The 137,927-nt window shown below is 44.8% G+C and overlaps 10 protein-coding genes and 2 long non-coding RNA genes across 23 annotated transcripts; 7 read left to right on the top strand and 5 right to left on the bottom strand.

Annotated features, from left to right (window-relative positions):
* The first annotated feature begins 20,894 nt into the window (after positions 1-20,894).
* UFC1 (ubiquitin-fold modifier conjugating enzyme 1) lies at positions 20,895-26,936 on the top strand. The gene is made up of 7 exons (XM_027854892.1): positions 20,895-21,055; positions 21,177-21,457; positions 25,272-25,339; positions 25,625-25,688; positions 25,912-25,988; positions 26,218-26,308; positions 26,520-26,936. Exons 2-7 carry the CDS (start codon positions 21,335-21,337, stop codon positions 26,589-26,591), a joined length of 495 nt encoding a protein of 164 aa, XP_027710693.1. The 5' UTR covers positions 20,895-21,055; positions 21,177-21,334; the 3' UTR covers positions 26,592-26,936.
* Positions 26,937-26,964: 28 nt separating this feature from the next.
* On the bottom strand, positions 26,965-29,409 carry LOC114037883. Its single transcript, XR_003568521.1, has 3 exons — positions 29,312-29,409; positions 28,797-28,877; positions 26,965-27,053 (listed from the first exon to the last, which is right to left on the bottom strand). It is a non-coding gene; the product is annotated as an uncharacterized LOC114037883 (long non-coding RNA).
* A 298-nt stretch (positions 29,410-29,707) lies between these two features.
* Positions 29,708-36,119, top strand: USP21 (ubiquitin specific peptidase 21). Of its 3 annotated transcripts, XM_027854788.1 has the most exons (14): positions 29,708-29,736; positions 30,403-31,017; positions 31,864-31,923; positions 32,059-32,182; positions 32,727-32,838; positions 33,055-33,210; positions 33,627-33,656; positions 33,807-33,871; positions 34,099-34,202; positions 34,495-34,581; positions 34,839-34,917; positions 35,203-35,310; positions 35,422-35,536; positions 35,758-36,119. In XM_027854788.1, exons 2-14 carry the CDS (start codon positions 30,424-30,426, stop codon positions 35,846-35,848), a joined length of 1,725 nt encoding a protein of 574 aa, XP_027710589.1. In that variant the 5' UTR covers positions 29,708-29,736; positions 30,403-30,423; the 3' UTR covers positions 35,849-36,119. The 3 variants fall into 3 exon arrangements, with proteins under 3 accessions (XP_027710589.1, XP_027710587.1, XP_027710588.1); XM_027854786.1 differs by lacking the exon at positions 29,708-29,736 and having other exon boundaries at positions 30,114-31,017; XM_027854787.1 differs by lacking the exons at positions 29,708-29,736; positions 33,627-33,656 and having other exon boundaries at positions 30,118-31,017.
* Positions 36,120-36,925: 806 nt separating this feature from the next.
* Positions 36,926-41,678, top strand: PPOX (protoporphyrinogen oxidase). Its single transcript, XM_027854849.1, has 13 exons — positions 36,926-37,014; positions 37,175-37,269; positions 37,464-37,598; positions 37,761-37,876; positions 38,135-38,267; positions 39,428-39,572; positions 39,650-39,837; positions 40,287-40,347; positions 40,531-40,649; positions 40,740-40,850; positions 41,107-41,256; positions 41,330-41,372; positions 41,460-41,678. Exons 2-13 carry the CDS (start codon positions 37,183-37,185, stop codon positions 41,600-41,602), a joined length of 1,431 nt encoding a protein of 476 aa, XP_027710650.1. The 5' UTR covers positions 36,926-37,014; positions 37,175-37,182; the 3' UTR covers positions 41,603-41,678.
* A 108-nt stretch (positions 41,679-41,786) lies between these two features.
* On the bottom strand, positions 41,787-48,299 carry B4GALT3 (beta-1,4-galactosyltransferase 3). 6 transcript variants are annotated; one of them, XM_027854822.1, is made up of 8 exons: positions 48,214-48,299; positions 46,853-46,997; positions 46,241-46,514; positions 45,477-45,712; positions 44,479-44,669; positions 44,203-44,325; positions 42,635-42,739; positions 41,787-42,535 (listed from the first exon to the last, which is right to left on the bottom strand). In XM_027854822.1, the coding sequence occupies exons 3-8, from the start codon at positions 46,500-46,502 to the stop codon at positions 42,271-42,273; spliced, it is 1,182 nt and encodes a 393-aa protein (XP_027710623.1). In that variant the 5' UTR covers positions 46,503-46,514; positions 46,853-46,997; positions 48,214-48,299; the 3' UTR covers positions 41,787-42,270. The 6 variants fall into 6 exon arrangements, with proteins under 6 accessions (XP_027710623.1, XP_027710627.1, XP_027710625.1 ...); XM_027854826.1 differs by having other exon boundaries at positions 46,853-46,927; positions 48,214-48,296; XM_027854824.1 differs by having other exon boundaries at positions 48,164-48,290.
* LOC114037846 lies at positions 47,751-73,005 on the top strand. Its single transcript, XR_003568518.1, has 3 exons — positions 47,751-47,838; positions 49,347-49,490; positions 71,048-73,005. It is a non-coding gene; the product is annotated as an uncharacterized LOC114037846 (long non-coding RNA).
* Positions 73,006-74,449: 1,444 nt separating this feature from the next.
* ADAMTS4 (ADAM metallopeptidase with thrombospondin type 1 motif 4) lies at positions 74,450-83,354 on the bottom strand. The gene is made up of 9 exons (XM_027854820.1): positions 82,130-83,354; positions 80,638-80,961; positions 80,345-80,477; positions 78,421-78,591; positions 77,807-78,093; positions 77,418-77,604; positions 76,815-76,990; positions 75,627-75,802; positions 74,450-75,486 (listed from the first exon to the last, which is right to left on the bottom strand). The coding sequence occupies exons 1-9, from the start codon at positions 82,751-82,753 to the stop codon at positions 75,060-75,062; spliced, it is 2,505 nt and encodes an 834-aa protein (XP_027710621.1). The 5' UTR covers positions 82,754-83,354; the 3' UTR covers positions 74,450-75,059.
* Positions 83,355-87,136: 3,782 nt separating this feature from the next.
* NDUFS2 (NADH:ubiquinone oxidoreductase core subunit S2) lies at positions 87,137-95,879 on the top strand. The gene is made up of 14 exons (XM_027854821.1): positions 87,137-87,264; positions 88,128-88,234; positions 89,635-89,825; positions 91,145-91,265; positions 91,499-91,611; positions 91,861-91,935; positions 92,153-92,230; positions 92,380-92,465; positions 92,719-92,838; positions 94,477-94,606; positions 94,936-95,031; positions 95,221-95,304; positions 95,451-95,508; positions 95,629-95,879. The coding sequence occupies exons 1-14, from the start codon at positions 87,170-87,172 to the stop codon at positions 95,664-95,666; spliced, it is 1,392 nt and encodes a 463-aa protein (XP_027710622.1). The 5' UTR covers positions 87,137-87,169; the 3' UTR covers positions 95,667-95,879.
* Positions 95,880-96,525: 646 nt separating this feature from the next.
* FCER1G (Fc fragment of IgE receptor Ig) lies at positions 96,526-112,364 on the top strand. Its single transcript, XM_027854789.1, has 5 exons — positions 96,526-96,721; positions 110,424-110,515; positions 110,680-110,712; positions 111,595-111,615; positions 111,880-112,364. Exons 1-5 carry the CDS (start codon positions 96,673-96,675, stop codon positions 111,940-111,942), a joined length of 258 nt encoding a protein of 85 aa, XP_027710590.1. The 5' UTR covers positions 96,526-96,672; the 3' UTR covers positions 111,943-112,364.
* Positions 112,365-114,404: 2,040 nt separating this feature from the next.
* On the bottom strand, positions 114,405-115,722 carry APOA2 (apolipoprotein A2). 2 transcript variants are annotated; one of them, XM_027854797.1, is made up of 4 exons: positions 115,699-115,722; positions 115,439-115,517; positions 115,060-115,192; positions 114,405-114,675 (listed from the first exon to the last, which is right to left on the bottom strand). In XM_027854797.1, exons 2-4 carry the CDS (start codon positions 115,488-115,490, stop codon positions 114,561-114,563), a joined length of 300 nt encoding a protein of 99 aa, XP_027710598.1. In that variant the 5' UTR covers positions 115,491-115,517; positions 115,699-115,722; the 3' UTR covers positions 114,405-114,560. The 2 variants fall into 2 exon arrangements, with proteins under 2 accessions (XP_027710598.1, XP_027710599.1); XM_027854798.1 differs by having other exon boundaries at positions 115,640-115,708.
* A 2,682-nt stretch (positions 115,723-118,404) lies between these two features.
* TOMM40L (translocase of outer mitochondrial membrane 40 like) lies at positions 118,405-123,616 on the top strand. Its single transcript, XM_027854796.1, has 10 exons — positions 118,405-118,476; positions 118,728-118,973; positions 120,213-120,280; positions 120,596-120,688; positions 121,689-121,790; positions 121,985-122,090; positions 122,370-122,492; positions 122,610-122,686; positions 122,847-122,949; positions 123,157-123,616. The coding sequence occupies exons 2-10, from the start codon at positions 118,859-118,861 to the stop codon at positions 123,294-123,296; spliced, it is 927 nt and encodes a 308-aa protein (XP_027710597.1). The 5' UTR covers positions 118,405-118,476; positions 118,728-118,858; the 3' UTR covers positions 123,297-123,616.
* A 298-nt stretch (positions 123,617-123,914) lies between these two features.
* NR1I3 (nuclear receptor subfamily 1 group I member 3) lies at positions 123,915-131,111 on the bottom strand. 4 transcript variants are annotated; one of them, XM_027854792.1, is made up of 9 exons: positions 131,036-131,111; positions 130,542-130,679; positions 129,734-129,864; positions 129,006-129,175; positions 128,196-128,335; positions 127,867-128,012; positions 127,638-127,754; positions 127,394-127,499; positions 123,915-124,230 (listed from the first exon to the last, which is right to left on the bottom strand). In XM_027854792.1, exons 2-9 carry the CDS (start codon positions 130,646-130,648, stop codon positions 124,101-124,103), a joined length of 1,047 nt encoding a protein of 348 aa, XP_027710593.1. In that variant the 5' UTR covers positions 130,649-130,679; positions 131,036-131,111; the 3' UTR covers positions 123,915-124,100. The 4 variants fall into 4 exon arrangements, with proteins under 4 accessions (XP_027710593.1, XP_027710596.1, XP_027710594.1 ...); XM_027854793.1 differs by having other exon boundaries at positions 124,137-124,295; positions 131,036-131,086; XM_027854794.1 differs by lacking the exon at positions 123,915-124,230 and adding an exon at positions 124,926-127,141 and having other exon boundaries at positions 131,036-131,086.
* Positions 131,112-137,927: the final 6,816 nt, after the last annotated feature.

The following is a 137,927-nucleotide window of genomic DNA, read 5'->3' as shown; positions in this document are numbered from 1 at the left end:
ACCAAGGAGTGCCCCACCGGTGACCAGACTGTTGAACATAGCTCACTGTAGCAACAGAATCATAGATCACTATAGTGGGAGGTTGGAAAACTGAAGAATCTTGATAATTTGACCTCAGGAGGCCTTGTTTCTGCTCCCTGGGCCGCACTGGGGCTAGAATCCTGACCTTTCTGACAAAGCTTCCAAATTCCAGCAATTGTGTCAGCTTGCCATCTGTAAATCAGACTAGAGAGTTCTCTCACAATTGCAATCTGAGTAAAGATCTTCTTGAGGGGAAGAAGTAGGGTAGCATTTTTTTTTCTTTATTAATTTATCTTGAATTATCAACTATCACTTCCATAAGCTTTTGAGTTTTAAATTTTTCTCCCCCTCCCTCCCCATGACAGCGTGCAATCTGATATAGACTATACATATACATTCCTATTAAACATATTTTCACATTAGTGATGTTGTAAGTAAAAATTAGAATCAATAGGAAGAACCACCAGAAAGAGGAAACAAAACACAACAGAAGAAAAAAAATAGCAAATAGTATGCTTTGATCTGCATTCAAACTCCATAGTTCTTTCTTCTTTGTAGATAGCATTTTCCATCATGAGGCCTTTGGGGATGTCTTAGATCCTTATGTTGCTGAGAAGGGTTAAGTTTATCAATATTAGTCATCATACAACGTGGTTATTGTGTACAACGTCCTCCTGGTTCTGCTCACTTCACTCAGCATCAGACCATACAAGTCTTTCCAGGTTTTTCTGAAGTCAACCTGTTCATCATTTCTTATAGAACAGTAGTATTCCATTACACTCATATACCTCAACTTCTTCAGCCATTCCCCAGTTGATGGGTATCTTCCTAGGGTAGCATTTTTTAGCCTGGCATAGGGCCTTAAGCTCATCTCTTTCCTCACATACCTACTTGTCAACAAGGAACTTGCCTTTGAGGAGAGTAAGCACAGACCCTGTTATGAGATAAGGTAGATATAGAAATAGAGTCAGACACAGGAAATGATATCTGCAGGAAAGGTACCAGTTTAAATCCAATATAATAGTGATTTCCAACTTTTTCAAGTATGAGAATGCCTTTTTAACACAAAAAAATTTCTTAACATCTTTTCCCCACCACAGGTACTAGTTAGTTGTATCCATTTATTGAGAAAATACATCATAATAAAAAGCTAGGACTTAAGTAACTCTTTAAAATGAATTTATAATAATAGCTATTGTGAGAGGCAGCTAGGTGGTGCAGTGCATAGAGCACCGGCCCTGAAGTCAGGAGGACCTGAGTTCAAATCTGGCCTCAGACCAGACATTTGACACTTACTAGCTGTGTGACCCTGGGCAAGTCACTTAACCCCAATTGCCTAAAAAACAAAAACAAAAAAAAATAATAGCTATTGTGATAAATATGCTTTGGACTCAGTCTTCCAGGTCAAGGCCTGCCACATCTCCTCCTCACAGTTCTAGGGGTACACTCCCCCTGGGGTATTGGTTCTCTGATGCTATTGTCTTATCCCTGATGGTTTTGTTTCCCTCACTGTTAGCTTCCACTGACTAGTATTCCAGTTCCATTTAAAATCAATTAGCTTTTAAAGAAGGATATTTACTTTGAAGACATAGCAAGAACAAATATACAACCAGTTCTCCCCAACATCTTAGGGGCATGCTCTCCCCTATCCCACCTTGGTCTCTGAGGAGAGTGGTCTCACTCTTAGTTCAGATCCTATATAGCATTGGTCCCATCAAGTTCCCATTCACAGGTGCCAGGTGAGTCCTTGTTCTTGGTTCCCACTGGACTGGGTCCTGAAGGTCTTGTCCTTTGGGGCTTTGATGCTGAGCTGGCTGCAAAACCTGGCATGGTTCCTAACTCTCAGATTCGTGGATTCTTGATGTCTTGCTCTCCTTAAGTCAGAACCTCTAGATTAATCTTTGCTAGATTAATCTTTCCTTAGAGGGAGAGGCTTCTCCCTGCAGAGCATTGTTCTTCCACTTGCATGTGGGAAATATGCATTAACCACACATGCTAACATATCCAGTGGATTTGAAAAATTTATCACTTTTTAAAAATATTTCCCCCATTTGGAAAATTGGCAGGCATGCCTTTTCAACATGTTGTTCATGTCCCCAAGCCAGAATAGCCCTCTGAGGTCCCAGTGAGGCATAAGCATTAGTATTCAACAAGTACTTGGCTTGGTACTCAATATGTCATTCCCCCATACAAAGGCAATAAAAGAAAAGAAAATCAGCTTCAGGTCTGAGAAGAAAACCCGATCCCTACAGAACTTCCCAGACCATGTGGGGTTCTCCCTAAAGGGATTAAGGACCTGAGATCAACTGGAAGTTAGCCCTTCACTCTCAGGTGAGAAACCAACTAAATATGAACATTTTTCAACTAGGCACCAGAATTTTAATGATGCATGCATCATTGCCCCCTCATTGTTCTAGGGGTGTGCTGAGGGATTGGGATGTCTCTTATCTAATGCTATCAGCTCAAGCCCCCACCAGTAGTGTCCCCTCACAGTTAGCTACCAGTGACTGTGCCTTAGTTCCATTTAACCATTTGTCATCAATGAGCTTTTAGAAAGGGATATTTACTTTGAAGATATAGCAGGAACAAAAGTTCAAGCATTTCCCCTCTGTCCCTCGAAGTTGCCCATTAAAAATGTAATGGGAAGATGTAGCCAGCTTGTCTTTGGAATAGTGAGCCAGAACATACTTGCTACACATGGGACCTTGTCTAGGATAAAAGTGACCCCTTTCCATTTGCCAGGGACTAATGGAAAGATTATCTACATTTTTTTTGTGTGTGAATACCCTAGTTTATGAGATCTTAGAGAAACTGGCAAAAAAAATTTTTTTCCTCTGTTTTAGGCTATAACTTTACAATTATTTTTCCAGTGTATCTTTCTCGTTCAAGTCAGTTCCTCTGAAATTATTTTTACAAGATTCAGTAATATAGTAAGTAACAGTACTTAAACATTCAACAAATTAGTGAATGAAAAACCCCATTCCAGTAGCACTGATATAGCTTAATGTATGAAAAAATGTCTTACATACATTATCTCACTTGATCCTATTATTATCCCCATTTTAAAGATGAGTAAAATGAGGCTGAGAGAGATCAGGTGACTTTCTCAGGGTCACAGAGTTAGTAAGTGTCTGAGTCAGGATTCAAACTCAGATCTTCTTGACTTCCAGTCTAGCAACCTTTATTTTCATCATCATATTTGAAAATAGTAATATTCATGTAAGATATTTAGTCTAAAAAAAGTTGGCCTTTTAATTTTTAATTTATTGGTATATTTTTTTATATACCTACATTTCCTCCATTTGCCTTCCCTGCCCCTCCAAGAGAGATTCTCTCTTATAACAAATAGTTTTTTAAAAGAAGAAAATGATCAAAACAGATCATGCATTAAATAATATGTCAATTATTATACTCAGTAACACAATGTTTTACTGAAGCTAAAGATAAAAATGATAATGCCATATCATTAATGAATATCTATTCAAATTTTTAGAATAAAATTCTGTCAAACGGAATGCAGTAATTTATACAAGAAATCATTCATTATGGCCAAGTTGGATTTATGCCAAGGATGGTTCAACATTAAGAAAATAATCAACATTATCAATAATATTAAAAATAAAATCATCTAAAACCACATGATTAGCTCAATACATGCAGAAAAAGCCTTTGACAAAGTACAATACTCATTTATGCTAAAAACTCTACAAAATATAGGCAGAGAATGATCTTTTTTAAATGTCATAAAAAGTATTTAAAACCAAAAGCAAGCATCAGATGTAATGGGAATACTCTTCCGATAATTTAAGAGTAAAGCAAGAATGCCTACTTTTCCCACTGGTATAGTTCTACAAATGCTACCAATAGCAAGAAGACAAGAGAAAGAAATTAAAGACATAAAGAATGATAAAAAGGAGATAAAACTATCCCTATTTGCAGAAGATATGATGATTTAGTTGGAAAATCCTAAGGAATCAGCAAAGATACAATAACTTCAGCAAAGTTGCAGGTTATAAAAAACCCTCAAAAGCCAAATCCATGTCTATGTAACAAAATCTGAAAGTCAGTAATAGAATGAGAATTCCAATTCCACACACCTACAGTTATCTGGGGTTTGATCTACCAAAACACATGGAAGACTTACATAGATTCAATTATGAAGTGCTATTTTAAAAAAATAAAGAACTTAAATAGCTGGCAGAATATTCAGTGTTCAAGGCAAGTTAGTTTAAACTTTTAATGCTATAACAATAGAATTATCAAAGGGATACTTTATAGAACTTGACAAAATAACAACAAAATTCATTAAAAAAACCAAAAGATCTAGAATATCATGGGAAATTGTGAAAAGAGGTAGGAACAAAAGGAGAATAATTGTCTTACAGGTCTTAAGCTGTATTATAAAGCAGCCATAATTAAAACATCTGGTACTAATTAAAAAAGATAAAACAATGGAACAGACTAGACAAGAATCAGAAGTAATAGAACTTGATAACCCAGTGTTTGATAAACTTGAAAACATAAATCACTTAGGAAAGAACTCCCTATTTGATTAAAAAAAAAATTATTGAGGAAACTGAAAAATTAGATTTGGATCAGCACTTTACACCATATTCTAAAACATATTCTAAATGGATGAGTGTCCTTAAAGATCCTGCTATTAAAAAGTTAGAAGAGAAGCAGATCATATAATAATAGTAATAGCTATGAGTAGGAGTAATCAAAGATTAGAAATAGTTACAAAAGATAAAGTAGTTGACTTTGATTACATAAAACTGAAAAGCTTCTGCATAGACAAATTTTGGGGGGGGGGGTTAGGTAATGGGGTTAAGTGACTTGCCCAAGGTCACATAGCTAGTAAGTGTTATGTGTCTGAGGCCGAATTTGAACTCAGGTCCTCCTGAATCCAGGGACAGTGCTCTATCCACTACGCCCATTGATTGAATACCTACCTACCTAGCTGCCCCCCTACATAGACAAAATTAATGCTCTTAGGATAAGAATAGAAGGCAAATGGGATAAACAAATAGTACCAAATTTCTCTGATAAGGGTTTGGTATTCAAGATATATAAACAATTAATAGATCAATCCAAGACCAAAAACCATTCCCCATAGATGTGGTCAAAGGATATGAATAAACAGTTCTCAAATGAAGAGTTGCAAACTATTGTTGTTTGTCCTTCATTTTATTTTCTATTTTTTTTTTTTTTTTTTGCTTTTTGGTGAGGCAATCGGGGCCAAGTGACTTGCCCAGGGTCACACAGCCAGTAAGTGTTAAGTGTCTGAAGCTGGATTTGAACTCAGGTCCTCCTGACTACAAGGCCAAAGCTCCATTCATTGCACCACCTAGCTGCCCCTTGTCCTTCATTTTCAAAGAGGACCAACAACGCCATGGGGTGATGTCTTTACTCATGCATCGACTGGATTTAAGTGAGGTGAAGTTGCACAAAGTTGTCAGCCTCACTCTCTGTTCCAGAGTTATTGAAGTCCAGTGGCAAGACAAAAGTCAAGATGACTGGCAATGCCTGGGATGCAGTGTATAACCTTGGCATCTTTGATCTCTAACCAAGCTGTAAGCATTCCAAAGGACCTGCTTCAGCCACCTTTGTGGCCATTGGAACAAATTGTTCTCATCTGCCTTTTCTGCCAGAGGATGTCTTCATGACCCATTTGAGGCCAGTCAGTTACCTTCAATCTGGTTTAGCCCCTCTACTGAGATGATTTACCTAGGTATGGCCACTGTCTATGCTACAGCTTCTTGGAGTCACAGGTGAGAATTCAGTTCCAGGGGCAGCTAGGTGGTGCAATGGATAGAGTACCAGCCCTGAAGTCAGGAGGACATGAGTTCAAATCCGACCTCAGACCAAACACTTGACCCGTACTAGCTGTGTGCCCTTGGGCAAGTCACTTAACCCTGATTGCCTTACTAAAAAAAAAAAAAAAAAGAGAGAGAGAGAGAATTCAGTTCCAGGTAGACACCAATGGTGGATGAGCAATCTTGAAAAGGGCTAGATAAGACATGCTAGTCCTCCTTGATTATCCCAGACACCCCTGAAAATTATTAACAGCCATATGAAAGAATTTTCCAAATGACTAATAATAAAAGAATAATAAAAGAAATACACATCAAAACATCCCTGAGGTTTTTATCTCATATCCTGCAACTTGACAAAAATGACAAAATGTGGGAATAATCAATGTTAGAAGGGTTGTGGGAAGATAGGCACACTGGTGTATTGTTGGTAGAGGTGTGAATCAGTACAATTTTGGAAAGTAGTTTGGAATTATATGAAATTACTAAAACATCCATACCCTTTGACCAAGAGATTCTATAACTAAGTTTATACCTCTTAGAATCATTGATAAGAAGAAAATCCCAATATACATAAAAATATTTATAGCAACACTTTTTGTGCTCATCAAGAATTAGAAACACAGTAGATGCCCATTGATTGAATAACAGCCAAATAAAATATGGTGCATAAATGTAATGGAATATTACTGTGGGAGGTGGAGCCAAGATGGCAGTACCTATAAAAAATGGCTCTAAACAAATTCTAAAGCAACAGAACCCACAAAAAGACAGAGTGAAACAAATTTCCAGCCCAAGACAACCTGGATGTTTGATCAGAAAGGTCTATCGCGCCTGGTAGAAAGAGGAACACAGTTCAGCATGGGCAATCAGGCAAAACAGGCCTCAGGGAACCTGGAGCAGCCTCAGAGGAATGAATCACTGGCAGCTGCGCTGGTTTCCAGACTTCTAAATCCACAAATGCCCAAGACAACTTAGAAGCTCAGTAGGAAAAGTCTGTGACCACTGTGACCACAGTGAGAGAGAAGCTTGGTCCCAGCCCCAGTCCCCGCACTTGCCTCGGGGCAGCAACTGCTTCCTGAGCTTCCAAACCATAGACTGAGGGGAAATTGAGTGGCTGATCAGAGGGGGATTGCAGGGATCTCTTTGCTGGTGCAGGATTCTCTTACTTTGCCTGTGCTTGGATCTGGGTCACACTTCTGGGTGGCAGTCCTGGGGCAAGGAGGAGTGCTGGTGTAGTGGAGCTTGTAGTGATGGTGGAGAAAAAAATCCTCCTCACAGTTCCAAGGCAGAAAAGAGTGCTTGTGGTCACTCATAGACCAGAGCACAGTCCAGGAAAGAGATAAACACCATGCCCCTAATCATACCACCCTTGAAGAACTGAAAATTTACAGGTCCCTAGAAGTATCTCTGAAAACAGCCGTACAAAACCCCCGAAGCTTGGGACAGTACATTCTCCACACTACAAGCAGACCCCTACCTTAACAAGGAGTTTATAACTTGTAATTGGCTGGGATCATGAGCAAACCTCGCAAAAAAGTCAGATCATAGAATCTTTCTTTGGTGACAAAGAAGATCAAAACATACAACCAGAAGAAGACAACAAAGTCAAAGCTCCTACATCCAAAGCCTCCAAGAAAAATATAAATTGGTCCCAGGCCAATGGAAGAGCTCAAAAAGGATTTTGAGAAGCAAGTAAGAGAAGTAGAGGAAAAACTGGGAAGAGAAATGAGAGTGATGCAAGAAAATCATGAAAAACAAGTCAACAGCTTGCTAATGGAGACCCAAAAAAATACTGAAGAAAATAACACCTTAAAAATAGAGTAACCCAAATGGCAAAAGAGGTCCAAAAAGCCAACGAGGAGAAGAATGCTTTAAAAAGCAAAATTGTCCAAATGGAAAAGCAAGTTCAAAAACTTACTGAAGAAAATACTTCCTTAAAAATTAGAATGGAGCAATTGGAAGCTAGTGACTTTATGAGAAATCAAGACACTGTAAAACAAAATGAAAAGAATGGAATATTACTGTGCCATAAGAAAGGATGAATGTGATGAATACAGAGAAGCATGGAAAGATTTACATGGTCTAATACAGAGTGAAGTAAGCAGAGCCAAGAAAACAATATACATAATAACTACTGTAATGTAAATGGAAAGAACAGCAACAAAACAAAAATCAAAAGTGAAAGTTATAAATTATAAAGAACAAGCAAGGCTCAGCAGAAGAGGTATGAGAAGACCCTCTATCTCACCCCTTTGCAGAGGAGGGAGGCCTGCAAGTGTTGCACACTGCACATATTTTCAGACTTTTTTAATGTGTTGTGCTGATTTTTTACTCTTTGTCTTTAAAAATACTATTTGTTACATAGGATGGCTTTTTGGGCAGGAAAGGAGTAGGATATTGTGGAAAATGATGATGGTATAAAAAAGACAAACAAAAACTTATTTAAAAATTCTAATACTTGGCACACAAATGGATTCAACACATGTTTGGCTTTGAAAAATGTGGCCAGCCCATCAGAGTTGTGTTCTCTGCAGTAGAGTTTAAATGCTTGACAGTTCAGCTCAAGAAAGGACCTCAATGTCTGCTACCTTTTCTTGCCAGGTGATCTTCAGAATCTTCCTAAGATAATTCAGATGGAAGCAATCCAGTTTCCTGGCATGGAGCTGGTATGATGTCCAGGTTTCACAAGCATACAGCAATGAAGTCAGCACAGTGGTTCTGTAGATCTTCAGTCTGGTAGGCAATCTAATACCTCTTCTCTGTAACATTTTCCTTTGGAGCCTCTCAAACACTGAACTAGCTCTGGCAATGCATATGCCAACTTCATCATCTAGGTGGACATCCCTGGAAAGTATACTGCCAAGGTAAGTGAACTTATCCATAGCGCTCAATATTTCTCCATTTCTGTAAGTGATGGTTATACATATGGATTGTGTGGTGGTAGTTGGTGGAGAAACTGTGTTTTCTTGGTGTTAATTGTTAGGCCAAAATTAGCTCAGGCAGTAGAGAGTCAGTCCATACTTTGTTGCATCTCAGCCTCAGAGGCTACACTGAGTTCACAATCATCTGTGAACAAAAAATCCTGCACCAACTGTCCTTCTACTTTAGTCTTGGCTTGTAGCCTTTTCAAGTTAAATAATTTACCATCCCTGTGGTAGCTGACCTTGATGCTGTGTTTAGTTAGCCTCATTGAAGGCATCTGACAACATTGCTGAAAACATCATGCTAAAAAGCATGGGAGCAAGCACACAGACCTACTTCACTCCATTGGTGACTGGGAAAGCTCAAGAGTTTTGTCCTTTATCCAGAACCTGTGCAAGAATGCTGTCATGGGGGACAGCTAGGTGGCACAGAGGATAAAGCACTAGCCCTGGACTTAGGAGGACCTGAGTTCAAATCTGACCTCAGACACTAAACACTCACTAGCTGTGTGACCCTGGGCAAGTCACTTAACCCCATTGCCTGCCCCCCCCCCCCAAAAAAGAGAATGCTGTCATGAAACTGATGTATAATACTAATGAACTTCTTTGGGCAACTAGAATTTAACATAATTTTCCACAAGCCCTTATGACTGCCAGTGTCAAAGGTCTTAGTCAGATTGACAAACAACTAGATTTAAGTGAGGCAAAGTTGCACAAAGTTGTCTGCCTCACTCTCTGTTCCAGAGTTATCAAAGTCCAGTGCACAGATGTCTGTTCTCTTCCTGGCATTTTTCCTGGAGTTCTGGTTGCCAGCAGTGACTAAGAAAGAGAACACCCTGTGATTTTCACAGGACAACCTATTTCCTTTACTTTTACTCAGATGGACAATGGAGGCATCCTTGAACTCCTGGGGGATAACCTCCTCTTGCCGTATAACCTGGAAAATTTCAGTCACCTGCCTTGTAAATCTCATCCGAGATAGAATCAGCACCAGGCACTTGGCCACACAAGAGGAGCCTAATGGCATTCAAAACCTCTTCAGCCCTGAAGTCAGGAGGACCTGAATTCAAACCCGTCCTCAGACCAAACACTTGACACTTACTAGCTGTGTGACCTTGGACAAGTCACTTAACCCCAATTGTCTAAAAATTAAAAAAAATAAATAAAACCTCTTCAGCTGGAGGTTTGGTTAGAGAGGGATTGACTTCAACCTGAGTATACAGTCAATGGCTTCAGCATAGATTGATGATGGTCTGTTGAGAATACTACGAAAGTATTCAGACCATCTCTCCAGGAACATGTCCTTATTCCTAATCAATGTGGCTCCATCAGCACTGAGTAGTTCAGAGGCACCATAGGTCTTTGGCCCATAAATTGCCTTCAGGGCATCATAATAGCTCTTTGGATTGTTATTCTCAGTGTAAAACTGAATTTCATCTGCCTTCTTACTGAGCCAAGAATTCTAAATCCAAGAATCTCTCTAAGCTTTGCTTGCACTTTTCTTCTGATGGAGTTAAACACTGTCTTCTGAGAGACAGATTAACTAACTATCTTGCTGGCAAACCCTGTGGAGTTCTCATTTTTTTCATTGAGCAGTTTCTGAATTTCCCTATCATTTTTGTCAAACCAATCTTGATGTTTGTGGTTGCTCTGGCCAAGATGAATAAATGTGGTGCTGCACATCAAATCTCTGAAAGTTGCCCGCTACTTTTCTGCTCCACTGTTGCCAACCCTATGTTGGCTCAGCTTTCCCACCAAGTTAGCAATGAATTGTTCCCACTTGGAGAAGTCCTCTAATGTGCTGACATTAAGTCTTCTGGTAGTCATTTTGCCTTGGGGCTGCCGCTTTTGTTGAATGAGAATATTTATCTTGGAGAGGATAAATCTATGATCAGTCCAGCACTCTGCACATCACATCCTTCATCACTCTCACACCCTGCGTCTTTTCTCCTTACAATGATATAGTCTATTAAATGCCAATGTTTGCTGTGATGGTGTATCCACAAAGTTGTGTTTAGGTAAACAGTAGACAGTGTTGGGGATGAGAAGGTCATGAGATGCACAGGTTTCAGTAGTATGTGATCATTGCTATTCCTGTTTCTGACTCCATTCCTCCCAAGGACTCCCTGACATGTCTGGGATGTCTGTGCCTACTCTTGCATCAAAGTCACCCAGAATTATAAGCTTGGCCTCTTTTGGTACATTGATAATTAGGGTCTCCAGGTCTTCATAAAATTTTTCTTTGACTTCATCAGGGTTTGTCATGGCGGGACCATACTCACTCATGATGGTGGCGTGGTACTTTCCTACAAGTGGTAATCACATTGTCATGAGCCTGTCATTCACTCCTTTTGGTAGGCATACAAGTGTGTTGACTAGTTTTGATTGCAAAACCTACATCAGCTGCTTGGTGCTTTCCTTCACTGCAGGTACTCCAGAAAAACATGTATTCAGTTCCAACTTTGGTAAGCTGGCCTTCATTTGCCAGTCCTGTTTCACTCAGGGCTAGTTGGATGCGATACCTGCTGAGTTCTCTCACAAGAGCTGTTTATCTTTCAGGTCTACTGGATTTTGTGTTGTTCATAAGTGTGTGCACATTCCATGTAGGATGATGAGTGGAATCATCTTTGCAAAAGTTTTTGCACTTTTTTTATGTAACAACCACAGGTGGGGATCCCTGCCTGCTGTGGTGAGCAGGCCAGGGTTGAGTGAAGCAGGCTTTTTTTTATAATCCATTTTATTTTTTCCCCAATGTCATGTTAAAACAATTTTTAACATTAGTTTTTTTTAAGTTTTGAGTTCCAAATTCTATACCTCCCTCCCTTCTTTCCTCCTTTCCTGAGACAGTAAGCAATCTGATATAGTTTATACATGTGCAATCATGTAAAACATTTCCATATTAGTCATTCTGTACAAGAAGATTTGATTTAAAAAAAAGAAAGTGAAAAATAGTGTGCTTCTATCTGCATTCAGACAATATCAGTTCTTTCTCTGAAGGAATATAGTATGCTTTATCACAAGTCCTTTGGAATTGCCTTGGATCATTGTATTGCTGAGAATAGCTAAATCATTCACAGTTCTTTGTTGTACAGTATTGCTATTACTGTGCACAATGTTCTCCTGGTTTTGTTCACTTCACTTTGCATCAGTTCATGTAAGTCTTTCCAGGTTTTTCTGAAATCATCTTGCTTGTCATTTCTTATAGCACAATACTATTCCACCACAATCACATACCACAGCTCGTTTAGTCATTCCCCAATTCCCTGAACACACCCTATACCCTAATTTGACAGGTGAGCCTACAGGCCACCTCCTTGGCACCTTGTGTATCACCTCCCACCCATCCAGCTCCCCACTTTAATGTTTTGTCTTTCCCCATTAGAATTTAAGCTCCTTAAGGGTGGAGACTGGCTTGTTTTTAATGGCATCTTCAGCACTTAGCATTGTTGAAAATGGATTTTTAGGAGAACATAACTGATTCCATTTTGTGCTATATTTGCTGTTATATAAATGTACTGAATGTCTCCTTTGGTACCTCCATTCCCTCAATCACTTTACAGTTACAAAAGAAAATTCATAGGACTTTGAACAGTTCTAGGAACTCATCCTTTTTCCCTTTATCCTATCTAATAAAGCAGGTAGTAGGGACTTAATAAAAGTTGATTAACTAACTAACTTACAATTACTATATCATACTATGTATATCATTGATTCAGTGTAATAGCTCTGCTAAAGGACACATTTCTTTCCTTTGATAATAATTTAAGCATCTTTTTTCATTTGGGAAAAATGTGCCTTTTCCTGTCTACCTGTTTTACCCGATCTTACCCCAGATTGCTCTGTAAGTCCGCCTACATGACCCACCTGTTCTTATCCAAACTCTATCATCTGCAGAATTGAGAGATACACCTATCCATCACCTACTGATGGTGTGTATCACACTCTTAAATGGATAGATAAACTGTAGCATACTTCTCTCTCTAAACTGTGCTGGCTTATTCATGCAGTGGCTAGCAAGGAGCTAGAAAATTCTTGTAACAGCCCAATGCCTGACTCATAGTAAGCACTTAATAAGTGATTTATTTATCATATTGTATCTAAAAGAAAGTATTCATAACGTTTAGCCACGAGACTTCTGTGTAGTCTGTTAATCTTTGGCTTCTCTCATTCCTTAATTCTTAGCCCTATTTTCTAACACACTTTTCGCCATCCTCAACTGTTCCCACCTTTGCATTAAAATAATGAAATATCAAAGTATACAAGTATAGGGACTGGACCTATATATACAGCCTCCATCTTGGACTTCATCACCAACTGCCTTTTGGGTATCTCAAACTCAGTATGTATAAAACAAAATTCATTGTCTCTTCCCCCAAAACCTCCCTTATTCTCAACTTTCCTATTAATGATGAGAGTACCACCCTCCTCCCAGTCAACCAAATCTGGGTCATTTTGAACTTACTCTCACTCACTTCACATATTCAATCCACAGCCAAATGTTGTTGATTCTTCCTTCACAACATCTTTCATATACATTCCCTTCTCTCAACTTATACAACAACCAGGTGCTCATCGTTTTTCACCTACCATATTGCAAGAGACTTCTAATAGGTTTCTCTGTCTTAAGTCTCTTCCAATGCTAATCCATCCTTGACTCAGGTGCCAAGGTGATTTTCCAAAATGTAGATCTGACCATGTTACCCCTATGCTCAATGAGCTCAATGGCTCTCTATTACCTCCAGGATCAAAGATAAAGTCCTCTGTTTGGCATTTAAAACTCTTCATGATGGGGTCCCTTCCTACCAGTCTTCTTACACATCTCTTCCTTCCACAAGCTCTTATGATTCAGCTACACTGGCCTAAGTGCTGTTCCTCAAGCACATGTCACACTATCTCTCATCACGGTCTGTTCCCTGTGCGTGCTTGGAATGCCCTGCCTCCTCACCTCTTCTTTTTAGTTTTCCTGGCTACCTTCAAGACTCAATTCAAATTTTACCTTGTGCAGGAGGAATTTCACAATCCCTCCAGCTGCTAAGATTACCTTCCATTTACTGTTGTATATATATGGTTTTTTACATATGTGTCCTTCACATATTGAGCCTCTTGAGGGCAGGGGCTTTTTTTGCCCCTCTGTGTATCCGTAGTGTGCCTGGCATCCTGGTACATAGTAAGCATTAATAAATGCTTGTTGACTGTGCTTTTATTGGTTTAGGGAACATCCAGATGAGGAAGTTTCATCTAGCAGTGCAGGTCAATACGTCTCCAACTTATTGTCTTAGAATATTGCCTAGAGCATTGAGAAATTGCCCAAGATCACATATCCAGTATTTATCACAGTATATAATGATTAATTTGGAGGATATTACCTACGTCTTCATAGAACATCTTTATCTCTTCATCCTCTGCAAGAGATGTTAATGCATTTGTCGTTGTTGTTGTTAGGTCCTTTCAGTCATGCCCAACTCTTAGTGACTCCATTTGACAAATATTGTGGAGTGGTTTGCCATTTCCTTCTCTGGATCATTTTACAGATAAGGAACTGAGGCAAACAGTTAAATGACTTGCACAGGGTCACACAGCTAGTACGTATCTGAGGCCAAATTTGAACTCAAGAAGATGAGTCTTCCTGACTCCAGGCCTAGCATTCTATCCGCTGTGCCACCTAACTGCCCCTTGTTAATACATTAGCTACTATTATATTCTTTTAAAAAATGTTAAATTTTTTAATGATGCCTTTTGTATTTATATCATATTAATTTCCAAATATAACCTACTTACCTCCCCCACCAAGCCCACCATCCCCTGTTTAAAAACAAAATAAATAAATAAATAAAATGAAAAGAAAGAAAAGCAAAAGCATTTCAGCAAAATCAACCAACACTTTGACTGAATCTGACAGTACATGCATTATTCCACACCCATAGTCCTCCACCTCTTCAGTGGAGAGAGGGAGATGCTACAATTGTTCACGATAGTTTGGTTACAAATGAGTCAGCATGGCCATAGTGGTTAGGAAGCTGAAGACTGAGTCTGAAGGACCCGTGCTGAAGTCCCACCACTAAGTAGGTGACTTCAAGGATCTCTCAAACTATAAAATGCAGAGCGAGTATTGATCTGCTTCGGTAGCAGCGTCTTTGGTTCCTTCTATACCAACGACATCAGAATCCTTCTTCCCTTACCCCCTGTCTCGCTCTCTCTATCACACATACATACACGCACACACACTTCTGCAAATATTTTATCACGAACGTTGCAATTTGAGATGACCAAACATTCAATTTCTTATGTTTCTATTGCCATTGGGCACATGATAAAACCAGCTCTGCAAAAGCTCCTTTATTTGCCCTCCAAGCAAAATCTCTCAGTCTTCCTTCCGTTTAGCTATAACTTATATCTTTTTCTGATTTCATTTATAATAAGAATATTAAGAATGATACAATTCAAATAATTGGAAAACCTTAGTTGCTCACGGGTAGGCCGAGCTAATATAATAAAAATGACAATTCTACCTAAATTAATTTACTTATTCAGGGCCACACCAATCAAAGTACCAAAAAAAATTTTTTTGGCAAGGCAATTAGGGTTAAGTGACGTGCCCAGGGTCACATAGCTTAGTGTCAAGTATCTGAGGGCAGATTTGAACTCAGATCCTCCTGACTACAGGGCCGGTGCTCTATCCACTGCGCCATCTAGCTGCCCCTGAAAATTATTTTATAGTGCTAGAAAAAAATAATAACAGAATTCATCTGTAAGAACAAAAGGTCCAGAAGATCAAGGAAAGTAATGAAAAGAAATGCTAGGGAAGGTGACTAAGCATACCAGATCTTAAATTGTATTATAAAGCAGCAGTCATCAAAACTACTTGGTACTGGCTAAGAAATAGAGTGGTGGATCACTAGAATAGATTAGGTACATAAGACACAGTAGTCAATGACTGTAGTAATCTACTGTTTGATAAACCCAAAGATCCCAACCTCTGGGATAAGAACTCACTATTTGACAAAAACTACTGGGAAAACTGGAAAACAGCATGGCAGAAACTGGGCACAGACCAACATCTTTACACTGTATACCAAAATAGGGTCAAAATAAGGCTGACACTATAAGCAAACTGGGAGAGCAAGGAATAGTTTACCTGTCATATTTATGGAGAATGGAAGAATTTATGACCAAACAGGAGATAGAGAACATTATGAATTGTAAAATGGATAATTTTGATTACATTAAATTGAAAAAGTTTTGCGCAAACAAAGCCAATGCAACAAAGATTAGGAGGGAAGCAGAAAATTGGGAAAGAATTTTTACAACTTGTGTCTCTGATAAAGGTCTCATTTCTAAAATATATAGAGAACTGAGTCAAAGTTATAAGAATACAAGTCATTCCCCAACTGATAAATGGTCAAAGGATATGAATAGGCAGTTTCCAAAAAATGAAGAAATTAAAGCTATCTATAGTCATATGAAAAAAATGCTCTAAATCATTATTGATTAGAGAAATGTAAATCAAAACAACTCTGAGGTGCCACATCACACCTATCAGACTGGCTAACATGACAAAACAAGAAAATGATAAATGTTGGAGAAGATGTGGGAAAATTGGAACACTAATGCATTGTTGGTGGAGTTGTGAACTGATTCAACCATTCTGGAGAGCAATTTGGAACTATGCCCAAAAGGCTATAAAAATGTGCATACCCTTTGACCCAGCAATACCACTTTTAGGGCTGTATTACAAAGAGATCATACAAATGAGAAAAGGACCCCCATGTACAAAAATATTTATAGCAGCTCTTTTTGTGGTGGCCAAGAATTGGAAATTGAGGGGATGCTCATCAACTGGGGAATGTCTGACCAACTTGTGGCATATGAATGTAAAGGAATACTATTGTGCTACAAGAAATGATGAGCAGTTTGAACCTTACTCTCATCAGATTTGGCTCAAGAAGAGAATGACATAATCAGTTAGGTACTAATATTGATAGACTTAACCCTTCTCAGCAATACAAGGATCTAAGACATCTCCAAAGGCCTCATGATGGAAAATGCTATCCATATCCAAAGAAAGAACTATGGAGTTTGAATGCAGATTGAAGCATACTATTTGCAATTTTTTTTTCTTCTCTTGTGTTTTGTTTCATCTTTCTGGTGGTTTTTCCTATTGGTTCTAATTCTTACTTACAACATCACTAATGTGAAAATATGTTTAATAGGAATATATATGTATAGCCTATATCAGATTGGCACCATCTTGGGGAGGAAGGTGGGGAAGAAAAGGGAGAAAAATTTAAAACTCAAAAGCTTATGGAAGTGATTGCTGATAAATCAAAATAAATTAATAAAGTTTAAAAAAAAAAGAACTGATGAGCAAGCAGATTTCAGAAAAGCCTGGAATGACTTATATGAACTGATGCTGAGTGAAGTGAGCAGAACCCAGAGAACATTGTACACAGTAACAGCCACATTGTGCGATGACTAACTTTGATAGACTTAGCTCTTCTCAGCAATGCAACGATCTAAGACAACTCCAAAAGACTCTTGATGGAAAATGCTATACACACCCAGAGAAAAAACTATGGAGGCTGAATGCAGATCAAAGCATACTATTTGCTCTCTCTCTTTTTTTTTTCTTTCTCATGGTTCCTCCCCTTGGTACTAATTCTTCTTTACAACATGACTAATGTGAAAATATGTTTACTAAAAATGTGTATGTTGAGCCTGTATCAGATTGCATGCTGTCTTGGGAAGGGGGGAGGGGAGGGAAGTGGAGAAAATTTAAAACTCAAAAGCTTATGGAAATGAATGTTGCAAACTAAAAATAAATTAGTTAAAAAAAAATGATACATTTCAGTTCCTCCCTTCTTATGTCCTTGATCATAGGATAAGCTTCTCCCAGTTTGAATATAAACAGCTATCCATACATAAAGTATATGGACAGTCTAAAAGCTGTGATTCTCAGTACCCTCTGTACCCTTTTCTGTCACCATATTACAGAAGTGGGAAGGGGTTTCACAAGAAGTGTATTTTTCTTTTATTCATGGGTTGACATGGCCAAAGAATTCATTATCAACTGGCCAGACTACCAATCATGAGTTTCTCTAAACTTAGATCATTTCTCAGAAGGCAAACTTATTCTCTCTTGATTTTTTTTTTTTTTTTTTTGCTTTTTGGTGAGGCAATTGGGGTTAAGTAACTTGCCCAGGGTCACATAACTAGTAAGTGTTAAGTGTCTGAGTCTGGATTTGAACTCAGGACCTCCTGACTCCAAGGCCAGAGCTCTATTCACTGTGCCACCTCACTGCCCCTAAGGCAAACTTATTCTCCTGCTGAGACTATACTGAAAGATTTTCCAGTATGCAAGAAACATAGCTTGAATATAGCCTTCCAGAATCCAGGATCACTACCACAGTATGATGAGGCATCAGCAAACGACTTTATGAAAAGCTATAAAAAATAAATGTTTATTAATATATCATTTTTACGTAATTTACATTTCCCAATATATCTCTACCTCCTAGAGGGAATTCCTTATAACAACTTAAAAAAGAAAGACCAATTAGCAAAACCAACCAACACATTGAAAAGGCAGGATGTGTTTAATAAATGTTTATTGGATTGGATTGGATTACCATATGCTAGGTGCTAGAAGTGAGTGCATTAGCATCTCATCCTCCATAGATAAAGATAGTCATCCATATATTCCTCCTCATCCCATAGGACTCTTGTCCATTCCTCTAACTAATCCAGTCATATTTTTGGGGGCTTTACTTTTGCACTCTTTTATTGCATGAATATTGCTTGACTACCAATGTATGAAAGCACAGGCTTTTCTGTGTGACCAGCCCATCTTTTCTCTGGTTATAAATTTCTCTGTTATAAATATTTTTATATTTATTTATAAATATTTTATACAATATTTTATATATTTATTTATAAATATATTTCTCTGATATAAATATCCTTTACACTGGTTCTCCAATTAGATGGTATAGTGGATAGGGTTCTAGGCCTGGAGACAGGAAGACCTGAGTTGAAATCCACTTTTGTTTACTCAGACCCTTGGCAAATCACTTGACCCTTCAGTGCCTCAGTTTCTTCAACTATAAAATGAGGATAATAATAACACCTATATCACAGGGTTGTTGTGAGAATCAAATGAGAATATTTATGAAGCACCTAGCACATAGTAGGTACTTAATAAATGCTTGTTCTCTTCTCCTCCCTCCTATAGCTATTTTATAATTTCTTGATATCTGAGAGCTGCTGAGTAAAGTTATCTCTGTTTTTGCCTCTTTCAAAGAATCTTAACATATGCATGGGAGAGTAAATCAGCTTACCCCCTCCCCAGACCAGCTTGAGCCTCCCTCACCTGAGAAAGGCCTAAAACCTGGATTGGCCAAACAGAAGAAACACATTTATGTCCCACTCTGAGTTTAACCTATATATAATGCTTTGCATGCTCTGGCATAACACACATACTTTGCTTTGTTCTCTGAGTGAACCCAAAATGCCTCTTCCTGCGTTAGTAACTACAAGACCGGATGAAGTTGACCAGGAGCATTTTTCAGTTTATGACTGACAAGGACCAGGTGCCTTGAACCATACACTATCTTGAATAATGGGTTTTTTATTATCTTGGCATTTTATGGACACTGTTATGTTATGTTATGTTATGTCATGTTAATGATAGAAGAAACACAGACATCCAGGAACTATAATTTCAATTGACACTTTGGCATCTCTTTTATCTTATTGTATTTATGAATCCTATTAAGAATTCCTTTCTTATATTATGGTAAACACATGTGGGGACTATAATTTTGGCTGACACAGGCATCCTGAGTTGGAATGGCTCTGAGGATATAAGGTCCTCCTTACTCCTTAGCTGTCCTTCTTTGAGTTCACTTTGAATGACTTCCATGTATGGAAGCATAGTCACCTGATTTGAGAGAAATAAACATCCACATGCAACGTAATTCTGTTTGTTATTTGATCAAGCCTCTGGCTAAAGGTGAACCCCAATTCTGTTTGTTCTTTGAACAAAGCCTCTGGTTAAAGGGGAAACCTGATTCTTTTGTTCTCTGAACATGCCTCTGGTATAGGATGACCAGTTGACAGAAGATAACTTGTTGAAAGAGAATCTTTTTTTTTTTTTTTTTGGCTAGGCAATGGGGGTTAAGTGACTTGCCCAGGGTCACACAGCTAGTAAGTGTTATGTGTCTGAGGTCGGATTTGAACTCAGGTCCTCCTGAATCCAGGGCCCGTGCTCTATCCACTGAGACACCTAGATGCCCCAAAACAGAATCTTTAAAGCTACATTTTGTTCTACTCCAATCCTTCTTTCTCAATATCCTTGCAACGAGCATAAGCATTATATTGTCTGCATCTTTCCTATGATGACATATTGCTATAAATAAAGCAATTTAGAAGGACTCAAAATTTGGTGGCATCCAAGGGACAACGGAGAGAAGGGCAGTGGGCACAGTAGACTGCATGCAGCAATTCCCAAGATGATTGGAGAAGTAATAAGAGTAAAGAGATGTATGAGCAGAATAGGAAAGTGAACTGGTGAGGAAGGGAGAGGACCAGGCATGACAAATTAGACAGCTAGTCCGCTGGGCTACATTGGTACCCACCTAACGTCAAAGGCCTGAAACCCCTGTGAGAGGAGGCCCACTGGAAGAGAAGGTGTGGCTGGGTTGTGATCTGCACCTACATCTATGAAATCTTCTGCAAGAAACCCTTCCCAGTGCTCCTCCATGCTAGTGCCTTCCCCTTGTAAAGTTGCCTCCAATTCATCATCTTGTGCATAGTGATTTGCATGTTGCCTCCCCACACTGGACTGTGAACTCCTGCAGGGCAGGAGCCGCTTTTGCCTTTCTTTGTATCCAAAACACTTATCACAAGGCTGTGCACTTTGTGGGCTTTTAATAAACGTTTGCTGACTTGACAAATCCATCAAAGGACCCACGTGTACTTGTTTGGGCTCGGTGACTCTGTAATATCCTAGGCCCAGCGCTGCCTTAAACAGGGAAAGAGCTCGATTAACTTTGGTTGGTTGATTGGGTCTGGCTCCGCCCCACCCTCAGTAGGAGACGGTCGCGCATGCTCAGTCTGGACAAGGAGATGCGTATATACATTTTATTCTTTAGAGGGAGAGGCAGTCGTTCGATAGACTTTCTCTGTGATGAATCCTGCGGGTCTTCGGTTCAAGAGAACCTGTGGCACTCATACGGGATAGGGAGATGAACAAAGATGACAGAATTGCCGTGCAGCTGCCACGTTTACTCTTGGTGTTGGGTAAGTTTTCTAGGAAGAGCTCACCGAGCATGAGCGGAAGTCACGCGTCATTTTTGGTGACCTCAGTGACAAGCTGCCTTGAAAATACCTTTTTCGTTTCTGTGTCTCGTTTCACTCACAGGCAAAGGGACAAACACACGTACATGTCCGGAAAGGACAGTGCATTTGAACGAGTATCACGCTGCCCAACGGCGTTCTAGCTTCCCTTAGTAAAGATGATGGAGGCGGAGGAGACCAATAGGAAGAATGCTTCCGGGTCGCCGTGTGCCCTGATCTAAGATGGCGGACGAGGCCACCCGGCGTGTTGTGTCCGAGATCCCGGTGCTGAAAACGAACGCCGGGCCCCGGGATCGGGAGCTGTGGGTGCAGCGACTCAAGGAGGAGTATCAGGCTCTTATCCGGGTTGGTAACGATTTCTCGGTCGTCTGGGTTGGGGGAGGGGGAAGGTGGAGAAATAGGTACTTCGGGAATAGACTCCGGGCGGAAGCTGCTTCCGGTTTTTCTTTTTTGGACCCCCTCTCCCCAGAACCCCAAGATGCTTGAAGGGAGAGTGGAAGAGAAAGTTTCCATATTCCGAGCCACAAGCCTCGCGGACCCTGATCGTTGCTCCCTTACGCGCAGAGCGTTAGTGGGGCGCCTGCAGGAACGTGACGTGTCTCTCCTGCCCAGGAGTGTGCCCGGGGGCCCCGGATGAAGCCTCCAGAAGGCCAACATCCGAGTTCTTTTGGGGGGCCCAGCTCCCTAGGCTCCGTTTCTCCTCTGGAAGACTAACTACCCCCCGGGGAGTGCGGCAGCCGCGGGCAGGGAGCTCACAGAGAGCACGGAGGGCGTGGAGGTGATGCGCCTTCGATGGAGATGCTTCTCTTTGACTAAGTCGCCCTACCCTGTCCCACTCCGCAGCTCCACACTTTGCTGCCTAGAAGCCCCCGAAGGAGAAAGGCACTGGGCATCTCAAACTGGACATGTCCAAAACATAACTCGTTATCCTTCCCGTTAAACCCACCCCTTCTCCAGGTTTTCCTATTTCTGTTTAAGGGCGCTACCATTCCAGGTTCACAGGCTGGAAGTCTTCCTTGACTCTTCCTTCCCCTTTCTGGTTCTATCAATATTGAGTCACTTGTGCCAACATAGCTTAAATCTGCTCCCATTTCTTCATATACACAGCTACTGTGGTTCAGAACCTTACTGAATCTTGTCTGGACTACTGTAACATCCTTCCAATTTCACTCTCAGCTTTCAGTCTGTACTCCACCCAGCTAGCCAGTTAATATTCATAAAACATACATCCAGCTAAACCATTTCCGTCCTCAAAATCTTCAGTGATTTACTATTGCTCTAAGATAAAATACAGAGTTCTCAAGACTGGCTTTTAAAGGCCTCTTCAACTTCATGTTATTCCTTTCACACTGTAATAATTAACAATAGTAATTATAATGTTTTTGTAATAATATGTGTATCAAATGGTTATTTTATATGTTTATATAAATATATAACATTTTTTATACAGTAACTACTGTGTGCTAGGCACTGTACTAAACACTTCAGAAATAATATTCTTTTACTCCTCCCAGTAATTCTGGGAGATAAGTGCTATTATCTCCATTTTACAGTTTAGGAAACTGAGGCAAAGTCTCCATTGAATTAAATTGAAGCTAGGCCTTTCTCTAGTAAAACAGGAAGGTAGCCAATGTTATGTTAAGTGGCTTCTTCATGTTTTCCTGACTTAGTCAGTCCTTTCCCTTGGACCACTCCATGTTATACTTTAGCCAAATTGTTTGACTTACTATATAGCTTTACCTCTCTGGCTTTGCACAGGCTTTCCCTGTTACTGGAAGCCACTCCTTCATCACCCCCACTTAGAATCCCTACCTTCCTTAAAGACTTAACTAAGGTGGGGCAGCTAGATGGTGCAGTGGACAGAACACCCGCCCTGGAGTCAGGAGGACCTCAGTTCAATTCTGGACTCAGATGCTTGACACGTACTAGCTGTGTGACCCTGGGCAAGTCACTTAGTCCCAATTGCCTCACCAAAAAAAAGAAAAAAAAAAGACTTAACTAATGTACCCCTTCTTACTCAAGGTCTCTGGTTAGTGTTGTTTTCCTTGTCAAAATATCTTGTAGTTATTTATCTGCATAAATATTGTAAAGACATCATTCCCAGTAAACTAGAAGCTCCTTGAGGGCAGGAACTGTTTGATTTTTGTGTTTTTTATTCTCAGCAGCTCAGTGCCTTACACATGAATCATATTAAGTATCTGTTGAATTAAATTGAACGTGGGCTCTTCACTAGTCAAACAGAAAGGTAGCTGGTGCTGTGTATAGATCATCAAACTGGAAATCAGGAAACCTGGTTTCTAATCTCTGCTGTGTTCCTATACAGCTGTGTGACTTCACCTTTCAGGGCCTTAATTTTGCAATAGCTTGCTGGTGGGTCTGCCTGCCACAAGTCTCCCCCCACTCCAATTGTCCCTACACTCAGTTGTCAAAGTGATCTTCCTAAGGTGCAGGTCTGACCCTGTCACTACTTGACGCCCCCCCTTACCTCCACTCAGTCAACTCCAGTGATTCTCTCTTACTTCCAGGATCAAATATAAAATCCTGTATTTGGCATTCAAAGCCCTTTGTGACCTGCTGTCTTCCTCTCCAGTCTTCTTGTACCTTACACCCCTCCATGTAGTCCTTAGTTAAATGACAGCGGTCTCCTTGTGGTTCTTCAGACAAAACACTCCACTTCTTGAATGGGCATTTTCAGATTGGCTGTTTCCCTAGCATGGAATGCTGTCCCTTCTTATCTTCACCCCTTGGCTTCCTTCAAACTCTAGCTAAAATTCCTCTTTCTACAGGAAACCTTTCCCAATTGTTCTTAATTTTAATGCCTTCCCTCTGCTGATTATGTTCAATTTATCCTGTATATGATTTGTCTTTACTTAGTTATTTGCCTGTTGTCTGCCTTATTAGTTTGTGGACTTCTTGAGAGCAGCAACTATCTTTTACTTTTTTTTTTTGTATCTCTAATACTTAGCATAGTGCCTAATACATAGTAGGCCCTTAATGTTAGAATAGGTTTCATGGAAAGAGTCCTTTATTATGAGAAATCTGAAAGGGTTGGGTTTTTTTTTCTTTTTGGCTAGGCAGTGGGGTTAAGTGACTTGCCCAGGGTCACACAGCTAGTAAGTGGCAAGTATCTGAGGCCAGATTTGAACTCGGGTCCTCCTGACTCCAGACCCAGTGCTCTATCCACTGGGCCACTGAGCTACCCCTAAATCTGAAAGTTTTAAAGAGATGGAGATATCCTTAAATTCTTTCCCCACCTTCCCCTCCAACTCCTCAGATGAAATTTTCTGTTACAGTAAGAGTGTTGTAGTTAGGCCTATGACTGGCTGGGGAGGTGTCAAGCTGGCCCAGGAGAGCCAAGTTTAAATCCTAACATTACCACTTAATAGTTACTTTACCTCAGGTACATCACCTAATTTTCCCTATCTTCAGTTTTCTCATTTTATATAAAAAAAAAAACCAGATTATAAAACTTGGATTACTTGCCTCACTTGGTTGCCAGGAAAGTGCTTTGCAAAGCTTATAGTGTACTAAATATCTATCAGTCATTTGGAGAGCTAAATCTTCCTGCTGTTACTTGTCTGGGTGTATTGAAGAAAGGCTCATTTCTTCAAAGGGATATCTGCTTTGCCTTACAAGGAGCATCTCTTTGATAGTACACAGCCAGGACAAGGGAGAGAATAACTCAAATTTTTTAGTACTTTTTGAACATTTTCTCATTTGTTCCTCAAAATGAAGCGGTGTAAATATTATTATTCCCTGGTGCACAAGTACGGAGTCTGGGAATCAGAAGATTGTGTGACTTGTTCATGGTCACAGATCCCCAGTGATCTGCTCTATCTCATGGGAAACCAAACCACATCTGTCTGGGACCTCAGCCTTTGGCAGGATCAAAGGTGACCCAAGTCAAGGCCAGAGGGATTGTTAGGTTATTCTGAAAGGCCATGTGGCCACATTTCTCCATGGTGAGAGAATCCTTTTCCCTCTGAACTGCCTCAGTATTTTCAAGTTTCCCATCACTGGAGATTTTCAAGTGAAGGCTTTATGACTACTTATTGGTAATTTTGTAAATATCCCAACAGGGTATGGGTTGGACTAGATGACCTTTGAAGTGCCTTCCAGCTTTTAAGTCTCTGATCCTATACTCCCTCTGTACCTTTAGTACGTGGAGAATAACAAGAATGCTGACAATGATTGGTTTCGACTGGAGTCCAACAAGGAAGGGACCAGGTAGGCATGGCCTCTGGGAGGAGGGGGGGAAGGTACTTGAATGGATAGGATTAGGGGTCTGGTACCCCAAATCTCACATGTAGGGCTGCTTCCCCTTTTCCTCCTCCTTCCCAGTCAACCTAGTGCTTGGTAATGCTTCAAACACAGCTCCCAGGTTTCCATTTACTCCCAGTTCTTGCCCCACAATGGTCTTTCCAGGCCTATAACCCAAGGTAAAGAGTCTGTGTGGTATGGGTGAAAAAGAGGGGAATAGAAATGGGTCTGAAATCTTGGAATTTATTACAGATGGTTTGGAAAATGCTGGTACATCCATGACCTACTTAAGTATGAGTTTGACCTCGAGTTTGATGTGAGTGTGGTGGGATAGAAAATAGGGTGGTGGGGGAAATAGGGGAACCCTCAACATGCAAATTAGTCTCTTGGGCTAAGGAAAACTAAGAGAATGAAGGGATGAAACTGGGATTGAGGAGATAAGGGTACTTTGGGGAAAACATTGCTAACCAACAGCCACCTCCATGGCTGGGGTTGTAGAACCCTGCATGGGGAAGTTCATGACTCTCTTATTCTTCTAGATCCCGATTACATACCCCTCTACTGCACCAGAGATTGCTGTCCCTGAACTGGATGGAAAGACGGCAAAGATGTATAGGTTGGGACTGAATTGGAGATGAGAAAATGTTGGGACAAGGGGAGCTCATGTCAGAGGGGTTTTTAACCTCCCCTTTCCGGAGAATGGGATGGGGATGTTGATTGGCCCTTATCTTGGCTTAATTTGCCAGGCAGGGGAGGGACATTTCTCTCCATTTTCTTTCCTGTTACTGTTATACCGTGTAGTTGGGGAACCTCAAGTCTTCTCACTTTCCTTATCTCTCCTTCAGGGGTGGCAAAATATGCCTAACTGAACACTTCAAACCCTTGTGGGCTAGGAACGTACCAAAGTTTGGGCTGGCTCATCTCATGGCTCTAGGGGTAAGTGTGGTGGTATATGGAGAGATATATCTATAGATACCATATATAAAAATCAATGTCAGGGGAATGGCCAGAGATGGGGTAAGAAAGAGAGTTGAGAGTTACAGAGGGCTGGAAATGTTGCTGGATTTCCTCAAAGAATCTCTCAAGATCGGAATTTCTCTTGAGTCAAAGCATGCTGTGAAATTTCTGTGGATTCCTTATCTTGTAGTTGGGCCCTTGGCTGGCAGTAGAGATCCCAGACCTGATCCAGAAGGGGATGATCTACCATAAAGAGAAGTAATGTCTCTGTCTGAACTTGTAATGTGCTCGGCTCCTGCCTCCTTCAGCCATCACCACCTTCGTTCACCCACCTGATACAAGGGGTCTTCTCTGCCTTATGCCTTGAAGTTGAGTGATTGGGCCGCTGGGTTGCATTGCTACAAATAAGCTTTGCCCCTACTCAGTCTGGCATCACTTGGAGACAGGGCTGAGAGCAGCTGGCAGACATTGGGACCGTGATTCCACCACTTCCCCACTATTTGGAAAGGTGTGAGTATCCTGGAGAAATGCAGCATGAAAATTTGTGTCATCTCCTGTGCTGGAGGCAGTAGCTAAGCCTTCCTTGAATAAAAGCTGCTTTCCCTGGCTTCTGTGTCTCATTCATTTTTGCTTGAGGAAGAGGGAGGGCAGAGGGAAGAGGTGTTAGCAATTTACAACTGGGGAGTGGACTTGAATTGGGCAAGTTGCAGTAGTTGCCTCTGACCTAGAAGATAAAATACAATTTTTTCAGCCTGGCATTTAAAATCCTTCATTCTCCAAAACTACTTTTTCAGTCTTACTTAATACTGCTTCTTTTCTCATATTCTACATTCCAGGCACAATAGACTATTAGCTGCCCAGGATCATTTTGCTTTTTGCCTCCATGTGTGTGTAAGACTTCCCTCATGCCTAAAACGCGTTCCTATCTCTGTTAAAATCCTTCTGTAGAGAAACTTCAAGATTCAATATCTGACAGAGAAAAAGGACCCAAAGGCACAAAAATATAGCTTTTTTGTGGTATCAAACAACTGGAAACGAAGAAAGTGACTGTCAGTTGGGAAATGGCTTGACATATTATGGTATATGTATGTAATGGAATACCATTGTGCTATATAAAGGGGTGGTTTCAGAGAAACCCAGGACATGAAGGAACTGATGGAGAGTGAACAGAATATTGACAACAACATTGTAAATACAACTTTGAAAGACTTAACAACTCTGATCAATACAATGACCAACCAGAGGACTCATGAGTGATGAAGCTTGCTACTTACCTCCTGACCCAGAGGTTATAGACTTAGGTTACAAATTGAAACATTTTTTGGATGTTGCCAGTGTGAGAATTTGTTTCCTTGATTAAGCATAGTTACAAGGGTATTTTTCCTTTTTCCTCAAGGTAGAGGAAGGGGAAGGAAGAGAGGATGGAGATAGTTTTTTGTTACTTGAGAAAAATAAAGCTGAGGCTCAGCTCAGGTGCCATTGTCTTTATAAAGCCTCAGCTTTATAAAGTATCAGCTTCGAATTATAGAAATCATGTAAATCTAATAAGCTTTTACAAGAACAAAATTAGTACTACTACAAAAAAAGGGAAGCTGTCAAATATTCCTGATTAAGGTCATATCTAAAGAGCTAGGCAATACGTACTCATGAGAATGACTTTCTAAATAGACAATCAAAGAACATGAACAAGCAGTTAAAAATACACATTTTATTGATGCCTTTTGTCCTTCTATCACATTTCATCTCCTCCAGTTCAAACCTCCTTTTAGACAAATGCTTAAGCAAAAATAATGATTGCAGCTGATAATGTACACCACGTAATGTCCTAGTAGCCCCCTGCTTTTCTGTGGTGAGAGGGTGGTATGTTTTATTTTGTGCTCCTCTCTGGAACCTTCATTGATTTTTCAATTACTCAGAATGGACAGGCAGAAGAAATACAAACCATTAAAAACCACTTGATAGTGTTCCAAATCACTAAAGAGAAACACCAATTAAACTAAAACTTCATTACATATCATCATACTGGCAAAGATGACAAGTGGTGAAAATGGTAAACAGTCATTGCTGTGGCAATGTAAACACTTCAGTACCTTGTCCAGTACGAGAGTTCTGGAAAGCAAGTTGAAACTATACTAGAAAAGTCAACAGAGTGTAAATACCCTTTGGCCCAGCCATCTCACTGATAGGCATACTACCCTAAGGAGATCAAAGACTGAGGGAAAGATCTTATGGACAAAAAACATTTATAGTGACTCTGGAAAATTGGAGACAAAGCAGATGCCTATCAGGAAAAGACTGAAGAAAATGAAACTTGGGAAGATGTGTATGAAGCAATGCAAATCGTCCAGAACCAAAGGAACAGCTTTCTAGATAACAAGGAAATATTTCTGCTCAATTCTGACTTTGAATGACCGCCCCCCCCCTTCTCAGAGGTGATAGATGCCGAATGAGGCAGGAATATACTTACATGATCAATATGTTGGTTCGCTCTGGGTACCTACACAGGTTTCTATTACAGACCTAGGGGGTCTGGGTTTAAGGCGGGGTGCTGTCAGAAAGGAACCGAGGAATAAAAAGCTTCAGTAAAAATAATTGGCCTAGAACACTCCGAATCTCTCTTCTGCCCCTATGCAACCCTACTTTGCATTTTCCAGTCACTTGCATCTCCGGATTTCCCACCCCCAACAGAACGTTAGCTTCTTGGTCATTTTTCATCACTGCCTCCTGGGGAGAGCAGGATTTTGCACACTGGTGGGAACTTCATAACTGAGTGAATGAGCGGATGCACTTAGACTGTAGGATCGGCCCCTGCTGCACCTCTCAGCAAAGCCCCCTCCAGGCCAGGCTGGGGTTTGCTCAGGTTGGCTAGCTCTGGGTTAGTACCAAGTCAGAGCTGTTACAGCCTTGGAGATGGCAGACTGAATAACATGAGACCTGGGGGAGAAGGCCCGCCCCTTCCTCGTGACTGACAGCTCCCCCTACCCGAGCCTGGCAGCCTGCAGTTCCCTGTCAGTCAGGGAACCTGTGCCCGGTGGCCCATCAGAATGACGCGGGAGAAGACGCATGGCCAAGGCCTTGGAGACCTCCGACTCTGGGCTCAACTACTACAGTTGGTTGCGTTTCCATGGCACCCACCGCGGGACGCAAGGGGCGGGGCGACGCCAGTGCCGCGAAGGAGGCAGTCCGAGCGAATGCTGCGCTGCGCAGGCGCTCTCGTTCCGGGTGAAGCTCGGGCCCGGGCGCCGGGCGGGAGGAACAAAGATGGCGGTGGCGCCTGCGGCGGGAGCGGCCTCGGCGGCGGCAGGGCCAGCAGCCGGGCCCGCGGGGGGGGTTCTCTGGGGCAGGAGGGGGTGGCCCTGAACTGGGGCCCGGGCCCGCCTGGCCCCCTGCCGCCTCGCTGGGGACAGGTACAGGCTGAAGCGCCACGGTGGGTGGGGTGGGGGGGGCGATGCTGTCCTCCCGCCGCTGGAGCACCGTCTGGGGCTGGGGGCACGGACCCGTGTGCCGGCGGCGTCGGGGGAGGGCCGCGTTTGCAGCGGCTGGGCTGGGGGCGGGACGCCGCCGCTGAAGTGGGAGGATGGCCGGCGGCCTGTCCGCGGCGGCCCGGGAGCCTCCTGCACCCGCAGCCAATCAGCGGCGACTACATCCCTGGCCCTGGGCAGAGGCATCTGGGGGGAGGGGAGGCCCTCGCGGGGGAGGGGACGCGGGCCGACCCTGGCCCGGGGCGGAGGTCCAGAAGACAGGGCTGAGCGTGGGGTGGACTCCCCGGGTCTTCCTGCGAGGCTGTGAAGTAGCCTTCTGTTCGCTTTGCAAGGGCCCTGGAACCCAGAGGGGCGCGTCCCCTGTCGGGGGTAGGACCCCAGCTCCCCGCACAGCCTGGGTGCTCGTGGTTGTGTAGCCCTGGGTGCTTAGCCAAGGGTGCCGACTAGAGTGCGGGCAGTGAATGGGGTGAGGAGCTGGAGCTGGAGCGAGGATGCCCAGCCATCCACCCAGCCTCCCGGAGGGAGGCCCAAATGTGGATGGGCACCGCCCCCGAGAGGGGTCCTGGGGCTGACCCTTTCTTCTCCTCCCAGGGCCTGCCCCGGGTCTCCACTATGCCCCAGGCTTCGGAGCACCGACTGGGCCGGGCCCGTGAACAGCCCATCAGTGTCCAGCCCCGGGTGGGAGCCAAGCTACCCATCGGCTCCAGGGCCAGGAGCAAGGAGCGCCGAAGCCCAGCGCCTGCGCCTAACCCCATGCTAAGGCCACTGCCCCCTCGGCCCGGACCCCCTGAGGAAAGGTTCAAGAAGCTGGAGCTGGGGCGGGGGAGAAACTCAGCCCCTCGCTCTAGGGGCCCTCTCCGGGCTGATCATGGAGTGCCCCTGCCCGGCTCACCACCTCCCACTGTGGCACTGCCTCTGCCATCCCGTACTAACCTGGCTCGGTCCAAGTCTGTGAGCAGTGGAGACTTGCGGCCAGTAGGGGCTTTAGGTGGACATCGAGGCTGCGGGGAGCTTGGGGCCGCGCTGAGCCGCCTGACTCTCCGGCCTGAGCCCCCAGTGCTGAGACGCAGCACCTCTCTTCGTCGACTTGGTGGCTTCGCTGGTCCCCCTACCCTGATAACTATTCAGTCAGAGCCCCCTCCCACCCATGGCCCCTTTCTCACGTCTGCTCGGCCCCTGGAGTCTGTCCACCCTGATGACAAGATGGTGAGGACTGTTTTATATAGATCAGTCTCCGAACCTGAGCTCCCTCATACCCCTGGGCTTCTGACGCCATTGGGTTCCCTGTCCTTGCCTCTTTCTCAGTCTCTTCCCCACCCCTTCATCATTCTTCTTGTCATATGTAGGCAGTGCTAACTAGTATAGCCCCCTTCTATTCTCCCTTTCCCTTCCTGGGCTCTTGAGACCCTTTTCTGGGACACCAGAGGCCCTTCAGAATCTCCTACCATATGGTCCTGCATCAGCCCCTGGGGATTCAGTTTAGTTATTTGGGATTCTACTTTAAGTCTCTATGCCCTTCATTCCCCAGTGACCTCCCCTCTCCACCCCCCCCCCATCTCTTGGTTTGTGGCTAATTAATCTCTGGGGCTAAGTAAGGTGGGGCTAGGAATATCTGAGGGAGCATGGGATAGCTGAGTAAGCTATTGCTGTGCTAGCTGAACTAAGCATAGTTGGGGCCAGCGAGGGAGGCTGCCACGGGGGCAGGAGGGGGTCACAGGGGCAGGAGGGTAGAGGCTGGGGGCAATTGGGGAGTCATGCCAGTGCTAGAGGAACTGCCCCGGGAACTGCAGCGCCGACTGGCTGGGCAGAACCGGAATGGGCTAGGAGGTGGGACAGCAATGGCAGAGTCAGTGATGCACACAGCTGTGCTGGGGATACTACTCATGGCCAGTGAGGTAGGGGACAAAGGGATCTGTGGAGGGATTGAGTGTAAGTCAGAGGATAGGAAAAAGGGACCCAGAAAGTCAGCTCTCTTGGAAGGGGAAGACACAGGTTGGGGATTTTGTTGTGGTGTCTGGGAGCCCTCAGCTTATCATTGTTCCCTTTTCCTAGGCTCATCACACACTGCTCTTGGGGTCTGGCCACGTTGGTCTCCGGAACCTGGGTAATACGGTAAGTGCCCTTCAATCCCTGGCAACAAGAAAAAGGGGAGGGAACTGACAAAATTGATGACTTGAGATGAGGCAGAGCAGTGTCCTTGCCCTTTCTGGAGGTGGGCCTGAATGGAGAACTTGGTGTGTTCCACAGTGCTTCCTGAATGCCGTGTTACAGTGTCTAAGCAGCACAAGGCCACTTCGGGACTTTTGTCTTCGGAGAGACTTTCGGCAAGAGGTTCCTGGTGGAGGCCGGGCCCATCAAGAACTTACTGAAGGTAGGGGAACATACCCTGATTCATTCCTCGTAGCCTCATTGTTTTCCTTATTAATAGCATGTAGTAATATACTTTATATTATTATTTTATATGTGATTAATGTAATTAGCATTTTGTATTTGTGTGATGCTTAACAGTTTTTCAAATTTTGTTCACATCTGTTAATCTCATTTGATTCTCACAATATTCCTGTGAGGTAGGTAGAGCAGGTATTATCCCCATTTTACAGATGAGGAAACTGAGGCTCAAAGAGATTAAATGACTTTCCCAAGATTACCCAGCTAGTAAGTGGCTGAACCAGCATTAGAATATAGGTCTTATCATTCCTAGTCCAGTGGTCCCTTTGCTCATTCCACCCAAATTCTCCAACTTTTGAAAACTACCCTTGATACCACTGCCACCTCCATCAACAAATACATCTGATATAAATGTATCTGCCCTCTCCATAATGTCCACTAATCCCAAAGAGACAACTTCTTTCCTCCAGTGCCCCTTTTCCACCTCCCTCTTCAATGGTTCACCTTTGTCCATCATCCCATAACAGCCTTTGCAGATGTGCTGGGAGCTCTGTGGCACCCTGACTCCTGTGAAGCTGTGAACCCTACACGTTTCCGCACTGTCTTCCAGAAATACGTCCCTTCCTTCTCCGGATACAGGTGGGGGTCTTGTAGGAGGAAGAACTTCCCTCTGGCCAGGTTGGTGAGGGGTAGGGGTGGGACAGGGCAGGGCAACCCTAAGCAGAGGTAAGAGGAGGATTCTTAAAATGTCACTCATGAAACTATAGATAACCCTTATTCTGGTGTGGGATGCTGTCTGGGAAAGGGGGACAGGGAGGATAGAGTCAGTGTCCACCAGTCACTGTTTGGCTGTAGCCAGCAGGATGCCCAGGAGTTCCTGAAGCTCCTCATGGAGCGGCTACATCTAGAGATCAACCGGAGGGGCCGCCGTGCCCCACCCATCTTGGCTGATACCCCAGCCCCCTCTCTACCCCGGCGAGGGGGGGCCCTCCTTGAAGAGCCTGAGCTAAGGTAAGGGGAGAGCCTTCTTTCTTATCCTGATCCCCCTTCCTTATTTGCAAATCTATTAGTTTATCCATATTTTCTGTATATAAGCTCATTAGGCTTAGGAATGCAGGGTTCGAAGTGACCCTTTCTCAAGGGGGGAGAAGGCAGGGATGCAGCAATGATTTGGAAAGAAGGGAGCAGGGATAGAATGAAGTGGGGAGAAGGTGAATGTTGCAGAAAGGGATTGAGGGGGAATAGGGAGTTGGCCTAGCTGAAGCTTTTAGGGAAAGGGAGCAGACTTAGCATGGTGGAAGGGGCAGAAGAGGACTCCCACACATGAGAAGTGGGGTAGAAGAAATGAGACACAGAAGAAAAGCCTTCTCTTTCTCTCTTTGTGTGTTCATGTCTTTATCTTTGTTTCATCTTCCTTGACCTATGAGACGTTCCGTAATGCCCTTACCTCCTACAAGGTTAGTGAAGAAGCAAGGAGGGAGAAAAGAGCACAAGGCTCACTTGGGGGCACTTAAGAATGGGGCCTTTTCTAGTGAGAGAGAGGGCAGCCTGAGGCTGGTACCCTGTCTTCCTGGGGCCTCAGGACTGTTTTCCATGCTCTGTGACAGTGATGATGAGCGAGCCAATCTAATGTGGAAACGATACTTGGATCGAGAGGACAGCAAAATCGTGGGTATGAAGGCAGTGTGAATGGAAAAACGTAGTAGGGATGAGGTAGAGAAATGGGGAAGTGGGACTGGGAAGACTGAAATATACTATAGAAGGGAGGAATATATGGGCAGTATAAAAAGCTGGGGGGGGGGTGAATATTAGCAATAGAAATGGGAACAGGGCATTTTGTACAGGTGGGACAGAGCTTCGGGGCTAAAACTCATCTTCCTGACACCTTTTGTTTTCTAGACCTGTTTGTTGGCCAGTTGAAAAGTTGCCTCAAGTGCCAGGCCTGTGGGTATCGCTCCACGACCTTTGAGGTTTTTTGTGACCTGTCCTTGCCTATCCCTAAGGTGAGGGTTTAGGGGGATTTAAGGGTCTGTGAGCTAATGGAGCCTATTCCCAGCCTGCCATCTTGGGTTTTCATTGTTTTTTTTTTCCTATCATCTGTGTTAGTGATGAGTAAATGTCTATCTGTCTTTGCAACTGTAGCACTGTGCACTTTCAACTATATATCCTTGGACCTTACTAAACTTATTCCTCTAAGTTTGGGAGTGAGGGGGTTGACCCCCTAGGGGAGGGTACCTGAAGGGGAATCCTGGGTCAAATTGAAGTTATAAGGATACCATTTCCCTTTTTCTCCAGAAAGGGTTTGCTGGAGGGAAGGTGTCTCTTCGGGATTGTTTCAGCCTCTTCACTAAGGAGGAAGAACTGGAGTCAGAAAATGCCCCGGTATGCACCAGTGGGGGAGGGGAGACAGAGCCGTAGCATGGAAGACTTAAGAGTTACCACACACAGTGAGAGGGGAATTGGAAGATGCTTCACTTGTTGCCCCAATATTCATGATGGGGGGGGAAGGGGGGTTAATCATAAGTGCCTCTGTTCAGGTGGGCATGAGGGACAGATTGTAGGATACCAAGTGAATGGAGGGCACAGACAACTTGAACATGTTTAGGATGTGGGACGTGTTACCTTCATTTGCCATGCAGGTGTGTGACAGATGTCGGCAGAGAACACGGAGCACCAAAAAGCTGACTGTGCAGAGGTTCCCCCGGATCCTTGTGCTCCGTATCCTGCTCTTGGGATGGCCTCTCCAAGTCTCCCCTCACCCTCACGTACTGCTCATCTGTTAGTGCTTCTATAGGCACGCTCTCCTCAAGCTCTTCATACTCTTTGAGGTTGAAGAGATTGCCCTAAGAGAAGTAGGGTGTGAAGTGGGTCTGGTCTTCCTTGGGGTGGGGGCAGTGCATGATATCTATCTCTCCAGCTGCTCTTCATGGAGAGTCAGTAGCTTTAGTCTGCCAACATCCCACCTTGTTTCCCTTCACTCCATGTTCCTTAACTGGGGCCTAGACCTGAATCGGTTTTCTGCATCTCGAGGCTCTATTAAAAAAAGTTCTGTTGGAGTTGACTTCCCCCTGCAGCGACTGAGCCTAGGGGACTTTGCCAGTGATAAAGCTGGTAAGTCTGGTTGGGTGGCTCCCTTGGGAGGTGGAGGAGGAATACCAGGGGACTCTGGTGCCCAGGGGAGGCAGTCCTGGGGGAAGGACTTAAATAGCTTTAACTCTACAGGGAGTCCTGTGTACCAGCTGTATGCCCTTTGCAACCACTCCGGCAGTGTCCACTATGGTCACTACACAGCCCTATGCCGGGGCCAGACTGGTTGGCATGTCTACAATGACTCTCGGTGAGGACAACTACCTTCTCTCATTCTTATCTCAGAATTTTCTCAACACCTGCTTCTGACACTCAAATCCAGAACAGGAGCCAGTATGGGGAAGGGAGGAAAAGGGGAGGAGGGTATGTGTTTTAGGTGGCTGGGATTCTTCTGCCCTCTCCTGGGCCCTGGGGAACTTGGAGGTGACCACATCACCAACCACCTCCCTGGTCCTGTTCCCCATTCTCCAGTGTCTCCCCTGTCAGTGAAAACCAGGTGGCCTCCAGTGAGGGCTACGTGCTGTTCTACCAGTTGATGCAGGAGCCAGTGAGGTGCCTGTGATAAACTCCAAGTCCCGGGACCTGTGAAGCCCTCTTGATGCCCATTAATCCCAGACCTCCCATTTACCTCAGAGACGTCTATTTTTGTGTCTTTTTAATCTGGGAGGGGCTGTCTCCCCTGTATTTTTTTTATTAAAACAAAAACAACCCCTTAACACCTGGAGGCTTCCCCGGCCTCCCAGACCCGTGTACAGAGCTGCCCAACCTCTTGCCCATGTACAGCCCCCATTCCCACTGCAGTCTCACTTTTTGTGAATAAATTTAATAGGAAAAAAAAAGAGCAAAGTGTCTGTTTATAGTCAAGACCTCGGGGAAAGGCCCCTCTCCTGGATTCCTGCAGCCCCAACGGGAGCCTTCGTCCTTCTCCAGTGACCGCCTGGGGGCCCGCGGAGCCCTGGGGGGCAGGGAGGAGGGTCGGAGGCCGGGACTCGGGTTCAGGGACGACGCGCCTCCTCGCGAAGCTTGGGGGCCCCACAGGCCCCCTCCGTGTTGACAAACACCCGCTGCGTTGCCGGGCGCCCTCGGCTCCCGCAGGCCTCGCTTGTTGCTAACATCAGCCTGCTGTTTATGGAGCTCTCTCCCCACGGTCCCGGCCTCCGGCGGCCCCAGTTCCTCCACCACGCGCTCCGTCCCTGGGGACCGTGCCCGGCCCCGTTCTCCCGCCGTGCCAGGGGCCCCCAGCTCTCCCTGGCTACCTTCTTGACCCGCAGCCCGAGTGCGGCTGGGCACGGACGGGTTAAAAAAACACGCCGGCAGTTGGCCCCGCCCCCTACGGAAGCGGCCCGGGGACTCGGCGTCTTTATTGGTACAGCCTACGGAGGGGTTTCTGGCCCCGCCAATCCGAACCCACGAAAGTACCGCGGCCCGGAGCGAGTCTCCCGAGAGTAAGTGGACGGCGAGCCAGAAGGGACTGCCGGGGTCCTGCGGGACAGGGAGGCCTGGCCACTGACTGAGGTCTCTCGGCCATGGGAGGAGGTCTGGGCCCGCCCTCCTGGGGCCTGAGTCTCCGCTCCGGCCTCCCTGGATCCTGCAGGGTCAGATAGCGCGGGGCGCGGCCCTTATCTGCTCTCCCGGCCAGCGGCTTGGGGGCGGGGTCGCCGGAACCCGGCGACCCCCCATTTTCCATCTCCCCCTGCCGTTGCTCATTCTGGCTCCCGGCTTCTCCAGGTGAGTCTTGGATTGCGGGGTCCCAGGGGTGGGCCCAGCCCAGTGGGGCCCCCGTGGGAAAGAGTTGGGCGTCCGCTGCCGGCCGGACGGACCCAAGTGCCCCGGGGGCGGGGGGCAGCGGAGCCCCCTGTGCAGCGGCCGCCTCCTTTTCCTTCCTCAGGCCTCCTGATGCCCGGGACCGTGGCCGTACTGGGCGGCGGCATCAGCGGCTTGGCCGCCTGTTACCACTTGAGCCGGGCCCCTTGGCCTCCCAAGGTGAGTGCCCTGCCCTGGCCCGTCTTTTTCCGATCCCCCACCCCGTTCTTTCGAAAAACGAAAGCTTGGGGTCCTCAGCCCCCGCCAGTGAACCCCAACTTTGACCTCAGTGGGTCTTGCACCCCGGGGCGAGCAGCCCATGAGTGGGGAGCCGAGTCTCGTGGCCGTGGGCCTCTCCCACCCTTCTCCCCCAGGTGATCTTGATCGAAGCCAGCCAACGCCTCGGGGGCTGGATTCGGTCAGTCCGAGGGAAGGATGGAGCTGTCTTTGAACTTGGACCCCGAGGAATTCGTCCGGCCGGAGAGTTAGGAGCGAGGACCTTGCTCATGGTGAGGGGGCCTGAACCGTGGGAGGGGGAGAAGGGTTTTCCTGCGTGGTCGAGTGAAAGAAAGATCACCTTTAAGACGACCCCCAGCCCACGCTATACCCCCGGCTCAGTCTCTTCCTTTAATTTTTCTTATTCCTGGGTGGGTGGGGTTTGTTGAGGGCAGGTGTCAGAGCTTGGCTTGGACTCTGCGATTTTGCCGGTTCCCGGCAGCCGTCCTGCTGCACAAAACCGCTTCCTGTATGTCGGGGGAACCTTGCACCCTCTGCCAACTGGCCTCAGGTAGGTTTTACCTTACCTTAAATACCTTAGTTCTGGCCCTTCTATTGACAAACTGTGCTTTTGCCCACTCTGCCACCCTCTGCACCCACCCACCCTCATTTCCTGTTTCAAGGATGCTTCTTTAGCCTCAAATTCCTTGATTTCTCTTATATCAGTTCTCCTGGTTATAGCAAACCCTTGGTAATAATACTCTGGGGTCGAGGAGCCTTTCCAGCTGACCCTTCCTCATCTTGGACTCTTTCTTCCCTTTGAATATAGGGGACTATTCCTTCCAGCCCCACCTTTCACCAAGCCCCTGTTCTGGGCTGGGCTTAGGGAACTGACTGCTCCTCGGAGCATGGAACCTGATGAGACTGTGTACAGTTTTGCAGAGAGGCGCCTGGGACCAGAGGTAAGTCCACTATAGAGCTCCCTTAAATTCTCTTTTCTTTTTTTTATTAATTTATTTTGATATATCAACAATCACTTCCATATGCTTTTGAGTTTAAAATTTTTCTCCCCCTTCCTCCCCACCACCCTCCCCAAGACAGCGCACAATCTAGTATAGGCTCTACATATGCATTCCTATTAAACATATTTTCACATTAGTGATGTTGTAAGAATTAGAACCAATAGGAGGGACCACCAGAAAGAGGAAACAAAACTCAACAGAAGAGGAAAAAAAAATAGCAAATAGTATGCTTCGATCTGCATTCAAATTCCATAATTTTTTCTTTGGATGTGGATAGCATTTTCCATCACGAGGCCTTTGGAGATGTCTTAGATCCTTGTATTGCTGGGAAGGATTAAGTTTATCACTATTAGTCATCACACAACATGGTTGTTATTGTGTACAACGTTCTCTTGGTTCTGCTCACTTCACTCAGCATCAGACCATACAAGTCTTTCCAGGTTTTTCTGAAGTCAGCCTGTGCATCATTTCTTATGGAACAACAGTATTCCATTACATTCATATACCACAACGTGTTCAGCCATTCCCCAATTGATGGGCATCATCTCAATTTCCAATTCTTTGCCACCACACAAAAAGCTGCTATATATATTTTTGTATATGTAGGTCCTTTTCCCATTTGTATGATCTCTTTGGGATACAGACCTAGAAGTGCTATTGCTAGGTCAAAGGGTATGCACATTTTTATAGCCCTTTGGGCATAGTTAATTGCTCTCCAAAATGGTTGGATCATTTCACAATTCTACCAATGATGCATTAGTATTCCAATTTTCCCACATCTTCTCCATCATTTATCATTTTCTTTTTTTGTCATGTTGGCCAATCTGATAGGTGTGATGTGGTACTAAATTCTCTTTTCAAAACCCGATAGCAGGACACCATCCCCACCATCTTGCACCCAGGTTCACCATTGACATCCTTTGGGAACATTTCCCACACTGCTCACCTTCACTGCACATCTTTCCCATGGGGCACCAAAATCTCAAACTTTCCCAGCCCTTCTCCATTCGGGAAGAAAGCTGTCATTGAGAAAGGCAAGGATGCAAAGTCTGGGAGAACCAAAGGCCTGACATCTTTTCCGTTTCTGTCTTTTTCTGAAGGTGGCTTCCATCGCTATGGACAGTCTTTGTCGAGGAGTATTTGCAGGAGACAGTAGAGTTCTCAGTATCCGCTCCTGTTTTCCCAGTCTCTTTCGGGCTGAACAGACTCATCGATCTATTCTGCTGGGGTTGCTGCTGGGTGCAGGTAAGGAAGGGCAGCTCTGAGGGGGGATGATTGGTGGATGTAGAGAAAAACTGACATCTATTCCCTAACTCCTCTAGGACAGAGCCCCCAGCTAGATTCACCTCTGATTAGTCAGGCTAGAGCTGAGCGTTGGAGCCAGTGGTCTCTTCGGGGAGGGCTGGAGACACTGCCCCAGGCCTTGGGCACCCACCTGATTCATCAAGGAGTCACTGTTCTAACGGGTCAGGCAGTTTGTGGACTCAATTTCCAGTCCGGTCGATGGCAGGTAAAAATGGTTCTGGAGATAACCTGCCCCTCAGGGCTGTCTGGCCGTATCTTTTTCTGATTGGGTTTGCCTCTGCTGTTTAGTGGACTAAGTAGTAGGATAAAGAATACTGTGTCCCTACTGACCTCAACTGAGCTATCTCTTTCCCTGATCCCTAAACTATGAATACCTACTAAGCTGACTGCCCAACACTGATGTACTCTAGGATGGAAGGGGTGCTTGTGACAACATCAGGCACTCCCATTTTCCACCAGGAGTTTTGGTAAGGGGTATCCATTCTCTTTGCAATGCAGGTATATGACTGAAAATGAAAACATGATGTTTGTGAGGGAAGATGAATGTGTAGGAAGGACATTGCCACAGTGTACAGGCCTTTCTCCGCCCCCCCAGAATTTGAGTTATACCTCTGATCCATTTCCATCTGTTTCCCCATCTCTTGTCTCTCTCAGGTGTCTCTGGGAGATAGCAGCCTGGAGGCTGATCACATCATTAGTGCTGTCCCCGCTGCAGGTAGTGGGGTGAGAGGGTGCTCCCCCTGGGTGGTGGTGGGGCAGCATTCTCCACTTTCTCTGGGGGTGGGATTGAGCAGTAAGCTTTTTGTTATCTCACCTTTTATCTTTCCCTGCAGGGACTGGTTGCCAGGAGTCCTTCCCTAGAGGAAGGTGCCAAATGACCATGTCTCTCTCCCTCCAGTATTAAGTGAATTACTTCCCTCTGAGGCAGCACCTCTGGCCCAGGCCCTGGCTCCTATTCGTGCTGTATCTGTGGCTGTGGTGAATCTGCAGTATCAGGGGGTTCATCTGCCTGTCCAGGTAAAAGGGAACAGAGGAGGGACTTTGGAATAAGAAAACATGGGCATGTCTGAGACTCTACCTCACTGACATAACTTGCCCCTCCCCCAGGGTTTTGGACACCTGGTGCCATCTTCTGAAGATCCTGGTGTCCTGGGAATTGTATATGATTCTGTTGCCTTCCCTGAACAGGATGGGAGCCCTTCCAGTGTTAGAGTAACGGTGAGAAAGTGTCCTTACTGGGGGCTATCAGGCAGCAAAAGGTGTCAGATGTGAACTAATCTCCACCTCTGCTGCTTACTTGGCTGTGGTTAATTCAGTTCAGACTTGACATCTATAAAGAGGGAATGATTTTTTAAGAACAAACCAAAAACTTACCCAAAGTCATGACCTGGTATCATCCCTTCTGTGGTTAAAGAGATCTTATTATGTTGGAGAATGGGGGAGAAAGGCTGCTTGATGTTATTTCTGATGCTAGGTGATGCTGGGGGGAGCTTGGCTGCAAGCACTGGAGGATGGGGGGCAGAAGTTACCTGAGGAACTATTCCAACAACAAGCCCAGGAAGCAGCTGCCACACAGTTGGGGCTAAAAACGCCACCAACTCAAAGCCTGGTTAGCCTACATAAGGTAAGTTAGGGGAGAGGGATAAAGGGGAGAGGGCTAGGAAGCCACCCCTAACCTCTTGATCTTCTCTTTTCAGAGCTGCATTCCCCAGTATACCTTAGGCCACTGGCAGAGACTAGGTAAGTTGTGGGCAGAGGGGGAGACACACAGTGATAAAGGGTCAAGAAGTAAAAATTCAACTGTGGTATTTCCCAAATCTTTTCCAGAGGCAGCTGCCCAATTTCTAGCCGACCATCAACTGCCTCTGACTCTAGCTGGAGCATCTTACGAAGGTGTTTCAGTCAATGACTGCATTGAGAGTGGGCGACGGGCTGCAGCTCGTGTCTTGAGCACTGATCCTGACCTTTGACCTACAGCCTTTTTTCTTATCCCTGCAGGCCAGGGGCTCCAGTCAAGACTAATAAAATTGCTCTAATTGGACAGTAGCTGCTTGTTTTTCCTTTGCTGAGCTTCCCGTCCCTGCCAAAGAGAGGCCAGGCCTTTGGGAAAGACAGGTCCAAAGCCTAGGTAAATGAGTTAGAGAAGATAGGAGCAAAGGACAGACACGACAGAGTCCTTTATTAGAAAATATATAAAAATCCCAGGGTTCCCAGACAGACCTTGTGGGGAGAGACACCCCAGAAGAGAATCCCGAAGGGGAAGGATCATGCCCTCCCCAAATGACACATTCCCCCAGGGGCCATAAATAAAATAAATATTCACAGGGGCCCAGGGAGGAGGGTCATACCTGAGCCCTCTTTTGGGGGTGGGAGGGTAAGGAGGGAGTAGGAGAACCCTAGGGCCCAAACCTACTCCTACCCTAGTGGCAGGGTACTCCCACAGAGGTGGAGAGTCAGTGTTATGTATAACACATCCAGGAATCACAGTCATGTGCCCTATCTTGGGGGACTCAAAAGTAGGGTCCTCCAGGGCTGTAGGAGCCCAGCTCCAGCACAGCAGAGGAACCCCCTTAGGCAGCAGTGAAAGGGGACCAGGAGAGGACACATTCCCTCTAATCTCAAATGAGAAGAGGGGTTGTCAGTGGGAACCAGTGTGGTTGGCAGGAGGCAGAGGACCAGGCCGTGGTGGGGGCCGGCGCTGTAGCATTTCATGACGAAAGGCCTGAGAGGAACCAGGTGGGAATTTGGGACCTGAGGGAGGCCGGGGGCCACGGGGATCAACCCCAATGTCTGCTGTAATATTGGTATAAAGTGGGCCCAATTCTCGAGCCAGTAGTCGGTATGTCAGTGAGTTCATTCCATCCTGTGTCCATGAACGTTGTGTCCGGATCAAGAGGTCAAACCTGGGGATCAGAATTTAAGAGCTAAGATACCTGAAGGATAACGGGAAAGAAAGTACCAAGCTGGAACTTCTTCAAACCTCTCTAACCCTCAGCCCCTACCTGTGAGGGTTTTCTTCATTTCCCTTATCTCCTCGGTGTTTCACCATCTTGTAGTGTCCCACAGAGATGGGTGGTCGAGAGATCTTCATCCCAGCTAAACGAACCCTGGTGGAGAACATGGTATTAGGAGGGTGCAGAGCTGCCAACCTATACTGTTGCTCAGTCTTTTTTTTCAGTCTTGTCTGACTCGATGACCCTATTTGGGATTTTCTTGACAGATACTGGCATTTCCTTCTCCAACTCATTTTACAGATGAAGAAACTAAGGCAAACAGGGTTAAGTGACTTGCCCAGGGTCACATAACTAGTAAGTGTCTGAGGCTGGGTTTGAGCTCAGGTTTTCCTGACTTCAGGCCTGGCACTCTATCTATGGCATCACTCGCTGCCTTGTCAGTTTATATAGGTCTGGGAATAGGGAGAAGAGACATCTGGGAATGGGAGAGCAGGCCAAGGAAAAGAAATGCTTATAACAGGTAACTGAAACTATTAAGTATTTCAGAGTTTCTGTTTATCCTTATCAAAAAGATAAACCTATGATCACGACCAGAAAACTAGAAAAAGGAATATGTGTTCTGAATGAATAAGAGGGAAGAAAACGATTGAAGCTCCACAGAAGCTAAGGTACTCCATGGGACTGGCAGGTATTACTGCTCAACCTCTTGCCCTCATTTCTAAAAGTCTCTCAGAAACCAGAAGTTGCCCTTGATGCCTGAAAAATGGCAGCTGGGAATACTGGGCTGGAAAAGAAAGGCAAAAGCCCAGGAACTAAAGAACCAATCAGAGGGCCTAAATTTTGGCACAGGTTGGAGCTATGAGGCACGTCCTGACTGTTGACCCAGATAAGGGAACTCCTTCAAGTTCAAGAGTAGAGCAAGGGTGACTAGTTAATAAAACAGTGACAGAATTCTGAACTCTGATCTTTGTCAACTGTTTGACAGGTGGCAGGGAGAAGGAGAAATCAATCCAGGGCAAGGAGCACATAATCACTAATACTCTCAAACTACATGTGACAAGGGAATAGATGACAGCAAAAGTGATGTGATTTTTAAAACAGGCAGTACGGTCTCTTTCTAAATAAACTGTAAAACCTTTTAAATAAAAAGACCCCTTTAGAATGTCCATCTTTGGAGTTTTCCAAACAGCTTATTTTAGCAAAAGGCAAGAGGGCTAGACTAAATGACCTTGAGGGTCCCTCTCTAACTCTAGAAGGATGTGGTTCAAAGCCAGCCAGAACTGGGGACACAAGGAGCAGAAAAAGGTGGTGAAGAAGCACAGTGGGAGTCACAGGGAATGAAGTGGGGGAGAGGTGACAGTCTAGGTAGGGGGGCAGCTAGGTGGAACAGCGGGATAGAGCACTGGGCCTGGAGTCAGGAGGACCTGAGTTCAAATCCAGCCTCAGACACATAACACTCACTAGCTGTATGACTCTGGGAAAGTCACTTAACCTCAACTGCCTTACCAAAAACAAAAAAAAAGAGTCTAGGTGGACTAGAAGCAAGCCAAGGGGGGTGGTGGTGGTGGGGGGTGATGGTGGTCTTAGGGATGTCCAGCGGTCACAGCCAATCTGACCTGGTGGCAATATCGTCATCTTCTCCGCCCCAACCCCAATACTCATTGGGGAAGCCATTCATCTTCAGGTACTGATCTGGAGTAAGAGCTGAGACCCCCCCAAAGTATTGGGGGTATGGGAGGCTAGAAGAAAGCACAGACACTCATAAAGCACTAAGGGAAAACATCTTTTGTCCAACCAAATCTATTTTTCTCTTCCCCTGGGTCCCTACCCCAATCCACAGCACTTCTAGACCCCCTCCCCTCCAACTCCCCAGTCATCATTAAAACACATACCTATATCCAAACTTGTTCATGGCAACAGCAACGTGTCTGGGCCCCCCAGGGTCACAGACATAAAGATTGTGATCATTTTCAGGAAGCAAGTCCACATCATGCAGAAACAGGCAATCCCACTCTTCATCACGAAGGGCCTCCCGAACCCCTACATTCAGCAGCTTTGCCCTGTTAAATGTTCCATTTCCAGCCTGAGAAACAATGGAAAGGCCTCATTGGGAATGGTTTTGAAGGGAGTGAAAATAGAACAAAGAAGGGCAATGAAAGGATATAATTACCCTGGGAAGGGTGATAAATGAAATGGGCCAGTAGTGGACATTGAGAAGCATTGTTTTATTCTCCCCTCTGGGAGTTTTATCTGATTAAATTTCATTGCCCTAATATAAAGCAGAACTAGGCGTACTGTATACATACTGACTACAATTTGGTAAAAAAAAGAAGTACTGGCACACACCACACATTGTTATTTGTTCAGTTATTTTTCAGTCATGTCTAACTTGTGACCTCATCTGGGGTTTTCTTGGCAAAGATATTGGAATGCTTTGCCATTTCCTTCTGCAGCTCATTTTATAGATGTGAAAATTGAGGCAAATAGGGTTAAATGACTTACCCAGGGTCACACAGCTGGAAAGTGTCTGAGGCCAGATCTGAACTCAAGATCGAGTCTTTCCTGACTTCAGACCTGGCACTGTGCCACCTAGCTGCCCCCAGCTGGCTGATACTATTTGACAGTGTAGGGAACTCACACTACCAAAGCAGATAAACAACTATTTGTCAGTTTAGAGTTTCAGAAAGTTTCTTGGGGGTCCTAAGAGGTTAAGAGATGTTCAAAGGGTCACCCAGTCACTGATGTATCAGAAATATTATCAAGGCATGGTCTCTATCCACTACATGACACTGCCTCTCAAATAAACACACAAGTAAAAGTAAATGCAAAACAGAAATAAAGCTGTGATGTCCTATTAAATGTTGCCTATATCAAGTATGGGGGAGGGTACCTGGTGGATGACATAGATGCCATAGGCAAGCTGCTGACGTTGCAGAAAAGGATGCAAGTGGTAGAGTAGCAGACGGAGATGGGGCTCCCGAGCCCGATGTGGCACAATGATGGCGGTTCGAGATCGAGGCTCACAGTCCCCTGGATGGTAACGGCCCCCTAGCTCTACTCGAGGGTTTCTCTCCAAAATCTGTGCCATTGATGGCACGGGGCTAAAGGACACTGACACAGGACCCACTGTTGGGAGAGGCATAGTAAGGTCAGGGAAGCTGACACCTCATCTGGCTTCGGGCCTAAAATTCCAGAAAGGTTCTGGAATCTCTGGCACCTGGAGAATCTTACAAACAGGACAGACAACCATCAAGCTGAGTTTGGCTCTTGAACCTAGAAGCTTCTTCTAATTTCTGATTTCCTCACTTACAAAATTCTCCTCTCTGACCAAAGGTACAGCTGGTCGTGAGAGCAAGTATGAAAGCAAATATGTTACTGGACAAATACTGAGACCTACAGACTCAGGATTACCTATGAAGGGAAAACTTTTTAGGTCTGGGGACATGGTAAACCCAAGAGGTGAGAAAGAGCAGGAAATGGAACACAATGAGTTCAACTAGTACTAAATTCCCATGCCACCCTCAGATCTCCTATTGGACCTCATCTTTATAGGTCATGCCCCCAGAGCCATTTCTCCATGCTAGTCAAACATGCTTCCTCCCCACTCCACAGTGCCCTTTGCCCTACTCTGTGCCTTCTTCCCTCTCAGCTCACCTAGGAGGGGAGAGCGCTCAGGGCAGTAGGGCAAAGCCTCTGGAGCCGCAGGAGCCCCTGGGGCAGGAGGGGCACCAGGCAGGCGGCTGAGGTTGGTATAGACATCATGGGGTCGTGAATAATCGAAGGTGGGGCCTGGGTCTCGACCAAACAGGGCACCAAGGCTACGGAAACCACCAAGGGACAGGTACATCATGACAGCCAGCTGGGAGCCCACAAGCAAGGCCAGTGTGCAAGGCCGATCTAGAATCCGACGAAACATCCTGGAGTGTGACTAGAAATGAGCAGAAAGAGATGGAGTCTGAGAAGAGGTAAAGAGGTGCAAAGGCAGGGGAAACTGTGGGAAACCAGGTGGGTCAAGGTGAAAATAACAGAGACAAAGTCAGCATCTGGGGGACAAGAAGCAGAGAAACAGGCTCAGGACAGAAAGTAAGAGGACACAGCAGGCAGAAAGAGGTGGTCAGAATAACAGGAATGGGAGCTAAAGTGAGTAGGGAAAACCCAAGTAAGGACAGAACCAGACCTCCATCCCTACTGAGTATGTCATAAAGTCAATTCCAGACAACTTAAGAGAGAAGTCACTGACATTCTGATGGAGAGGAAAGGACTCACCTGGACTCAGGCTGTCGCTTGAAGGGAAGTAGGGGGTCCAGGGGGCTCTGGAGGGGTAGGTCTGTGAGGCATCATCTAAAGTTGGGAATGTTGGAAAGAGGAGAAAGGAAAGTTCTCTCCATTTGTAGAGAGACAGTTTGGTGTCCTAAAATAAACAATGGACTTGGAGTTAGACCCGACTTCAAATCCAAGCTCAGATGCTTACTACCTGTATGACCCTGAGCTAAGTAAAGTCACTTCACTTAGAACCTCAGTTTCCTGACTTGTAATATGGGAATAATAATACTGATCCTACCTATTTCACAGAGTAGTTGTGCAGAAGCCTGAAAGTACTATATAAATGTGAACTATTATTAACATTACGATCCCAAGGGACAACCAGATTCTGCTCAGGAAAAGAAAAAACACAGGTCTTTAGCTTCCTTTAGGATTAAGGAAATAAGATTCTCAGAGCGGGGAGGGAGGGAAGATACTGGACTGGGAGCCACTTCATGTAGTTAAGAGAAGCCTATTTTCCAGGAGGTGAATGTAGCTAAAGGTAGATTGGAGGGGAGGGGATCAAGGAGAGATCCTAGATGCCTTAGGGAATTTGAGTCGGGGTTGCCCTAGAAGCCAAATCTCAGCCTTTAGGTTGGGACCTACAGAAGAGCTCACAAATACCTTCCCGCCCCCATCCCCAACAGAACACCAGTTTTGGAACCGAGGACTTGGGGTGCCCATTTGATGAACTTATGCCCTTAGGGAAAGTGCCCAGCTGGAAGGAGGGGGTTGAGGACGTGGCACAACCAGAACAACCAGAGCCCTGGAAGGGAAGGGCCCAAAGGGGCACAGCAACATCAGCTTCCCCGCCTCCTCCTGCCCCTCTCCCTGCCCCTCCCCCTCCCCAGCCTGGCAGGTGCCACCTGGGAGCCCGAGAGTGATCGGCAGCCCCGGGAGCCCGCTATGCTGGAGCAGTGGGGACGACTCTCACCCCGACCCACACGAAGGTTCGAGACGGGGAGCCATCTAGGGGAAAAGGGTGCGGGGCGGGGGGTGAAGGATGGGGGCCCGGCGCCCCAGCATCCGGGAGAAAGCGCCAGCTCACCTGGAGGGGGCGGACCCAGCGCGCGGTGGCGTCCGGGGAAGACCCCGAGCCTCCCCGCCCCCCCTCCGCAACTCCTCTTCCCCTCCATGACCCCTGCGGGCCCCCGTCTGCCTGCGAGCTGCTGACGATGCCCCCGCCTACGTCCCCTCCACCCCCAGGCCCGCGCTACCCACCCCCCACCCCCCGCCCCTGAGACCTGAGGGGCTTGTTCGCCCTCCGCTCCCCACCTCGAACCTGGGCCCAGGTTCCCTTCCTCGGCGCCACCAATGCCCGATACCTGGCCTTCTTTCATATCCCCCTCCACCGCCGCCCTAAGCGCCAGGAAAGAGCAGCCACCGCCATCTTGGAAAAGGGCTGGGGGTGGGGGGGCGGAGCTCGCCTTCCGGGGACCTGAGGCAGGGTGGGGAGGAGCCGGGGAGGGCAGGGCCTCGGGAGGGGCGGGGCCTGGAGGGAGGGGCGGAGCCTAGGAGACAGGCAGAGGCCGGGGAGGGCGGGGCCAGGAGGCAGTGGCTGAGCTCCGCTGGGTCCCACAAGAGTGGACTCCAGCACTTCCCAGGAAGGGGAATCCAAGAATAAGAATTGCTTTGGAGGGCATCATCCCATGAGAAAACTCAAAAGGATCCTCTCTCGGGAAGGGCAAATTCTCTCCCTGTGGACACCTGGCAGAATTGTAGATTAAGAAGGCACTGGCTTATAAAGGGAGTTGGGAGTAAGCATTTCTTCAGCGCCGATTATGTGCCAGTCACTGGGTGAAGGACCTTAAAAATATCTCATTTGATCCTCACAACCACATTTCGAGAGTAGGTGGTGTTATTAAGCTCATTTGCCAGTTGAGGAAACTGAAGTGAACAGAAGTTTGGCGATGTAAAGCTAATAAGTGAAGCTAGAGTTGAATTTAGGTCTTCCTGACTCTAGCCAGCGCTGTGCCACCCAGCTGTTTGAGACTAGCAGTGCTCAAACTTTTTGGTCTCAGGATTCTTTTGCACTCTTAAAAAGTATTGATGACCCTAAAGGGCTTTTGTTCATGTGTGTGTTATATCTATTGATATTACACGTTAGAAATTAAAATGTCTTAGTATTATGATGAATACTTTTGACGTTTTAGATCTGTGAAAGGGTCCCCAGGGTTCCCCAGATCCAACTTTGAGAACTACTGACTTAGACATAAATAAATAAGACATCATAAAAAAATTAAAGGATATTAAGGAAGAAATTAGCATTCAGATCTAGGGATAGGGTAAGAGTTCATGACCAAACAAGGGATAAAGAGGCTCACAGAAGATCAAACATAATTTAGATTGTATAAAATTTAAAAAGTATTTGCACAAACAAAATCAATGCAACTGAATTTAGAAATATGTTGCCCAGAAGCCAGCTTAACCTGTCTTCTTGTATTGCCATATTTTCCAGAAACACTGGACCCAGAGTATACAAGACATCTTGAACAAGTTAAAGATGAAGCACCCCACTCCCCTTGAGCAGGCATCATTTGTTATTTGCACCCTTAGCTGGACTCTTGGTGTGTCCTTGAAGACCAAACCAGCTACAAGACAGGTACTAGTCAGTGTACATCAGACTGATAAACTGTTTGTGCAGCTGAGACCCTTGTAGATAAGAGATCATTATATCCTCATAGTCTAGTAGATCCCAAGGGAAAAGAATGATACTGTTGCCATCCTCCTTACTCCTGTTCCCCCTCCTTTTCTGCTCCCTTCCACCTTCCATACCATTCCCATTTGGGAGGGAATTGCCCTCTACTCATCCATGAGACTTCCCCTTTCTGTAACTTATAATATTCAAGGTTCTGCCTGGATTGTGAACTCCTTTGTAGGCGTTCCATGTGCATGTTCATTTCTCTTGTAAGAAATCCAGTTGCAACACATGTCTCATGGACTTATGATATATGTATGTATATATATATGTATCTTTGGTTCACAATAGTTGGTGGCAGCAGTGGGATATGATGAGAGAAAGTGATTTAGATGGGCCAGAGGCTTCAGATGCAGGGCTGGGTACCAGCATGAAGCCCTTTGTGTCCCACCTGTCTCTGATTTCTGGCTTGGTAAGGACCACCTCTCCACTCATATCTTGGACTCATGTCTTTTTTGGTTGAGTTCACTATAAAAAGAGAAATTAGATGTCTGAGGCTAAGGGGAGAAAGGTAAGGCACTTTTTTTTTTTTTTGAGAGTATCCCAGCCAAGGCAGATTTTAAATCCAGTCCAGATTCTGGTGTTAGGAAACAGATAACTGGGAAAAATCTTTGTAGTAAATTTCTCTGACAAAGGTCTCATTTCCAAGATATATAAAGAACTTGTTAAAATTTATAAGAATAAGAGCCATTTCCCAATTGATAAATGGTCAAAAGACATGAGCAAGCAGTTTTTGATTATGAGGTTTTTATGTTATTATACATGGTCAATTTTTGGGTAGGTGACATGGACTGCTGAGAAAAAGATATATTCCTTTCTATCTCCATTAAGTTTTCTCCAGAGTCTGTCATATCTAACTTTTCTAAAATCCTGTTCACTTCCTTAACTTCTTTCTTGTTTATTTTGTGATTAGATTTACCTAGTTCTGAGAGGAGGAGGTTGAGGTCCCCCATTAGTATAATTTTACTATCTATTTCCTCCTATAACTCATTTAACTTCTCCTTTAGAAACTTGGATGCTATACCATTCAGTGCATATATGTTTAGTATTGATATTACTTCACTGTCTGTGGTACCTTATAGCAAGATGTAGTTTCCTTCCTTTGTCTCTTTTAATTAGATCTATTTTTGCATTTACTTTGTCTGAGATCATGATTGCTACCTCTGCTTTTTTTACTTCAGCTGAAGCATAATATATTTTGCTCCAGTCTTTTACCTTTACTCTGTGTGTGTGTGTGTCTGCTTCAAATGTGTTTCTTGTAAACAACATATTGTAGGATTTTGGTTTTTAATCTACTCTGTTATCCACTTTCATTTTATGGGAGAGTTCATCCCATTTACATCCACATTATGATTACTGTGTATTTCTCTCCATCCTATTTTCCCCCTGTTTATACTATCTCTCTCTCTCCTTTCACCCTGTCCCTCCTTACTAGTGTTTTTGCTTCTGACCGCCACCTCCCTCAATCTGCCCTCTCTTCTATCAGCCCTTTTCCCCTGTTCCTTTCCCCTTCCCCTCCTACTTCCCTATAGGGTAAGAAAAATTTCTATACCCAATTGAGTGTGTATGTTATTCCTTCTTTGAGCCAAATCTGATGAGAGCAAGTTTCAAACAATGCTCTCCCCCTCCCTTTCTCTGCTGTAATAGGTCTTTCACACCTCTTCATGTGATGTAATTTACCCCATTCTGCTTCCCCCTTTCCTCTTCTCCCAATACAATCCTTTTTTCCACCCCTTAAATTTTTTTATGTCATCATATCAAAGTCAACTTATACCCACATCCTTTGTCTGTGTGTATTCCTTCTAACTGCCCTAATAGAGACACATTTCTTAAGAGTTACAATATTATCTTTCTATGTAAGATATAAACAGTTTAACCTTATTGAATAGCATGGTTTTTTTCTTTCCTTTTGACCTTTTTATGCTTCCCTTGAGTCTTGTGTTTAAAGATCAAATTTTCTGTTCAGCTCTGGTCTTTTCATCAGGAAAGTTTAAAAGTACCCTATTTCACTGAACATCCATTTCCCCTTCCAAGCAGGGATTTTTGTTTTCTTTTAAAAAAAAAAATGCTTTATTGGGGCAGCTAGGTGGCGCAGTGGATAGAGCACCAGCCCTGGATTCAAGAGGACCTGAATTCAAATCCGGCCTCAGACACATAACACTTACTAGCTATGTGACCCTGGGCAAGTCACTTAACCCCATTGCCTAGCCAAAAAAAATTTTTTATTAATTTATTTTGATTTATCAACAATCACTTCCATAAGCTTTTGAGTTTTAAATTTTTTCCCCCTCCCTCCCCTTTCCCTCTTCAAGATGGAGCACAATCTGATAGAGGTTATACATATACATTCCTATTAAACATATTTTCACATTAGTCATGTTGTAAGGAAGAATTAGAACCAATAGGAGGAACCACAAGAAAGAGGAAACAAAATAAAACAGAAGAAAAAAATAGCAAATAGTATGTTTTGATCTGCATTCAAACTCTGTAGTTCCTTCTTTGGATGTGGATAGCATTTTTCCATCATGAGACTTTTGGAGATGTCTTAGATTCTTGCATTGCTGAGAAGTGCTAAGTCTATCAAAGTTAGTCATCACACAACATATCTGTTACTGTATACAGTGTTCTCCTGGTTCTGCTCACTTCACTCAGCATCAGTCCATACAAGTCTTTCCAGGTTTTTCTGAAGCCCTAAACAGGCAGTTTTTAAAGGATGAAATCCAAGCTATCAAAAGCCATATTAAAAAAAATGCTCCAAATAACTAATAAGTAGAGAATAGTAAATTAAAACAACTCTGAAGTTCTACCTCTTACCTAACAGGTTGACAAAAGTGATAAAAAATAAAGACAAATGTTTGAGGAAAATCATACACAGTATTGCACTGTTGGTGGAGCTAGGAATTGGTCTAGCCAGTATGGAAAACAATTTCTAACTGAGTCCAAAAAGTTACTAAACTTTGACCTGGCATACTACTACTAGGCCTATACCCCAAATAGATCAAAAAAAGGAGGAAAGGACCCATATGTACAAAAAATATTTACAGCAGCTGTTTTTGTGGTGGCAAACAACTGGAAACTAAGCTGTTACTTGTTAATTGGGGAATAGCTGAAGAAATTGTAGCATATGCGTAAAATGGAATATTATTATGCTATAAGAAATTTTGTTATTCAGTTGTTTTTCAGTCATGTCTGACTCTTCATGAGCCCATTTGGGGTCTTGGCAAAGATACTGGAATGATTTTCCATTTACTTCTCCAGCTCATTTTGTTGTTTTCTAGTCATTCAGTTGTGTTGAACTCTTCATGACCTCATGGACCATAACACACCAGGCCAGGGGTGGGGAGCTTATGGCCTTGAGGCCACACGTGGCCCTCTAGGTCCTCACGTGCGGCCCTTTGACTGAATCCAAACTTCACAGAACAAATCCCCTTGTAAAAGGATTTGTTCTGTTCAACTTGGACTCAGTCCAAAGGCTGCACCCCAGGACCTAGAAGGCCACATGTGGCCTCAAGGCTACAGGTTCTCCACCCCTGCACCAGGCCCTTCTATCCTCCATTAACTCTCATGTTCGTTGTTTTCATGATACTATCTATCCATCTCATCCTTACCTGTCCCCTTCTCCTTCTGCCTTCAATCTTTCCCAACATCAGGGTCTTTTCCAACAAGTCTTGTCTTCTCATTATGTGGCCAAAGTATTTAAGCTTCAGTTTCAGTATCTGACTTTCCAGTGAATAACCTGAATTAATTTCATTAAGTATTGACGGATTTGATCTCCTTGATACCCAAGGGGCTCTCAAAAGTCTCCTCCTGCATTCAGTTTTCCTTATAGTCCAACTCTCATAGCCATACAGGTTATGGTTGTGTTGTGTTCTGGTTGCTGCATTATAAGGGAAGCTGAGCACTGCAGAATCGTGGTGCTGGAGGAGGAGGAGAGGGGAGCTGGACCTAGCTAGCTGTGTCGCCGTTCAGGCAGTTCAGACTATTCACAGGTGGTGGTTTGTCCTTCCTTCTTGAAGAGGATCACAACTTTAGGGAGATAGTGAGATCCTCTCCCCTCCCCTCCCTTGCCATCCCCTCCTTCCCCCCACCCCAGAATGGATTGGACAACAATAAGTCCCTGCCCAACCTCCACTTAATGGCTATTTTTTGGGTCTTCCAGGCTCAGAGAGAATGTAAATAGTAACTGTTTCTCTTTTGGCCAGCAACCCCGAGGGGTTCTTCCCCTCCCAGTTTGATTTTTTTTTAAAGTCTATTTATTAAATTTAATGATCCCTGGACTCACTTCTTAAAGAGGCCTATTCACTGAATGGGTGTTGCTTCACTCAAAATGAGAACCTAGATAGAACTTAGCTTAACAGGGCCAAGGTCTCCCACTGCATCCTGGGCAGTGTCCAGTCATCCTGATCCATATCTGGCCACTGGACCCAGATGGCTCTGGAGGAGAAAGTGAGGCTGGTGACTTTGCATAGTCTTCCCTCACTCAAATCAAAGTCAGTTGCAAGTCATGTCATCATCTCCCTGATGTCATGGTCCTCATAGCTTTGTCTGTACAGATTTTTGTTGGCAAGGTGATGTCTCTACTTTTTAGTGTGCTGTCCAGATTTGCCATAGCTTTTTTTCCAAGGAGCAAGCATCCTTTAATTTCATAGCTCCAGTTGCCGTGTACAAAGATCTTTGAACCCAAGAATATAAAATCTGACACTGCTTCCATTTCTTCTTCCTCTATTTGCCAGGAAATGATGGGACCAGTTGCCAAGATCTTTTTTTCCTTTAATGTTACGCTTCATGCCAGCTTTTACTCTCTCCTCTTTCACCTTCATCAAGAGGCTTATTTCCTCCTCAGTTTCTGCCATCAGTGTTATATCTGAGATTGTTGATATTTCTCCTGGCAACCTTAATTCCAGCTTTTGAGTCCTCCAGCCTGGCGTTTCTCATGACGTACTCTGCATATAAGTTAAATAAGTAAGGTGACGATATACAGCCTTGTTGTACTCCTTTTCCCTTCTTAAACCAATCGGTTGTTCTTTGTTCAATTCTAACTGTTGCTTTGTGGCCTGCATGCAGTTTTCTCAGGTGACAAGTAAGATGATCTGGTACTCCCATCTCTTTGAGAACTTGACATATTTTCTTGCGACGCACATAGTCAAGGGCTTTAGTGTAGTCAATGAAGCAGAAGTAGATGTTTTTTTCTGGAACTCCCTTGCTTTCTCCATAATCCAGCAAAGGCTGTTTGGTCTCTAGTTTCTCTGCCTCTTTTAAAACAAATCTGCTTTTCTGGTAATTCTCGGTTCACATATTGCCAAAGCCTAGCTTGAAGAATCTTAAGCATAGCATTGCTGGCATGTGAAATGAGTGCAATTGTTTGGTAATTTGAACATTCTTTGGTATTGCTTTTCTTTAGGATTGAGCTATAAAGTATCTTTTTCAATCCATTGGCCACTGATGAGTCTTCCAAATTTGTTGGCATATTGAGTGCAGCTCTCTAATAGCATCATCTTTTAAGGTTTTAAATAGTTCGCTGGAATTCCACTACCTCCATTAGCTTTAATGTTAGCAATGCCTCCTAAGGCCCATTTTACTTCATTCTCCAGGATGTCTGACTCCAGATCAGTAACCACATCATTATGGTTATTGATGATGTTAAGATCTTTCTTGTATAGTTCTTTTGTGTATTCTTGCCACCACTTTTTTAGTCTTTTCTGTTTCTATTAAATCCCTACCATTTTTTTCATGCCCATTTTTTGCATGAAACTTTCCCTTTATATCTCTAATTTTCTTGAAGAGATATCTTGTCTTTCCTATTCTGTTGTTTTCTTTTATATATTTGCATCACTCATTTCAGAAAACATTCTTATCTCCCCTTGCTATTCTCTCGAATTCTGCATTCAGTTGGTTATATATTTTCCTTTCTCTTTTACAACTTATTTTCCTTCTTTCTTCAGTTATTTGTAAAACTTCATCAGATAGCTTTTTGCTTTCTTGCTCTTTTTCTTTGGAATGTTTTTTATTACTGCCTCCTATACAATATTGTGAACCTCTATCCTAGTTCTTCAGGAACTCTATCTATTAGAGTTAATCCCTTAAACCTATTTATTGCCACTACTTCATATTTATAAGGGATGTCATTTAGGTCATACCTGTATGGTCTGATGGTTTTCCCTACTTTACTCAATTTAAGTCTGAATTTTGCAATAAGAAGCTCATGATCTGAGCCATAGTCAACTCCATATCTTGTTTTAACTGATTATATAGAGCTTTTCCACCCTTGTCTGCAAAGTGCATAATCAATATGATTTCTATATTGACCACCTGATGATGTCCATGTGTAGAGGCACTTTTGGGTTATTGAAAAAGAGGGTTCATGTGACCAGCAAGTTATCTTGACAAAACTCTATTAGTCTCTGCCCTGCTTCGTTTTGTACTCCAAGGCCAAACTTGCCAGTTATCCTAATTATCTTTTGACTTCCTACTTTAGCATTCCAATCCCCTGTGATGATTGTGATATTTGGGGAGGGGAGGAAACTGAGGCAAACAGGATTAAGTGACTTGCCCATTAGTGTTTGATAACCCCAAGGATCCAAACTCTTGGGACAAGAATTTATTATTTGACAAAAACTACTGGGAGAACTGAAAAGCAGTATGGCAGAAACCAGGCATAGACCAACATCTCACATTGTATACCAAGATAAGCTTAAAATGGATACATGATTTAGACAAAAAAAGTAATATCATAAATAAATTAGAGAAGCCTGGAAAAAAATTACCTGTCAGGTCTATGGATAAGGGAAGAGCTCATGACCTACCGAGAGATAGAAAGGATCATGGGAGGTAAAATGGATATTTACTACATTAAATTAGAAAAGTTTTGCACAAACACCAATACAGCCAAAATTAGAAGGAAAATAGGAAACTGGGAGGAGGGATTGTTTTTATAGGAAGTTTCCCTGATAAAGGTATCATTTCTCAAATATATAGGGAAATGAGCCCAATTTCTATAAATAAGAGCCATCCCCCTATTGATAAAATGGTAAAAGTATATAAACAGGTAGTTTTCAGAAGAAGTTAAAGGTCTCAATAGTCATGTGAAAACATACTCTAAATCACTATTGATTAGAGAAATGCAAATTAAAACAACTCTGAGGGACTACCTCACTTCTCTCAGCTTGGCTAACATGATAGAAAAGGAAAATGATGGAGGGGGTGTGGAAAAATAGATACACTAATGCACTTGGTGGAATAGTGACCATTCTGGAGAACAATTTGGAACTATGCCCAAAGGGTTATGAAATTGTGCATACTCTTTGATCCAGCAATACCATTACTAGGTCTGTACCCCCAAAGAAATCAAAGAAAAAGGAAAAGGACCCAACTATACAAAAATATAGCTCTTTTTGTGGCGGCAAAGAATTGGAAACTAAGGAGATGTCCGTCACCTGGGGAATGATTGAATGAACTGTGGTATGTGATTGTGATGGAATATTATTGTGCTGTAAGAAATGAGGAGGATAGTTTCAGAAAAACCAGAGACTTATATGAACTGATGCAAGTGAAGTGAGCAGACCTACATTGTACATGGTAACATCAACATTGTAATGGTAATCAACTGTGGAAGATTTAGCTACTCTGACCCATGACAATTCCAAAGGACTCATGATGAAAAATCCTCCATTTCCAGAGAGAAAACTAATGAACTCTGAGTGAAGATTGAAGCATGTTTCTTCACTTTATGTTTCTTGTTTGTTTGCAACATGGCTAATATGGAAATGTGTTGTATGAATGATATGTATGGTATCTCTTGCCTTCTTGATGGGTGGGGGAAGGTAGAGGAAGGGAAAAAATTTGGAACTAAAATTTTAAAAATTTTCTAAAATCAAACAATTCCTACTCAGAAAGAGCTTATGTTATAGTGGGGGAGACAGCAAGTACAAATGAAAAGGTATACAGAATAAAAATTAAGTAAATACATACAAATATATATAAAGGAGCTAAATATACTTTGGGAAGGAGAGCACATGCAGAAGATAGTTCTTGAACTTCTTCTTGAGGGAGGAGAACTATATTTATAGTGTGGGATACTACTTTAATCAGATTTTTTTTTTCCTAAGATGCCTCTGGATTTCTTGCCTCTTTGTTTTCCATATAAAACTTCATTATAATGTTATCCAGTTCTATCAAATCTTTTGAGGTTTTGATAGGTATCTCATTAACTATGCAAATTAATTTGAGGAAGATAGTCATTTTTGCCATACCAATCTGACCAATCTATGAACACCAAATGTTGTTAAAGTTGTCATTTTATTTGAGTTATTAACATTTTAAAGTCGTCTTTAAGTAAAGGGGTTTTGTTGCTATTGCAAATGAGATTTATGAGGTCATCTTGGTCATTATTGTTAGTAAATGAGAATGTGACTTATTTTGTGGATTTATACCTGCAACATTGCTAAACTCAATTACTGTCTCCATTAATTTTCTGGTTGAGATAGTTGCATTTTCTAGAAATGTGATATATGCAAATAATATCATCAGCATTTCCAATGTTATTGGCACTATTAGCTTTTTCCTGTCTCATTGCAATTGTTAGAATTTCCAACACTACTCCAAATAAAAGTGATACAAATGGGCATTCTTGTTACTTGCTAGTTTTTTAATGAGAATGCTTCTAATATTTCTACATTGCATGTTATTTTAGCTCTTGACTTAAGGTTGTTGTTCAGTTGTGTCTGACTCTTCCTGATCTCATTTCTTGGCAAAGACACTGGAGTGCTTTGCCATTTCCTTCTTCAGCTCATTTTACAGATGAGGAAACTAAGGCAAACAGAGTTAAGTGACTTGCCCAAGGTCACAGAGCTAGTAAGTATCTGAGGTCACATTTGAACTCAGGAAGATGAATCTTTCTAACTCCAGGCCCAGCACTTCATCCACTGTACCACCTAGCTGCCCTTGACTTAAGGTACATACTTTATATGATGTTTTTTAAAATCTCCCTATTTCTGTCTTTTTTTTTTATTCCATAAAGAAGTGATGAATTTTATCAAAAGCTTTGTCTACGTCTATTAATAAAATAATGACATTTTCTGAAAAGCAAAACAAAACAAACCAATCCTTCCACCCTGCCTCCCTCCCCGTCGCTGCAAATCTGCAAAGCTGGTCAGGTTGGTTTTCTGAGTCCTGAGGGTTTTCCCTCACGATAGGGAAGGGCGAGTGTGCATGCCTCTGAGAGATTTCCCCTCTGTCCAGACAGTAGATGGCGCTAAAGAGTAAGGCAGCCTTTCCTTAGAGGTCTTCTCAAACAGTCCAATCACCCTAATGAATTGCAGGGCCTGTGGGTATCTATTTGGGTGTTAGCTCAAGGCTGCTGTTGCCACTGCTAACTTAGCCTTTCTCCCCTCTGCTTCTCTGCTTCTCTTAATGACTTCTCAGCTCTGTCTGCTTGTGTCTTCTCGTTTCTGTATGCAGCTTCTAACGGTGGTGACCACCTTCTAATTCCACAGGTCCACCATCTCTCCCACCTTCAATCAGGATCTCCAATTTAGGTTAAAAAACCCCAAATCCATTTTTTGTCAGATTTGACACAAATAGTCAATATACAATTGTATCATAGTTCCTAAACTGTTCTTTGAGTCTGAGTTTCCCAGGGATTAAACTTTAAAGTACTAAAAAATCTCATATGTAATTAGATGCTAGGAAACAATGCTCTATATAGTCAGTCAGTAAACAGTTATTAAGTACCTGCTACATTCCTGGCAATGTGCTAAGAGCTAGGGATAAAAAGAAAGGTAAAAGACAGTCTCTGCTCTAAAGCATCTCACATTCTAATGGAGAAGATAAGATGTACAAACTTATGAACAAACAAGCTATTTACAGAATAGTTTAGAAGTAATTAACAGAAGAAAGGCACTAGAAATAGGAAGGATGGGAAAGGCTTCCTGTATGTAACTAGGCTTATCTGGGCATGCCCAGAATTCTTGACATGGAGACCGTAAGGGGCCTTTGGATCATGCCCACTCTGCATCCCCTACTATGTGGATGTGATGGGGTGGTGGGGCCTGGAACCCAAAAGACGAAGATCATATCTCTGAAAGTAGCCCAGAATCCCAGCAAGGTCCCCACACCCCATTCCTGTGAGAAAAATTTCTCCCTGTTGCAGAGACACACACACACACACACACACACACACACACACAGAGTTGACCCTGTAATTCCTCAGATAAAAGCTATCAGCACTAGCATGGGGATGCCTGCCCAAGGACCATGCTCTGACAACCCTTCTATCTTGTCTTTTCAACAAAGCTATCTCTGCTGACTCCCTGAGTTTTCCCATACATTCCAGCAGCCCAGCACCCAGACTACTTGCATATGCTGACCACTCCTTAATTCCACCTCGAATCACCTAATCAGCTTACTTGACACACATTCGCTTTACTTTTTCTATATAAGCTTTAGCTTCATCCCCTATTAAGCTGCAAGTTCCCTAAAGAACTTCAATGGCTTTTACTGGTGTCACAATAAACTTTGCCATTTGAATGGAAGGCTGTTTGAATGCATGAATTCATTCCAGGCTATGCTGCCCTGTACTCTGACATTTAGGGGGTCTGAAGAGAGGGAGCCCAATTGGGTAATTGCAATGATAGAAGCATGAAGGGATGAGGGCTTAGAATACGATGAATATAACATATAAGGGAAGATTGACAGGATTTAGTGGCAGTTATAAGGAATAACAGGGAGGGAGAAACAAAATAACTCCAAAGAATTGAATCTGGGATGCCATTGATTGAAATGGGGAATTAGAGAAGACCTGGTTGGAGGTGGTGAGAAATGATGAAGCCGTGAAATAATACTTACTAGTTCTGCTGCCTAGGTTCACTTTCAATGCTGGAGGTGGGGATAACTCTAGAGAAAGAGGAATCCTGAGAATCATCAAGCATTAGCCTGATTTCCTGAGAAATTAATTTGCTCATTATGTGCTTGACTAGAGTATAGGAGGTCAGAAGTATTTCATCATCCTTAGATGATTCACTTCTGGTGATTCATGTGGAGACAAAAATATTGCTATTAGAAAACTGAAAAGGGACCCTAGAGACCAAGAAGTCCTGGGAATTAAGTTCAAGGATTTAGGGGCACAGTTGTGGTTTTGTCATTTCTTCTAATTAAAGGTTGGGATTTTTTTTATTTTAAGAGAAAGGAGGATACGGGAAATGAGCAGCTGACTGAGAGTGTTGAATAAGTGATTAGATTTTTTTTTTTTGGATCATGGCTAAGATACTGGAATGATGGGTTCTTTGCCAGGGACAGAATACATATAATAAAGTTAGAAAAAAAATGTATTTCCTTGAAGATTCTCTAACGTATCTGATCCAAGAAGGCTTTAAACTGAAAATAGAGAAGAAAGAAAAAAATTCTCAGACATAACTCTTTTTAAATTTAAATTTAATTCTAAACTTAAACACCAAAAAAAGAGTGCATTTCTGTATATACACAGCAGACCAAAGGAGCATTGTATATGAAGCCAAGTCTCCATTTTATATTACATATTCACATATATTCACACACACATATGTCTGTGTGTATATATGTATGTATTTCCACATATTACTTTCAAAACTGTCCTTGTCTGTGCTTTCTTCAGAACTTTCTTCTGTCTTTTATTCATTTAGCAAATGTTTCCATAGCTCTGTTTTTGGGGAGAGGCATCATTATTGCTGTCCCTTTCCTCCCAAATCTCTCCAATTAAAAACCAGAGAAAAACAACCCTTTTTAACAAGTAAGTGTAGTAAAGTAAAACAAATCCACACAGTGTTCATGTCTCAAAATGTGTGGCTCTTTGTGTACCTTGAGTCCATCATTTTTTGTGGGTAATATGCTTCATATAGTAGGTCTTATGGACCAACATAATTGGCTATTTCTTTGATTAGAGTTCTTTTTGTTTTTGTTTTGGCTAGGCAATGGGGTTAAGTGACTTGCCCAAGGTCACACAGCTGGTAAGTGTTATGTGTCTGGGGCCAGATTTGAACTCAAGTCCTTCTGAATCCAGGGCCACACTCTATCCACTGCACCACTTGATTAGAGTTCTTAATCCTTTCAGAATTGTCTTTCATTACAAAGTTGTTGTTAATATATAAGTTGTTCTTTTGATTCTGCTAACTTCATTCTGTATCAGTTTCTACTTCCTAGGATTCTCTAAAATTGTCTCTTTCATAATTTCTTATGGCATAATATTTCATTCCATTCATATACCATATATCCCTAGTTGATGGATGCATTATCCCCATTAGGTTCTAATTTTTTGTGATCCTATCTTTTTTTCCCTTTTATCCCCCCTTCAGGATCAGGAAGGTTGTGTTGCTTTTGACTATTCCCTCTCCAATTTTATATTCCCTTTTTTCCTCCACCCCATTTCCCTCCCACCTCACTTCTTTCCCTGTTGACTATGCATGTATATGTGTATGTGTATGTGTTCAACCATTTTTTGTCTGTTTCATATAAGAGTGAGGTTCATCTGATACTTCCTTCACTCACCCCTTCCTCTATTTTGGTGTACTTTATCTTCTTCTCTTGTTATTTTCATTTGTGTCCAACTTTCCATGACCCCATTTGGGGCATTCTTGTTAAAGATATTGGAGTAGTTTGCCATTTTCTTCTCCAGCTCATTTTACAGATGAAGAAACTGAGACAAACAGGGTTAAGTGACTTGCTCAGGGTCACACAGCTAGTGAATGTCCAAGACCAGATTTGAATTCAGGAAGATGAGTTTCCCTGATTCTAGGACTGATACTCTATCCACTTCCTCACCTAACTGGTTCTTCTCACATATACCCAATTACAAGAAATAGCAAATTCCATCCTCTTCTTCCTTCTTTCCAAACTAGTGTTTTGATTTTACCTTCATATTCCTACTTCTTTTGCATTTTGGAATGTTGTACTCCAAGCTCTCCTCACATTTATGGAAGCTGCCAGGTCTTGTTTGATCCTGATTATGGCTTCTTGTTTTTTTTTTTTAACTCCTTTCTGGATGCTTTTTATTTTTCTTTGACATGAGAATTATAAATTTTAACTTCTTTCAATTCTTTTCTCTAGATCCCTATTTCATTTTTTATTTCTTGGTATTCTTTTCTTCTAGGTATTCAAATAGTCCCTGTGCAAAAATCCGTTTATTGCTTTGAATCTCTGCTGGCAGCTGTTATAATAATACTAATAATAATACTAATACTAATAATAATAATATTAGGTTAGATTTTTTTTAAAGCCTCCCGGGATCTATAGTATTTCTTTGTAGTAGTTGGTTTTCAATTTCCCTAGGACTTTTTATTTATTTATTTTTATTAATTTATTTCGATTTATCAACAATCACTTCCATAAGCTTTTGATTTTAAATTTTTCTCCCCTTCCCTCCCCTTTCCCTTTTCAAGATGGCATGCAATCTGATATAGGCTATACATATACATTCCTGTTAAACATATTTTCACATTAGTGAAGTTGTAAGGAAGAATTAGAACCAGTAGGAGGAACCACCAGAATGAGGAAACAAAACAAAACAGAAGAAAAAAATCGCAAATAGTATGCTTCGATCTGCATTCAAACTCCATAGATCTTTCTTTGAATGTGGATAGCATTTTCCATCATGAGACCTTTGGAGATGTCTTAGATCCCTAGTACTTTCTTGTGGGAAGACTCTTTTCTGAGGCCTCCAAACACATAGCTTTGTAGGCTACATTTGTTTCTGGCTTGTCTTTAGTTGATCTGGGCAGCTACTACCTATTTGCCAGCCAACAGCTGGCCCTGGTTTTGTTGTAGATCCCCTTTCCTATTGCCTATGGGCTTTTGGCTGACTTTCTTGTGCAATTCTGGAGTGGAAGAAATCGCTCATTATAATTTCTCATTGAACTTTTTTTTTTATCGTTATTCGGTCTGGAGTGAATTTCAGGGTTTGTTTGTTTGTTTGTTTGTTTTTGCTAGAGTATGTATATAATTATTGAGTGGTCTGTCTCTGTTCAGGCAGCCATATGAACCAGAAATGTCTTGTCGGTCCTCTTTTTGCATTTAAAGAACTTCACAACCTAGCAGGATGTAGGAGCACCATTAATCCATGTAGCCTGGTCTAGTTTTCCCCTAAAAGGCAAACTGTCCCCAACATTTAATTGATCTAGGCAACAAAATCTTGAACCGTGGACTTAACATCTCAGTCCCTTAAGAGAAAAAGACTAGTGCCAAGTACCCTTTTGACAGCATGCACCACGGTGATAAATGGAGAGGGAAGGGTACGCGGTGCCCAACTCAGTCAGTGTTGTGTCTTTGCTGAATCCATGCTGTTGTTAAGTGAAATTCTTTTGTTAAATGTTATATGACCTATGAGTATCTCATTTCATTCTAATCTGGAGCCTGCACCACTGGCCTAAGTCATGCCTGGCCAGATACATGTTCACATACTTCACAAACCTCACATACTCTGCAGTCCAGTCAACTTGACTTAATTGAGGTTCCTCACACATGCCGCTTTATTGATCCCCTACATCTGGAATATACTCTCTTCTCCTCTAGAAACTTCTCCTTCCTCAGAACTCAGCTTAAATGTCACCTTCTAATGAGGCCTTTCCTGGCTCTCCTAAGCTATTAGTGCTTCCGCCGTAAAAATTACCTTATATTTTTTGTATGTATCTTGTGTATACTTTTATATATCCTTTTTGTATATCTTTTGTATAGACGTTTGTATCTACTCCTATACAGTATGAGTTCCTTGAGAGTAGGAACTGTTTCATTTTTGTACTCAGGTCCTCCTGACTTCAGGGCAGGTGTTCTATCCACTGTACTACCTAGCTGCCCCAGAGCTTAATAAATTCTTATTGATTGACTGATCTGATTAAGAAGACTTTCAATTGCAAACGCAGGAAGAGAGATTAAATTGCCCAGGTAAAACTGTTCATTGAAGGGATTAGGCTTTTTCTGCTTGGTCTTAGAGGGGAAAACTAGGAGCAATGGTAGAAGTTATAGGGAGGTGGATTTAAGAACTTATGACAACTAGAGTCATTCCCCCAAAGGAATGGGCTTGCCTTCTGAAGAACTGAGTTCTCAATCACTGGAAATGTTTGTTCAGAAGAATAGATTAGTGTGGTTTTATGTTAGACTAGCTAATCTAAACTCTCAATTTAAGGATTCTATGGTGCTCTGATTTCTTTACAACACAATTGTCTATTTACAAAATCAACACTAGAGGTCGATAATCTTCATTAGGAGAGCAAGGTCATGAACATGGTAATTCGGATTTATTTGCTTTTAGATTTTTATTTTTTGTTATTTTGAACCTGATAAACACCAACAAACATGAATGTTTCCACATACAAAGAACAGAGAAAGGATTGTACATGAAACTTCAAATCACAATTACATGCAGCTTGATTTTTAAAAAAAAGTATTTAATAAATCCAACATGTTGGCCCTTGCCTGTGTCTCCCCTGGACTTCCTTTATTTTCTTCTATGCATTTAAAAAAAAAAAAGGCTTCGTTGGTGTTCTATTTTCTCTCTCTCTTTTTTTTTGGAATCACTGTTGATTAATTGATGAAAAAATGAATCATTGGCCCTCCTTTCCTCAATTTTCACATCCCTGGTTTTTTTTTTTTTAACTCCTCTCTTATAACAAAGGTTATTATGAAGCTAGTCCATCTTCTCTTTGTCAGAAGGTGAGACTCGTGCTTCATCATCAGTCCTCTGGAGGCCTGGTTATTCCATTGATCAGAGTTCTTAGGTGTTTTAGAGTTGCTTTTTTTTTTATAATGTGGTTACAAATTGTTCTCACAATTCTGCTCAGTTCACTCTGCATCAGATCATACAAGTCTGCTGAAGTTTCTCTGAATAATCTCTTACAATGCCATAATGATGGGGTGATGGGACCTGGACCCCTAAAAGTAAAAGAGCACGTCTTTGAAAGGACCGCAGTCCCTCAATTTTCTCATATGTTTCGGCAGCCCAGATCAAAGGTGCCTCCACCCAAAGCAACTGCTGACCTCCCCTCCCCACATCACCTAATTAGTTTACTTGACATTCCTTTCACTGTACTCTTGGCCCACCCCACACTACTTGCAAATACTGACCACTTCTTAATTCCATCTAGATCACCTAATTAGCCTACTTGACATTCCTTTCACAGTTACACCTGGCCCCACCGCAGACTACTTGCCACTCCTTGATCCCATCCAGATTCTTTTCACAGTCCTTTTTGTGTGTATCAGTCTCACCTCTATTAAATTGTACTAGGAATCTCATCAGCTTCTATCAACATTACAATAAACCTAGTCATTTGACTGGAAGAAGGTTTGAGTTTGTGAATTCATGTCTTATTCACCCTCTCCCCAATTCTTTTCTTACCTCATCTTACATTCCAATTCTTTGCTATAACAAAAAATGCCGATATGAATATTTTTGTACATATATGTCCTATCCCTCTTTCTTTGCTTATCTCACATTGAAATAACATTTTACAATTTATGAAGGTTACTGCCATGAGGTAAGTAGAATGATTATCATTATCCCCATTTTGAATGAAGAAACTGATTGGGGTGGTGCGTTCTCCCCTGGGCCTCTAGCCTTACTCCAGAGGGGTCTTAAGCCCCTGAGGCCACTTTTAAGGTCTGTATTCTGATCTGGAGCATCGGTCATGAAAACCAGCCTTGAGCTTTGCACATGTGGGTCTAGAAATGAACCAGTAAAATTGGCATGAAAGACTTGTGCTGTTACCAGTCATTGTCCAATTAAACTATACTTTGTGACCCTCCCCCCCGCCCCCCCCAAAAATCTACCTCCTTACTACTCCTACCATCTCCTACTTTTCCTCTCTGGGGCCAAGCAAAACACATCTAATCCCTCCAATTAACAGTTATATGTAGGCACTTTATTCTTTCTAGCTGCATTTTCAGTTGAAAGCCTTCTTAATCAGAACAGAAAATCAGAAACATCATGACTTAAACCCAGATTTTCTGACACTAAGTTCAGTGCTTTCTCAATTCAATAATTCAAGTCAATTTGATGGTCATTTATTAAGCACACAGTACAAGACACTGTGCTCGACATATAAAGACCAAAAAAAAAAAAAAAAGAATTGTCTCTTCATGGAGCTTATATTGTCTTTCTACTCTACCATGTTATGCCTTTTTGTTTAAAATTTTCCTTATTCATTTGTTCTCCATTTTTTTTTGGAGGGGGTAAAACAATCAGGGTTAAGTGACTTGCCCAGGGTCACACAGCTAGTAAGTATCAAGTATCTGGATTTGAACTCAGGTCTTACCTGACTCCAAGGCTGGAGCTCTATCCACCGTACCACCTAGCTGCCCCTCTATTAGCCTATTTTTAGGCTAATCCTTGATGAGGATCAGAAGCTCCTAATATTTATTTCTGTGATGCAGATGCACTGGGTGTGTATATGATAGGTGTCCCAGATGACACTTGAGATGCTACAACAGTGAGCCTACAAGAGACAAGCCATGACTTATCATTCAACAAGTGAGTGTAGTTTATCATTTTGCTCATTAGGTGGTGCTCTACTCCATCCATCAACCCAGTTTCTCTGTCATGATCCCTTTGACACATGTGCTAAAGCCTTGATGTGAAACTCAAGAGTTTCTATTTGAGTCAAACTCAACTAGAAATGGGGCCACGAAACTGTACGTAAGGATCCCTGTAAGCTTCATCTTGACTTAGTTTTAAAACGTAATGTCATCTATGTTTTATTTTATTTTTATTTTCCTAAATATTTCCCAATTGCATTTTAATCTGTTTCTGCCGTACTTGGGACTGTTGCAGGCTGAATACGACACAGAGCTGTGTATTTGATGACTGTGCTAAAGATTCTCACTGTAGCAAGTGTGTTCTGGCTCTCTCTTCTGGAGCCAGGCACTTAGGGTTCTAGGGTCCACCGAGGGGTTTGAGGGTGGCTTTTTCTCTATTGCCATTCGCTTGAGTCCACACTCACTCTGTTCTCCCTCATTGTTAGAGGGCCAGTGACTAGCACACCCAGTTCCATTTAGCCACTTGCCATCAGGTGGCTTTTACAAAGGAATATTTACTTCAAGAATTAGCAAGAATGAATGTACAAACATTTTCCCCAATACCCCCTTAACCTCTGTAGGAGTAGGCTCAAAACTTAGTTCACAAAACTCCCCTGCCTTTTCAGTCTGCTTTGATACACGGTCTTCACTCGTTAGAATTTAAGCTCCTTGAGGATGGGGACTGTCTTTCAGCTTGTGTTTTCATTTCGAGGACTTAGCACAGTGGTTGACCCAGAGTAAGCTCTTAATAAATATTTGTGGACTTGTTGGCTTGGTCACACCAAGTTCATGTCCGGATGCAGCATGACTGCTGGATGAATCCTTCCGCTGGATTTGAATCCTGAAGTCAGGCCCTGATAATGGCTCTTCATTTCTGGGGCATCAAAGCTGCACTGGCTGAGAAACCCTGCCTCAACTCGGATGCCCAGTTTCTTGTGGCTTGCTCTCCTGACATTTTAAAGCTCCCAAATTCATTCCATTCATCGGATTCCATGAGTGAAGGAATCATCTAGATCTTGAAGAAATGAATAAGGCAAAGAGATCATTGCTGAAATTTATAGGACTTTCTGAATGCCTCCACAGCCAATCAAAGAGCTCTTCAACACTTGCTTAGCCAACTGGAACCAGTTACAGAATATGTACACAGGCTCCAGTCTTCCCTAGTCACTTCCCTTATGCACCATCACAATTCTTCCAGAAGCATCTCCCTAGCGTCTTTCACAGGAAGATATATCACCTTATGTGGTCTAGGCATGTGGCAGACCCCCATTACATGTCCATGACAATAGGCATATCCAATCTAGCCAACTGGTCTGTTCAAAGAGTTAGGCAAAGATAAACTTGTGCTGATCAGGTTCTGAATTTCCACTAGAATATGAAAAATAAAATATCACCTTCAGATATTAATGTAGAATTTATGGTTCTTTCCCTCTACCATGTCTCTGGAAAATTTCTTGCTCTTTGTTGACCAGCAACTACATTTATAAGAAGACTTAAGCAATGAACATTTAGTGGCTGTGGAGTTTATTTAACATATCAAAAATACAAGAGTTTCAATATACTTGTATTTGCAAACTTCTTGAACTTCCTCCTCTACTCTAAGTCACAGAAAAAGGAATTAGGAGGTCAATGCTGGGGCCCAAGGGCTCCTCACTGGGTCCTAAAATGGAACAATAAAAAACAAGAGAAAAGGGGAACGGTTGGGGCTTAGGCAGGACAGGGGTTGTGCTGGAATATTTTAATCACTGGTATCTGAGATTTTTGAAATTTGTTCTGGTTCTCCACTCTGTCCAGACACAGTTCCCCTTATGCTAGTCACCCAAATGACTATTTTGTCATCTGAATGACTGTTGTCTCACTCCAATCTGCCTCTCTTGCTGCCAGTTCGAATGATGGATGAGAACCTCCCAATCTCAGCTACTGAAATTTTCTCACCTCCTTCTCCCAAATAACTTCTTAGGAAGTATGTGGGGCAGCAGCTGCATTGGCTGCTCAATCCAGCAGTTGCAATTCCAAAGTCAGTTGCTGCTATCCTGCCTGGCAGTCAGCCACCTTGGCTTCACCCAGTTGTAGCCAAGTGCTACCATACCCTGCATGGCTCAGGAAGGAAGAATTGGAATCTTAAGAGAAGGCATCCGATCAAGCATGCCCATATACTACTTTATCATTGCTTTGTCCCCTCACACAGCCTCCTGTTTCTTAAAAGTGCACGCTCCTCCCAACCTCTGCGAAGGGACTAGGGGGCAGTTCTATATATCAGGTCATAATGTGGAAAATGACAATTCAGGAATCTTCCACCATCCTTCTCTCAGTTTCTCAGCTGCTGTCATCCTTCAGACTCTGAGGGGCAGATTGGCAATCCAGAAAATATTAGGGAGTCCATTTTGGGCACCCTGCTCAAAAATCAGTTACATTCTAAATAACAGAATATTCATTGTGTATGTCCTATATGTAGGACTCATAGGTTTTGGATCTGGAAGGAACTTTGTTGTTCAGTCACTTTCAGTCGCGTCTTACTCTTTGTGACCCTATTTGGGGTTTTCTTGGCAGAGATACTAGCGTGGTTTGCCATTTCCTTTTCCAGCTCATTTTACAGATGAGGAAACTGAGGCAAACAGAGTTAAGTTGATGGAATCCTAATAAAGCTGCCCCCCGCCTCAATATTCTAACTTTCTTATGGGCCCCACTGAACAGCAGGCACATCCTGATTTAGTCACACAATCTGGCTTTAACTGCACCATAGGCCCCCAGACTCAATATAGCCACTGCCCTAGCCAGCCGCTGCCCTCACATCCAATTCACATATTTGAACAGGTGTGTCCTTGTACTCAACTACAATCACATTATCCATTTAGCCCAAGACAGGACCACAATACCTAACTATCCATCTTGACCAGACAGGACCACGATAGCCAGTCAATCAGAAAGCAGCATGACCAGGATGTTTGATCACTGAACCATAGAAGGGACCCTTCCCCTATTACCTAATCCCTTGACAAACCCCTCTTGCCTTTTTAATAATCATAATTTCTGTTACTTAATTGCATCTTTACCCTATAAAAATCCATTTTATTTTCTCTGAAGTTGCTGGTTCCTCTTGGAACCTAGCCCGTTTCTGAGGGGTGTCCGTCCTCAATAAATGCCTATAGTATATGGGTGGTCTGACTCTGAATTCTTTGAAATGGTGCTGCCACAACACACTATGATACTACAACAAAATGACTTGCTCAGGGTTACACAGCTAGTAAATGTCCGAGGCCGAATTTGAACTCAGGTCCTCCTAATTCTAGGCCTGGTGCTCTATCCATTGTGCCACCTAGTTTAGGAAGGTGCTTTAGAGATCATGTAATCCAGGTATTCTTAACCTGGGTCCACAGATTTCCTAAGGGATCCATGGACAGATTTCAGAAGGTCTGTGAATTTGTTTGGGGAAAAAAATTACATATTTTCTCTAACTTCTAACTGAAATCTAGTGTTTCCTTTAATTATGAGTTTTCTTAAAAGAAAATAAGTTATTCTGAGAAGGGGCCCACAGATTTCTCCAGATCATTAAAGGGGTTCATGACACACACAAAAATTGAGAACCCCTGGTCTAATCCAACCCCTTCATTTTATAGAAGAGAGTACTTGGACTTATCCAGTAACCCAAGACTTCTGATTCCCAAATCCAGTGTTTTCACCACTGTGTTATGTTGTATCTATATGTGTGAAGAGGCAGTATGTGTGTATATATTGTTGTATGTATTGCACAGTGGGTGTGTGGTCTGTTACTAGTTTTCGATAGAGCTGAGAGGCCCTCCTTAATCCTTACTTCCTTCCCTTCCTTAAGCTCCCTTAAATTCTCTGCCCCTGTCCCCATATAAGGTCTTCTCTGGGGAAGTTGTTTAGTACTGTTTGTTCATCTTTTTTTTTTTTTTTTCCTGTTTTAGGAACAGTGGTTTCCCTAAGCCCTCTCAGCTGGTTATTCCTCACTGCCCTGTTCTGCCTCAGGTCTTGGCCTTCCCCCAGCCACATCTAAGAAGGACGTTGCAATCATCTGTTTGGAAGCATTTCTGAGCCAGTCAGATGTCATCCTAGAGATTTTCTCCAGACCAGTGGAAAGCCTATACGTCATTGATGGACAACACTGGTATTATAAGGGGAAAGAAAAAAAAAAGATCTTATTTGTATCTAAACTAAGGAGGATGAGAGTGGGCCTGGAGATGGTATGGAACTGGAAATGGAAATGGATGGTAGAAATGGAAATGTTCCCTCAGAACAACTTCCCTGATGTTCCCTATAAAGTCACTCCCTCCTATCTATCTACTTCTCCCTCCCCCCCCCAAAACTGTATACTGACAAAATTCCCTCTGACTCCCAACAGTCTCCATCCCTTCATTCTTCTCTGCTTCCCCCTCTCAACTGAGGCTCTATGGGTACAGTATTACTAGAACTGCCCAGACTTCCCCTTCTTGCTGTTGATGTTTCAGCTGCCTCTCCCAGGGTTCCTCACAAGCCTGGAACTCTTCTGGGGTTTGAGGTGAGACTAGAGCTAATCAGGGAGTAAGAGAGTTCATCCCTCCCTGGGTCTGAGAGGTGAGTAGCACTGAATTTGGGCCTAGGGTCATCCTGATTAGACCTAGCTGTAGGCAGAGGAGCCCTGGCTAGATTTTCAGCTACAGGATATAAGGTGGAAATTTTACACTGACTCTGGCCTAGGAAGAGGGATGGGAAACAAGACTGAAGATACTTCCAAAGGACAGACTTGCTTTCTTTGGGGAACTTCTATGACTGTTGCTTGAGAGGGTACCAGCATCATGCTCTGACATTCTTTCATTGCCCCCTTGTTTCACTTGACTGCTTCTGGCGTTCTATCCAAAGAAACTCCTTTTCCTCAAGGCTGTTTCCAGGATTGGCCTTCCTCTCCTTTCCTGGATACTCTCTTCTTTTCCTATTTAAGTTCTTCCAATCTTCAAGACAAGTTCAAGACTTATTTCTTCCAAGAAGCCTTTCCTAACCATACCAGCCTACAATGATCTCTCCTTGCTTTCTGAATTCTAATATTTATTTAATTCACATTTATTGAGGACCCACTATGTGCAAGGGACTGTGTTGGATGCCATGGCAAGCATGAGAGTAATACAATAGGTTCTCTGCTTTCATGGAACTTATAGATCTGGGAGATCAGATAAAGCATGTGCACAAATATAATGCAATGTATCATGTGATAAGTGATTGAGAGATATACAAGGTGCTATGAAAAGCAGGATCATCTGTCATATAGCAGTCAGTCATTTGGACTTGTGGGTGCTTACTATGTACCAGGCACCAGGCTAAGTGCTGGGGATACAAAGAAAGGCCAAAAAAAAGTCTCTATTGGGGAGTATACATTCTCATGGGGGAGACAACATGTAAATAAATAGATATGTACATGATCTATGCAGAATAGCTGAAAGATAATCTGAAGAGGGAAGGCTTTAGCAACTGGGGGGAATGGGAAAAGCTCCTGCAGCAGATGGACTTCAGGCTGAGGCTCCAAGCCTGGCAAGCTAAGAGCTGGAGGCGGGAATGGGGGCAGGGGTGGGGCAGAGCATTTCAAGCATGTGGGAGAGTCAGTGGAAAGTCACAGAGACATGTCTGGATCATAGAATGCATTGAGGGGAGGAAGGTAGAAGAGGACTGAAAATATAAGGAAAGAGGGAACACAATCCTACTACCTGCAGCACTGGCTTGTGGTGTAATCGTGAGGAAAACAAACCTCATACTGTAAGTTGTGATTATTACAGTATTAGTCTTTATCTTTGTATGTGTACATTATATCACCTTTCCATAGGTTCCTTGCAGGAGTGGGGAACCTGCGACCTTGAGGCCAAGTGTGGCCCTCTAGGTCCTTGGGTTTGGCCTTTTGACTGAATCCATACTTCACAGAACAAATCCCCTTAGTAAAAGGATTTGTTCTGTAAAACTTGGACTCAGTCAAAAGGCTGCACCCAAGGGCCTAGAAGGCCATATGAAGCCTTGAGGCTGCAGGTTCCCCACCTCTGCTTAGAGCAAAATAGCTGTCTTATAATTTCTTTGTTTCTCCTCTCCCCATCCTTTTTTCTCTCTTTCTCCCCACCCCCAACCCCAGCACCTGCACAGTAGTGTTCAACCAATCTATATTACCACTCATGAAGGGGTCTCAAATTGCATTTATTTCTGTTGTCCTGTTTCTGTCTCTACTTGTATCAGACAACAGGGGAAGGAGGTGGGGGGGGGGGTGTTGTTCAGAGAAAAGGGTCCCAGGTAGAGTTGACTGACTGGTTGAAATGGGTCGGTCAGCCCTAGTTCCAGCCACGCAGAGGGGGTGGTAGCTGTTATGGCTAGTGCTCAGATTGAATACTGGTACAAGGCAACAGCCTGCTACTAGGGTAGGCTAACTCTACCCAGGTGCCTATGAGACAATTTTCTTTTTCTTTTCCTTCTGAAACCTCTCCAGTCACTCTTCCCCACCCTCACCTCCAAAGGAACATGGATTGCCAACACCATCTCGATTTCCCCCTAGGACAAAAGGTCTTAATCTTTGGTGTATCAGGGGCCCCTTTGGCAGTCTGGGGAAGCCTGTGAACTTCTCAGAATAACATTTTAAAATGCACAAAATAAAATACATATGTTACAAAGGAAACCAGTTATATTGAAATACAGTTATCAAAATATTAAAATGAAAACAAAACAAGTTCACAGATCCCAGGTTAAGAACCCCTGCCCTAGAATCATAGTCTGAGTACTACTAAGCCATTTCTTTCACTCCACACATTCTGAACTTTATCACATCCTGGCCAATTTCTTCCCCCATTCCCATTTCATCCTTTCCTCGCTATTCCCCCCACTGCCTCCTGAGTGCTGGCTTTTCTTACTTCATGCCTATAAATTACCAGCTCCCCTGAGTCATGCCTTTCTTCACCCCTGTGTGTATCTTTGTATTGTTGGTGTCAGTTTTTATGTTTGAATCGTCATATTCCATCAACTATGTTAATCACCATGTATTTGTGCCAAGTATTGAGTCTCATCCTGCTCTAAATCTATATGCAGATTCTGCTCCATCTGGATTCCCCCTCAGCACCCAGGACAGAGCTTTGCCCATAGGAGGAGCTGGGCATTAGCATGGATGGGGTAGTTAGTGGTAACTGAAAGGATGCATGGTTGAACACCATCCGGTGGCCCTGTAGTCCCCTGGGAGGGGAGGAAGGCAAGAAAGGGGCCAGATGCTTAGACCTTGCCAACCTTAAGTCCTAGACCCATGCATTCCAAACATGATAGGAGAAGGGGTGGTAGCCCTCAGCTCCCAAAACGAACACATAGTTGCTGCCCAGTGAATAAATAATGAAGTTAAATTTATTAGAAAACACGATAATTCATGCCACATACTCCTGTCATCCCCTTTGTCTCTCCTTTAGGGGCCAGGGGATGTGGTTCAGGAGCACACACAGACATACGCAGACACACAGACATACATACACAGACACACAAAAACACACCTCTCATGCCTGTCACCACTAACACTTGATCCCCTGGGTAGAGCAAATGCTATGTGTAGAGGGACAAATTTCTACCTTCCCTCTCTACCCTTCCTTGGTGCTGACCCCTCACAAATCAATGAATAAATATCAAATAAATACAATTGGGGCCCACCCTGCAATTCCCCACCTCCTATGACCAGCTTTGGAGAGGGAATGGGTGGGTACTGAGGGACTCTCCCCCATCTTAGACTTACTAGCCCCCAGTCACATAGTAGCTGGGCTGCCTCTCTCAGTCAGGCAGCCCAGGGCAGGGCCAGCCTGCAAGATGGGGAAAAGGGGTAGGTCCTGCCTTTATTACCACTTCCCTATTGTGCCCTATAGGAGGCAGCTCCTCAGAGCCCCCTCCTTGAAGTCATTTGTGTGCCCCCACCGTGCCCAGGGCTGCTCCCCTGGGAGGGTGGGGTTATTTTTTGCCCACCCAATGGCGCCGCCGGAGAATCTCCAGGATTTGTGCACGCTGTCGGAGCCAGTCCTTTGGGGTGGGTCGAGAGGCTGGAGGTGTAGGCCGGGGTACAAAGAAGCTATAGCGGAGGCGAGGATTCTGAGGATTACCCACTACCAGGGCCTGCAAGGTCAGGGGCTGGGACAATGGCCCATGGCCTGTTAGGGTTTCTGAGGCTGCAGTGGCACCACTGTATCGAAGGCTGGCGCCTCCAGGCAGAACCACGTCACTTGCAGATGGGAGTAGTGTGTAGTCACCATTGAGGGCATAGGAGCCATCTTGAAGCTTCAGCGCCAGGTAAATGCTGTGGGGGCCAGAATCCCCCTGTTGCCGCACTAGAATGTGGGTAGCACCTGAAGGGATGGTGACCACATCATTGTACCCATACCTGGAGAAGGGTGCAAGAGGACAGAGTTAGGGAAGGAGGAGGACAAGAAAAAGAGGTCTCCATTTTACCGTTGCCCCATCCTGCCTCCGTATTATGAGGTCTATCATTAGGGCCAGGGTGGAGAAGGCATCTTCCTATACCTGAACTTCTTGAAGGAACCTGACTGCTTGCTGCAGCCCGAGCCATCACCGCCACATTGCATGCACTTGTCAAACTTCTTCTTAGAGCCAATAATCCGGTCACAGCCAGCATGGATACAGCGGCCCTGAACACAAACTGAGGTGCTGTCCAACGAGCAGGGGGTCCCATCTACCACCTGAGGAGAAGAAAAGTAATGAGGGGAAGTCACCCTGGTGACAGAGGTAGAGGCGTGTGGGGATGGGAAAAGAACAGGAGCCTCATATGACTTCAGGAAGAAAATGCTGTAAGGTCTTGGCAATCAGGGCAGGAGCCCAACATGCCAACAAAGTGATGATAATAATAGCTAACATTCACATAGTGCCTACTATGTGTTAGGCACCATGCTAAGAGCAAATATTATCTCATTTGATCATCACAATGATCCTGGAAAGTAAATGCTATCATTTTACAGTTGAGAAAACTGAGGCAAAGAGCAGTTAAGCAATTTGCCCAGGGTGGCACAGCTAATAATTGTCTAAGGCTGGATTTGACTTTCGGGTTTCTTCCTGGCTCTAGGTTCAGTGCTCTATCCACTGAGCCACCTAGCTATCCTTGAGATAATAGTGAGTTTTAATGGTGAAAGTAGGGTAAAGCTCAGTGGGTACCCTACTTCACCTGGTACCAACAACACCAAGGTTGCCCTGAGGCCAGACCCCACATTGTGGAGGCTGGTTTGAGGAACTAGGAGGAGAGAAGAAAACAAAGGAAAGATGATATCCTGGGTGGCTGGGGCTACAAAGACTCTAATGGTCAGATATATGTGAGCAGTAATTTTCAACACTTTGTGGTTTATTTCACCAAGCAGCTATAAGTAAATATTACTGGTAAGATGGCACTGTTCTATATAGATGGTTTGTCTATGACATAGATTTTTATTTTTATTTTTTTAATTTTGGAGGCAATGGAGGGGTTAAGTGACTAGCCCAGGGTCACACAGCTAGCTAATAAGTGTCTGAGGCTGAATTTTAACTCATGTCCTCCTGATTCCAGGGCTGGTACTCTATCCATTGCGTCACCCTGCTGCCCCCAAGATTTTTATTTCTTAGCTTTCAGAAAATAGGGTAGGATAGGACCTGTCAGGGTAGGGTGGGAGGTCAGGGCCTTGAGGATCCACATACTTTACCCTCCACCCCTGCCCTTGTCCTTACCCGAGGCTCCAGGACATAGTAGTAGCCAAGGGCCCGGGCTTGACAAGTGAGCTTGCACTGGTCCTGGGGAGCCACACCACTGTATCGTGGGACCCAATCCATGGGCCCTGGGAAGTTCTTGAAGAGATCAGAGCGGAGGTTGTAGGCAGCACACTGCTCCTCACGGAAGGTCAAAGCTGTAGCATCCCAAGACACAGGACAAATAATTAGGACTGAGTCCTACCCCCACCCCCAGCTTCTATCCATCTCCCTAGCTTTGCCTACCATCTGCTGTCCCAGTACTGTTTCCAACCCCACCCCGACTTTCACCACCCATAAACTGCCAAGGACACATTGTGTTAGACTCTGAGACTCAATGGCCTTCTTCGACCATCAGCTTCACCAGCACCCATGCATAGACATTAGGGCTTCCCCCCGCCAAGGGCCTATCTTGTGTACCTTCCCCTTTTGCTCTAAGAAGCACTATAGGGGTACATAGGAGTCTATGTACAGTAGTCCTACTCCCAACCCCCACAGAACGATTCTGTCTCCCAATCTCTAGAGATTATAGGACAGTTCTTTGAGTGGAAGGCACACCTTTCCATTGTCCCCCCCACTCCCTACCTGTGCCTGTGGGGCAGGCCTGGGTATGGCAGGAGCGGAAGCGTGTACGGCGGCCCTCACAGTATTTGCCACCATTCCGGGGAACAGGACTAGTACAGTCGCGAGAGGAGAATTGGACACCACCTCCACAGGTCCGAGAGCAGTCGCCCCAGGGCCCCCAAGAGCCCCATCCTCCTGCCTGTGGGGTCTGTTGAAGCATAAGATGGGAGAAATAAGTATTAACACCTTCTCACTCACATACCCTCACGCTGCCCCATCCTAGCACCAGCCTCATATCCCTCTCTTTGTATTCTCACTCTCTCCATCTCTTTTCCCCATAGTCTTTCTTTCCCTTGCCAATAGCCATCCCCCTAGTCACCGACCCCACTCCCACATCTCCTGAACCTCACATTGAAATCCTGGAGCTGAGCACTCTGGAGGCAGCGGCCACTCATGCAGGCCTGGTTGGGTCCACAGGGGGTGCCATCAGCCCAGGGAGAGTGCTTAGTTTGGCACATGGCATGGCCGTTGAGGCGTCCAGAGCACCAGAGGGCAGCACAGGGTGGGGGAAGCTGGGGACAGTGTCTTGAGTCAGGCCCAAAGGTCAGCTGGCATTGGCGGTCAGCGTCATAGTCCCTGCCAGGGAAGGTCACAGGCAGGCGCAGAGGAGCTGAGGGCTTGTCTAAGAGACAGTGTCCTGGGGAAAGAAGAGAAGGAAAGAGAAAAGTTATCAAGGGCAAGAAGGGGTGGATCCTGATCCTGGGACTAGAAGGTTGAGGATATTCCAGCTTCTTAGGGTCTGCTGAATGGGACAAGCACAAGAAACAGGAGCTCATAAAGATAGTTGTGCTTTCTGCCTTCTTCCCACCATTTAGATAGAAGGCACTTGGGGGAGCAAACCCTGAAAAGAGTGGGAGTCTTCCAAGAAGCAGGGATTAATCCTAGGAGGGGTCAAGAGGAGATATGGGGGCAGGGGACACAAATTTTCACCCATAGAGGTCAAGGTTCACTGTGGGGTTCTGACCATGGCCGTTGTCGAGGAAATCAGTGATGAAGCGGGCGCTGCAGGGGGACCAGGGTTCCTCAGGGTCCACGTGCGCCATAACTGGTGCCATGACATGACGGGAGGAGCTCCCAGGACCGTTCAGACTCACACATGGCTTGGAGTTGTCATGAAGCATGTTAAAGACATGGCCTGTGGGGGCAGAAATACTGCTAGAGACCTGGTCCCGTCCATACCCTTTCCCTTCCATCCCAGGGTGGATCGGATACTTATGCCATGACAATGAAGCATCTGGCAGTTTGCAGATTGGACTCCATCACTTTCTAAGCCCATACACTCACACACACACACACACACACACACACACACACACACACACACACACACGGCCCCTTTATCTGTAATTCTTATGTCTTCAATTCACATCCTTTTGAATATTTATGGAGTAGGGTGTAATGAAAAGTACACAGAGGACATAGGGTCAAATCTTGGCTCTCCTTCTAACTACCCAGGTAGTTAGACCTTAGACAAATTACTCCACCTTTCTGGGCCTCAATTTTTTCAAGGGTAGGATTATAGATTTAGTACTAAAAGGGGTCTTGGTGGTCACTTAGGCCAGTGGACCCTTGATATCCCTGAGATTCTTTGGGGTGGGCAGGGCCTTTGAAATCAAAACTATTTTCATAATAATACTAAGATGTTTAAATTTCTAAAATAGTAAATATACATACACACAACCCACATAAATGAAAATTCTTGGGGGAGGGAGGTTAAGAGTTTCCGAGACCAAAAAGTTTGAGAACTGCTGATCTAATCGAACCCCATCATTTTACAAATCAGTTAGTCAATAAGTATTTATTAGGCACCTATTATGTGCCATGCACTGTATAGGTTGCTAAGTATATAAAGACATAAAAGAAACAGTCCCTGCCCTCAAGAAGCTTGCATTCTATCAGGGGAGATAAAATGTATACACATACCCAATTACATACAAAATGAAAACAAGGTAATTATTTTGAAGGGGAAGCACTAGTAGCTAGAGGAGAAGACCTTCAGAAAAGGATTCTCGTAGCAAGTGCATTTGGGTTGAACTTTGAAGGGCAGTGGGGATTCTAAAAGGGGATGATGAGGAGGGAGTGCACTCCAGGCATGAGGAACAACCAGTGCAAAGGCCCAAAGATGGGAAATGGGTGATCATGTATGAAGAATAGCAAATAAGCCAATAATGCTGGAGTGAAGAATATGTGGAAGGAATAATGTGTAAGATTGGAAAGGTAGGAAGGGAAGCTTTACATGCCCTCAGAATTAGTTTATATTTGCTCTTAGAGGTAATAGGAGTTTATGGAGTAGGGAGTGAAATGGTTAGCTTTGCAATTTGGGAAAATCACTTTGTGGCAGATAGATTGTAGAAGGGAGACATGAGGCAAGGAGGCCAGTCAAGAAGTCATTATAATATAGCCCAGGTGAGAGGGTCCAGAGGAGGCAAGAACCTGAACTGGGGCAGTGGCTGTGTGACAGAAGAGGGCATGGATGCAAGCGGTGATGAAGAAATTGAAATGGCAAAATTTGGCAACTGATTGGATTCACGGTTGGTGAGTGAGATGACAGTAAGGCTGCAAATCTGGGTTAGTGAACAGATAATGGTGCCCTCACCAGTAACAGAGAAGTTTGAAAGAGTAGGTTTGGAGGGAGAGATAAAGTTGTTTTCAACATGCTGCATTTGAGAAGCCTAGGATATAGTTTGAAATATCCAATAGGCAAAATGATGATGTTAGAATGAGGCTCAGGAAAGAGAGCAGCTGGGATTTAGCTGCTTGATGATAATTGAACCGATAAGAACTGACAAGGTCATCAAGTAAGCAAGTGCAGAAAGGAAAGAGAAGAGGGTCTAAGTCAGGGCCTAAGAGGATACACTCATGGATAGTGTTTCTAAAATATCTCTTACCCAGTTCATGAGCAGCAGTGAACGCTGACTGAAGTCCATCATCTTCCACAATGGCACAGCTTCTGGCTGGGTCACACACTGTGCCCACATCAGCCATGCCAAGTGTGTCACATGTAGAGACACCACACAGGTCCTGGGGGAGTACAGAAGATGTGTTAGGAACCAGGAAACCAAGCTCCATAAGGTTGGGCACTCTAGAACAATAGGGGACCTGCTGGAGGCTTAGGGGTATAAGAGGCCTAGATAACAGCATAGAACGCTTTGGGGAAATGGGAAGTTGGTTGGGGCCTCACCTGTCGAGTAAACAGAATGGCTGTATCAAAGTGGTCAGGGTGGCTGTCCTCAGGAATGTTGAGTCCCTGCTGCCAGGTACAGAAGCTGCGCAGGGTCTGAGCAGCACTGGGACCCACCTGAGGCCCTTCCTCACCAGGCCCAAGCACAACCAGCCGGGTTACCACCAGACTGACTGGGTTACGAAGACTTGGGTGGCGGAAAGCCTTGGCGGCAGCTGCCATGACAGTCAGGAGGTATCTCTTCAGCCCAGCCCCATGGAATGCCGCCATCTTGTCATCTGCCACTACCAGGGTCTCCACAAAGCGACTTACTGAGGCAAAGCGCTGGGAGGAAGAGCAAAGCAAAGGAGGGTTTAATCCAGAGACACCAGTGTTTCTTCCCTCCCCCTCACCTCATCCCTACCCCTTTTCCTCTAGGGACTGAAGTTTAGCAGAACTAGATTGGAACCCATATGACCCCACTGTGTTCATGCTCTTATCTTAGTTATCTCCTTCCTCCCTTCTTTGCCCCAACTCCAAGGGGCTCCTGTGGTTACTCAGAGACATCAGCTGTCGGTTTAGGGAAGGGGAGGGGAAGGGGGTGCCACGTCCCCTGCCACGTGGGCCTCAGGGGGAAAGAACAGCTGAGAGTGCCTGAGAGGAGATGTAGGGGGGCTCCCCCTGTTTGTGAGAGGGGCCTGAAAACAATGGAGTAGAAGGTTGAGTTGCAACGTGTCTGTGCTATGTGGTGGTGGGGGAACAAGTCTGTCAGCAGCCAGGGCTGGGGCCAGATATCCGGCAGTGGCTGAGTTTAGAGGGAGCGTCTGGTCTGGATTAGAAGGAGAAAGAGAGGGAGGGAGGGAAGGAGGGAGGGAGAGAAGGAGGGAGGGAAGAGGGTAGTTAGGAAGAAAAGAAGGGAAGAAGGAAAAGAAAGACAGACCAACTGTCTACCAGGGTGGGAAGGGGACAAGCTAAAGAGAGATTATGAATGTCCTTCCAGTTTCTGAAGTGGGGTTTGGACTGAAGGGCCAGTCTCAGATCCATCTTCTTCAGTACAAGTAAAGAAACTGCAAAGTGCTAGGACAGGGATAGAGAGCTGAAGTATGACTGCCTAATCTGAAGGCACTCCATTTGGGACTCCCGGTGCTGGAGAGAGGGGCTCTGAGGGCCAGTTATAGGGAGGTGTGGTTACTTTCCAGCCGTAGTTTCCATGACTGCTGCAAATTCACCAGCTGGACTCAGCCTTCTTCTAGCCAAGAAAGAGTCTGGGGAGGCTTGGACGGGAGACAAGTCAGGAAACTGACATGAAAAGAACACCAAGGGTCCTCACCCAGAGCCTAGCTGGCAAAGTGAATGACTGGTGACCCCTAAGAGAAAGGCGAGTAGAAATAGAAAAGAAAGGAGAGGAGAAAATGGAGCAGGCAGGGGTGGAGGTGGGTGGGGAAAGGATGAATGGAGGTCAGTGGGACAGATATGGTGGAGCGGACGCAGCAGGGACTCTGAAGCTGCCTACCTTGGCTCTTCGAGGGCTGGGGCCTGGGCTCCCGAGTGGGGCCCCAACGTTGCACATGGGGCCCTGGTCTCTGGTAGGGCTCTTTCGGCGTAGGATGTGGGCCCCTTTCCCCCCAGCAGAATTGGGAGCTCCCTCTTCTAGGGGCTGAAGGTGGAGCTCTGTCCCCCGGTACTGTAGGACGCCCAGCAGGGCTCCCCCATCCCAATGCAGAGATGCCACAGACTCAGGGTCCCCGTTGATGGTGCCCGTCAGGTACGTGCCCACTTCAGCCCCACCTAGCATCGAAGGCGCCTGGCCCAGGTACTGCACAGTCAATCCCTCAACCCGGACACCAGGGTCCTGCTCCAGCTCCAGAAGCAGCGTTTCCCCAAAAGCTGGCAGCCGATATAACAGGAGCCCCTGGGAGCCGGGGCCAGGAAAGATGCTGCCATTGAGTCTCTCGGGAAACACGATCTCCTCCTCCTGAGTGGGGAGGCCCACCAGCTGGGCAAGAGACAAGCAGGAGTCTAGTAGCAGCAAAATCAGAAGTAGCAGCCCTGGAAGTGGCTGGGATGGAGTGGGGAGCAGAGGGCTGGTCTGAGCTCCCCCTAAGTCCCTCCTGGGACCTATGTCTGCCTGGGACATGGCACAGCAGCAGTAGCTAGAAGGAAGCAGGGTGTTCAAGGCTCCAATTACTCCCCCTGCCTGGTTCTTGGAGGATCCTCTCAGCAGGAATCCCCTGTGGGTTCTGACCTGTGCCAGAGGAGGATGCAGTGTTGGCACAGGGACCAGGGAGCTTCCAAAGTAATAAAGAAAATACCCGCACAGAGTTGAGAGGTAAGTCTGAGAGCCACCTCCCCAAACACCTCCCCCCTCACTCCGTGGAGTAAGTGACTCCTCTGAGGATTCTCCTGTTGCAGCTTCTTCGTCTCCCTCTGCCCTTCCCTATCTCTGTATGCCTCTGATTCCCTGTGTATCTGTCTCTTTTGTTTCTATGCCTTTTTCTGTCCTCTTTTCCTCTGTTTGACTTTCTGCATTACTTTCTGACTTGTGGATTTCCCTATCTCCCTATACCTCTCTCTGGCTCTTTGTCTCTTTCTGTGTCTGTATCCGTGTCTCTGTCTCTATGTCTCTGTGTCTCCCCAGCCCTCTCCCAGTTGGATTCTCCTTAGCGGGCTCTCCCCGCCAGCGCCTTTAAGTACAGTGAACAGCGGGGATTGGCTGAGCTGGCGGAGCCACTCAGACTTGAGCTTGAGGTCTTTGGTGGGAAGGCAGATGGGGTGTCTCATTACTTCCAAAAATTCAGGTTTTCAAAGGAAATTGGGGGTGGGGTGGGGGGAGGGGAATCCCCAGCAGTCAGATCCCAGGCACTTGGCCAGCTGATGACACAGCTCTTTTCCTAAATTTGACTCCAACTCTCAGCTGTTTCTTTCCTTTTCTGGGAGTTTATCACAGCCCTGGCTGGGGGTGGGGGGAAGTGGAGTTGGGGGATAACACCACCCCCAGCTCTAGTATGAACAAAATAACAGCCAAAGCCGAGAGAAGAATTGCTCTCCCCCCTCCCCCACCTAAATCTCTTATTCCTAACTCTGAAGGGGATGGAGGACTCCCTAAAGATGACCCCTGTTCCCCAGGAGCTGGGTCTCAGAACTGAGGGAGATGAATGAGTGAAGAAAGAGGAACAAAAGAAATAGCTGAGAGAGGAACCCATCAGAAGTCCCAGTGAGTTTAGGGCAAGGAAGTTTTAAGTTTAGGGATGCTGAACGGTCCACCTGGGACAGTGGAGAGGATGAATGGGATGGGAGTGGGGGCGGGGTGGGGAGACGACGAGACAAGGGAGTTCATAATTTGAAGGTAGGGCAATTCTGCTTGGAGCGAGGGTTGGGGATAGAGGGCAGTACGAGAGGAGTTAATGACTTTTCCTTTTGTACAAGGAGGATCCAGCCTGGGCCAGGGCAGGGGTTCCTGTGCCAGAAACCACCTCCTTTCCCTTACCATCCCCCCCTCCCTCAGGCTCCCCTTTCCTTAGCTTCCCTCCTCCTCTCAACACTTACCCGGAACAGCCATTCCGCCTCCGTTGTCCCCCAGGGCTCCCCCTCCTCAATTCACGTCCTCCCCCCTATTTCCTGGCTTCCCCTTTTCTTGGCCCAGCTCCCAGTCAATTCCCCTAGGGCTCCTGGCCCCACTCCTACTCTCTCCCAGAAGCATGGGTCCCTGTCCTACCCTCCCCCAGAGACTTTCTTTCTCATCTTTCTCTCCCTCCTGTGCGCCGCCCCCCCCCCCATCATTCTAGTTTGCCTCTCGCCTAACAGAATTAGTTAGCGTCCATCAGGACCTCAGATATCACAAACTGAGCCCCCAAGAAGATGTGATTTATCTAAGGTCACACAGCTGCTAAGTATCAGAGTAGGGACTCCAACCCAACTTGAGTCTAAGGTGACCCCAAGTCCAATATTCTTTCCATATTGCCTTTCTCAGCCATCCCTCAAGAGGTCTCTATTCTCATATATCCTCAACTCTGTAAGATTCTGCTTCTAACATTTCCTTCCTCCCACCCTCACCCTGGGAACTTATGGCCTCATAATCTTGATTGGCTTCTCCTTTCTTATTCTCCAGGGGATGTCTCCATTGTACATATGGGGAAATTGACACACAGAGAAAGACAGGAACTTTGTGTGTGTAATGTTGGTAGTAAGGGGATGGAGGGCTTGGGGGAGGGTCCAAATACAGGAGAAAGCTACTTCTGACATATGAGCAGGGTCAGGAGTCTGGACTTGGGGCAATTCCTGCTCTCACCCCCACCCTATGGCCACTCCTTTCCCCAGGAAATCCCCAGGAAGGATTGAGTTGCCAACTGATCCCTCCCCCTTCCCAGGAGCAAGACACCCTCTTCCCTCCCATTCATACCCCTAATTCACTCTTCCCAGTCATCTCCTGCTCCTCACCTCACATCCTGACCTGCCATTTCCTTTATCCTTTTCCCCTTCCACCCTAGGGGCCACCAGTACCTGCCCATTATGCCTACCACCTCCTGCACCACCCAGCCCTGCATCACTGCTGAGCCATATTTTCCTCTCTTTACCTAATACACCAAGCCCCGATGATATTGGGAATGTGAGACTCTCTGGGGTAAAAACAGGGGCGAGGAAGGAGCCTGGGTTGGGACAAGGCTAGGGTCTAAGGCTGGAGCAAGAGGAGCTATCCCCAGAGGGCTCCCCCACCCCCACCCCTTTAACACAAGAGGAGGACAAAGGGGGTGACAAAGCAGCTGAAGACAAAGGGCCTCAGAGTGGCAAGAGGGGCGGGTGGTGGCAGCCTGGGTAGGGCACAAAAGATTCAGTGTCCTGGGCAGCCCCCCTAGGAACCCTGCCCCCGCCTGAGCTCAATCCATCCTCAAGGGCTAGTAAGAACAGATGCTAACCCCCATCTCTCCTGAGCCTAGCAAGGGCAAGAGACAGAACAATCTCTTTATTTGTAACTTTCCTCCACTCCCCATACTCTTTCTCTTCACTGTGCCCATCCCTCCTATTTCAGAGAGTAAAGTTTCCTCTGGAAGGTGTTGGGGTCTCAGAGATGGACTCTGTGCTACAGAGATCATGGCAGCTCATCTCTCCTCACTCTTGCTCTGTGGGAGCCATCCCTCCCAGCTCTGATCCAAGCCTAGGCTATTTCCCATAGCCACAGGCTCTGGCCCCACCCTTTGGAACATTTCCTATTAGGTCAGTTCCCAGGCAATAGTAGTCTGGCCTCTCCCTTGCGTCCACCCTTTCCCCCCACTCACACCATTCTGGAACTTGGTAGCTACCTGACAATACTTTGACCCCCTACATTGAGCCATTACCTCCCACATGTCCCTTTAGGCTCACTACTGCCTTGGTTTCTCCCCACTTCCCACCCCAAGTCTTCTGCAGTGCTGGTGGGCTATGTCCCAGGGTCCCTGTCTGAGTAAACCTCATCTTTCCACTCTCACACTCACATGGTGGCTGGGGATGGAGTTCCAGACTTAAGGGGTGGCCCGGCTCTAGCTGGGGGACTTGGAGGACCAGGGCTAGGGTGTGGCCTCCAAGGGTGGTTAGGAAGGATATTCCTCTTTTTCTTCAGAACCAGGATCAGGATTAGAATCCTGACTACTTCCCAGCACTGTGCCAGCAGAGGTGAGGTTGTGGGGCACCAGCAACGCCAGAAGCACAAGAAGAACAAGAAAGGGCCTGGGCTAGGAGAGAAAATGGTGGAAGTGGAGGGACAGTGACCAGACCCTGGGTCAATTAGAAGGATGTCTACCCCTCCCTCAGCCTCTCCCTTCCCATGCTGGGTGTAGCTGCTGTCTCAGCCCCAGGTTCCCCCTTTCCTCCCAATGCTGGTGGCCTTGGCTCACATTTCTGTTTTGATTTGTATTTGGCGGGAGCCCCCAGCCCCTCCCCATTTGGGTTCCCCTATCCCTATTCAGAACATCTGGGAGTTGGGTTGGGGAGGGAACTTCCCAGGCTCCTGCTGCCTCCGACCCTGCGATGGGGGAAGGGATGGGGAGTGCCTAGGGCTCCCCCGAATGGGGCCCAGATGTGCAAGGGCTCAGCCACATTTGGGCAGCAGGCCCTCAGCAGGGAAAGCAGCCAGATGGAGAAGAGCCTGGGTGGGGGAAGCTTCTGACAACAGTCCGACATGGGGCTCCGCCTCCCCAGCAGCTGTGGCCTAGAAGCCGAGGAGGGTTCTTCCAGCATCCGCGTCTATACTGGACTATGGTACCTATATGCTAAAGATGCTCCCCCTCCCCCCTTCATTGGCTTGATTTATAGAGATAGAGCACTCGCTCGAACACTAGGGGGCGTATTTCAGCAGAACCAAGACTCTTGCCCACAGTTAAAATGGAAGGTGCTCGTAGCGGACTCAAGCAATGAAGCCAAGCCTCGGGACCCGGATGTTGCCAGGCCACTCGCTGAAGCTTTTGCCAGCTTTCAAGATGGCGTCCCCACCGTATCCAGCCGTAACAAGAAGCTACGGGAGTGACGCGTAGCGTCTGCTTCCGCCCGATTCTCCTTCCCACGGGCCTGCAGGGGCAGCAAGATGGCGACGTTGAGGGCTCTGGGGAAGCTCCGGAGCCTTGTGGCCCCGGTGCTGCGGCCCGACTCTGGGGTTCGGCTGACGCTTCAGCCCAGCAGGTGAGGAGGAGGCGGGAAGCCTTGGTCCTGCTCCCCCGCCCCCAACCCCCGGAGGCCGGGGACATTACCTAAGCCCTTTGACCCCCGAACAGAGTGAGTGACCCAGGCTTGTGACCTCGTCTGTCCCCGCTCCTCCCCCCAGTCTCCCATAAGCCTCTGGGCTGGGTGATTTCCCCCAATTTTAGGGTGGTGGTAAAGGGGTGGCCTGCGTGGACTCCCTCGTTCCTTGCCCCCTTTTTTCTGTGGACTTGAGATCCCCCCGCCCCCCAAATCTCCCACGGGCAGGCCGGGGCAGCAGCATCATCGTTATCTCCGCCTTAACACAGCGAAGGCAGGGACAGGGTCTTCCTTCACCCTAGGCCGGGATGCGCCCCCTGTTCAGTCGGGAGGCAGGGTCTGCCCTCGGCCCGATCCCCTGAGTGACCTTGGACAGCTTGTCTAGGAGGAGCAGAACTGGGCACTCTTTGACCTTCACTGGCCAAGGAATCATGCATGAGCTGTCTGTAGAAATGAGTTATTAATCAGCATCAAATGAGTCTACATAATTAGTAAGGCCTTTACAAACCTCTGAGTACTAGGTTATTATTATTATTGTTATTAGAAAGAGGCCATACTGATCCCTTGTCATTGACTTGGGTGGAAGATAGGGAAAAGGTAAAAAATACCCTTCCCCTGCAAACAATGAGATCTGGTCCATCCCTCAGCAGGCTCATTCAGTTCAATTCTGCAAACACTTATGAATAATCGATGTGCAAGGCACTGAGGATACAAAATGACAGAGAAAAAAAAATGAAGCAGTCCCTACCCTCAGAGAGCATAGAGTTTGACCCTTTGTCCCTGCTGACCTGCTTTCTGATCCCTAGAGGTGCTCGGCAGTGGCAGCCAGATGTGGAATGGGCAGAACAGTTTGGGGGGGCTGTCATGTACCCAAATAAAGAAACCGCCCTCTGGAAGCCTGCACCCTGGAATGGTGAGTCTGAGGATCCATATGCCCCTAGTTCCGCCAACTTTGTCACTCACCCAGAGCTGCTTCCCTTGTGTTTCTGCCTCAGTTGATATATCATTAGTGTTGAGTTAGTGTCATTTGAGCTATCCAGTCCTTCTCTGAAGCATGTTTCAGCCCCTCCTTCTTTATTCCCTCTCAGCGATTTTGTCAGTTTCCGTAGTGTCAACTAGCTCCCTTTTGTTGTTTGAATGCCTTTTAAAACTTTATCTTTAATAATAACCTCCCTCTTGAGCTCTAGTCATGCAAGTCCAGCTGCCTGCTTGATACTTCTAATCGTATGTCACACTGTCATCAGATTCAGTTTATTTTCATCCTTCCGACACTGGCATGCTTCCTGTTTTTTCTTCTTTCTGTTAGTAGTTCAGTCCTTCTAATCCCTCAGGTTCAAAACTTTGAGCCTTCTCTTCCCATGTCCAGTAAATTATTAAGTCCCCCTACCTCACATCTCGCTTTCCTACTTCCTACCAGCCTAATTTAGGCTTTTATCACATCATGTTTGTATTATTGCAGTAGCCTCCTAACTGGCCTAGTTGCCTTAAGTCTGTCTTCCCTTGAACCTGTCTTATTCATTGCTACTACATTGATCTTCTGAAAATACCATCTTCACTGTGTCACTACTACTCAAAAACCTTGAGAGGTTCACCATTGTCCACACGACAGAGTCTGGCCTCTCATTCATAGCCCTTCACAAACTGGGTCCAACCTACCTTTCTAACTTAATCTTCCACCATTTCCCAGCATGATTTCTGTTCTAGCCAAGCTGCCGTGTTCATTGTACTCCAAACCACCCTTCACGTTTTTATCTCCATGACATGGTATGTTCAGATTCTGTCTGTCCCTGATGTCCTTGCCTTTCCTCTGCCAAGTACCCTATCTAAAGCTTTCCCAACTTTCAAACCCAGTTAAAAATTTTTCTGTTCAATGAAGCCTCCTTTGATGCTTCAGCCCACAGTGACCTCTCCCTCATTTGATTTCCTTTAGCATTTATTTGTCACTTAAATATTTCCTTGTGTTACTCATTTTCATGGTAATATTTCTGATACCTCTAATTAGATTGTAAAATTTGATCAGGTATCATGTATTCAACATTGCCTTAGACTCGATGAGGAATTAGGAAAAGTAAGATTTGGGGTCCCTGCCCTCAAGGAACCCAGACAGTGTTTCACACTTCTCCTTTCCTTTGACCCTTAAGCGTTTTAAGAGTATAAAAGGAGGAAGGCAGTAAAATTGGCATGCTAAGGGGTTAATATGGGATAGGACCTCTTGATATTAAGGTTAATATCCCTTTTAATCCTTGGGAGAATCCCAGAGTAGTCACCATCTATCCCTAAGCCTCCTCTTCTTCCTCTTCCCCCCACCCTCAGATGTGGATCCTCCAAAAGACACAAAGGTGGCCAACGTGACCCTAAACTTTGGGCCCCAGCACCCAGCAGCTCATGGAGTCCTTCGGCTAGTAATGGAACTAAGTGGAGAAATGGTGCGGAAGTGTGATCCCCACATTGGCTTGCTTCACCGGGGCACTGAAAAGCTGATTGAATACAAGACTTACTTGCAGGTGTGGGGAATGAATAAGAGATGGAGATGTGGGGTATCTAAGCTTTGTGATTTGTCATTTTGACCACTCCCAGGACTCTAGGTCCCATGGAAGTTATGGGGGCAGTGGGGAAGCATGATGGCAATCCTTCGCACCTTTTACATGTTAAGGCAGTCCTGGGACAGATGAGAAGAGTTAGGGAAAAGCTGTGGGTTAATGGAAAGCAATGCCATGGTTGATGGGGCTTGCATTCAGCAGTAGAAGCCATGTCTCCTAGCTTCTGTTCCTAAGTCTCCCATCGTTTTCTTGATCAACTTTTGGCTGCCCCTCTTTACCTTGTGCCTCAGTTTCTCTGATGTCATGTCAAATCCAGCCAGTGCGTCACAGATTGTTTCCCAGGACAGGGGACAAAGTGAAAGACGTCATCTTTTTTTGTTTGGACGTCCCTTTATCTTCCAGCTGCCTGTGTTTCCTTTTGAAATGTTCAGTGAGTCAGAATGACTGGGATAGAGAGGTTATGGCTGCTACTGGTTTGTGGGATGGAGGAGGGGCTGAGTGGGAACTATGACAACAAAGTGGTGAGAATCAGGATTGCAGCATTGTTGGGGTTTGTGTTTGAGGCAGGATTCAGTAGTTATTTATTTATTTATTTATTTATTTATTTATAGCCTATGTGAAGGGAGAGGGGAAAGAGTCCTAAAGTGAAAGGTTGTGAAACTGAAACTTAGAGGCCAAGTAAAGGAGTCAAGCATAGTGACTGTGAGATTCCCCAGGAGATCTGAGAATGATGGTTTCTGGCCCTCGTGTCCAAGGAATTAAAAACTCGTCAGCCTTGCTCCACGTCACAGTGATGGCCAAGAAAGAACGGACTGTCCTGATGGAATCAGCCCAAGCCCCACCTCTTTCCTGGAAGCTACAGCTTGGACAGCGGAGGCCTAGCGTGAACCCGATGAGAACCTTATGCAGAGGGCTACTCTAATCAAGAACAAATCCTGCCCTTCTCAGTTCTGAAGGGCCCTATTCCCTTTAGACCCTTATCCTTGACAATTCCTGTGACCCTTCTTCCCAGTCCCACTTCCAGCTTCTTTCATTCCTTTTCTTCTGTTAGATTTGGGGAAGAAATGATGACTTGGAAGTTTAAGATGTCATGCGGTTGTCTCCTTGTCTGGGATGCTATTGGAATATCTTAAATTTTACTAGGAGGCCAAGGGCTTGGCACACAAGCATGGTCCTGGCTCCTGGAGCCAGTTCAGACGAACGTTTGCCCCAGTCAGACAGGAGATCTGTACTGGGTACGAGACGTGGCAAGCTTTCTCTTAGTGTCTGTCTTCTTTCTGTAGGCCCTTCCATACTTTGACCGACTGGATTATGTGTCCATGATGTGTAATGAGCAGTGCTATTCCTTGGCTGTAGAGAAGCTACTTAATATCCAGCCTCCCCCCCGGGCACAGTGGATCCGAGGTATGTCTCAGTCTCCTTGGTGCCCACTCTAGGGGTGATATATCTGAGTCTCGTTCCCCTACCTGTCCTGGAGAGCAGTGAATAGAAGAGGCACTCGAGCCCTTCCTTTTTGATGTTCATTGTTCTTGAGCATCCCATACTGGATGGAGTAGGTCCGGTTGGCTTTTCTGAGATAGTTCTGACTCCCTCGTTCTCAGATATTTTTCTGCTCCCTCTTCCCTCCCTCTCCATAGTGCTATTTGCAGAGATCACACGGCTGCTGAACCATATTATGGCGCTGACCACACATGCCCTGGACGTTGGGGCCATGACTCCCTTCTTCTGGATGTTTGAAGAAAGGGAGAAGGTATGAGTGGGCACAGAGATTAGAGGTGGTTTGAAGAAAAGTACCGAAAAGGGATATTGAAGGGCTCTGGGTATGAGGTTGGGAAACATAGCTGACATACAGAGTAATGGCCAGGGGACCAGCTTCTTGGAAGTTATCTTGATTATTTTTTTAGTGTTGGAATGCTACAGGTGGTGATACAAAGAGTGTTCTGTGGTATTCTTGGGTGGCCAAGGGCTTTATCTCTGATTTTCAATGTGTCCCATCTAGATGTTTGAGTTTTATGAACGAGTATCAGGGGCACGAATGCATGCAGCATACATCCGTCCAGGAGGGGTGCACCAGGTAAGAAGAGCCCCTTCCGCAGTTCCTGCCATCCTCCCATCCCTTCATTCCTCACCTCTGTTCTCTCTGGCTACAGTATTTTAGGATTCCCTGACTGGGGAAAATGGGAAGTTAGATGTAGCTTTAATATTCCATAGCGTTAGGGATAGAGAACTTTGGGACTTTCTCTGATGGGCCAATGTCCCTTTCTCTAAATTGTCTCCACCTGGCTCCTCAGGACCTGCCCCTTGGGCTCATGGATGACATTTATGAATTTGCCAAGAACTTCTCCATTCGGATTGATGAGCTTGAAGAAGTAAGATAAAGGGGAATGAGGAAACCTGCCTGGGCACTCCCAGGAATTACTCAAGGTGGAATGGGGAGGTACTAGCCTTTGGGTCTAAAAAAATGAGAGCTTCCCTAGTATGAGGTGATACATTGACACTTCTTCCCTTGGGGTGGCAGATGCTGACCAACAATCGAATTTGGCGAAATCGAACAGTTGACATTGGAGTGGTAACTGCAGAAGAGGCCCTTAACTATGGCTTCAGGTCAGTAGCTGGGCAAGGCAGAGCAGCGATGAGTACCCTTGGGCAAGGCCCATATTATACCCAGTGAAGAAACTGGTCTTTTTGGGTGGGAGACCAGTCCGTCTCGCTGCTCTTGGCAGTTGTGGTATTGTCCCTCTTCTGGCTGCCCTTCTGCTTGGACTTGAATCTGCACAGAGGGGGTGTGAAAGAGAGCAATGACATCTTTGTTGATTGTTGAATGTAACCTCCTCTCTCTCTACCTTTCCTCTAATAGTGGGGTGATGCTTCGAGGCTCCGGGATTCAGTGGGACCTGCGGAAGACTCAGCCTTATGACGCATATGACCAAGTAGAGTTTGATGTCCCCATTGGTTCCAATGGCGATTGCTATGACAGGTAGGACAGAGCCACCTTCCCACTCCTATCCTTCCCTCATCTGCACCTACAGTGACTGCTATTTGTGTAGAATGTTTTACTCACTGAAGTGCTTTTACATAGACATTCTCATTTAACTCAGAGGATCTTGGATTTCATCGGGGGAGGAATCTTGGCATGGTAGCTGTGTCTACCTGCGCAACTCATAAACTGTCCCTGGCTGAGATAAATGCTGGAGTGTTGCTTAAGGTACATAGAAGTCATGACTTGCCTGGAGTCAGTCAGTAGGTGGCAGAGTTTGGAGTTGAACCCAGGTCTGACTTCAAGCCTAGCACTCTATTCACCATATCATACTTCCTTCTTTATCATTTTACCTTCTACCTTTGAAGCGCTGGTGGAATTTTATTTTATATTTGAGAAAACTAATGAATAGATTTGGTTGCTTTTGTCAAGATTATGTTAATGGTAATGAAGCAAGGACAAGAGTCTAGTTCTTCTTACTCTGAGCCCACAGATCTTTAGTTTCCAGAGTGCTCTCATGTGCATATTCATTTTCTGAGAGGTAGTCAGGGTAAGTCTTCATTTTACAAATGAGGAAATAGACCCAGAGAAGTTGTGGCTTCCCTGGAGCTGACAAAGTTAGAGTGGTCCATGTTATAGAACCCACTTCTGCTGTCTCTTAGTTCCATCTTTTTCCTCCTCAGTCATACAGCACCATTCGATTGCCACTGCCTTTCTCCATCCTAGGAAGGACCAGTGGGCAGAGCACTGGCTGGAGAATCAGGAAGGTCTTGGGTCCATGTCCAGTCACCCAGCCTTCTGCCCTGTTTTATCATCTGCTCAAATGGAGGGGTTTGCTCTCTTAGTACCCCCTGAGAGGGTCATTGGGTGGCTCCAGGGAGATTCAGCAAGCTTTAGTGAGCCGGTCCTGCCTCCAGGGATCTTACATTCCTTTGACACAATATAGATAATTCATCTGTAGGCAGTGAATAGAATACTGAACTTGGAGTCCAGAGGGCCTGAGTGTGAATCTGCCCTCAGACAGTTAGTAACTGCAGGTCCAGGCCACGACACTTAACCTCCCCTTGCCTCAGTTTCCTCATCTATAAAATAGGCTTAATAGCAGCACCTACCTCGATGAGTAGTTGTGTGAGGATCACATGAGATAATACATGTAAAGCCCTTTGCGAACCATAAAGTACTATGTAAATGTTGTCCTCTTGAAGAGGGCCATGACATTGGGAAGGTGGTATCATGACTTGCAAGTGAATTGGATTTAAGTGAGGCAGGACTGTACAAAATCACCAACCTCACTCTCTCCTCTGGAGCCATCTGGGTCCAGTGACCAGACATCGATCAGACTGACTGGAGATGGCCCCAATATAAGTGTCAGTTATTTGGTGGAGTGGGAGGAACAGCTTCCCTAGGGCATAACCAAAAGAAACAGAGAGAACTCAGGTGGGAGGGGTCTTACAGGGTTGTTGGAATATGCTTCAGGCTCAGGTGAGGCAGAGATATCAGAGGTAGAGAGGTCTGATATAGGGAACTTAGAGTAGCCAGTGGGTGCAGTTTAGCAGGTTTTGCCCTGCTAGACCTGGGCAGGGCAGGACCCTAACTAATCTCTGACCTTCCTTGTCTCTCTGTTTGACCATCTTCTAGGTACCTGTGTCGGGTAGAAGAGATGCGTCAGGCTCTCCGGATCATTCTGCAGTGTCTTAACAAGATGCCTCCTGGGGAGATCAAAGTTGATGATGCCAAAGTGTCTCCACCAAAGCGGGCAGAGATGAAGGTTGGAGATAGGGAATGGTCTAGGAGAGGAACTGAGGATGGAGAAAGAATAGAAAGGGGGAAGGTGATCAGAGCTGAGCTTCAGTCCCTGAAAGGATTATCTTCGTGAGGCTAACACACTTTGGTCCTCTTTTCTTTGTTTATATCTCATCTGTAAACTTTATTATCTATATTTACACTTGAATTTTATTTTATGTGGGGATTGATTATCCTGTCGGTTTCTTGCTTTCAGTTGGTCCTAAGCATAGGTCTCTCTCCCCATAGAGTGTACTCAGGTCTTTGATTATGACTGACTGAGTTTTTCACTGCCCTTTCTTCTTCCTTCTCTAGACATCCATGGAGTCACTAATCCATCACTTCAAGCTCTATACTGAGGGCTACCAAGTTCCACCGGGTGCTACATACACTGCTGTCGAGGCACCAAAGGTGAGGAATTACCACAGTGGGAAAAGACATAGTGATGTGCACCTAGTAGGCATCTGATGGATGAATGTTGATTATATTGGAAAAGAAACATGAGAATTGACAAGAGAAATAGGAAATAGTCAGGAATTGGCTTCCTTTTCGGGGAATCAGGGAATCGGGGAATCATCTCCCTTGCACCTTCTTGCACAGGGAGAGTTTGGAGTATACCTGGTTTCTGATGGCAGCAGCCGCCCCTATCGATGCAAGATCAAAGCACCTGGCTTTGCGCACTTGGTGAGAACAACAAACCCCAGTTATTCCCAAATCCCAGGGCCTGTAAGGACTGACTCCCTACAAACCCTCAGTGCTCTTTTTCTCCTTCCTCTGTTCCACCCCCAGTATTGATCATCTGGTGTTCTTTTGCTTTCTCACATCCCCAGGCTGGTTTGGACAAGATGTCTAAGGGGCACATGCTGGCGGATGTGGTGGCAATCATAGGTATGAGTGCCTTTGGGTGGATGGGTACAATGTCCTGCATGGGTTGAGGACTGAGATCAAGCATAGGGAATGGAAACGTACGGCCCCTGCAGACACTAGTTTCTTTCTTCTACCCTATAGGTACCCAGGACATCGTGTTTGGAGAGGTAGATCGGTGAGCCAGAGAATAGCAACTTGTCTCTGCTATCTCCTCACTGATTACTATCTCCTGAGGGAAGTGGGAGGGAAAGACAGGCTGTGTGTGTGTGTGTGTGTGAGAGTGTGAGAGAGAGAGTGGGGGTGTGGGGCACACGCATGCACTCACTGAGTGGTCTGTGCTTCTGTTAAGAAAAAGGAAATAATAATAAATTAGCCGCTCTGCGGTCCCTGTGTCCAGCTTTCTTTTCTTTCCTTCTGTCCATCCTTCCCATTACTTTACTTTGCCTATGAAATGTATGTGGGTTTTTCCAGGATCTCGGGTAAGAAGGACAGAGGGAGGGGCAGCTTAAACCCCCCTCACCTCCCCGTCACCAGACGCAGATCTCTGGAGATCTTGTACCACCCTTGCCACTCCCACATGCTCTTTCCACTTCTCCTTTCCCTGTTTCCTTTGTTCTTCCCCTTTTCTCCCCTCAGTTTCCCCTGTCCTTGCAGAGCTGCTTTGGCCTCATGCTGTTAATTCCTGTTCTAACCCCTCCATACCCTAAACCTTGGGTAGAGGCAGGAAACCGCAGGGAGAAAGAATGTGGTAGACACTTGGGGATCGCCTCCAACCCAAAGGCTGTGTCCCTGTCCTGTCCAGTACAGAATTCCTCTCGGCTGTGCTGGAGTAGCCAGTGGAAGCTGGGTCCAGCCTTTTCTCCATGCTTGAGGGGGCTCTTCTCTTGGGATTAAAGGGTTTTGGTTCTTTAAGATCTTAGGTCTGCAAATGGACCACACTCAGGCATCCCTTCTGTCTGATTTGGCCCTTCCGGGAGCTGCCCAGCCTATACTGCAGGAAGGGGAAGGGGCCGAAGCTGGTGGGGAAGGCGGGGCAGGAAGGGGGGAAACTGTGGTCAGGGAGTTGCTGAACACAACTGTGAGGAGCCAGCTAACCCACTGAGCGTCCGGATCTCAGCCTCTGGTCCCTGAACCCCTGCCTGAGCGTCCGGATCTCAGCCTCTGGGCCCTGAACCCCTGCCCGAGATGATCCGAGTGGTGGTCTTGCTGTTGGTGCTTCTGATTCAAGAAGCCGGTGAGTTGCATATGGGGAGTGGTGAGGGAAAAGGATGTGGGCTTTCGAAGCCCACGGAAAACAGAGGGCATAGTGGCGTAGGACGGAGGACGAGCTAGTGGACATGAGCTTCACAGAGGAATACCTGTGCCTCTAATGTAGGGTTTTTGATTCTACCTTGCTCTAGTCTCTTCTGTCCCATATCAGATCCTTATATGTGATTCCTGTGACAGACAGCTCTATATATCAGGCTCTTCTTCCTCTCCCCTCCCTTTTCAGTCTCATTCTTCCCTCCCTCTGGGTTTCACGAGACTAAAAAGGGACCAGGAGTAATGGTGCCCCTCTATGCCACCCTGCCTTCTTCGCTTCTGTCTTAAGGTCCAGCAGGAGGTGACTAGCCAGTCCGGCGTCTGTGATGGGGAATTACTGGTGTAGTTAGGGAGCCATGAGGGTCTCTGGCCTTATACTTGGCATAGAGACAAGGGGTTGAGAGTAAAAAGTGATTCTTACCTCCTGTTACCTGACTGGTTCACATGTCAGTATGGTGAAAACTGTAGGGTAAGGCTGGGAGACAGAGTCAAGGATCCATTCCCTCTTGTTGAAGGCTCTTCAGCGTTAGTGGGAACGCTAGGGTGGGGCGTACTTTTAGCAAGATCTCTTGAGACTCTCCCAGCTCAGGGACCTTGAAGGTCCTTTGTAATGTCTTAACCATCATTGAGATGTCTATGCTGGGAAATATTAGGGGGATAGTGGTGGGCAGGGCAGGGGGTAGAGAATTATAGGCAAGTGGACCCAATAGCTTCTGCTTGGATGAGGAAACCAGAAAGCCTAGATGTCCTCGATGATGACTTTTTTTTTTTATCCTGAGGAGAGTCGAGAATGATGGGAGCAGGAAGGAAGAAACTCAGACCACTACTGTAGCCTAGTTTGTGTCAGCAGGTAGTTGTCCAGAAATCTGGCCTAGCTTTCCCTCTCTGAGCGGTCAGTGGAGGCTAGAGCAACTGGGGAAATGGAAGTTTAGCTGTGGTACCTTCCATGGCTTTGTAAACTAACATAACTGTATAACTGAGCTGCTGAGAATATTGTGACATAGAAGATAAGAGTATTGCACATGGAAGTCAGGAAGACAGGTTCACATCTTGAGGGCAAGTCACTTAAATTCTCAACCTGCTTCCTCTTCTGTAAAATGAGCGTAACATGAGAACTATGGTACTTACCTTACAGGCTGGTTTTGAGGTTCAAACCAGATAGTGTATATATGTTGCAATCTTTAAGATACTCCTTATTACAATTACACATTTCTCTGGGTCCTGGCTCTATCACTCACCCCATGTTCCTTCCATTCTAGTATTGAGAGATTTGGGGAGCCCCAGGGATTAAAAAACCAGGAAATTGTTTTTTTGTTCCCAGTTGTGATCCTATTTAGAGGGAAGTGATGGGGCCAAGGCTAAGAGATGAACAATAATAGACAAATTGCTCCCTCCTTAGCCCCAATATACATATCCTTCCTGTCCAGCCACATCAGCCACAGGTCACAGGACTTAGTAAGAAACACTCCTGTGGTTTCTAAGCTGAAGTTGTCACTGCTACTCTCTTGCCCTACCCTTCTGAGCTGAGGTTTTGAGTCTCAGCCGAGTGAACGCTAATGAGTCCCTTGGGGAGAATTGTGCTCAATGATGCCTTAGAATTTCCCCATTTGTAAGAAGGAAAAGATCCAGGGGAAAGCCTGGGGATTTAGGATGGAACTTTAGTTCCCCCCTCCCTCTATAAATTACTTATGTTATCAAATTTGACAGAAATGGTTTTAGGCTTATTTTTCCCCCCAGTGGGTAAAGAGAAAATAAATTTAGAAAGTAAAATGGCTATAAAATACTGATAACAGCCCACAAGCAGGAGGCAGAGAGATTAAGTATTTCCAAAGCCATAACTGAGGTTCCCAAACTATCCAACCTGGTAATCAAGTAATAGGCATTTATTAAAGACCTCTATCTGCTAAGTACTGTGTATAAAATGAAACCATCTCTGTCCTCAGTCGCTTACATTCTGTCAGAGGATACATATACATGTATTATTTGCAAAATTTGCCAGGTAGGTTTTGGGGGGAGGACCCTAGCATCTGTGGGGGTAAGGGAGAGTTGGGAATCAGGAAAGGCTTCATGTAGGTGGCCTCATTTGAGACAAGTCTTGAAGGAAAACCAGGGATTCCAAGAAGTGGAAGTGATGACTGCGTTCCTGGCAATGGGGACAGCCAATGCCAAGGCATGGGGAGGGAAGGTGGACTAGTCATGCAGAGTATGTGAAGGGGAATAATGTGTAAGAAGGCTGGAAACGGGTTGGAGACAGATTGTGAAAGGCTTTAAATAGCAAACAGAGGAATTAAAATTTGATCCTAGATATAATTAGGAGCCTCTGGAATGTATTGAGATGGGGAGTGATATGGTCAGTCCATGCTTTAGGAAAGTCTGTTTGGTGGCTGTGTGGAGGATAGCTTGGAGTGGGGAGATCTAAAACAGGGAGCACAGTTAGGGAAGCCATTATAATAGTTGAGGTAATAAGGGCCTAAATTGTGTTAGAAGAAGGGGATGAGAAATGTGTTGGTGGTAGACACAAGATTGACAGTAACTGGGTATTTGGAGTGAGAGAGTGAAGAGTCAAAAATGATGCTGAGGATGTGCATGCAGATGACTGGAAGGATAGTAGTGCCCTTAACAGAAATAGAAAAAGGGGTAGTTTGTGGGAAAAGGTAAGTTCAGCTTTAGGTGTGTTAAGTTTGAGATACCTAAAGGACATCCAGTTTGAAATGTTTAATAAGCAGTTTGCAATGTGGGCTTGAAGCTCAGGAAACACACCAGAACTGGATAAATGGAAATGCTCTCTTTATTTGGAGTTTAAGTTCAGAGTAAAAGACAATTTTTAAAAATTGGCATGATTCAGAAGCAGCTTGTGTCAGTGGGTTAGAGGCCAGCTTTGGCATATCCTAGCTTTGTGACCACAGGCAAGTCAACTTCTTAGTGATCCAGGAAACTCCCTTAAGCCCATATGTTACAGAGGAATTGCTGACTTACGTTGGTGGGAAAAGTTTTCCACATTGATAAAATCACAGGTCCTAACAAAAATAAAACAAAATCCCTACTCTATCTACCTTGAAATATAATTCAAAGCTCCATATAAATATATGAAAGCAAAGTATCTTAACAATGATAAATAATATGACAATGCAGTATACACAGAATTTTAATGTATACATTGATATAGTCATAGAATTTGAGATTTGGGAGGGATTTTAATGGTCCATCTGGTCCATCTCACCCCCAAAAGAAACCTCAATTATGCAGTACCCTCCAAGCCTCTGCTGGAAAACCATCAAGGAGGGGGAACCCCTCACTTCTTGAGAAAGATAATTCCATTTTTGCGCAACTCTAATTGTTAAGTGTTTCCTCACATCAAGCCTAAATTAGCTTCTTTGTAACTTAGACCCATTGCTCTTGCCTCTGCCTTCCCTAATTAAGCTTAGTCCTTTTTCTACACAGCAGCTCTTCAAATTCTTGAAGACATCTATCGTGTTGCCCCTGAGTCTTCTCTCAAGGTTAACATGTCCAGTTCTTTCATTAGATGTCATATACTGAAGGTTGTTTGCGGCTACCTTCTGGACCCTCTCTGGTGCTCATAACTGAACACAATACTTCATATGAAGTCTGATGAAGATAGAGCACAGTGAAACAATCACAGTCCTCTTTCTGGAAGAGGAACCTGGAAGTTCCTCAATTGCAGCACAATATCACATTGGCTTTTTTTTGACTGCCCCATCCCACTACTGATTCAAATTAAATTGTAGTCCACTAAAACCCCCAGATCTCAGGTCTTCCCCCGTCTTGTACTTGTGAAATTGATTTTTTTTGTGCCCAAATTGCAAAACATTTATCCCTATTCAATTTCATCTTGTTAAATCCAGCCCAATGCTTGAGCCTACCAAGAGCCTACCTTGAATTGGATACCAACTCTGAATTGGCCAGTGTGTTAGCTCTCCCTCCCAGGTTTACGTCACCTGCAAATTGATGAACCATCTATGCCGTTATCCACAAAATTAATTAAACAGCACAACACCAAACATGAAGCCCTGGGGACCACCACTGGATACCCCTTATAATGTGGATGTGGAATAATTAATAGGCACATTTTTAGTTCTGCCACCCGACCAGGTGTGAATCCAAAGATCTCATCACCTAATCCATATCTCCATCTTCTTCAAAAGGGTAGTATGAGATACTTTATCAAAAACTTTGCTAAAATCTAGGGGAACAGCATTTCCCTCATCTACCTATCTGGAAAATTGAAGTCCCCCATCACTACCATCTCATGCCTCTCAACCAGGCTTATGATCTGTTTTTCCCAACTCTTTATTTCCTCTTTCTAAGCGATCTGTAGTATACTTCAGTGGCATCATTTCTGTTTCTCCCTCCCTTGCCCTAACCCAAATATTGAGTCATGTTTCCCATCCCTGGTTCTTGAATTTCCTCATGAGTATATGTAATTAACATACAATTTTACTTCATTCCTCCCCTGCCCCCATAATGATCCTATTTCTTTAAATAAGGTATACACATCTATTCTAGGATTGAGATTATGTTGAATGTTGATGATAACTGATAATAATAATGATGACTAATGATAATAGCAGGTTGTAGACGGTTGGGGTCTGACCACACTCACACTCACTGGGGTCATCCAAACCCATCCTGCAGTTTGACTCTTTGCTATATATTTAATTTATTAATCCTGAACTCTGTAGAAATCTAATGATCATTAGATTTGTTGGCTGATTTACTTCTCTTCAATACATTTGAAATCTCCTCTCACTACTTAATTAGTTTGAGCCCCTCACTCCAATTCATTAAATATTAATTATTCAATGAACTAGAGAAATCTCCTTTCCCTGAGTAATTATGCTTATTCATTCATATATTTAAGTATATATTCATTCATTCATATATATTTTCATTCATTCATATATTTAAATATATATTAAAATAGCTAAATATATAACTTATCAGGGAATGGAATTGATAACAAGCATAAAGATACATGTATAACTACATACAACTATACATATAGGTATGTGCATATACACACATACAACAAACATTAACAACATACAAATACATGTAGGTATATGTGTGTACACATGCTTGTATATGCATGCGTGTGTTCGTATAAACACTACACATGTTATAGAATATATCATACTTATGCAACAAATCATATAATTAAAACAACAATTATAGTTATAATATAACAACATACTATAACATGTTATATTTAAATGTTTATATATGGCATATTATACATGCCATATGTTATACTAATAAAAATAAAATAATATGCTAATGTATTTTATTAACACATTATATAATCCATTCTATTTACTACCATTATATAATAAATTATAAAATGATAGATTATGTTAATATGTACACACTCCAGAGAGTCACTTCAAATTCTCAAAATATCAGTAGTCGATTCGTCTTCTCTGGAAACTTAGTACTGTTTTACTCGGGGTTTCTCAAGATAAGTATTAAGTAAAGTTTCTTCTCTTAAATCCTCTTTGTAAGATAAAGTTTTAAACTGCATCTTCATAAAAGATCTTTTCATACCTTTCTTCCTGGTTATATCTTCCTCAGCTTCACTCTAGCAATGACAAGAAACGTCTCTTAGGCTGCTGTCTTCATGTTGTCTCCACAGTTTATCAAGGAGAGCCTTCTAGGTAAAAAGTTAAAAACACACAGACACAGATAGACACACACACACAGACACACACTCATAGACACACACACACACACACACACACACACACACAATCTCCCTGACTCCATAAGGAAAAGCACCCACAGAACAAATGCTGCAAAGATCCTCAGGGGTCACAGGTAAACACACATCTCTCTGACTGCATACGAAAAGGGGCTTCACACCTAAACACTTCTCATCTGTCATTTCCACCTTAATCTTTTATGTTTCATTGTCTTCATCTGTAAAATAGAGACAATAATACCTGTAGCTTCTACTTCGTAAAGATTGATGTGAGGAGCAAATGAGGTAAGGTATGTACAATGCTTTGTAAACTTTTAAAGTGCTGCATAAATAGCTGCTACTAATGGTCAGAGATGAGAAGGGAGTACCTTGGCATCAGGAGAAGAATGAAAGACATGGAGGGAAAAGGGTACAATATCAGAATGAAAGAAGTATTTGAAATAAGGCTGGCAAAGCAGGTTGGAGCCAGGTTATGGAGGTCCTCAAATGACAGGCTTGTCTTTTACTGAGTTGGCTCAAAGGGCTGCTGGAGCTTTTGAAATGGAAGAGTAATATGTTTGACCTAAAATATTTGAAAGATTATTTTGGTACATTTGTGAAAGATGAACTGGGAAGGGGAAAGCCTAGAGAAAGGGAACCATTTACAAAGTCACTCCAGTAGCAAAGGGGAGAGGTAATGAGAGCTTAGCTTGAATGAGCATAATAATGGTATAATTGAAATGGAGGAAATGACTATGGAAGGTAGTCCCCCTTCTGTATGTGGATGTTTTGGTGTTGAAAGAGGCATATAAAGAACAGTTGTGTGAGGAAAACTGATCAAATCATCTTGAGAAGAAATATGGCCTTTCAGATAAAATACTGAGGAGAAAACAGATGGTTCTCTCTCTCTTTTTTTTTTTCGTCACAGTTCCAGAGAACCCTGTAGTACATCCATGTAGTACACCCCTGTCACATCATGGCTTGATTGTTGCCATAACCTACTCTGGGTCAGCCTGCCTCAAGTGTTTCCTCACTCCAGTTCATCCACCATTCAACCACTACAGTGATTTTTCCTAAAATGCAGGTGTAATCATGTCACCCCCGCCTACTCAGTAAACTCCAGTGTCTTCCTGTTGCCTCCACGGATAAATATGAAATGCTCTGCTTGGCGTTAAAAGCCCTTCCAAACCTAGCCCTCTCCTACCTTTCCAGTCTTCTTATACCTTACTTCCCAACTCATACTCTTTGATCCAGTGACACTGGGCTCCTGGCTGTCCCAATAATAAGACACTCCATCTCTTGGCTCAGGGGCATGTTCTTTGGCTGTCCTGAATGCCTGGAAAGATCTTTCTCCTCAACTCTGACTACTGAGTCAAACGCTTCCTTTTAAGTCCTAACTAAGATCTCACTTTCTATAGGAACCCTCACCCAACCCCTCTCAATTCCAGTGCCTTCTCTTTTTTAATTATTTTCTACTTATCCTACATATAGCTCACTCTGTATATATTTGTTTGCTTGTTGTCTCCCCCACTAGAGTGTAAGCTCTTTGAGGATAAGGACTGTCTTTTGCCTCTTTGTATCCCCAGTGCTTACCACAGTGACTAGTACATAGTAGGCGCTTAATAAATGTTTATTGATTGATTGACCCATGAGAAAACATGCTACCCACCTCCTTACAGAGATGATCAACTTGAGATGCAGAATGAGACATACTTTTTTTTACATGAACAACAGTGTTCTTTTTAAAAAATATGTGTTTTAAACTTATTTTTAACATTCTTTTCTTTTAAAAGTTTGAGTTCCAAATTCTTTCCCTTCCTCCCATCCCTTCCCCACCAACTGAGAAGGCAAGTAATTTTATATTAATTACATAAGTGAAACCATGCAAAACATATTTCCATAGTAGCTAGGTTTTTTTTTTGTTTGTTTTGTTTTGTTTTTTGTTTTTAGGCAATTGGGGTTAAGTGACTTGCCCAGGGTCATACAGCTAGTAAGTGTCAAGTGTTTGGTCTGAGGCCAGATTTGAACTCGGGTCCTCCTGACTTCATGGCCGATGCTCTATCCACTCTGCCACCTAGCTGCCCCAATAGCTAGGTTTTTTAAAAGCAAGAAAAAATTTAAAAATGAGAAAATTATATTTCAATTTGCAGTCAGAGTTCATCAGTTTTCTCTCGAGGTAGATAGCGTTTTTTCACCTTGAGTCTTTTGGAATTGTCTGGGATCCTTGTACTGATCAGAGTAACTAAGTCTTTTATAGTTGATCATCTTTACATTGCTGTTACTGTACACAGGGATCTCCTGGTTCTTCTCACTTCAGTTTGTACCAGTTCATATAAGTCTTGCCATGTTTTTTTGAAACCACCCCCCTCGTCATTTCTTATAGCACAATAGTGTTCCATCATAATCATAGGCTACAACTCGTTCAGCCATTCCCCTATTGATGAGCATCCCCTCATTTTCCAGTTCTTTGCCACCACAAAAAGAGCTGCTGTAAATATTTTTGTACATTTAGAACTAATGGGAGGAACCATAAGAAAGAAGAAACAAAACAAAACAACAGAAGAAAAGGAGAGCAAATAGTGTGCTTCCATTTGCATTCAGACAGCTTTCAGACACCAGAGTTCTTTCTCTGGATGTGGATAGCATTTTCCATTGTGAGTCTTTTGGAGTTGTCTTAGATCCCAATTGTTCAAACCCTTACTGCTGCTGCCACCACCACTGCCACTTGTGTGGGTTCTGGACAGGCATCCATCCCAGTGTCACAGACTTCTCCTGCCAAAATCTTCAGTTTTCTTAGGCCAGAAAAATCTCGTACCTCCACCTTTTACTGGCTGTGCCACTTCAAAATTTTATTTGAGTTATTATTTTAAAGTTGCTTGGAGGGGGATGTTGGGAGAGTTAGCTGGGTGGCTGCCCTCAGATTGTTCTGAAGAGAAGACCTGAGAAAGAACTGCCTGTCAGATAAATGTACTGAGAGAATCTGTTTGAAGGCGGAGCTTAGACTGAGGGAATGACGGCTGTAAGCCATTGTGCTCAATTGGGTTCTTTGCATATAATTGTTTTCCAGGTCTCAAAGGCTATAGCTGATAAACTATAAACCAAATAGCTGTTTGAGGACTATGGGGAAATTATTGTTGAGCTCATGCCTGACAGAAAGTTGGACTTTTTGAGTTTCATACCATGAGCTGGAGAAGGTCACTGCTCATGAGGAGGCCTGATTAGAGGCATTAAAAGACAAGAAAAAGAGCCAAAGATTGAAGGAGCGGATCATCTGAGAAAGACAGAAGGAGAAAAAAGCAAGAGCAGAAAAAGTCATAACATCTACACAACAGATGGTAAAAGGATAATGATAATATATACTTAATAGAATGCAAAAGCAGTGTAGCAGAATGAAGAGGGGAGGAGACTGTCATGTGTGGCTAGAAGGGAGGCACAATAGACATCACTAGCCTCTTCTCCCCTGACCCTTCTCCAAGGGAGATTTTCATTCCTGTCAGGAGGGAAAGCAGGAGGTTGGGGCCAGAGGCCAGTACTCTGCTCTCTTCAGAGAGAGGGGGTACCAGACTAGAAGTATATCTATCTGCTCCCTTAAATATTATTTGTCTAGGAGATGTGATCGAGTTCAAGCTAACTTTTGATGGCTTTGTCATTTTGTGGGGAAGGAGGGAGCCCAAGCTCTATATCCAAGGTTTGACTCCTCCCCCACCCGATACCAGTTCCACAGTGAACAATGAACAAATGACAAAGACACCCATTAATCCAAATCTTAGCAGAATAGAAATAAGGGAAGGTATACATAGGAGAGTATATACCAGACAACACAAAGTGAAGGAGCTCTCCCATTGGGACCTGGGTAAGTCAGCTCAACTAAGAAAGAGGGTCATGGATCTCATCCAAGGAAAGACTCCCCAAAGTCTCTAGAATAGCATACAGGAAATAGGAAATGATGAAAACTTCTGGCTCCTCTCATGTCTTCTCACAGTCTTTTCCTTCAGCAACCTGAAATGGGACTTGGCTACTTCCATCTTCTCTCTCTAAACTGGAAGCCAGGAGCACCTGAAGTGATTCAATGCTAGGAAAAGAATTAAAGCTTGATAAGTCCCCAAAGGGGAAAATCTCCCTTGAAAAGTCCTGAAGGTGGATTCGATGAGGAGAGTTCGAAAGGGGTTCTTCCTGACAGCTGAAGTTTTTACCCCTCACCAACTCTGCCCTGCCCCTTGGTTCGGGAAGTGCCTTCACCTCCACCGATAAGGAGAAAGCCTTATACTAATGGGATTTGGGATAGGGATTAGAGCAGAAGTTATCAAAATATAATAGTTCATCCATGAATCTGGGTTCCACACGTGGAGGGATGTGCACATGTCGGGGAAAGTGGGCATCTACTTTGTAGAAACTAGGAGGGAGACACATGAGTAGGAAAATCTATGTGCCTAGGGCAACTGATAATTCTGGACATTGGGATTCAATGTCCAGGGTCTTTTAGAGAACAATTTACACCATGAGTCACTTAATTGAGCAAAGCTACTTCTTTTCTACTCTCAAGTTGCTGAAGCTGCAAGAAGCACTTTTAGCAAAAGCCATCCTTGTCAGGGTGCTAAGAAAGCATTAAGCTCTTCCAGTAATAAGTAGTTCCCTTAAGATTGAGAACCGCTATACTTCTCTTAGATCTGGGATTCTGAGGAGTTTCTCACTCTCAAACTGCAGATAATGATAAAAGCATGCAACCTTTCCCCAGCCAGCTCTTCAAATAGCAGGGTATTCTGTTTTGTCCAATTAGACCTCTTCTAACAACAAAGCAGGTGCAAAGCCTATCTTTCCCCCTCTGTTTTTCCTGCTCAAGATAGAAAGAGCAGTAAAGGGCAACCCAGGCAAACCCTTGAGAGGTTTCCACTCTGTTGGGCTGTAAATGGTGCTAGTGGACAATTTTGCCTTCTTCCAGCCAATCAGCTCTCAGTAAAGCGAATAATGCTACTTTTCTAATTAGCATGGTTTCTGGATCTTGTCAGCTTTGATCTATTCCTATATGCTGTCTTCTGTAAGCAGCTCCTCTCATTGCCACCTGTGCCTTCTGTCCCCTACTCTTCTTATGGCCAAGTTCCTCCCTTTCTTCTATTTTCAACCAGTCACGTCCTGCTCCTCCGATCTTCTGTTTTTGTCTTCTAATGCTGCAAACGAGGGTCTTCTCATAAGCAGAGACCATTTCTAAGTTATAACATGAATCTCAAAAAATTCCATCTTGCTGTCAACAATCCATATGTAATCTTCTTGTAGTCTCCAGTTATTTGATTTATAATTTATCAGTTACATTGTTCAAACCTCTGAAAACAAATGCATGCAGTGAGCTGATAGACCACAGGGCCCAGTGGCCATTGTTTCCTCAGTCAGTGCTCTGCCTTCAAACAGGTCCTTTCAATACATTTTGTCGAAGATGGGTACAGACACATACCTGGGGGGGCATGGCCAATATATGAATTTACTTTGACTATGCATATTTGTTACAAGGATTTTTTCTATTTTTCTCGTTGGGATGGAGGGAGGGAGGAGAGAGGAGGGAGGTAGAAAAGAGATTTCTGTCTAGAAAAAAATTTAAAACCACTTTCTTCTCTAGCTGATTTCCTTCACAAATGTTATTGTTCTGCTTCTTTCAGCAACCAAAATGTCCACACATGAAAGGGGAAATACCTTACAGAAGCAAGTATAAGGCTGGAGTCAAAAATCTCAGCTCACTTAGCTCTTATATTTCAGTCAGTCAGTAAACATTTATTAAGAAATATTATAAAAAGAGTCAATGACTTTTGGTAACTGATCATATATGAGAAATGATGTCCCTAAGTTCATAGATTTAGAGCTGGAAGAACCGTAGAGGACACCTAGAAGGGAGTGACAAGAGTTAAGGATGACTCAGGTTTTGAATCTAATTGACGGGAAGGAAAATGATGTCATCAACAGAAATAGGGAAGTTAGGAGGAAAGGCAAATTTGGGGGAAGAAGGCAATGAGTTCAGTTTTGGACACATTGAGTTTGAAGTGCTGGAAGAACATTTATATGGAGATGTCCAGCATTATCTTAGAAAAGTAAAATTAGAAGAAAAAAAAAGAAAAGTAAAATCAGAATTCAAGAGAGAAATTGGGGATAGATATATAGTTTAAAAGCAGCAACTTAAGTAGGTGTTCTCAAAATGGAGAGCCAATTCAAATTCTGACTTTTCAACCTCTTCACATGCTGGCTTCCGTATAGCACTCAAACTGCTTTAAATTACCTTCAAAACATAATACAGAAGTCAGTCCTCACACTTAAATTTTACACATTGCAAACAAGTGACTATACACACACCAACATGCATGGCTTGTTGTTAAAAGTCACTGAGAGTAAAAGAGATTGAGCGTTTAATGTTTTAAAGTGAAAGAAGTTCTACCATGGAACAATACAACAAATATTTATTATGACAACCAGAAAGTTGTTTTAATCAATTGTATCTACATTTAGATATGGGAGTCCCATAGCAGTGATAAAAGAAGTCAAAGCTCATACCCTAAAGAGTTCCGAGTCAGAAAGAAAAGTCACAGACACACACACACACACACACACACACACACACACACACACACACATTTGTAGCTGCCCTTTTTGTGGTAGCAAAAAAACAAAAACAAAACTAGAAACAAAAGGGGGTGCCCATTAATTGGGGACAGCTGAACCAAGGATAGTCCATGAATGTAATGGAAGACATGACTATAAGGAATTCGGAGAAATATGGGAAGACATGTGTGAAATGATGCAGAGTAAAGTAAGTAAACCAGAAGAACAGTATACACAATGGCAAAGATAATGAACTTTAATTTTTTAATTAATTAAGAATTCATTAATCTTGAGGTGGAGAACAGATGGAACACCTTATCTCTCCTCCGTGGGTATAGGATATTGCACATCCTGTCTGTAAAACCGAATTACAGATTTAGATCTGGAAGAGGCCCCAGAAGTCATCTAGAAGACACCCTTATTTTACAGAGGAGGAAACTGAAACTCAGAGAGGTTAAGTAATTTGCCAAAGATCGAAGAAGTGTTGTGTCAGACCTAGGATTTGAATTAAGGTCCAAAGCTGTGCTTTCTGTTTAATTGGTCTTGCTTAATTGTTTTATTTATTTATTTTTGTTGTTGTTGTTACAAGGGAAGGCTCAATGGGGTAACCATTATATTGGGAAATAATTGTAGAAAAGACATAAAAATCTTCAACAAAATAGTTATAAATGAAGCCATGGGAATGAATGAGACTACCAAAAGAAAAGGGCAGCTAGGTGTCGAATAGAGTGCTGTGCCTGAAGTCAGGAAGAACTGAGTTCGAATCTAGCCTCAGACACTTACTAGCTGTGTGATCCTGGGCAAGTCACATAACCCTGTTTACCTCAGTTTGTAAAATGAGCTGGAGAAGGAAATTGCAAACCACTATAGTATCTTTGCCAAGAAAACCCTATGGACAGTACTGGTGTTCTGTGGTCCACAGGGTCACGAAGATTTGGATTCAACTGAACAAAAACAACAACAGCAAAAGAGAATCAAGAAGATAATAGTAATGATAAAACTAGTTAGCATTTATATTATAGCTTCTAAGCATCTGGCACAAAATAGCCCAGAACAGAGCCTGAGGAAACATCCACACTTAGGGTATGAAAGGAGGAAGATGAAATACCGAAGGAGTATTTAGCTAGAAGAAGCAGTCTTTCACAAAGCCAACAACAGAGTACAGAAGACTCTGAACTCGACCGTGTCGAAGGCTTACTGTCTTTCTCACTTCCCAACCCATCCTGGCCAATTGATAGTGAAGCCTGTGCACTGTTAGAGAAGGGGAAAGCCTCCCTTCTCTCTGCTCCTCCCCTCAGGACCCCCTCAACTGTCCCTCTGACCCTTGAAGCTCTCTGACTTTGTGACTTTCCCTTTTCAGCGGCTCTATCCGAGCCCCAGCTCTGTTACATTCTGGACGCTGTGCTGTTCACCTATGGCATCGTCCTCACTCTGCTCTACTGTCGCCTCAAGGTACGGGGGCGCTGAAGAAAGGGGTAGGAGTGCAGCTGTGGGTAGGGATCACATACTGGAAAAGGGGAAGGGAAATCAGTTTTGTCCATGAGGAGATGAGGTGGCTATGTGGAGGAGGATGTTGTTTTTCTACACTGATGGCTTTCTTTTTCCCCTTCCCTCAGATCCAGGTGCGAAAGGCAGCTGCTAGATTTGAGGTATGGACCAACTGCCCATTCTTCCACCCCTCAATACCCAGGAGCCATTATTGGTTTTGCTAACCCTTAGCCTCCAGTGAAGCTGGAAGCCTCAGAGTTTGAAGACTCAAAGGAGAGGATGCTTAAGATCCTGTTAGAAAAAAATATCCATAGGTACTGGGATCACAATATCACTGCAGCTCCTGACATTCTCAAGACCAGCAATCAGATGTGGCAAATGAGCATAAGGTGGAGGTGTTTGTGCTTGTTTGAGGAGGATGTCCTCTTGGGTCTCAACAAGCATGGGTCTGGGTAGTTAAGTGCTAGGCATTTGCTAAGCAAACCCACATCCATCTACCCAAGGGTGGATTTGCTGCAGCTCTGATCTTTGATCAATTACAAAGTAATTGATGCAAATTCCTAATTACAAAGTAAGGTCCATGCACACTGAAGCCTTTAGAGACTGTCCTGGTTTGTCTTTTTTTTTTTTTTTTCAGTCATGGCTCACTCTTCATGACACCATTTGGGGTTTTCTTGGCAAAAATGCTGGAGTACTTTATCATTTCCTTCTCTAGCTCATTTTCCAGATGAGAAAACTGAGTCAAACAAGGTTAAGTGACTTGCCCAGGGTTACGCAGCTACTAAGTGTCTGAGGCCAGATTTGAACTCAAGAAGATGAATCTTCCTAGTTCCAGACCCAGCACTTTATCCACTGTGCTGCCTAGCTGCCTTCTGTCCTGCTTACTACCTTAGTAACAGGAGTTGAGAGCTCCCTGTGAACTGGAGAATCCTCCATACCAAGATCCCAAATTTACCCTTGGGCCATAAAGGGGTGGGAATGGATACTGAGGAGATTCCTATGATTCTGGATCCTTGAAACTCTATATCCCTTTCTTTTCACAGAAATCTGAAGAAGTCTACACAGTAAGTGACACTTTATGGTCCTTGCCATTATTGTTTGCCATAGGAATGGGTTAAAGGGATTAGCTCCTTTAAAATATTGAGAATCTTGAAAATGATCAACAAAGAGTAAGTGTTGGGGAAGGGCATGGTTAAGGGTGCCTGACTGGTGGGCCATTGGGAGGGCTATGGTCCTTATGGTGGTAGGGGGATTGGGGAGTGGGAAGTTCATCTTGGCCTGGAACAATGGTCTTAGTTCCCTGGTGAAACCCTAACTCACTGTCCTAGGGCCTGAGTACCCGGACCCAGGAGACTTATGAGACATTGAAGTATGAAAAACAGCCACAGTAGAAGAGGAACCATGGAGAGCGCCCCCAGGGTCACAACAGTCTCTTAGTCCCAGCCTTGGCTACCACCTGACTGCCCTTCTTCACCCCAACCTCTGCCCATTAAAATCAACACATGAAGTGTCCCTATCCTCCTCATTATTATGATGGAACTTCACTTCTCTGATAATCAGCTGGCTATGCCCCTTTATTAACACACAATCCCACCTGCTCATTTTAATATCCCTGCCCTTCATGAATATGCAAAGATGCCATTGACTCTCATTACCATTCACATACTGACCCTTGACCATCCCATGTTATTAAAGGGTCTCCTACATCTTGCCCTAAGTCATCCCCAACCCTGCCCCACCTTTCCTCTGTTGATTTTGGGGTTTCAGAGAGTGGGGCTCATCCCTCAATAAAACTGCCATTGGCTGGAGTGTTCTGCTCTGCTGGACATTGAATACTAGCTGTGACCAGGATCTACAATCTATCATCAGACCATCAACCTGATTGGCGAGTAGGGCCGTGGAACTGGGTAGTATGATATCAGGTCATTTAGAGGACATAAATACCATCCTGAGTCAGTCCTATGCTCCCATCTGTCACCCACAGTATCCTGTCTCTGTCAGGGGACTGACCAATGAGTTTCGGAAAGCCTTAGTGATTCCCCCTGGCAACCACACTCAATGTTTAGGGATCTATAAGAGGGAGCAGGGTGTGGTGAAGAGAGTGCAGGACTTAGAGGCAGGGAATGAGGGTTCTGTTCCTGACTGACCCTAATTAGTTGTGTGTCCCCGGACAAGCAAGTTAACCTGTCTGTGCCTCAGTTTCCTCTTCTGTAAAATGGGTATAAAAATACAATGTTATCTCACCAGTTTGTTGCTAGGAAAACTTGAATTCAAATCTAGTTTCAGATACTTAACTAGCTGTGCAACTTTTTGAAAGTCACTTAACTTTTGTTTGCCTCAGTTTCCTTAACTGCAAAATGGGAATAATAATAGCACCCATCTCCCGGGGTTGTTGTGAGGATCAAATGAGATAATATTTATAAAACAATTTGCACAGTGCCTGGCACATAGTACATGCCATATAAATATAAAATGCATGTGTACATGTATGTATATACACATGGATGTATATATGAACATATACATATATGTGCATATATGTATGCATATGTGTATGTACATATATGTATAGATATATAAAACTTGCCCAGGGTCAGACAGCTGGTATCTGAGGCTAGATTTGAACTCGGGGCTCCCTGACTCTAGGCCCAGCATGCTATCTACAATGCCACCTAGAGTTCCTTGAGTCCTTCGTGCCTCTTGTGCTTACAATACTGTATGTCAGATACATACTCCTACTTAGGCCTTCCATGAACTCCCATTCTGTACCGTGAGTTATTGTGGTGTCTTAATTTTGTAAATGAGGAAGCCAAAGTATGAAGCAACAGACTTCTCTTGACAAAGAGGTCAAATGATTTCCCCTAAAGTCACACAGTTTCTAATAGATTCAGTATGAGAATACAGGGCACCAGCCCAGGCACTCAGATTCCTATTTTTTTTCATTATCTTCCCCTCCCCCTGATAAGATTTGGTCAAAAGGGTGAACTTAGTGAAGAGTCATGAAAGCCACATAGAGGAGGTTGAGCCTTGTTATCTGGGAGATAGTAAGATTCCTGAGCAAAAGAGGCAAGGTTATTAGATAAAAATGGAGGCTAGTGGGAATATGTGTTTTAAAAGTAAATTGGGTTGTTTCTAGAAAAAAAAACTCATTCTCTCCTGCCCCACATCACAGGATTTTAAATCTCATCAACTCTGTGTTACACCCCAAGATAGCTGTCACCAATGGCCCTAGGATAGTAACGGGGTAGAGTTTGACCTTCTCTAGGAAAGGAGCCTGGTTAGTAGGTGGTAGTGGATCTGAATGGGGAGGTTAAAGAATTAGGTGAGCATGCATGAATTGGCAGGGAGGAAGCATGGAGAGGAAATATCAGGTTTGTTTTGTAGGGAGGGATTCTGGAGGTTGTGTAAGTTCTGGGTGACACCTTTTACAACCATTACTTTGACATTTATTTGTGGGTAATTTGTGTGTCTCCCTCTACCCCCATTTTAGAGAGCTCCTCAAATCCATACTCTTACCTAGGCCCCCAAGTGAGCTCCTGTCCCTCACCATGACATTTACTTTCCACCCTACAGAGGGATTTCTTGAGTTTGAACTCCCTAATTATGTCTTCTCACTTTGTTCTTTTACCCCTTAACACCCCTAGTTAGGTTAGGCACCCCCACCCACCTCCTCCCAACTCAGATCATTAGTTGAATGGAAAAAAAACAACCCTTTATCCTAAACACCAAACCTGAATGCTCCATTTCTCTTTGAAAGTATTCATACTTGCCTAGTCCCTTTGACCCTTTTCCTTCCCCCATTGCACAGCTCCCCTGCCTACTTGAGATCTCAGAAATGCATCAGACACACGGCTTGGCTCATGCAATATTTATTGAGAAAATAGGGGATGTTCAGGGAGTGGGATGGAAAGGACATCTTGAAGACTGGTCTGAAAGGGGTTTGGGAAGGGTGGGTTGAAGTTATATAATATGTATGTTCAAAGGCAAGCTGGGGATAGGAAAAATCCTACTAGCAGGCAGCCTTTCTGCCTGACTCCACAAGAGAGCTGAAAAAGGTCATCGTCTCTGTGAAGGCCTTCTTGGCCAGTGGAGTCACTTGCTCTTGTGACTTCTCAAAATAAGCCCTAGGAATAGATGAAGACAAAAGTCAGTGTGGATGGGGGATAGGAACTGGCTGGGGGAAGAAGGGTTGGTGAGGAGGGCATATATGAATGTGTCAGGGTAGACTGACCCAGGTCACCAAACTCTAGTCTGTCTTTGGCTGGGGGAAGAGGAGAGAGAGGGAAGCCTTTCAGAAAAATATATTGATGAACTCCAGGGTCCTTATTGCTACTGCTCTTCCCTATGGCCAAGAGGTCCTGGCTTACTAAAGGATACCCCCCATCCCCCAACCCTCCCCCCTACCCCCACCAGCTCCGCAGGTCCCTCAACCTTAGCCCCATAATCCCCACTCCCAGGTCTTCCATCCCTACCCGTTCCCCATTCTCATTTCCCTTTCCCATGCTTACTGGACTTGGGACTGCATCTCCGGGGCTTTTAACTTCTCTGTTATATGCTTGCCTATATCAGTCAGCTTCTGGAAGGACCAAGATAATATGTTTGCTGTCAAGGACTCTTCTGCCTGTCTTCGAACCAGGGCTCCTGGACAGATACACATACCAAGCTCAGTCTCAACCCAGGTGTCTGGCTCAAAGTCTTCCTCCCCATAAACTTAGCCAAAACCCAGGCATCTGGTTCCTTGCTTCTTTCAAGAACCAGATTTCTGGGTTAGGGGGTATGGGGAAGGACCCAGGGAACCTCCTCCTTGGACCTTTAACTGGCCCAGTCTGTATAGGAGAACAGACCACTGGGTGGTCTGCCCCTTTTGCCTTTATCCCCAACACATACCTTCCAGGTGGCAGATGGTCAGGATCAGCACAGTCAGAGCAAGCAGCTTCATGGTGATGTCAAGTCAGTGTTTAACTGTCTAAGGACAAAAGGGTTGGGGAAGAAATTGAATGGGCATCAGCAGCTATAGCCCCTGGGCCACCCCTCTTGGGTCTCTTTCCAAAACTCTCTCTGGCCCTCTGGCCCATTTCATTCCCTTACCTTCCCAGGATCATAGCCCAAATGCCCTCATAGACACTGCCCTCCAGATTTCACCCTACCTTGTCTAGGTCAGGTCATTGACTGTGTGAATCTGCCCATGAGGATAAGGGGTTATATACTTACCTACTTCCCTCCCCCCATCAGGTGACCAAGTTTGTGGCAGGACCCAATGGGTCAGGGATCATAGTTAGGGTAAATAGATCACACTGATAGGAGAGGTGAGGAGGGACAAGCAGGAGCTCAAAGTGATGGTAAAGAGAGATTGATTAACCTGAAGGGATGGCATTAGCAGATGCTAGGAACAAGAAAGCCTCCTAGAGGAAGTGAGCTGAGTCTTATAAGAAACCAGGGATTCAAAAAGTCCGACATTGGGAAGGAGAGAATTCCAGGCATGGGGAGCAATAGCCGATGTGAAGGTATCAGAGAGTATTTAAAGCACATTAGAATGGAAGACGATTGGAAAGGTAGAAAGGACTCAGAACTCCTGAATCCTCCTCTGGAAAGCCTTTCATATATTCCACCAAGTCTCTGGGTCTCAGTTTTGTCATCTCTTGTTGAGGGAACCCTTTCTCCCTCTCCCCTAAACTGTAATTTGGGGGAAATCCTTAAAGACAGTGGGGGTGGGGGTTAAGTAGGGGATCTATAGACTGAGGTATAAAAATGAGGACTGGAGGATGGGGGTATCTAAGCTTTGAGGTCAGACGGTAGAGATTGCTGTTTTTGTCTTTTCCCCAGGTTAATATGTAATGGAATTTGAAAGGCCAGAATGTATGTCCTTCTGGCAGATGGATAATCAGTGACTTGCCCAGCCCCCAAACAAAATAATTAGGGTTGCCAAACTCACCCCCACCAAGTGAATGGCTCTGAAGGGAGAGACTGGGAGAAAGATTGCAGAGTGCTATAAAGGTTAAAGGTCTTCCAGTCCCTTGATTATCTAATCTGCTGCAAATTGTAGCTGGTCAGCAGAGCCTGAGTCAGCAGGTTTCACAGAACTGCCAGGGTGGGGGGAGGGGTGGGGGGTGAGTGAGAGATTGTGTTTAGCGCATAGGGTCTTGTAGCTGACTGGGGATCAGAATTGTGTTGGGGGGTAGAGGCTCATTTGTTCTGATTCCAGCATATAATCCTGCAGATATATGGCATTTAATGGGAAAAGCAACTAAGGATCTAGGCAATCTATCCTTACTGTCATGATCTTTCAGACAAGTTGGCTGGAATGCACCTTTACTGGTCCTAACAGGCTTGTGGGTGATGGAATAAAGAAGAGAATTGGGAGTGAGAACTCCTAGATTCTGTTACCCTGCTTTTCTTATGGGTTCTTCTTTAGAGGAAAGGTTGAGCTGCTAAATGGAATGACATTCTTCCAAAGGAAATTCCCATATTTTTCTAGCCACTTCTATATTCCTTTTGCATCTAACCCCTCTCTACCTCTCTCCACACAAACAAGAGAAGTAAGTTGATTTTTATGCATTCTGGAAATAGCCCTGCCCTATTATACTAGCTGTGTGACCCTGGGTAAGTCATTTAACCCTATTTGCCTCAGTTTCCTCATTTGCAAAATGAGCTGGAGAAGGAAATAGCAAACTACTCTGGTATCTTTGCCAGGAAAACAGCAAGTGGGGTCACAAAGCCTCGGAAAGGACTGAAAACGTCTGAACCACAGGAACAGCTATACGCTTAAGCCCTTGAGTAGGAGCTGATGCTGTTACCACCACTTATTCTATGAGACACTCCAACTCCCAGCTCCCTGGATCTTCACTGACTGTCCCACATGCTTGGAATTCTCTCCCTCCTCATCTCGTCTCTCATTTCTCTTCTAGTCCCAGCTAAACTGGCACCTTCTGTAAAAAGCCTTTCCTGATCTCCCTTAATGCACATGCCTTCCTTTATTGATTGCCTCCAAATTAGCCTATATATTTTGTTTGTACGTAATTGTTTGCATGTTGTCTCCCCCATTAGACTGTAAGCTCCAGAGACTGTTTCTCCCCTCTGCCTCCTCCCTTTTCTTGGTATCTTTAACACTTAGTAGCGTCTGGCACATAGTACTCGCTTAATAAATACTTGTTGCAGGTCTGCTGTGTGTGAAGTTGAGAGTCGTCTTGAATTGGTGGTATCTATGGGGTTTGGATAAAGGGTCTATCGAAGTCGGGAAGATGTGGATTCAAGTGCTGCCCTAGAACACAACCAGGGTCAAATCAGTCCAACCTGTGGGAGCCCTGGCCAACTCTAATTTAGAGAGGAGTTGCCAATGTGCATCGGCAGAAAGTGTTTCTACATTGGAAATTCAATGCACTCATGAAATCATAACCTTCCTTTAAAAAAAAAAAAAAGGAGGGAATGATGCCCCTCTGACACATGCAAACTCCTGGAGAACCACGGCACATTCTGCACTGTGGGGATGGTGCAGAAGGGGAGGCAGTGGCCTTTCCTGACATTTCCGCTTAGTGGGCTGGAATCCTTGGGATTCTCCCTACAGCTTTGGAGGTCTAAGCCCCTAGGCTTCAGCAAGAACCAATTCCCAGGTCCCCGTCAAGCTCACAGAACAGGGATCTCCCGCCCCTCAGCTCTCTACGTCACGATTTCCTTTCTTCTCACTGGCCTCTGAAACACGGAGATCTCCTTCCTCATTGGTGGGATAGAGACAGGGGGCGGTGCCTGATGCCCAGGTGGCATGGGATGGGTTTTTTTCCTCCCCTCGCTGCCAGGATCCAAGATGGCGCCCTCGGCCGCGCTAGGAGGGCTCTGTGAAGCCGCGGTTCTGCCCTCACTCAAGATGGCCGCCTCCATCAAGATGACCGGGGTGTGCCGGGGGTAGAAGGGTGGCGCGGTGGCCTGAGCAGGTAAGGACCGTGGATGCAGAGCCAGACTGGAGTTGGGGTCGTCTGGACGCAGCGGAGAGAGCAAAGGAGGATGGAGGAGTGGGCTTTAAGGCTGCAGGGTCCGGGGGGTGGCGGGCGGGGTGAGGGAGCCCCTTGGAGGGTAGGTGATGGGGCTGGGCATGACTTTGGGGCGACAGGAGGGGTACGGAGGGGCTGAGTTGCCCGTCTGTCCCACTGACATCTCTCTCTTCCTCCACTCCCCTCCGTTCCAGCTGCAGGGTCCGAGCATGTCGAGGCACCCGGGGTTGGGGTGCTGGGTAGCGGGGGGTGGGGTCGGCGGGGGCTGGGGAGGTCAGTAGCGACCCCTCTCCTGGACCCCACCCCCACCCTCCCCCAGGCTGAGATGGGGAACATGTTGGGCCTGGCTCCTCTGGGAGCTCTGCCCCGCCGAGGCGCCCGTCGCGAGGAGCTCCTGCCCAACCCGGGGAGTTTCGATGAGTTGCACCGGCTCTGCAAAGGTGGGGATTCTGGCTGAAAACCTAAGGCTCGGAACTCAGTTCATCATTCATTGAGCACCAATTGTTTTCCAAGCCCTGCACTTTTTGTCCGGGAGGGATACCAATAATTGCTGTCTAGTTTGGCGATAAGGAACATACCCAGATAACTTATTAAGTAATCTCTTGCAATAATTCAAGGCACTGAGCAAAGTGCTGGGGATTCAAAGGAAGGCAAACACAGTCCCCGACTTCATTGAGCTCACATTGCAATTGTTCGAACAACGTGCAAACATACAACATATACAATGTAAATGGAGGGAACTCTTAGAGGGGAGGGGTGGGGGGAGTGTCCACTGGGAAAGTTCTTCAGGTGGGAATTGAGCGGAATCTTGGAGAGTCAGAAAGTGGAGGTGAGGAGGGAGAGTATTCTAGGCGTGGGGGACAGGAGAGGTGGAGTATCTTGGGCAAGAAAAAGCAAATAGACCCCCATAGCTGGATTGTAGTTTGCGGAAAGGTATAAAGTGTATGAAGACTATAATATGAAATATTACCTGTTAAGTACGTTAGAGAGGTGTAAAATGTACATGAGGTCTAAAGGGGAAAGGATAACCGGAGGAAGGAGGAGAAGCTTCCTGGAAGAGGAGGAATTTGAGTTAGGCTTTTAAGGATAAAGGAAGGGGAGACATTTCAGATATATGGAACTGCATGACCATAGGCATAGAGGTTAGGAAGGTTAGGGCATGTTCCAGGGACAGAGTAGTCCAGTTTGGTTAAAGTCTAGACTACATGAAGAGGATTGGCTTGAAATAAAATGGCACTAGATTGTGAAGAGCTTTAAATGCCAGGCATTTGTTCAGTTATTATTGGGACTATAGGGAGTCACAGGAAGGATTTAGAAAAGGAGCATATGGAAGAATATCCTGGTTGTGGCATGAAGGATGTATTGGAGTGGAAGAGAGACTAGAAGTAGGAAACATCTGTTAGGAAGCTATGGTGATAGGGTCGATGAATCATAATGGGAGACCCCTAAGAGGAACAGAGGTGGAGACAGATGTGAACTATATTACAGAGGTAAAATTGATAAGATAGTTTCCCAGGGTCTGGGTGAATAGTCCCAGGAGTGGTAGGTCATGGTTAGATGGGGGTATCTGAATTACAAGGCTTAAGGAGTGAGTAATTCTCTCTTTCTCTTTGGGAGATTTCCTTGTGATTAGAGGGCCCCTGTCTAGACTTATCCTTTCTTTTGTTCCTATATTTTAGATGTGTTCCCAGTACAGATGGAGGGAGTGAAGTTCATTGTCAACAAGGTTCTGAGCAGCCATTTCCAGGTGTTCTCATTTTCCAGTAGAAATCCCCTGGGTCTGATTCCTTCCACCCAGACCACCACTCCCTTATGCCGACCTATTCCTGAACCCTTCCATCCTGTCATCTATTGTTTCCAACCTCTAGCTAGGCTGTATGTATGACTCAAAATGGAAGCTGTATCCTTTTACCTCTCAGCCTCATGGGGAGGGGGTAGGGGATGGAGAAGGACTGGTATTACCTTCATATGTGGTATGTTAAGGGGTTCCTTGAGTGGCAAGAAAGAGAGGAGCTCCGCATTAATCTGCTAACCTACACTCCTATAACCCTTTCTTCTTCAGGTGACCCACACTGTGCACATGAGTGCCCTGGGCTTGTCAGGTTATCACCTCCATGCTGCTTTTGTTGGTGACCAGCAGCTCAGTTCTACTGAGGTAAGGGGATCAAACAGTTGGTTTATCTCACCAGAAACCTAAGTGAATACCATGAAGATGAGGTTGAAAAGGTTTTGTTTTTTTTTTTTTTTTGAAAAGGTTTTCTTCTTGCAGCATCTGAGTCTAGGAAGATCTGATGAAGGGTGTGGGGTACTTCTTGGGGAATAACCATTCTCTCTCCATCCCACTAGCTTCTTCCACCCAAGTTTCCAATCAATCAATCAAAAAACATTTATTAAATGCCTACCATTTGCCAAGCACTGTGCTAAGCGCTTACAAAAAAAGGCAAAAGATAGTCCCTGCCCTCAAAGAGCTTATAGTCTAATATATAGAATTTAGATTTTTTTTTCTGTCAGTTTATATTGTTGTCATTACTGTATATATTATTTTACTGGTTCTGCTCACTTTATCCTTCCACAGTTCATATAAGTTTTCCCATGCTTCTCTGAATTCTTCATATTAATTTTTCTTATAGTATATTAATGTTTTATTATTTCCACATGCTATAACTTATTTAGCTGTTCCCCAGTGGATAGGCATCTGTTTTGTTTTCAGTTTCTTGTCATCACAAAAAGTACTATCAAGAATATTCTGGAATTTATGGGACCTTTCTGTCTTTGACCTCTGTGGAGTAGAAGCCTAGCAATGAGATCTACATGTAAAAGAGTGTGGACATTTTAAGTCACTTTTTTAACATAATTTCAAATTGTTTTATGGAATGCTCAGACCAATTCACAGTTCTCCCAACAGTGTCTTCATAGATATGTTTGTGCCTGTCTTCATAGATATGTTTCTTAGATGGCATTTCTAAGATCTCTTACAGCTTTTATGTGTCTGAGTAGGCAGAAAAGACGGTCCCCTTTTTTCATTGTGGGTTGTGTCCATCCTTTTTGTTCCACCAGAGGGCGCTGGATACAATTGTGAAAGTACTGCCATTGGCTTTTGGAATGGGATGTTGGTACCGACTGAGTCCCTTTCACCAAGCCATCTTCTCCAACAGGTGTTCCCTACTGTTGTGGGGGATATGGACAGCAGTGGGAGCCTCAATGCCCAGGTCCTGCTTCTCGTGGCAGAGCGGCTCCGAGCCAAGGCAGTCTTCCAGGTGACCCACCCGTACTGACCCCCATAGCACACTGCCTTCCTCCTGTCAAGGGTATCCCCATTCTAAAGATATGGAGAGAAGTGCTATCTGAGGTGGTGGGTTGTCAGGGTCTGCAAATGTGAAACGGGTTGTGAATTTACTCGGGAGGGTGACGTGGGGCTGAAGCGGTCAAGGCTTACTTCTTTTCCATCTAGACCCAACAGGCCAAGTTCCTGACATGGCAGTTTGATGGGGAGTATCGGGGGGATGACTACACCGCCACTCTGACACTGGGGAACCCTGACCTGATTGGGGAATCAGGTGAGGAACCAGTATGGGGAGCTGGAGAGGGGGAGGGTGGAAACCCTTTCTAACCTCAGCTGCCCAGTGCTGTTGATTACTTCTCCTTTTCGGTCCCTTTTTTTGCCTATATGGTATAAGGGCAGAATTAAGGGGGAGGCTTCCTTACATTAATGATACTGCTTTGAGGGATGTGCAGTTGGGGAAGCTCCTGGTGGGGTATTGGTCCTGGGCAAAAGGGGTTCCTTGATTATTCCCTGACCCCATGTTTCCCCACCTCCCACCTCCCTCCCCCCACAGTGATCATGGTCGCTCACTTCCTGCAGAGCCTTACTCAACGTCTGGTGCTGGGGGGAGAGCTGGTATATCACCGGCGCCCAGGAGAGGAGGGGGCTATCCTGACATTGGCTGGGAAGTACTCTGGTATGAAATGAGACAGGATGGGGATGAGATTGGGATGATTCTGGTCTGCTCTGGGGTCTGTGGCCTGTGTTCCATTAATGACCATTAGTGACTGCCACCCCCTTTTGGTTCTTACAGCTCTGCACTGGGTGGCTACACTGAATGTGGGGTCAGGAGGGGCTCATGCAAGTTATTACCACAGGGCAAACGAGCAGGTGAGGCCCCCTCCCAAGTCAGACTCAAATACTCTTCATCACATCTGCTTGCTGCCATCATGCCCAATCCTCACTCTGAGCCTAGCTGACCCTTTCATGTTCTTCATAATGGACCTCACCAACCCTATTTATCCTTCTGTCCCTGCCCTTGGGGGCTCAGGTTCAAGTTGGAGTGGAGTTTGAGGCAAATACTCGGTTGCAGGACACCACCTTCTCCTTCGGATACCACTTGACGTTGCCGCAGGCCAACATGGTGTTCAGAGGTGAGGGGAGTATAGGGATAGGGAAGAGGATCCTATGGAGTGGAGTCATGGCTAGAGGGATGTCACTTAGCACACTGCCTGGCACATAGTAGGCACTTGATTTATATTTATTGACTGACTGAAGGATGCCTGATCTATTGTGCTCTCCCCCCCACCCCCAAGATGTGGTATTGGCTCCCACCTCTGATAGTTTGTTATTTTTTTCAGGCCTCGTGGATAGCAACTGGTGCGTTGCTGCTGTGTTAGAGAAGAAGATGCCCCCTCTACCTGTCACCCTGGCGCTTGGAGCCTTCCTCAATCACTGGCGTAACAGATTTCACTGTGGCTTCAGCATCACTGTGGGATGAGAAAGCTGGATATGGTTCCCCTGAGCACTTGAAGCCATCTGAGAAAAAGAGAGAGAGCCAGGCTCTGGGTCTCTCCCCAGAGACCAGTTTGCTCAGTGTAACTCCATCGGACAAGTGAGGGCCTGGACAGAGCCCCCCTGCTAACTGGAGCTATCAAAATGGGCAGGATGGGAGACTTTCCTGTCTTCCCAGAGCTCTAGCCTGACTGCTTTCCTCTCCAAGCCCTTGAGTCTGGCAGGCTGTGGACTGAGGGGGAGGGCTATGATTATGTCTGATTGCTTTCTTCCATCCCTGTGTATTAAAGCCAATTCTTCTCCTCACTGACCCTCAGCAGAGCTAAGAAACCTAGGTGGATACAAATCCCATCCTACTCATCAGCTCTGCGCCTAGTGCTGGAGTAGGGAACAGGGCTGTGGCTGCTTCAGCCTGTACCCAGTGGACACTACTTCACTTGTGAAACCAGCTCTGACCCTTTCCCTGTGCAGACTAGAGAATGAATGAATGAATATATGGCCCTTCCTCGACAGCAGCATGAAGATGTGGTGATGCCTTAGTCAATCATTGTTCACCTCGGGTGGGGTGTGTGGCCCCTGGACCTCTTTCTTACTACTGGTCTTGACTGCAGATCTGGACATGAGTCCCTCCATGGCCCTGTAGGAAGCGTGCAGAGGCGAAGGGCAGGGCCAGCTGCTGATGTTGTTTAGGAAAGCTAAAGTAGATGTTTGGGGAATATCCCAGGTGGGTGCATGGGTAGGGACAGGTTGTTAGTTGATCACGTTCTGGGGGATGGGGGCGGGCAGCATCTCAACTGTAGATTTCCTGTAGCAGAGGCATCATGGCGTACAGCTCGTGAATGTGCTGCAGCTGGCGCCCATACTCCATGTTGATACTCCGCAGTTCTGCCAGTAGCCCAAGCATCTTTGCATACAGAAACCTGCAGGGTTGAAAATCACTGACTGGGTCACCTACTCAGAACTTCTAGGGGCACCCTCATCCTCCCTGGGGAAGAAAAAAGCAAAGAAAAGTAGGTCAAAATCTCATAGATTTGAAGGTTTGGCCCTGGGCCCCTGAGTCTTTTCCGCTGAGCAGCTGTGAAAATGAAGCCCAGGCCTGTACCCTAAAGAAAACCAGCCAGCAGGCCCAGAATACATTGGCTTAGCAGCCTGTCAGGGTCTGACTCCTCTGGTCTGCATACGCACAGTGTGTGCTGTTGACAGGAGCAGCGGTTCGCTAAACTCTGCATCCTGTGAAGGCTGGAGGTGGGAGAAAGGGTAGGGCTGTGTTAAGGTAATGGGAAACATTTTTAAAGAGGCTAGGCCTTTAGTCCAGTTGTCTGAGGCTGGGTTGAAAATAGGTTCTAAGAGCTCGTGCTGTTTGGTTGGAGAAGGAAAGCAAGTCATGGTCAGTTCTGACCTTTTCTTAAGGTGGTTCTACAGTGAAAAAGAAAGCAAGGGGAGAACCCTTAAGATTGGGGAAGAATTGGGGCAGCTAGGTGGAAGAGTGGATAGAGCACCGGCCCTGGATTCAGGAGGACTTGAGTTCAAATCCGGCCTCAGACTCAACACTTACTAGCCTAGCTGTGTGACCCTGGGCAAGTCACTTAACCCCATTGCCTAGCAAAAAAAAAAAAAAAAAAAAAAAGATTGGGGAAGAATAAATTGAAAATGGCCTGACCCTTGACCAGCTATGGGTCTTGGGGCCAGTTTTCATCCTCAGATTCAAAGGGAAATGAGAATCAGGGAAAGTTAATGGATAGAGTAGAGGAGTGCTGGAAAAAGAGAATAGAAGGAGGAAAAGTGAAAAGGGTTAGGTTTCTTTAGAAAAACAAAGATTGGGATTGTTGAATGGCAGGGTTGGTTATTTTAAGCCCTGGAAGAACCATAATATAGAACACAAGGTTCAGCTATTTTCTATCACTAATGAATAAAGAACTAGGAAAAAATAGAATTAAATTGCAGCAGGAGGGATTTAGCTATGAGACATGTGAGGTATAAGGACCATTTTTGTCCAAGGAGAAAGACTAGATGACCCCTGGAGAACCTAGTCCACAAAAGGAAAGGATATTGAAAGGCATTCAGCCTGAGCCCAAACATGAGGTTTCAGTTCAAGTTAACAAACCTTAGGCTCTTGCTATATGGAAGGTGCAATGCTAGGCCTTGAGATACAGATGTTTTTTAAAGAAACACTTTCAAGCCACAGAGTTTACATTTTATTGTGGAGATAAAACATATATGCAGACAAGTAAATGCAAAGTAATTCCAGGAGAGGAGAGAGCAATAACGTGGGGGATTGAAGAAAGGCTAAACACAGGAGGTCTTCCCAAAGCTAGGGTTTAAAAGAATAACATTTCCCTAGAGCTTTGTAACCTTTTTCTCACTTAATTCTCAGAACAGCCCTGGGAGCAAAGTACTAGAGGGTGTGAACCCCTCTTTTTCAGAGGGGAAACATTCAGAGAGGGTGGCACTCCCCTGGGGTAACAGTAAGGGTTCAAGGCAGGATTTGAACTTGGGTATTGCTAACTCCAAACCCAATCACTGCTCTTTTTGTTACCCCACACTTCCTCTTGAGGAAAGTGTGTAAGGAGGATGCATTCCAGGCTTGAGAGGACATTCAGTGCAAGGTCCTGGAGATGGAGAGTCTGTGAAGCATTAGTAACATGAAATATGTCTGGAAAGGAAGGTGAGGGGAACAGATCAAGGCGCTTGAACCCCTGAAGCTGAGGAGTTTGTGATTTATTCTAGAAGCAACACGATGTTGATGTTGCTGAAGAATTTTTTTAGCAGAGGTGTGTAGACCTGTAGAGTAATAATTTGGTAGTTCTGAAAGATGGAAAGGGAGAGATTAGAAGCAGGGAAGACAATTAGGAGTCTATTGCAAGAGTCTATGTTAGAGGTGATAAGGACCTGAATTGGGGTTTTGGGGGGAGTTGGGAAGGGAATGTCAACCAGTTAGTCAAGTATGTGCCAAGCACTGTGCTAATTGCTAGGGACACAAAGACAAAGAATGAGTGGATGCCAGGGATATAGTGAGGACAAGATCAACAAGAGTTGGCCACCAGTTTCCTATGGGAGGTGAAAGAGGAGTCAAGGAGGATTCCAAAGTTGCAAACCAAAGTGACTGGGAAGATGGCGGTGCTCTCGGCAGTAACAGAGAAGTTAGAAGGAGGGATGGGCCCAGGGGGGAGTGAACTCTGGACTATTTTGAGTGAGATACTAATGGGATATCCAGATGGAAAAGTCTACGTTTGGCAATATAGGCCTAGAGCCCCAGAGAGAGATTAGAACTGAATATGTAGATTGAGGATTCCTGTGCAAAAGTGATCATTGAACCCACGGGAACTGATATCACAAGAAAGTGAGAAGGTCCGCCATATAACCCTAGATAACACCCATGCTAAAGAGGCAAGAAATGTACGATAAAGAAACTGAGAAATGGTCAAAAGAAGAAATTGGAGAAAGTTTCATGTAATTGTAAACCAAGGGAGGAGGGAATCATCCAAGGGAGGGGATGGTTGATTGTATTCAGGGTTTCAGAGATCAAGATGAGGATTGAGAAGAGGCCATTGGATGTGGTAATTGACATCCTTATTAACTTTGGGCAGAGTACTTTTAGCCGATTGGTGGGGCGGGGAGCCAAATTGTAAGGGGTTGAGAAGTGAACGTAAGGTGAGGACGCGGAGGCAGAGAGAGTAGATGACTTTTTCTTGAAGTTTAGTTGGGAAAGGGAGAAGGACTCTAGGAGGATGGACTAGATCCCTCCCAGCTCTCCAGATCTGTGATTTTGGGTAGTGTGAGGTGATGGCGGGACCAACGGAAGCTCTTTAAAGCTTGTTCCAAGACAGAGAGCTGGTGGACGAGGAAAGGCGGAAGATGAGAGAAAGAAGGGGCGAGGATGGGGTCAACAGCACAAGCAGAAGGGTGGCACAAAGAAGGGCCGTCTCTTTGGAGACTGGGGCAAAGGGGTGGCTGGGATGTGATGTGAGGCGGAATGGGAGTGGGACAGAAGAGGGAGCTCAGAATGGGCAGCCTCTGTTTTCTCGGGAAAGCGGGAGGGGAGCTCCTTTGCTGAGATAACTTCGTTAGGAAGCTCGTTCTTACCGGCCTTTGGGCCGGGCTTGCTGGCCCCTGATGTAGCTCTGCAGCGTTAGCGCCATCTCCTCTTGCATCTGGTCAATCTGTTCCCGTTGGGTCACGCCAGGTCGGTCTGGGGGTGGGGGTGGGGGACGCAGGACAGAGGAATGGAGATGGTAGAGTTGTCTCAGGCCTGCCTGAGGGGACGGAGGTGGAGAGTGACGGCACTTAAGGCTGAAGAGGGGACGTTGGGGAATTGGGGGTTTCTCACCTGGAGAGAAGAGGGCCAAGGCTGCCATAAGCGCGTACTCGGGCTCCTGCAGCTGCAGTCGCCTCAGCGTCACGTGGAAACGAAACATCACCTCCAGAAACTGCTCCTGGAACCCCACTGAAGGACACGGTGGGTTCAAGGGCAAGGCCACGGCTTCCTGAGCCGCTTCCCAAGCCCTCCCGGCCACCTTCCGTCACGGGGAGTGCATGGGGGAGCTGTGCCCCCTCACCATGAGCTGCATCCTGGAGGGTATAGCGGAGAGGCCCACACAGGAAAGTGTGGCTGCGGGGGCAGAAAGTGGTGTTGAGCTCGATGTGACAGATTTCCAGGGCTGCACCCTTCAGCAGGGATATCTGATCTTCCATGGGCAGAGACCTGTAGGGTAGGAGAACGACAGAGGAGCTGAGTTGGATTGCTGAGAGACTCCCTATTGAAGAGCAGAGCGGCCAAAGGCTAGCAACGACAAGGCTGGGAGCGGGAGAATTTGCCATGGAAATGGTAGAGAGGGGTAGGAAGGGTCCTCTCCCAGACTGCTCAGAGGTGGAAGGACTCACTGACCGGAAATGGGGCAGGTCCTTGGTGAACTTGATCACTTGCTGCACCATGAAAGTGCTGATGTCCGCTAAGTGTATGAGCAATGGCAGCACGGGTGGCAGAGAGGGTGCGGGCTGGTTGTGTATGAACAGATGGGCTGGGGGCTAGAAGAACGGAAAGTCAGAGGCCTTGGTTCAGGCACCTACTCGGTGCTTTCACCTCTCCCAGACTAAAGGGGCTAATGGCCATTCTTTGGCCATGGAGCAGTTACATCTCCCGGAGCTGGCATCCCAAACACTAGCCTTCAAACCTCTTGCACAGGTCAGCCTTCCCTAGTGTTCTGGCTAGTGCTGATACCCAAACCGGAAAGAGTCAAAACAGAGAAAGAAAATTATAGACCAATTTCCCTAATGAATATAGATGCAAAAATTTTAAATAAGATATGAGCAAATAAATTACAGCAACTTATCACAAGAATAATACACTATGACCAGGTAGGATTTATACCAGGAATGCAGGGCTGGTTCAATATTAGGAAAACTATCAGCATAATTGATCACGTCAGCAACAAAACTAACAGAAACCACATCATCTCAATAATGCAGAAGAAGCTTTTGACAAAATACAACACCCATTCCTATTAAAAACACTAGAGAGCATAGGAATAAATGGAGTCTTCCTTAAAATAATAAATAGCATCTGCCTAAAACCTTCAGCAAGCACCATATGTAATGGGGACAGGTTAGAAGCATTTCCGAGTGTTCTGGCTCTAGTCTTCCTGCCCCACTTTCTTCTTCTGGAGTTCTTCGTACCTTGACCTCAGCAGGTACTCACCCGGAACTGCACAAACTGGTCAAATATGGTGCCCACATGGCGGGCGTGAGCCCCTAGTAACACCTGGACTAATGCCTCCTGCTTCTGATTCAGCTGCACAGGTTCCTGCTCTGCCCGCTTTTGTGCCTGCTTTTCTCGCCTCTGTGCCAGGACTTCTGCTGACAGGATCACTGTGCACCAGAAGAGACAAAAGAGATGCTGAGAGAGGTGGAGTCTAACCATACTAGGCCTCTGCCCCAGGAGCTCTTCCGGGCTGAAAACTGAGCGCTGCCATGGCTATAAAGTTGCCCAAGGTTTCCCTCAATGGTTTCAGGGGCCCTAAAGATTTTCAAGGACAGCTTGCAGGGGTCTCTGGCCTATTTTCATAGACTATGCAGGTTGCTGTGCTAGGGAATAGCTCAGGGTGGGAGAGTGTTGGAAAGGTTTGTAATGCCAGGGCCACTCATACATGCTCTGGTAAAAGGAGAAAGGCTGTTTTATGAGTGTAAAGGTGATGTGAAAGGGTGGGGCCAACAGGTGTGGAGGTGCAAGGGATAGGTGACAGTTCATGGCCTCAGGGTCTTAATACCTAGAGAAAGAAAATGGAAAGTTGGGTCAGGGAAAGTAAGATGGCCCTTGGAGTTACATGACCAGTTTGGAGTAGTGGCAGAATTTGAACCCAGGCCTACCAAGTCCAGTGCTCTCCCCAGTAGACCACCCTTCCCAGGGATAGGTCAGAGCTGACTCACTGTCTTTCCTCATGCCTGCATCAAGGCATTTCTGTAGCCTACAAGCTGGGCAGTGGCGCCGCTGGTTTTTGCTGACCTCACAGCATTGTTCAAAAGGGCAGGTGAGTCCCACACCCTTCTTGACAGTTCGCCTGTGAGACACAGAGGAGTGATGCAGGACTACTAAGGCATAGGAAGGGGTCAAAGAGAAATGAAAGTGTGTGTGGCCTGGGCTGAGGAACGTCTTTGGGAAATCTGTGTGGAGTCGATGGCGTGGGCCAATCTGAAGCATATAAGGAGACCAAGGGTATGTGAAAAAACTCAGATAAGTCAGTGCTCCGCAGACAGTGGCTATTATCATAGCCCGTTTGGGAATAAATGACATCCAAGCCTACCTGAGAGAGGTCTAGGACCTAGGGACCTGGATCCCAATTTTTCTAAAGGTTTTCTACACGGCTCTACATTATATAATCCAGTTGTGATAGTCTGAACAATAACTTGACTTTAGTATTTTTCATATCAAGTTTAGTAATACAGTAAGAGTTGTTTGGCACACGGTAAATATTTACTGCTATTAGTAGATAAGTTGGCAGAAAATCTGAGACAAAAGTTCAGGGTTCTATCTTTGTCTTCTACTTGTTTGTACAGTGCTGGGGTTGGCAAGACTGTGAGTATTGGCTATGGGGTCAGGGGCTGCAGAACATGGAAATGGGGCCCCATGACTGATACGAGAGGGTAAAGCCTATGTTCTGTTGGGGCCTAGGGGCAGAGTGATCAGCTGTTTGAAGGCTCATTCATGTCGCTGTCTATGTGGGGAAATGGATCTCACCTGAAGAACCCTTTGCAGCCCTCACACGTGAGGGCGTGGAAGTGATAGCCAGTGGCCCTGTCCCCGCATACAACACAGCTCCGCAGTTCATCCTCTTTGCTTGCCATTGGTTTTGGGGCTTCAGATGGGCCCCAACCCCTTGAGAATGAGGAAGGGTGAGCATTTTGTCCTTGCCTTCTCACTCCCTCTCTCCTACAGGACCCATACTCAAGCTTTTGTCTCAGGCCCTAGCCTTTTGGAGTTTTGCCTCCCTTTTTCTCAGTTGCCAGTTTTTCATCTGGAATTAGCTGCACTTTCCTGCCCTTTCTCAAAATTCCTGTTCTATCTCTTACCCTGCTCAGCCCACCCAAGTCATCACTCTTGTTGTACTTACCTGTAGGGCCCTCAGCTTCCACATGGGAGTCATCAGGCTCCCTCCTCTCCCCAACCTGACCCTTAGTCCTTGCCCCACCTTGGACTCCATTCTTAGTGTTAAGGATTGTGGACCTCAGTACCTGAGAGGGGGGCGATGGAGCCCAGTGGTGTGAAGTCTCCAGTTGTTCTCAGTGCCTTGGGCTTAAGGTAGACTTTGGACCTAGGATAGAGACCAGGATGGGTGGTTTTCCCAGCATGCCCAAGGAGTTGGCATCAGCAGCATGGAGGAGGAGTTTAGTGGGAGTGAAAGCCTAGGAATTCACTAACAGTGATTTCTGTCCCCTCTCACACCTCTCACAGTTCAGGTCTGCCAGCTGTTGTCAGGGTGAAAGTATGTGTGGCCAACTTTAAGAATACCCAATGTATATTTCCAGCTAGTGACAGGATGAAATAATCTGGCTTTATTAAAGGGAATTCCTCCTGTTAGAAGGAAAAACTGGATAGACAGGACAAAGTGTAGGAATCTGACACATTAATAACTATGTATATTAATAGAGTAGGTGTAGGAGGGTAGAGACTACTCTGGTATTAACGTGCTATTGCTTTGTTCTCTGAGCCCCAAGATAAAGGAACCGATGATTTCTGATAATGAATTTTAAGATTCAACCAGGGTCAACTCCTTTCCTCCTCTCCCCTATACATGCACAGCTCTCCACAGGGAAGCAATGGACTATTGGTGTGGAAAGAGGCATATGTTTTCAGAGCTGGTCAATGTGTTGATCTATCTTGCTTGTCTGAACTTATTTTGTTAAAAGGAAGGGTGGTATGATGGGGTAGAGCAAGGGTGGGGAACCTGGGGCCTCGAGGCCACATGTGGTCTTCTAGGTCCTCGAGTGTGGCCTTTTAACTGAGTCCAAGTTTTACAGAATAAATCTTTTTATTAAAGGGATTTGTTCTGTGAAGTTTGGATTCAATCAAAGGGCCACACTTGAGGACCTAGAGGGCCACATGTGGCCTCGAGGCCCCAAGTTCCCCACCCCTGGAGTGGAGAGTCATTGGGAAGTGTTGTTCATTTGTTTCATTCATGTTGGACTCTCTGTGACCCCATTTGGAGTTTTCTTGGCAATGATACTGCAGTGGTTTGCCATTTCCTTTTCCAGCTCATTTTACAGATGAGGAAACAGAGGCAAACAGTGTTAAATGACTTGCCCAGGGTCACACAGCTAATGAATATGTGAGGCCAGCTTTTAACTCAGGAAGGCCCAGCACTCCATCTACTGTGACACCTAGATGCCCCCAATATGAGAGGAAGTGATGGTGATATTAAAAAAAAAAAACAAAATATTTTTTAAAGGATAAGCAAAAGAGCATCATTAAGCATTTAAAAAGAACAGAAAAATTTAAGGGCCTATAGCTTTTAGGATAATTCTTCTGTGTACTCTTCACTGAGGTATATCACAGATCTTAGCCCTTCCACACATTACTGGTTGTTTTAATGAATTGCTGTGGCTAAAACAAATGTATTATTTGGTGATGGACTTAGCTAGGATGGGCCTTGGACAACAGTCAGCTGCTGGGTGCCATGCTTTCAAAGCCTTTCCAGCTTAGTAAGACCCACCGTATGTGATGACCCATCAGAGTAAGCCTGAGTGGAGGCAATGTCCAATCTTCACTGGTAACACTGGTAAGTGGCTCACCTGGACTTTACAGGGATGTACCTATCTGTGTCTCTCTGTGAGTAGGCCTTTCTTTGCATTCCTCTGTAGGATTGTGCTTTTCTTCATTTTTCCCGAGTCAGCCACTGACCCACAAGGCCACATCATGAGGAGGCTCTGCCTTCTTCTTCCTTGGTCTCCCCACTCCAAGGACAACTCTTTATCAGGTTCTCACTTTATTCTCAAGTACTTTGGAGAGGTACAAAAGAAGATGTCCCTGAGTGAATCACTCCACTCTTAATCATTTGGATCAGAGAATCTCTAAGCCTCCTGATACTAATATTCTGTGATTCTGAGATTTGGTCTCCACACTTAAAGAATTCAGACTATACAAAGATGAGCCATATATGCATAAAACCAGATAATACCCAAGACAATAAATAATAAAGTATGAGATAATAGCTAATAATAATAGCTAACATTTATATAGTTCTTACTATGTGCAAGGCATATGACAATTATCATCTCATTTGATCCTCAAAACAACCCTGGAGGTAGATGCTATTATTATCCCCATTACAGGTGAGGAAAACTGAAGCAGACAGAGGTTAGTAATTTGCCCAGGATTGCACAGCTAGTTAAATATCTAAGGTCATATTTAGAACTCAGGTCTTCCTGACTCTGGACCAGGGGTGGGGAACCTCTGGCTTCCAGGTCACGTGTGGCCTTCTAGGTCCTTGGGTGAGGCCTTTTGACTGAGTCCAAGTTTTACAGAACAAATCCTTTTATTAAGGGGATTTTTTTCTGTGAAGTTTGGATTCAGTCAAAGAGCCCCACTTGAGGACCTAGGGTCCTTGGCCTCGAGGCCACCCCTGCTTTAGACCCAGGTTCTATCCACTGTACACTTAGCTGCCTATCATGTATAATAAAGTGTTTAGTCCTTAAATTTAAGAGACTTACACCAGAAAGTTCACTGTGGACTAAGAGAGTGAGGAAAGGTTTCCCAAATAAGCTATGGCTTGAACTTTGAAAGAAATTTGTCAGATTCAATCATTCAACAAATATTTATTGAGCACCTACTGTATGTACCTCCTCATTAAGAGGTATGGAGGATATTCTCCATTTGTGGATACCATATTTACCTGTACTGTATTTTGTACCTATGCTGTGTTTCCAGGATCTCTACTGAAGTGATGTGTATACCAGTACTGTAAATCAATCAATAATCCTTAAAGCGCTTAGTATGTGCCTGGCACTACACAAGAGGCTGAAGACAAGAAAAGACAGATGTAAAGGGTCCTGACCTCAAGACGCTTACATTTTATGGGGGTTGGGGGTGGGGAGAGAAGAAAACGTGCAAAAATAAGCATGTGGAGAATATATACAAAGTAAACACAAGTTAATTGAGGGAGGGCGGGCTCTAGAAGCTGGGTATGCATGGGTGTACGGAGGAGGAATCCAGAAAGACTTCCTGTTGAAGATGGTGCCTGAACTCAGTCTCAAATGAAACAAGGGATTGCAAGAGTGGGGGGCAGAGAGTGCGGAAGAGGGAGTTCCTGACATGGTGGAGATGGCAACACCTTCATGCTTCCTCATCCCGTGTAATTCTTGTCCCTGTCTTCTATGAAGTCCTCCATTGAAGAGCTGCCCACTAAAGATCTTCTGGTTCTTTGAATATTTTATGGGAACGAATGCAACGTTCTGGCTGTCCATCTGTTATCCCTTGCTCTAAATGAGAGACAGGCACATCTCCTTTTCTGTGTCATGAGTGCCCTTGAGAAGTGACATAAAAGACATCATCAAGGGCAGGCCATTTTTGGCAATATGGCACAGCCTACTTATACCCGAATTCTGTGCCTTTCCTTTGCTTTAGGTCACCTGCTATTTTGAAGTGCCTGTGATCATGGTGTTTCATGATTCACAGTTACATAGCATGGTTGGAAGAATAGGGATGTCAGGGAGATGGGTTTTTGGAACAGCCTGGGATCATTGAAAGTGCTACTGCTGCTTAATTCCCCAAATCCAATCCAATCCAGAAGCAGCACGCAATAAAGGGAAGGAAAAAGTGCTGGACTTGGCAGGGGGAGCACCTGGAGGGGGACCCAATGACCTCTAAAGTGCCTTCTGGCTTTAAGTGTGTCATCCTATGACCATTTCTCGCCAGGCTGGGCCCCTCTGGGCTTTACCATACACACCAGGGATTTCTTCATCCGGGAAGATTGCTTCAACCCCCAGACTCCACCTCTTACCTCATTGCTACCTTCCGTCCAAGGGGCCCCTTCCTCTGACTGTAAAGTGAAGAGCTCTTCCCATCCACTTAAGGAGGGTGCCCAGGCCAGCCATCTCTTTATTTCCCTTGCTCCTACACCCCTTTGGAGACTTTAACACCTGAGATAACACAGGTGAAACTCTTTGCAAACCTTGAAGTGCTATATAAATGCAGCTATTATTGTTAACAGGCACTTATTAAAATGTGCCTACTATGTGCCAGACACAGTATTCATGCCTCTTTGCAATGCTAGTACCTTCCAGTCTCCTCCCCACCCTGACCCACCCCAATCCACTCCACTCCGGTTTCCTTTTCCATGTGGTCTTCCCCATTAGAAGGTAAGCTCCTTGAGCGCAGGGGCTATCTTTTGCCTTTGTATCCCCAGTGCTTAGCATGGTGTCTGGCAAGTGGTAGATGCTTAATAAATGTTAATTGACTGACAGTATACATACACATAAGATATGAGAGAAATTATTATTTCTCCCTCATTAATAATCAATTATTGAATTGGGACCAGGATTTTTTCAGAAGCTTATATCATATTATATCAGTCTCAGAAGGACAGATTGCTGATTATTGACATTGCTGATAATGACATTGAATTAACGGTCTCCTGGATCTCATTCAAACCCCACCCAGGTGGGGAAGCCCATTGTGCTCTACTCAGGTTTCGGGGGGATAAATTCTTTGATTAGTTTGTCCCAAGCTGGGCAATTCAGAAGTAAATCAAAGTCACATCCCCAGCGCCTCATTAGAATAGATCTGCCTCTTATTGTAATGTTCATTCCTCTCATTAATTGTTGACCAATCAGAGTTGATTGCCTCCCTTAAGAACACCTACTCTTCCAAGGGCTTATATGGAGGGCTATAATTCTCTTTGGCAGAATTTTGGAGAGTATCACTGACCCATTTAATTGGTAATATGCTAATATTATTAATAAAATGATTAAGTACCCAGAAACTATGTCTCTTGAATTTTTTAAACATCACAGATATGATAACGAGCATGTGCATACTGTCCACAAAATGATCTGTCTAGTGTGTGACTGGCTCTAACGCTTCCTAAATTGTACGTACTTTCCCTAGGCCCATCATTCAGTTTAGCCTGATGCCCCATGGCCATTGGTAATATTCTTAAGTAACACCCAAAAGTAACCTGTCTTCCTGGGCCCCAGAAAGGTGGTGACTATGTTACCCAAGATCTGTGAAAAGGTTTTCGTTCCAGGAAGCTTGCTTTGGGGTCTCTAGGGATTAACTTGGATGACTCCCAATGTTGGGTCCTGGTGTACTTCTTACATCTATCCTTATGATGTCTACATGGGTGACTAGTCCACAGCTCTCTTCCTTACCCAGGGAACATCACAGAAATATGTCTATACTGTTTAAGTTGCTGTGGGCCATAGATTCCCCTCCCAACTAAAGCACCCCAAAAGTTTATAAAGACATCCCATAGATTCACATTGGTGAGGAAGATGGAGGAGAAACTATTAACAATCACTGAACAAGGTAGCTAAGTGGCAAAGTAGAAAGAGTGTTGGACTTGGAGTCAGGAAGACCTGAGTTTGAATCTTGCCCCACTGTGTCACTGCTCAGCCTCAGTTTCCTCGCCTGCAAAATGGGGATAATAATAGTACCTACCTCACTGAGGATCAAAGGAGATAACACAGGTAAAACTTTTTTCAGTGCTCTATAAATTCCAGCTATTTTTTTTTAAATTTCCAGCGATTATTATTAACAAGCATTTTTTAGGTGCTTATTATGTGCCAGAAGTGGTGGTGCTGGGGGTACAAATACAAAAAATGGAGCAATCCCTACTTAGATTCTAGTGCTGGAGACAATAAGGACTGTCGAAGCATACACAGGACAAATATAGAGAATACAAAGTAGTTTGGGAGGAAGGGCATTTGCAATTGGGGGCGTCACATACAAACCGGTTGTCATAGCTGGCATTTATATATTCCTGTAAGATTTTCAAAGCGCTTTACATGTGACATTTCATTTGATCCTCACAACAACTCTGGGAGGTAGTAAGTGTTATTATCCCCATTTTACAGATGAAGAAACTGAGGCAAAGAAAGGTCCAATATCTTGCCCAGGATCACACAGCTAATGAGTCTGAGGCAGGGTTGTTAACTCCAGTGTCCCTGTCCCCAGCAGCACTGAGGCCTTAACAAAGGCTGCCTCATTTATCAGACTGAGGAGAGAGTGAGAGATGACGTCAAGGGTTTTGAGGTGATGAGAAGGGGTAAAGAGAGAAGCTCACAGCAAATAGCTTTGATATTTTAAGTAAAGGGACAAAATCCTCAGTTGAAAGAATGAGGAGAAGGAAATACAAGAAGCTTGAGAAGAAAAGAAAAGATTGGGACTAGCTTTGGTGGAGAGTGGGATAGGATATCAATTGGGGAGAATAAAAGGATTGTTTTGCCGCAGTGAGGGTCCAGTCAGGGCGAGATAACATGTATTTTTAGCGTGTTCAGTCAGCTGGGTCGTGTGACTTCCTTGGGCTTTGTTCAGCAGCACACGGATAGGAATGGTGGAGACAGATGGTGAGAACAATCCAGGCTGGCATTTCACAAGGGATGAGTGGTGATACGGCTCTGGGGAGGGGCAGAGAAAGGCTTCATGTAGGAAGTCACTTCTAAGCTGAGCTCTTAGCTCTAGGGAGCTAGAGATTCTCAGAGATGGAGATGAGGAAGGCCAACATTACAGGCCTGGATAGGAGTCAGCCTGTGTAAAGGTATGGGCTGGAGACTTCCTTCCTGCCCGGGGCCTCTGCTGAGGCCCTAGGCTCCTGTAAGGAACACAGCAAGTAAACTTACTTGAGTCTACTCAAATATTTAGAGTACCTGAAAGGAAGTAGTAAGATTGTGAAAGTGGCTTGTATTTACCTTGGAGAAAGTAGAGAGCTACTGAAGATTCATGAGCAGGGGAATTCGTGGACAAACTATTTTAGGATTATCAGTTTGGTAGCTGTGTGGAGGATGGGTTAGAGAGAAGAAAAACCACCTTAGGAAAGTGTAGAGAACAATAGTTAAGGCTAGAGGTAACAACTGTTTAAACTAGGTTGCTGGCTATTGTAAGTGAAGAGAAGATGTCAAATGGGAGAGA

This window comes from Vombatus ursinus, unplaced genomic scaffold (genome assembly GCF_900497805.2).
Source record: "Vombatus ursinus unplaced genomic scaffold, bare-nosed wombat genome assembly UNPS02010639.1, whole genome shotgun sequence".
Taxonomy (NCBI): Eukaryota; Metazoa; Chordata; class Mammalia; order Diprotodontia; family Vombatidae; genus Vombatus; species Vombatus ursinus.
The sequence above is the reverse complement of the archived record's forward strand: the minus strand, read 5'-3'. Positions and strand labels throughout refer to the sequence as shown.

Coding starts and splice junctions, on each gene's coding strand:
- FCER1G (XM_027854789.1), top strand. CDS start 96,673: ATGATCCGAGTGGTGGTCTTGCTGTTGGTGCTTCTGATTCAAGAAGCC. Junction 110,516..110,679: donor TGCTCTACTGTCGCCTCAAG/GTACGGGGGCGC, acceptor CCCTTCCCTCAG/ATCCAGGTGCGAAAGGCAGC. Junction 110,713..111,594: donor AGGCAGCTGCTAGATTTGAG/GTATGGACCAAC, acceptor TTCTTTTCACAG/AAATCTGAAGAAGTCTACAC.
- NR1I3 (XM_027854792.1), bottom strand. CDS start 130,648: ATGGCAAGCAAAGAGGATGAACTGCGGAGCTGTGTTGTATGCGGGGAC. Junction 128,336..129,005: donor ACCAGTTTGTGCAGTTCCGG/GTGAGTACCTGC, acceptor CCGTTCTTCTAG/CCCCCAGCCCATCTGTTCAT. Junction 124,231..127,393: donor CAAGCCCGGCCCAAAGGCCG/GTAAGAACGAGC, acceptor TCAACCCTGCAG/GTTTCTGTATGCAAAGATGC.
- NDUFS2 (XM_027854821.1), top strand. CDS start 87,170: ATGGCGACGTTGAGGGCTCTGGGGAAGCTCCGGAGCCTTGTGGCCCCG. Junction 88,235..89,634: donor GAAGCCTGCACCCTGGAATG/GTGAGTCTGAGG, acceptor CCCCACCCTCAG/ATGTGGATCCTCCAAAAGAC. Junction 94,607..94,935: donor CAAAGCGGGCAGAGATGAAG/GTTGGAGATAGG, acceptor TTCCTTCTCTAG/ACATCCATGGAGTCACTAAT.
- TOMM40L (XM_027854796.1), top strand. CDS start 118,859: ATGGGGAACATGTTGGGCCTGGCTCCTCTGGGAGCTCTGCCCCGCCGA. Junction 122,493..122,609: donor ATTGGCTGGGAAGTACTCTG/GTATGAAATGAG, acceptor TGGTTCTTACAG/CTCTGCACTGGGTGGCTACA. Junction 122,687..122,846: donor ACCACAGGGCAAACGAGCAG/GTGAGGCCCCCT, acceptor TTGGGGGCTCAG/GTTCAAGTTGGAGTGGAGTT.
- UFC1 (XM_027854892.1), top strand. CDS start 21,335: ATGGCGGACGAGGCCACCCGGCGTGTTGTGTCCGAGATCCCGGTGCTG. Junction 21,458..25,271: donor AGTATCAGGCTCTTATCCGG/GTTGGTAACGAT, acceptor CTGTACCTTTAG/TACGTGGAGAATAACAAGAA. Junction 25,989..26,217: donor AAGACGGCAAAGATGTATAG/GTTGGGACTGAA, acceptor TCTCTCCTTCAG/GGGTGGCAAAATATGCCTAA.
- USP21 (XM_027854786.1), top strand. CDS start 30,343: ATGTGGATGGGCACCGCCCCCGAGAGGGGTCCTGGGGCTGACCCTTTC. Junction 31,018..31,863: donor TCCACCCTGATGACAAGATG/GTGAGGACTGTT, acceptor CCCTTTTCCTAG/GCTCATCACACACTGCTCTT. Junction 33,872..34,098: donor AGAGGACAGCAAAATCGTGG/GTATGAAGGCAG, acceptor TTTGTTTTCTAG/ACCTGTTTGTTGGCCAGTTG.
- APOA2 (XM_027854797.1), bottom strand. CDS start 115,490: ATGAAGCTGCTTGCTCTGACTGTGCTGATCCTGACCATCTGCCACCTG. Junction 115,193..115,438: donor GACCATCTGCCACCTGGAAG/GTATGTGTTGGG, acceptor GTATCTGTCCAG/GAGCCCTGGTTCGAAGACAG. Junction 114,676..115,059: donor GAGATGCAGTCCCAAGTCCA/GTAAGCATGGGA, acceptor ATCTATTCCTAG/GGCTTATTTTGAGAAGTCAC.
- B4GALT3 (XM_027854822.1), bottom strand. CDS start 46,502: ATGTTTCGTCGGATTCTAGATCGGCCTTGCACACTGGCCTTGCTTGTG. Junction 44,670..45,476: donor GCATCTATGTCATCCACCAG/GTACCCTCCCCC, acceptor ATTGTTTCTCAG/GCTGGAAATGGAACATTTAA. Junction 42,536..42,634: donor AATGAAGAAAACCCTCACAG/GTAGGGGCTGAG, acceptor TCTGATCCCCAG/GTTTGACCTCTTGATCCGGA.
- PPOX (XM_027854849.1), top strand. CDS start 37,183: ATGCCCGGGACCGTGGCCGTACTGGGCGGCGGCATCAGCGGCTTGGCC. Junction 37,877..38,134: donor CCTCTGCCAACTGGCCTCAG/GTAGGTTTTACC, acceptor CTTTGAATATAG/GGGACTATTCCTTCCAGCCC. Junction 40,348..40,530: donor TAGTGCTGTCCCCGCTGCAG/GTAGTGGGGTGA, acceptor CTCTCCCTCCAG/TATTAAGTGAATTACTTCCC.
- ADAMTS4 (XM_027854820.1), bottom strand. CDS start 82,753: ATGTCCCAGGCAGACATAGGTCCCAGGAGGGACTTAGGGGGAGCTCAG. Junction 76,991..77,417: donor GGCCTGCCCCACAGGCACAG/GTAGGGAGTGGG, acceptor GGGATGCTACAG/CTTTGACCTTCCGTGAGGAG. Junction 75,803..76,814: donor ACTATGTCCTGGAGCCTCGG/GTAAGGACAAGG, acceptor TCTTCTCCTCAG/GTGGTAGATGGGACCCCCTG.